This window comes from Giraffa tippelskirchi, chromosome 7 (genome assembly GCF_054371585.1).
Source record: "Giraffa tippelskirchi isolate mGirTip1 chromosome 7, T2T-mGirTip1v1.2.pri, whole genome shotgun sequence".
NCBI lineage: Eukaryota > Metazoa > Chordata > Mammalia > Artiodactyla > Giraffidae > Giraffa > Giraffa tippelskirchi.
In genome coordinates this window covers 65,831,512-65,941,988 of record NC_137281.1, presented here as the reverse complement: position 1 = coordinate 65,941,988, position 110,477 = coordinate 65,831,512, and the positions used below count along the sequence as shown (strand labels likewise).

At 55.1% G+C, this 110,477-nt stretch overlaps 5 protein-coding genes and 2 long non-coding RNA genes across 13 annotated transcripts; 5 read left to right on the top strand and 2 right to left on the bottom strand.

Annotated features, from left to right (window-relative positions):
- Positions 1–5,822: 5,822 nt before the first annotated feature.
- Positions 5,823–59,095, bottom strand: LOC145514119 (uncharacterized). 2 transcript variants are annotated; one of them, XR_014059838.1, is made up of 8 exons: positions 58,876–59,095; positions 51,239–51,350; positions 43,602–43,713; positions 35,963–36,074; positions 28,326–28,437; positions 20,685–20,796; positions 13,045–13,156; positions 5,823–8,854 (listed from the first exon to the last, which is right to left on the bottom strand). It is a non-coding gene; the product is annotated as an uncharacterized LOC145514119 (long non-coding RNA). The 2 variants fall into 2 exon arrangements; XR_014059839.1 differs by lacking the exons at positions 5,823–8,854; positions 13,045–13,156; positions 20,685–20,796; positions 28,326–28,437 and adding an exon at positions 28,746–31,776.
- Positions 9,212–11,010, top strand: LOC145514111 (uncharacterized). Of its 2 annotated transcripts, none has more exons than XM_081511204.1 (3): positions 9,212–9,389; positions 9,789–10,101; positions 10,352–11,010. In XM_081511204.1, the coding sequence occupies exons 1-3, from the start codon at positions 9,255–9,257 to the stop codon at positions 10,978–10,980; spliced, it is 1,077 nt and encodes a 358-aa protein (XP_081367330.1). In that variant the 5' UTR covers positions 9,212–9,254; the 3' UTR covers positions 10,981–11,010. The 2 variants fall into 2 exon arrangements, with proteins under 2 accessions (XP_081367330.1, XP_081367331.1); XM_081511205.1 differs by having other exon boundaries at positions 9,226–9,389; positions 10,409–11,010.
- Positions 24,505–27,819, top strand: LOC145514103 (uncharacterized). Its single transcript, XM_081511192.1, has 3 exons — positions 24,505–24,674; positions 25,074–25,386; positions 25,637–27,819. Exons 1-3 carry the CDS (start codon positions 24,540–24,542, stop codon positions 26,263–26,265), a joined length of 1,077 nt encoding a protein of 358 aa, XP_081367318.1. The 5' UTR covers positions 24,505–24,539; the 3' UTR covers positions 26,266–27,819.
- On the top strand, positions 47,401–49,202 carry LOC145514110 (uncharacterized). The gene is made up of 3 exons (XM_081511203.1): positions 47,401–47,587; positions 47,987–48,299; positions 48,550–49,202. Exons 1-3 carry the CDS (start codon positions 47,453–47,455, stop codon positions 49,176–49,178), a joined length of 1,077 nt encoding a protein of 358 aa, XP_081367329.1. The 5' UTR covers positions 47,401–47,452; the 3' UTR covers positions 49,179–49,202.
- Positions 59,096–59,409: 314 nt separating the features above from the next.
- On the bottom strand, positions 59,410–89,544 carry LOC145514123 (uncharacterized). 2 transcript variants are annotated; one of them, XR_014059843.1, is made up of 5 exons: positions 89,433–89,544; positions 81,794–81,905; positions 74,155–74,266; positions 66,514–66,625; positions 59,410–62,327 (listed from the first exon to the last, which is right to left on the bottom strand). It is a non-coding gene; the product is annotated as an uncharacterized LOC145514123 (long non-coding RNA). The 2 variants fall into 2 exon arrangements; XR_014059844.1 differs by lacking the exons at positions 59,410–62,327; positions 66,514–66,625; positions 74,155–74,266 and adding an exon at positions 74,573–77,607.
- On the top strand, positions 62,693–64,477 carry LOC145514105 (uncharacterized). Of its 2 annotated transcripts, none has more exons than XM_081511196.1 (3): positions 62,693–62,862; positions 63,262–63,574; positions 63,882–64,477. In XM_081511196.1, exons 1-3 carry the CDS (start codon positions 62,728–62,730, stop codon positions 64,451–64,453), a joined length of 1,020 nt encoding a protein of 339 aa, XP_081367322.1. In that variant the 5' UTR covers positions 62,693–62,727; the 3' UTR covers positions 64,454–64,477. The 2 variants fall into 2 exon arrangements, with proteins under 2 accessions (XP_081367322.1, XP_081367321.1); XM_081511195.1 differs by having other exon boundaries at positions 63,825–64,477.
- A 425-nt stretch (positions 89,545–89,969) lies between the features above and the next one.
- LOC145514083 (uncharacterized) lies at positions 89,970–95,039 on the top strand. Of its 3 annotated transcripts, none has more exons than XM_081511166.1 (3): positions 89,970–93,420; positions 93,820–94,132; positions 94,440–95,039. In XM_081511166.1, the coding sequence occupies exons 1-3, from the start codon at positions 93,184–93,186 to the stop codon at positions 95,009–95,011; spliced, it is 1,122 nt and encodes a 373-aa protein (XP_081367292.1). In that variant the 5' UTR covers positions 89,970–93,183; the 3' UTR covers positions 95,012–95,039. The 3 variants fall into 3 exon arrangements, with proteins under 3 accessions (XP_081367292.1, XP_081367291.1, XP_081367290.1); XM_081511165.1 differs by having other exon boundaries at positions 94,389–95,039; XM_081511164.1 differs by having other exon boundaries at positions 94,383–95,039.
- The last annotated feature ends 15,438 nt before the right edge of the window (positions 95,040–110,477 follow it).

Genomic DNA, 110,477 nt, shown 5'->3' with positions numbered 1-110,477 from the left:
GGAATACAACAACACACACAGATCCAGATCGATGGAATAAAGTTGAGGGTCCAGAAACAAACCCCGGCATCCAAGGTCAACTCATCTCTGACACAGAAGGGGAGAATATCCAAATGGGAACAAGAAAGCCTCTTCAATCAATGTCCATGGGAAAACCAGACAGCTACATCTGAAGAACGCTATTGGTTTTGATCTCACACCACCTCAATATCGGGGAAAAACCTCACCCTAAAGACTGATGTCATGAGATAGCTAGAAAGAAGCGTAGGTCAAAGGCTCCTGATCATCAGAGTCTCCTTGCCATTTGCTGGGCGGAGGTAGAAATGGGTCTCTTGAAGTAAGGGACAGAGGGAAACCAAGTACACCAATGGGTTTCCATCCAATGGAACCTCTTCACAACAGAGAAGCTAAGCATTCACAAATGCAAAAGATAGGAAACCGAACATGAGAGACTCCTTGCAAGTGGTGTATCTGAGAAGGGGTTCATATGGAAAGAGACGAAGAATGCACAGCACTCAGATTCCAAGAAACACCACCACCACCCTTGACCCTTCCCCCATGACCAACTCCGACCTAAAGCCTTTCTCTCCCTCTAACCTATCCCTAAAACATAACCCACATCTAATCATATACATGTGCATTCCTAGCATCCATCCATCCACACACGAGAGAGAAAGAGGAAGACACAGACTGAATCGAGAAAGGAAAAGAGAGGGACACAGCCAGAGAGAGACACGGAACCAAAGAGAGGAAAGGAGTCGATGGTCCAGACTTTTCATCAATCTGTCTCGATGGTAGAAGCAATGACAGCGCCCATCCACCCCAGAAGGGGGAAACGGACGGAAGGTTTGGAGAGGAAAAGACAAGAACGCAGGGAGCCATTAGAAGCTCAGCCACCCGCAGAAGCCGAGCTGGGACACTTGAACAGAATCTCAATGGAAACAGAGGACCAGAAAGTTGGCTACTCTTTTCTATCAGAGAGGGAGACCTTCGAGTCTTCCTTTCGGTCCTCCAACTTGCATGCGGGGTCTCCAAACAGTCAGGAGGGGGAGTGCCTTTTCCTGGGTACCACGGCGCATCCAGGCCTCGTTCTGCCCCATTCTGTGCTGTGTCAGCCCTGGATGGAGTCTTTCTTTCTGAAGTCTCAGCGCACAAGCTCCACGTGATATCAGCCCCAGGTGGAAAGGCATGGAGCTGCTCGTAGGCCGACAGACCTAGGAAACAGATGGGAGAATGACCCCCACTCTGCAGATGGAGAGACCGGGGAAACCCTGAGGGGCATATGCTTGTCCAGGGCCACACCACTTATGAGAAGAAGGAGCCTGGTCTGAGAGCAGCGGGGTCCTCGGAGCTCAGGCCCTGGCTGCACCCAGGCCTCCCCAGGGCTGTGGGCTGGGCTGTGTGGCTGTCACTGTGCCTGCACATGGCCTAAGGGGGGTGGTCGAGCAGTCAGAAACCCAGAGATTCCCTTGCGAAGTTTTGGGGAAGGGACCTCAGCACGAACCCCAGGAAATGATGTCACCTGCCGGCAACAGAACCCAACAGAACCCGCAACCCGGGTATCCAGGCCTCCAGAGCGGAGAGGAGCCCCCAGCCAGATCACTTGCTGCCAGGATGTTCTGCTGCTTGCCCCTGCCCAGAGGCCGGGGCCTCAGGAGAGCTCACAGGCAGTGAGCGTGGGCACCCTGTCGACGTTGGCTCAGGGCACCCCCGAGAGGCCTCTGGCCCTTTGCCCGGAGAAACAGAAAGGTAACACGGGGAGCCCCAGGCGGGGCCAGGCCACCTCTCCCATGCCACCCGGAAACACCGGGTCCTTTGCCTGTGTGTGTGGATGCGGGTTTCTCGGGGTGTGTCTCCCTCAAGGAAGCCCAGGCGGAGGTGGGGTCAGAAGCCTGCAGACAAGTTGTGTCCACACCCCAGGGGAGAGCAGGCTGGGTGGGATGGGGAGAGTGCGGGCAGCGCCGGCCGCCCAGGCTGACCTCACACCCTCAGGTGGGTCTCTTTCCTCCCGGGTGGGGATCTGAGCAGACACACGTCTCTGACCCTTCTGGGAAGAGAAGTTCGAGCAGGCAGAAGCAGCGGCTCCACTGGCCAGGCCCAGCTCGGAAAACTCCCAGCACGGCTGGCTGACGGTCACTGTCGTTGCAGAGCTTCCCACGTGATGAGGCCGAGGACGGGGACACCCCGTCCACCTCCCGGAGGGAGGGGTCGGAGCACCACCCCCCCCGCCCGTGAGGCCCAGTGCAGGCTCCAGGTGAGCGTGCCCACGGAGGCATCAGCCCCACCGGGGGCGAAGCGGAGGCGGGGAAGGCCTGCTGCCGAGACACCGCCCAGGATACACCCGGCGGCCCAGTCTGAGGCTGCCACGGAGCTCAGCACACCCGGCTCCGACCCAGAGTCCCGAGAACCCCGGCCTCTGAGGCAGCAGGAGGACCTGGAGCCCAGCACGCCAGAGCACAGAGGTGAGGACGCTGGGGCTGGTGCACGGGAGTGTGTGGGGAGGGGGTGCTGAGCTACACACGGACGAGTCCCCGAAAGATGCTGCTGGGCCTGCAGCAAGCGCTGGCCTCACACCCCCACCCCCATCTTGCACACTTCAGTCCCAAAAGACATCCGACCCTGGGTATTCTTTGGGAATCTCTTGGAAGCTTTCTGTCCCGGGATACGCACATGCCAAGGCTGGCCTGTGGGCAAACTTTGCTTCTCCCCCAGCTCTAGCACTGGCCTCCAACTGGAACCAGGCTCTACTTCCCAGACCTGTCCCTACAGAGGTGGTGGCTCCAGGTGCAGGACCCAGGGATCCACCGAGGCCAGATGGAGAACCGAGACTTGCCCTCACAGAGACACCAGGCCAGCTGGGTACTGGCCAGCACACCGGGCAGATCGGATCTCCGTGCCTGCAGGGCCCCCAGCCCCAGGCACTGATGTCCCACCCCCTCAGCCAGAACCTCCACCTCCACGTGCACCTGTACCTGCTCGGGCTTTGGCAGGAGAACCCGAGGCAGAGGAGGAGTCACCGCCTCGGCAGGGAGAGCCTGCCCTGGCTCCCGCGCAACACCCAGACGCCGACGATGACTCACTCGCCCCTGCAGGAAGAACGAGCCCCCGCTCTGGGCAGAGACCCAGAGCCCTTGCCGGAAACACCACGTCCAGGGGAGCGGTCGGCTCTGCAGCCTCCATCCCTGTCTGCTCACCGTGGACGCCGGCAACTCGGTCTGCCCCCAGGGGACATGGAGTTCCTTTCCCCTGAACTGCTTTGCATTTGGTTTGTTTCCACCTTTCTGGTGATGTTTTATTTTGTGTATGGTTTCCTGTATTTCTCTTGGTTAAGTTGGGATTAGTAAACTTTTTCATCATTGTTGCAATTTGGGAACACTGTTGTGTAACTCTGGTGATACTGTGTTACCATCCCACTTTGTAGTTTCAGACCCGTTCGATCTTTATGCCCCACCCCCCAACAAAGCCTGGATTCAAGGCAAGCACGCCCTGTTCATCCCTCCCCCCGATCCTGAACACAATTTCATCTTTTCTTTCTGCATTCCTTCCTATATTCTTGGTGTCCCCAATCAATGACTCTCAGTGAAATGACTGAAGGAGTTTTTTTCGGACTCTCCACCTACTGTAAGACTCCATTGGAGAGTTCTCATTTGTATGTCATTTGAACTAGCCTTTGATAGCTGAAAGGACGGTGTACGTCCTTTCAAGATATCATGTGCCAAACGAAGCCCTTTTGGCAAATGCCATCATTATCTCCAGGCAGGCATTGCTGTTTGAAGGGTGATATCTCAGCCAGAAGGCAGAGGCTGAGCTCCTCTTGTTGCACCAGCTCCCAAAAGAAGCCAAGAAAGGGAGCTGGAACAACAAACCACCCCAACGCCCAGGAAAGCGTTCTTCACGACAGAAGGCTAGAAAATGACCCAACAACCTTGTGGCCCAGAACCCCTCTAAAAAATCACTGTTCCATAAAAAAGAGAAACACATGGGAAGTTCCAAGGAGAGGCAATGCCCATGGCCAGTGTACTTTAGAGACGGCCTGACCGCTCCGGGGAAGACACGCACCGACGGAACCCCTTGGGAAACAGCAGTGATAGTCCTCACCGTCGTAAGGGTTTCCTCTGGGGACAACCTGCCCTGGGCACCACATGAGGGAGCAGACCGGCTTCTCTTCCTCTGCCCCCACAGCATTCACTCATGAAGGCAGCTCAGGTGTTCTCATGCCCTGCCTGCCTGCCTGCCTGCCTGGCTCATCCGTGAGCTGTGCCCACCTCCAGGGCAGGACTCCACCTTCTCCTCTCTGTGTACCGTGAATCTGCACACAGTGGGCTTTCAGAACCTTAGGAGACTTGAGCCGTTCCCACTGGAGCCAGAACCCTCCCCAGGAAGGAAAACAGCTGTGGAGTCATTTTGGCCCCAGCACTGGTTCCCAAACCCTGGCGGCTCCTACAGCCTCTACGGTGTGAAGAGGGAGGTCCCTTTTGACAGAGCTTTCCGGCTGTCAGATCTAAGCTGTTGTTTCCCTGTCAGCTGTGTCTCTTCCGTTGCAGCCAGGTGGGCCACGCTGCTCCAAAGGAGCTCACAAGCTGAGTTGCAAGGGAGGTATTGAGAGGACAGGGATGGCTACAACGTGCTGCAAACTGAGTGAGGGTCCCCACAATCCTCAGCAAAGGTCTGTGGTGTGCAAGTGGGGAGTAGAGGGCCCCCAAGTTCCAAAGGAAGGGAGGTACTCGGGAGCTAAAGCCCTTGGCTGCTGTGGTAGCAGCTGCACATGGCAGCTCGTCCACAGCGCACTTCGAATGAGGTCATATGAGCGGGACTCTGGAAATGGCTCCGAAATCCAGAGAAAGGGGTCAGGGTATGTGGGAATCCGGCGGGGGTGGGGGGTGGATGAAGGAAGGTGTCCTTCCTCTCTCCAGTGCAATTTGCTTTGGTGAGTCTCAAAGCTACCAGATGGCACTTCCCAAGTCAGGCCCCCGCAGGAATCAGGGTGGGCTGCGTGCCTCGGCCCCTGCCACAGGGACAAGCCACACCACTGGCCTCCCTGAGCTCAAATGGCCGGATCTGGGGGTTCTGTCTGGGTGCACACCTCCTTGCTGTGGCCAAGTTCCCCCCTTCTCTGAGCACCAGCTTCATCCTCTCGAAGGAGGACATCGATTGCTACCTTGGCACGTTACTCTCTTCATCCTGTGAAGACTCATTAGGCTTATCCTACAATTACTAGCTGGCCCGAAGAGATATCTCCTGAATCCAGATTAAGCTGGAGTCTCCCAGGCTCATCTGGCATGTCTTCCCTGAAGTCTGCCAAAACCCACACCCTTGCATTTCCAGGGACTCCCCTTAGCCAGCTGGGCAGAAAACCCAGCATGCTTCAAACAAGCTGACAGACAAGCGGGAGAGGACTCACGGGCAGACGGCCTCCCTCAGGTCTCGGGTGGAGCTCTGGGACCACAGCAGCAACGGGCCATCCCAGCCCCTGGGCTCAGCAGCGCCCTCATTCTCAGGCCGGCGGCTCTGCCCTGAGGGGAGCAGGAAGGTCACCAACTGCCGCAGGCGGACCTCAAGCCCCTCCCACTGCTGGAGCCTGACCTCCCCCGGCCCCACCCCTTCCCCTACCCCAGCAGGACGAGAGCTCGTCTTCCCCTGGCTTCCAACGTGAGGCCCGGCCCTGGGCCCCGATTGGGCACTGCCCCAGTCCGGAGCCAATCACAGTGGCCAGGGAGGTGGAACGCACCGATTGGCCAGGGCCAGGTCATGTGACCATGCTCCCCAGGAAACTCAAATATTACCAAGATTCCCTAACAAACCAATGAACAAAATTATCCAGTAAACGCAAACCGTACTTTTTAATGAGGCCAATGTCACAGAAAAAAAAAAAAAATGCTTCACAATGAACTGCTCAAGGAAGCTACTAAATAAACTTTCAGAAAAGTTAAGTCGTTGTTTTTTTTTTTTTTAATAGGGTGACGGAGAGCTATACCTTTCTCATCTATGTGAATTTAGGTTTAAACTAGATTTCCCTTGGCTATTATATAAGACAAAAAACCCCACATCACCCCCTTTCACTCCCCCCACCCCCAAAAAGTGTTTTAGTCTATTGAGTTTTTGTGTCCTCAGTTGTGTCTGATTCACGGCAACTCACGAACTCTACACAGCCAGGCTCTTCCGTCCATGGAATTCAGGGCAATTTTTTTCTGTCACAGTAAATGCCCACCCTGGGTGATCCAAAGGCAAGGGCTCAGAGGCTCCTGAGAGAATAACTCCTTTCAGCTGAGCACAGAGCTGGCTCCTCACTGGGATGCCTGTGGCCTGGGGCTCCCAGAGGGAACAGCAGCACTCGCCCCACCGTGTGGTCACTGCTGCAAGTGCAGGCTGCTCCTCACTCCCCCTTGACAGTGTCCCTGAGGGCAGAACAGTGTGAATCTACTCAAGGTGGAAATGCAAACTCCGATGCTACCAAACTTCCCACAAGGTCTCCAAAACCACTCAGGAACAGGGAATTGGAAACTGCAGGGCATGACATGAATGGAGATGGAGACTTGACACCTTACACCGAGTTCACTTCCAGTTATCCCTAGACAAAGTTTCCATGAAAACTTGTCACAAATCTAGAAGAACAATGAGCAGAAACCGGACACGTGCTTTGAGTCTTCACACACAAAACTAAAAGGCAGTCCACAAAACAACCCAGAGAATACACTGGACTTTGCAAAATCAAAGGTATCTACCGTGGGAAAGACCTCATTACAAAAGCAAAAGACAGGTCATACATCGCGAGACGAATGAGTGGAAACACAAAGCTTCTCAAGGACGTGTCTCCAAACAGACAAAGAACACCAACACAACAAGCCTGTGAAAACTAGGGAAAGGTCTGAAGGGACGCCAGACTGAGGAAGACACACACAGAGTATCCCGGATGATGTCCAGCACTGAGGGCCTGAAGAAACAACAGTCTAGTTGCACTCCCTCAGGCCTGTGTGACCCTGGATGAGGCCTCTGTTTCCCGGTGGCTCTGAGAGATGGACAGGGAGGAAGGGGAAGAGAAATCACTTGCACTTCTAATACTCACAGCAAAGTCTTCCAATGAGAAGGGAATTATCACCCCCACTGACAATGCCATTCACTGAAGTGATACCCACGAGTCCATCTAACCCAGAAGGGAAGGAAGGACCTGTTCTCACAAAACGGCGAGAGATGGAAGAAAGAAGATCAAGCCCACACCAATCACTGGAAAGAGAAGCTGTGCTCAGGGCTTGAAAGAATTCCTATTGGGAAAATGATGTCACAGCCCCACAAGGCAATCCACAGCTTCGATGCTATTCCTCCCAAAATGCCAATGCATGTTCGCACCGAACAAAGAATTGCAAAAGGGGTTACGGAAACAGAAAAGAGCCTAAATTGTCAATACAATCCGACGAAAAAGCCCCGATACGGACGTCCAAGGTTGTGTGAAAGGAAATTAGACGACCAAACTAGGATCCTCAGGAGAGTATCGGAGAAGGCGATGGCGACCCACTCCAGTACTCTTGCCTGGAAAATGCCCTGGACGGAGGAGCCTGGTAGGCTGCAGGCCATGGGGTCGCGCAGAGTCAGACACGACTGAAGTGACTTAGCCGCAGCGGCAGCAGCAGGACAGTATGCTATTGGGAATACAACAACACACACAGATCCAGATCGATGGAATAAAGTTGAGGGTCCAGAAACAAACCCCGGCATCCAAGGTCAACTCATCTCTGACACAGAAGGGGAGAATATCCAAATGGGAACAAGAAAGCCTCTTCAATCAATGTCCATGGGAAAACCAGACAGCTACATCTGAAGAACGCTATTGGTTTTGATCTCACACCACCTCAATATCGGGGAAAAACCTCACCCTAAAGACTGATGTCATGAGATAGCTAGAAAGAAGCGTAGGTCAAAGGCTCCTTAACATCAGAGTCTCCTTGCCATTTGCTGGGCGGAGGTAGAAATGGGTCTCTTCAAGTAAGGGAAAGAGGGAAACCAAGTACACCAATGGGTTTCCATCCAATGGAACCTCTTCACAACAGAGAAGCTAAGCATTCACAAATGCAAAAGATAGGAAACGGAACATGAGAGACTCCTTGCAAGTGGTGTATCTGAGAAGGGGTTCATATGGAAAGAGACGAAGAATGCACAGCACTCAGATTCCAAGAAACACCACCACCACCCTTGACCCTTCCCCCATGACCAACTCCGACCTAAAGCCTTTCTCTCCCTCTAACCTATCCCTAAAACATAACCCTCATCTAATCATATACATGTGCATTCCTAGCATCCATCCATCCACACACGAGAGAGAAAGAGGAAGACACAGACTGAATCGAAAAAGGAAAAGAGAGGGACACAGCCAGAGAGAGACACGGAACCAAAGAGAGGAAAGGAGTCGATGGTCCAGACTTTTCATCAATCTGTCTCGAAGGTACAAGCAATGACAGCGCCCATCCACCCCAGAAGGGGGAAAAGGACGGAAGGTTTGGAGAGGAAAAGACAAGAACACAGGGAGCCATTAGAAGCTCAGCCACCCGCAGAAGCCGAGCTGGGACACTTGAACAGAATCTCAATGGAAACAGAGGACCAGAAAGTTGGCTACTCTTTTGTATCAGAGAGGGAGACCTTCGAGTCTTCCTTTCAGTCCTCCAACTTGCATGCGGGGTCTCCAAACAGTCAGGAGGGGGAGTGCCTTTTCCTGGGTACCACGGCGCATCCAGGCCTCGTTCTGCCCCATTCTGTGCTGTGTCAGCCCTGGATGGAGTCTTTCTTTCTGAAGTCTCAGCGCACAAGCTCCACGTGATATCGGCCCCAGGTGGAAAGGCATGGAGCTGCTCGTAGGTCGACAGACCTAGGAAACAGATGGGAGAATGACCCCCACTCTGCAGATGGAGAGACCGGGGAAACCCTGAGGGGCATATGCTTGTCCAGGGCCACACCACTTATGAGAAGAAGGAGCCTGGTCTGAGAGCAGCGGGGTCCTCGGAGCTCAGGCCCTGGCTGCACCCAGGCCTCCCCAGGGCTGTGGGCTGGGCTGTGTGGCTGTCACTGTGCCTGCACATGGCCTAAGGGGGGTGGTCGAGCAGTCAGAAACCCAGAGATTCCCTTGCGAAGTTTTGGGGAAGGGACCTCAGCACGAACCCCAGGAAATGATGTCACCTGCCGGCAACAGATCCCAACAGAACCCACAACCCGGGTATCCAGGCCTCCAGAGCGGAGAGGAGCCCCCAGCCAGATCACTTGCTGCCAGGATGTTCTGCTGTTTGCCCCTGCCCAGAGGCCGGGGCCTCAGGAGAGCTCACAGGCAGTGTGCGTGGGCACCCTGTCGACGTTGGCTCAGGGCACCCCCGAGAGGCCTCTGGCCCTTTGCCCGGAGAAACAGAAAGGTAACACGGGGAGCCCCAGGCGGGGCCAGGCCACCTCTCCCATGCCACCCGGAAACACCGGGTCCTTTGCCTGTGTGTGTGGATGCGGGTTTCTCGGGGTGTGTCTCCCTCAAGGAAGCCCAGGCGGATGTGGGGTCAGAAGCCTGCGGACAAGTTGTGTCCACACCCCAGGGGAGAGCAGGCTGGGTGGGATGGGGAGAGTGCGGGCAGCGCCGGCCGCCCAGGCTGACCTCACACCCTCAGGTGGGTCTCTTTCCTCCCGGGTGGGGATCTGAGCAGACACACGTCTCTGACCCTTCTGGGAAGAGAAGTTCGAGCAGGCAGAAGCAGCGGCTCCACTGGCCAGGCCCAGCTCGGAAAACTCCCAGCACGGCTGGCTGACGGTCACTGTCGTTGCAGAGCTTCCCACGTGATGAGGCCGAGGACGGGGACACCCCGTCCACCTCCCGGAGGGAGGGGTCGGAGCACCACCCCCCCGCCCGTGAGGCCCAGTGCAGGCTCCAGGTGAGCGTGCCCACGGAGGCATCAGCCCCACCGGGGGCGAAGCGGAGGCGGGGAAGGCCTGCTGCCGAGACACCGCCCAGGATACACCCGGCGGCCCAGTCTGAGGCTGCCACGGAGCTCAGCACACCCGGCTCCGACCCAGAGTCCCGAGAACCCCGGCCTCTGAGGCAGCAGGAGGACCTGGAGCCCAGCACGCCAGAGCACAGAGGTGAGGACGCTGGGGCTGGTGCACGGGAGTGTGTGGGGAGGGGGTGCTGAGCTACACACGGACGAGTCCCCGAAAGATGCTGCTGGGCCTGCAGCAAGCGCTGGCCTCACACCCCCACCCCCATCTTGCACACTTCAGTCCCAAAAGACATCCGACCCTGGGTACTCTTTGGGAATCTCTTGGAAGCTTTCTGTCCCGGGATACGCACATGCCAAGGCTGGCCTGTGGGCAAACTTTGCTTCTCCCCCAGCTCTAGCACTGGCCTCCAACTGGAACCAGGCTCTACTTCCCAGACCTGTCCCTACAGAGGTGGTGGCTCCAGGTGCAGGACCCAGGGATCCACCGAGGCCAGATGGAGAACCGAGACTTGCCCTCGCAGAGACACCAGGCCAGCTGGGTACTGGCCAGCACACCGGGCAGATCGGATCTCCGTGCCTGCAGGGCCCCCAGCCCCAGGCACTGATGTCCCACCCCCTCAGCCAGAACCTCCACCTCCACGTGCACCTGTACCTGCTCGGGCTTTGGCAGGAGAACCCGAGGCAGAGGAGGAGTCACCGCCTCGGCAGGGAGAGCCTGCCCTGGCTCCCGCGCAACACCCAGACGCCGACGATGACTCACTCGCCCCTGCAGGAAGAACGAGCCCCCGCTCTGGGCAGAGACCCAGAGCCCTTGCCGGAAACACCACGTCCAGGGGAGCGGTCGGCTCTGCAGCCTCCATCCCTGTCTGCTCACCGTGGACGCCGGCAACTCGGTCTGCCCCCAGGGGACATGGAGTTCCTTTCCCCTGAACTGCTTTGCATTTGGTTTGTTTCCACCTTTCTGGTGATGTTTTATTTTGTGTATGGTTTCCTGTATTTCTCTTGGTTAAGTTGGGATTAGTAAACTTTTTCATCATTGTTGCAATTTGGGAACACTGTTGTGTAACTCTGGTGATACTGTGTTACCATCCCAATTTGTAGTTTCAGACCCGTTCGATCTTTATGCCCCACCCCCCAACAAAGCCTGGATTCAAGGCAAGCACGCCCTGTTCATCCCTCCCCCCGATCCTGAACACAATTTCATCTTTTCTTTCTGCATTCCTTCCTATATTCTTGGTGTCCCCAATCAATGACTCTCAGTGAAATGACTGAAGGAGTTTTTTTCGGACTCTCCACCTACTGTAAGACTCCATTGGAGAGTTCTCATTTGTATGTCATTTGAACTAGCCTTTGATAGCTGAAAGGACGGTGTACGTCCTTTCAAGATATCATGTGCCAAACGAAGCCCTTTTGGCAAATGCCATCATTATCTCCAGGCAGGCATTGCTGTTTGAAGGGTGACATCTCAGCCAGAAGGCAGAGGCTGAGCTCCTCTTGTTGCACCAGCTCCCAAAAGAAGCCAAGAAAGGGAGCTGGAGCAACAAACCACCCCAACACCCAGGAAAGCGTTCTTCACGACAGAAGGCTAGAAAATGACCCAACAACCTTGTGGCCCAGAACCCCTCTAAAAAATCACTGTTCCATAAAAAAGAGAAACACATGGGAAGTTCCAAGGAGAGGCAATGCCCATGGCCAGTGTACTTTAGAGACGGCCTGACCGCTCCGGGGAAGACACGCACCGACGGAACCCCTTGGGAAACAGCAGTGATAGTCCTCACCGTCGTAAGGGTTGCCTCTGGGGACAACCTGCCCTGGGCACCACATGAGGGAGCAGACCGGCTTCTCTTCCTCTGCCCCCACACCATTCACTCATGAAGGCAGCTCAGGTGTTCTCATGCCCTGCCTGCCTGCCTGCCTGCCTGCCTGGCTCATCCGTGAGCTGTGCCCACCTCCAGGGCAGGACTCCACCTTCTCCTCTCTGTGTACCGTGAATCTGCACACAGTGGGCTTTCAGAACCTTAGGAGACTTGAGCCATTCCCACTGGAGCCAGAACCCTCCCCAGGAAGGAAAACAGCTGTGGAGTCATTTTGGCCCCAGCACTGGTTCCCAAACCCTGGCGGCTCCTACAGCCTCTACGGTGTGAAGAGGGAGGTCCCTTTTGACAGAGCTTTCCGGCTGTCAGATCTAAGCTGTTGTTTCCCTGTCAGCTGTGTCTCTTCCGTTGCAGCCAGGTGGGCCACGCTGCTCCAAAGGAGCTCACAAGCTGAGTTGCAAGGGAGGTATTGAGAGGACAGGGATGGCTACAACGTGCTGCAAACTGAGTGAGGGTCCCCACAATCCTCAGCAAAGGTCTGTGGTGTGCAAGTGGGGAGTAGAGGGCCCCCAAGTTCCAAAGGAAGGGAGGTACTCGGGAGCTAAAGCCCTTGGCTGCTGTGGTAGCAGCTGCACATGGCAGCTCGTCCACAGTGCACTTCGAATGAGGTCATATGAGCGGGACTCTGGAAATGGCTCCGAAATCCAGAGAAAGGGGTCAGGGTATGTGGGAATCCGGCGGGGGTGGGGGGTGGATGAAGGAAGGTGTCCTTCCTCTCTCCAGTGCAATTTGGTTTGGTGAGTCTCAAAGCTACCAGATGGCACTTCCCAAGTCAGGCCCCCGCAGGAATCAGGGTGGGCTGCGTGCCTCGGCCCCTGCCACAGGGACAAGCCACACCAGTGGCCTCCCTGAGCTCAAATGGCCGGACCTGGGGGTTCTGTCTGGGTGCACACCTCCTTGCTGTGGCCAAGTTCCCCCCTTCTCTGAGCACCAGCTTCATCCTCTCGAAGGAGGACATCGATTGCTACCTTGGCACGTTACTCTCTTCATCCTGTGAAGACTCATTAGGCTTATCCTACAATTACTAGCTGGCCCGAAGAGATATCTCCTGAATCCAGATTAAGCTGGAGTCTCCCAGGCTCATCTGGCATGTCTTCCCTGAAGTCTGCCAAAACCCACACCCTTGCATTTCCAGGGACTCCCCTTAGCCAGCTGGGCAGAAAACCCAGCATGCTTCAAACAAGCTGACAGACAAGCGGGAGAGGACTCACGGGCAGACGGCCTCCCTCAGGTCTCGGGTGGAGCTCTGGGACCACAGCAGCAACGGGCCATCCCAGCCCCTGGGCTCAGCAGCGCCCTCATTCTCAGGCCGGCGGCTCTGCCCTGAGGGGAGCAGGAAGGTCACCAACTGCCGCAGGCGGACCTCAAGCCCCTCCCACTGCTGGAGCCTGACCTCCCCCGGCCCCACCCCTTCCCCTACCCCAGCAGGACGAGAGCTCGTCTTCCCCTGGCTTCCAACGTGAGGCCCGGCCCTGGGCCCCGATTGGGCACTGCCCCAGTCCGGAGCCAATCACAGTGGCCAGGGAGGTGGAACGCACCGATTGGCCAGGGCCAGGTCATGTGACCATGCTCCCCAGGAAACTCAAATATTACCAAGATTCCCTAACAAACCAATGAACAAAATTATCCAGTAAACGCAAACCGTACTTTTTAATGAGGCCAATGTCACAGAAAAAAAAAAAAATGCTTCACAATGAACTGCTCAAGGAAGCTACTAAATAAACTTTCAGAAAAGTTAAGTCGTTTTTTTTTGTTTTTTTTTAATAGGGTGACGGAGAGCTATACCTTTCCCATCTATGTGAACTTAGGTTTAAACTACATTTCCCTTGGCTATTATATAAGACAAAAAACCCCACATCACCCCCTTTCACTCCCCCAACCCCCAAAAATTGTTTTAGTCTATTGAGTTTTTGTGTCCTTAGTTGTGTCTGATTCACGGCAACTCACGAACTCTACACAGCCAGGCTCTTCCGTCCATGGAATTCAGGGCAATTTTTTTCTGTCACAGTAAATGCCCACCCTGGGTGATCCAAAGGCAAGGGCTCAGAGGCTCCTGAGAGAATAACTCCTTTCAGCTGAGCACAGAGCTGGCTCCTCACTGGGATGCCTGTGGCCTGGGGCTCCCAGAGGGGACAGCAGCACTCGCCCCACCGTGTGGTCACTGCTGCAAGTGCAGGCTGCTCCTCACTCCCCCTTGACAGTGTCCCTGAGGGCAGAACAGTGTGAATCTACTCAAGGTGGAAATGCAAACTCCGATGCAACCAAACTTCCCACAAGGTCTCCAAAACCACTCAGGAACAGGGAATTGGAAACTGCAGGGCATGACATGAATGGAGATGGAGACTTGACACCTTACACCGAGTTCACTTCCAGTTATCCCTAGACAAAGTTTCCATGAAAACTTGTCACAAATCTAGAAGAACAATGAGCAGAAACCGGACACGTGCTTTGAGTCTTCACACACAAAACTAAAAGGCAGTCCACAAAACAACCCAGAGAATACAGTGGACTTTGCAAAATCAAAGACATCTACCGTGGGAAAGACCTCATTACAAAAGCAAAAGACAGGTCATACATCGCGAGACGAATGAGTGGAAACACAAAGCTTCTCAAGGACGTGTCTCCAAACAGACAAAGAACACCAACACAACAAGCCTGTGAAAACTAGGGAAAGGTCTGAAGGGACGCCAGACTGAGGAAGACACACACAGAGTATCCCGGATGATGTCCAGCACTGAGGGCCTGAAGAAACAACAGTCTAGTTGCACTCCCTCAGGCCTGTGTGACCCTGGATGAGGCCTCTGTTTCCCGGTGGCTCTGAGAGATGGACAGGGAGGAAGGGGAAGAGAAATCACTTGCACTTCTAATACTCACAGCAAAGTCTTCCAATGAGAAGGGAATTATCACCCCCACTGACAATGCCATTCACTGAAGTGATACCCACGAGTCCATCTAACCCAGAAGGGAAGGAAGGACCTGTTCTCACAAAACGGCGAGAGATGGAAGAAAGAAGATCAAGCCCACACCAATCACTGGAAAGAGAAGCTGTGCTCAGGGCTTGAAAGAATTCCTATTGGGGAAATGATGTCACAGCCCCACAAGGCAATCCACAGCTTCGATGCTATTCCTCCCAAAATGCCAATGCATGTTCGCACCGAACAAAGAATTGCAAAAGGGGTTACGGAAACAGAAAAGAGCCTAAATTGTCAATACAATCCGACGAAAAAGCCCCGATACGGACGTCCAAGGTTGTGTGAAAGGAAATTAGACGACCAAACTAGGATCCTCAGGAGAGTATCGGAGAAGGCGATGGCGACCCACTCCAGTACTCTTGCCTGGAAAATGCCCTGGACGGAGGAGCCTGGTAGGCTGCAGGCCATGGGGTCGCGCAGAGTCAGACACGACTGAAGTGACTTAGCCGCAGCGGCAGCAGCAGGACAGTACGCTATTGGGAATACAACAACACACACAGATCCAGATCGATGGAATAAAGTTGAGGGTCCAGAAACAAACCCCGGCATCCAAGGTCAACTCATCTCTGACACAGAAGGGGAGAATATCCAAATGGGAACAAGAAAGCCTCTTCAATCAATGTCCATGGGAAAACCAGACAGCTACATCTGAAGAACGCTATTGGTTTTGATCTCACACCACCTCAATATCGGGGAAAAACCTCACCCTAAAGACTGATGTCATGAGATAGCTAGAAAGAAGCGTAGGTCAAAGGCTCCTTAACATCAGAGTCTCCTTGCCATTTGCTGGGCGGAGGTAGAAATGGGTCTCTTCAAGTAAGGGAAAGAGGGAAACCAAGTACACCAATGGGTTTCCATCCAATGGAACCTCTTCACAACAGAGAAGCTAAGCATTCACAAATGCAAAAGATAGGAAACGGAACATGAGAGACTCCTTGCAAGTGGTGTATCTGAGAAGGGGTTCATATGGAAAGAGACGAAGAATGCACAGCACTCAGATTCCAAGAAACACCACCACCACCCTTGACCCTTCCCCCATGACCAACTCCGACCTAAAGCCTTTCTCTCCCTCTAACCTATCCCTAAAACATAACCCTCATCTAATCATATACATGTGCATTCCTAGCATCCATCCATCCACACACGAGAGAGAAAGAGGAAGACACAGACTGAATCGAGAAAGGAAAAGAGAGGGACACAGCCAGAGAGAGACACGGAACCAAAGAGAGGAAAGGAGTCGATGGTCCAGACTTTTCATCAATCTGTCTCGAAGGTAGAAGCAATGACAGCGCCCATCCACCCCAGAAGGGGGAAACGGACGGAAGGTTTGGAGAGGAAAAGACAAGAACGCAGGGAACCATTAGAAGCTCAGCCACCCGCAGAAGCCGAGCTGGGACACTTGAACAGAATCTCAATGGAAACAGAGGACCAGAAAGTTGGCTACTCTTTTCTATCAGAGAGGGAGACCTTCGAGACTTCCTTTCGGTCCTCCAACTTGCATGCGGGGTCTCCAAACAGTCAGGAGGGGGAGTGCCTTTTCCTGGGTACCACGGCGCATCCAGGCCTCGTTCTGCCCCATTCTGTGCTGTGTCAGCCCTGGATGGAGTCTTTCTTTCTGAAGTCTCAGCGCACAAGCTCCACGTGATATCAGCCCCAGGTGGAAAGGCATGGAGCTGCTCGTAGGCCGACAGACCTAGGAAACAGATGGGAGAATGACCCCCACTCTGCAGATGGAGAGACCGGGGAAACCCTGAGGGGCATATGCTTGTCCAGGGCCACACCACTTATGAGAAGAAGGAGCCTGGTCTGAGAGCAGCGGGGTCCTCGGAGCTCAGGCCCTGGCTGCACCCAGGCCTCCCCAGGGCTGTGGGCTGGGCTGTGTGGCTGTCACTGTGCCTGCACATGGCCTAAGGGGGGTGGTCGAGCAGTCAGAAACCCAGAGATTCCCTTGCGAAGTTTTGGGGAAGGGACCTCAGCACGAACCCCAGGAAATGATGTCACCTGCCGGCAACAGAACCCAACAGAACCCGCAACCCGGGTATCCAGGCCTCCAGAGCGGAGAGGAGCCCCCAGCCAGATCACTTGCTGCCAGGATGTTCTGCTGTTTGCCCCTGCCCAGAGGCCGGGGCCTCAGGAGAGCTCACAGGCAGTGTGCGTGGGCACCCTGTCGACGTTGGCTCAGGGCACCCCCGAGAGGCCTCTGGCCCTTTGCCCGGAGAAACAGAAAGGTAACACGGGGAGCCCCAGGCGGGGCCAGGCCACCTCTCCCATGCCACCCGGAAACACCGGGTCCTTTGCCTGTGTGTGTGGATGCGGGTTTCTCGGGGTGTGTCTCCCTCAAGGAAGCCCAGGCGGATGTGGGGTCAGAAGCCTGCGGACAAGTTGTGTCCACACCCCAGGGGAGAGCAGGCTGGGTGGGATGGGGAGAGTGCGGGCAGCGCCGGCCGCCCAGGCTGACCTCACACCCTCAGGTGGGTCTCTTTCCTCCCGGGTGGGGATCTGAGCAGACACACGTCTCTGACCCTTCTGGGAAGAGAAGTTCGAGCAGGCAGAAGCAGCGGCTCCACTGGCCAGGCCCAGCTCGGAAAACTCCCAGCACGGCTGGCTGACGGTCACTGTCGTTGCAGAGCTTCCCACGTGATGAGGCCGAGGACGGGGACACCCCGTCCACCTCCCGGAGGGAGGGGTCGGAGCACCACCCCCCCGCCCGTGAGGCCCAGTGCAGGCTCCAGGTGAGCGTGCCCACGGAGGCATCAGCCCCACCGGGGGCGAAGCGGAGGCGGGGAAGGCCTGCTGCCGAGACACCGCCCAGGATACACCCGGCGGCCCAGTCTGAGGCTGCCACGGAGCTCAGCACACCCGGCTCCGACCCAGAGTCCCGAGAACCCCGGCCTCTGAGGCAGCAGGAGGACCTGGAGCCCAGCACGCCAGAGCACAGAGGTGAGGACGCTGGGGCTGGTGCACGGGAGTGTGTGGGGAGGGGGTGCTGAGCTACACACGGACGAGTCCCCGAAAGATGCTGCTGGGCCTGCAGCAAGCGCTGGCCTCACACCCCCACCCCCATCTTGCACACTTCAGTCCCAAAAGACATCCGACCCTGGGTATTCTTTGGGAATCTCTTGGAAGCTTTCTGTCCCGGGATACGCACATGCCAAGGCTGGCCTGTGGGCAAACTTTGCTTCTCCCCCAGCTCTAGCACTGGCCTCCAACTGGAACCAGGCTCTACTTCCCAGACCTGTCCCTACAGAGGTGGTGGCTCCAGGTGCAGGACCCAGGGATCCACCGAGGCCAGATGGAGAACCGAGACTTGCCCTCGCAGAGACACCAGGCCAGCTGGGTACTGGCCAGCACACCGGGCAGATCGGATCTCCGTGCCTGCAGGGCCCCCAGCCCCAGGCACTGACGTCCCACCCCCTCAGCCAGAACCTCCACCTCCACGTGCACCTGTACCTGCTCGGGCTTTGGCAGGAGAACCCGAGGCAGAGGAGGAGTCACCGCCTCGGCAGGGAGAGCCTGCCCTGGCTCCCGCGCAACACCCAGACGCCGACGATGACTCACTCGCCCCTGCAGGAAGAACGAGCCCCCGCTCTGGGCAGAGACCCAGAGCCCTTGCCGGAAACACCACGTCCAGGGGAGCGGTCGGCTCTGCAGCCTCCATCCCTGTCTGCTCACCGTGGACGCCGGCAACTCGGTCTGCCCCCAGGGGACATGGAGTTCCTTTCCCCTGAACTGCTTTGCATTTGGTTTGTTTCCACCTTTCTGGTGATGTTTTATTTTGTGTATGGTTTCCTGTATTTCTCTTGGTTAAGTTGGGATTAGTAAACTTTTTCATCATTGTTGCAATTTGGGAACACTGTTGTGTAACTCTGGTGATACTGTGTTACCATCCCACTTTGTAGTTTCAGACCCGTTCGATCTTTATGCCCCACCCCCCAACAAAGCCTGGATTCAAGGCAAGCACGCCCTGTTCATCCCTCCCCCCGATCCTGAACACAATTTCATCTTTTCTTTCTGCATTCCTTCCTATATTCTTGGTGTCCCCAATCAATGACTCTCAGTGAAATGACTGAAGGAGTTTTTTTCGGACTCTCCACCTACTGTAAGACTCCATTGGAGAGTTCTCATTTGTATGTCATTTGAACTAGCCTTTGATAGCTGAAAGGACGGTGTACGTCCTTTCAAGATATCATGTGCCAAACGAAGCCCTTTTGGCAAATGCCATCATTATCTCCAGGCAGGCATTGCTGTTTGAAGGGTGACATCTCAGCCAGAAGGCAGAGGCTGAGCTCCTCTTGTTGCACCAGCTCCCAAAAGAAGCCAAGAAAGGGAGCTGGAACAACAAACCACCCCAACGCCCAGGAAAGCGTTCTTCACGACAGAAGGCTAGAAAATGACCCAACAACCTTGTGGCCCAGAACCCCTCTAAAAAATCACTGTTCCATAAAAAAGAGAAACACATGGGAAGTTCCAAGGAGAGGCAATGCCCATGGCCAGTGTACTTTAGAGACGGCCTGACCGCTCCGGGGAAGACACGCACCGACGGAACCCCTTGGGAAACAGCAGTGATAGTCCTCACCGTCGTAAGGGTTTCCTCTGGGGACAACCTGCCCTGGGCACCACATGAGGGAGCAGACCGGCTTCTCTTCCTCTGCCCCCACACCATTCACTCATGAAGGCAGCTCAGGTGTTCTCATGCCCTGCCTGCCTGCCTGCCTGCCTGGCTCATCCGTGAGCTGTGCCCACCTCCAGGGCAGGACTCCACCTTCTCCTCTCTGTGTACCGTGAATCTGCACACAGTGGGCTTTCAGAACCTTAGGAGACTTGAGCCATTCCCACTGGAGCCAGAACCCTCCCCAGGAAGGAAAACAGCTGTGGAGTCATTTTGGCCCCAGCACTGGTTCCCAAACCCTGGCGGCTCCTACAGCCTCTACGGTGTGAAGAGGGAGGTCCCTTTTGACAGAGCTTTCCGGCTGTCAGATCTAAGCTGTTGTTTCCCTGTCAGCTGTGTCTCTTCCGTTGCAGCCAGGTGGGCCACGCTGCTCCAAAGGAGCTCACAAGCTGAGTTGCAAGGGAGGTATTGAGAGGACAGGGATGGCTACAACGTGCTGCAAACTGAGTGAGGGTCCCCACAATCCTCAGCAAAGGTCTGTGGTGTGCAAGTGGGGAGTAGAGGGCCCCCAAGTTCCAAAGGAAGGGAGGTACTCGGGAGCTAAAGCCCTTGGCTGCTGTGGTAGCAGCTGCACATGGCAGCTCGTCCACAGTGCACTTCGAATGAGGTCATATGAGCGGGACTCTGGAAATGGCTCCGAAATCCAGAGAAAGGGGTCAGGGTATGTGGGAATCCGGCGGGGGTGGGGGGTGGATGAAGGAAGGTGTCCTTCCTCTCTCCAGTGCAATTTGGTTTGGTGAGTCTCAAAGCTACCAGATGGCACTTCCCAAGTCAGGCCCCCGCAGGAATCAGGGTGGGCTGCGTGCCTCGGCCCCTGCCACAGGGACAAGCCACACCACTGGCCTCCCTGAGCTCAAATGGCCGGACCTGGGGGTTCTGTCTGGGTGCACACCTCCTTGCTGTGGCCAAGTTCCCCCCTTCTCTGAGCACCAGCTTCATCCTCTCGAAGGAGGACATCGATTGCTACCTTGGCACGTTACTCTCTTCATCCTGTGAAGACTCATTAGGCTTATCCTACAATTACTAGCTGGCCCGAAGAGATATCTCCTGAATCCAGATTAAGCTGGAGTCTCCCAGGCTCATCTGGCATGTCTTCCCTGAAGTCTGCCAAAACCCACACCCTTGCATTTCCAGGGACTCCCCTTAGCCAGCTGGGCAGAAAACCCAGCATGCTTCAAACAAGCTGACAGACAAGCGGGAGAGGACTCACGGGCAGACGGCCTCCCTCAGGTCTCGGGTGGAGCTCTGGGACCACAGCAGCAACGGGCCATCCCAGCCCCTGGGCTCAGCAGCGCCCTCATTCTCAGGCCGGCGGCTCTGCCCTGAGGGGAGCAGGAAGGTCACCAACTGCCGCAGGCGGACCTCAAGCCCCTCCCACTGCTGGAGCCTGACCTCCCCCGGCCCCACCCCTTCGCCTACCCCAGCAGGACGAGAGCTCGTCTTCCCCTGGCTTCCAACGTGAGGCACGGCCCTGGGCCCCGATTGGGCACTGCCCCAGTCCGGAGCCAATCACAGTGGCCAGGGAGGTGGAACGCACCGATTGGCCAGGGCCAGGTCATGTGACCATGCTCCCCAGGAAACTCAAATATTACCAAGATTCCCTAACAAACCAATGAACAAAATTATCCAGTAAACGCAAACCGTACTTTTTAATGAGGCCAATGTCACAGAAAAAAAAAAAAATGCTTCACAATGAACTGCTCAAGGAAGCTACTAAATAAACTTTCAGAAAAGTTAAGTCGTTTTTTTTTTTTTTTTTTTTAATAGGGTGACGGAGAGCTATACCTTTCCCATCTATGTGAACTTAGGTTTAAACTAGATTTCCCTTGGCTATTATATAAGACAAAAAACCCCACATCACCCCCTTTCACTCCCCCAACCCCCAAAAAGTGTTTTAGTCTATTGAGTTTTTGTGTCCTCAGTTGTGTCTGATTCACGGCAACTCACGAACTCTACACAGCCAGGCTCTTCCGTCCATGGAATTCAGGGCAATTTTTTTCTGTCACAGTAAATGCCCACCCTGGGTGATCCAAAGGCAAGGGCTCAGAGGCTCCTGAGAGAATAACTCCTTTCAGCTGAGCACAGAGCTGGCTCCTCACTGGGATGCCTGTGGCCTGGGGCTCCCAGAGGGGACAGCAGCACTCGCCCCACCGTGTGGTCACTGCTGCAAGTGCAGGCTGCTCCTCACTCCCCCTTGACAGTGTCCCTGAGGGCAGAACAGTGTGAATCTACTCAAGGTGGAAATGCAAACTCCGATGCAACCAAACTTCCCACAAGGTCTCCAAAACCACTCAGGAACAGGGAATTGGAAACTGCAGGGCATGACATGAATGGAGATGGAGACTTGACACCTTACACCGAGTTCACTTCCAGTTATCCCTAGACAAAGTTTCCATGAAAACTTGTCACAAATCTAGAAGAACAATGAGCAGAAACCGGACACGTGCTTTGAGTCTTCACACACAAAACTAAAAGGCAGTCCACAAAACAACCCAGAGAATACAGTGGACTTTGCAAAATCAAAGATATCTACCGTGGGAAAGACCTCATTACAAAAGCAAAACACAGGTCATACATCGCGAGACGAATGAGTGGAAACACAAAGCTTCTCAAGGACGTGTCTCCAAACAGACAAAGAACACCAACACAACAAGCCTGTGAAAACTAGGGAAAGGTCTGAAGGGACGCCAGACTGAGGAAGACACACACAGAGTATCCCGGATGATGTCCAGCACTGAGGGCCTGAAGAAACAACAGTCTAGTTGCACTCCCTCAGGCCTGTGTGACCCTGGATGAGGCCTCTGTTTCCCGGTGGCTCTGAGAGATGGACAGGGAGGAAGGGGAAGAGAAATCACTTGCACTTCTAATACTCACAGCAAAGTCTTCCAATGAGAAGGGAATTATCACCCCCACTGACAATGCCATTCACTGAAGTGATACCCACGAGTCCATCTAACCCAGAAGGGAAGGAAGGACCTGTTCTCACAAAACGGCGAGAGATGGAAGAAAGAAGATCAAGCCCACACCAATCACTGGAAAGAGAAGCTGTGCTCAGGGCTTGAAAGAATTCCTATTGGGAAAATGATGTCACAGCCCCACAAGGCAATCCACAGCTTCGATGCTATTCCTCCCAAAATGCCAATGCATGTTCGCACCGAACAAAGAATTGCAAAAGGGGTTACGGAAACAGAAAAGAGCCTAAATTGTCAATACAATCCGACGAAAAAGCCCCGATACGGACGTCCAAGGTTGTGTGAAAGGAAATTAGACGACCAAACTAGGATCCTCAGGAGAGTATCGGAGAAGGCGATGGCGACCCACTCCAGTACTCTTGCCTGGAAAATGCCCTGGACGGAGCAGCCTGGTAGGCTGCAGGCCATGGGGTCGCGCAGAGTCAGACACGACTGAAGTGACTTAGCCGCAGCGGCAGCAGCAGGACAGTATGCTATTGGGAATACAACAACACACACAGATCCAGATCGATGGAATAAAGTTGAGGGTCCAGAAACAAACCCCGGCATCCAAGGTCAACTCATCTCTGACACAGAAGGGGAGAATATCCAAATGGGAACAAGAAAGCCTCTTCAATCAATGTCCATGGGAAAACCAGACAGCTACATCTGAAGAACGCTATTGGTTTTGATCTCACACCACCTCAATATCGGGGAAAAACCTCACCCTAAAGACTGATGTCATGAGATAGCTAGAAAGAAGCGTAGGTCAAAGGCTCCTTAACATCAGAGTCTCCTTGCCATTTGCTGGGCGGAGGTAGAAATGGGTCTCTTCAAGTAAGGGAAAGAGGGAAACCAAGTACACCAATGGGTTTCCATCCAATGGAACCTCTTCACAACAGAGAAGCTAAGCATTCACAAATGCAAAAGATAGGAAACGGAACATGAGAGACTCCTTGCAAGTGGTGTATCTGAGAAGGGGTTCATATGGAAAGAGACGAAGAATGCACAGCACTCAGATTCCAAGAAACACCACCACCACCCTTGACCCTTCCCCCATGACCAACTCCGACCTAAAGCCTTTCTCTCCCTCTAACCTATCCCTAAAACATAACCCTCATCTAATCATATACATGTGCATTCCTAGCATCCATCCATCCACACACGAGAGAGAAAGAGGAAGACACAGACTGAATCGAGAAAGGAAAAGAGAGGGACACAGCCAGAGAGAGACACGGAACCAAAGAGAGGAAAGGAGTCGATGGTCCAGACTTTTCATCAATCTGTCTCGAAGGTAGAAGCAATGACAGCGCCCATCCACCCCAGAAGGGGGAAATGGACGGAAGGTTTGGAGAGGAAAAGACAAGAACGCAGGGAACCATTAGAAGCTCAGCCACCCGCAGAAGCCGAGCTGGGACACTTGAACAGAATCTCAATGGAAACAGAGGACCAGAAAGTTGGCTACTCTTTTCTATCAGAGAGGGAGACCTTCGAGACTTCCTTTCGGTCCTCCAACTTGCATGCGGGCTCTCCAAACAGTCAGGAGGGGGAGTGCCTTTTCCTGGGTACCACGGCGCATCCAGGCCTCGTTCTGCCCCATTCTGTGCTGTGTCAGCCCTGGATGGAGTCTTTCTTTCTGAAGTCTCAGCGCACAAGCTCCACGTGATATCAGCCCCAGGTGGAAAGGCATGGAGCTGCTCGTAGGCCGACAGACCTAGGAAACAGATGGGAGAATGACCCCCACTCTGCAGATGGAGAGACCGGGGAAACCCTGAGGGGCATATGCTTGTCCAGGGCCACACCACTTATGAGAAGAAGGAGCCTGGTCTGAGAGCAGCGGGGTCCTCGGAGCTCAGGCCCTGGCTGCACCCAGGCCTCCCCAGGGCTGTGGGCTGGGCTGTGTGGCTGTCACTGTGCCTGCACATGGCCTAAGGGGGGTGGTCGAGCAGTCAGAAACCCAGAGATTCCCTTGCGAAGTTTTGGGGAAGGGACCTCAGCACGAACCCCAGGAAATGATGTCACCTGCCGGCAACAGAACCCAACAGAACCCGCAACCCGGGTATCCAGGCCTCCAGAGCGGAGAGGAGCCCCCAGCCAGATCACTTGCTGCCAGGATGTTCTGCTGTTTGCCCCTGCCCAGAGGCCGGGGCCTCAGGAGAGCTCACAGGCAGTGTGCGTGGGCACCCTGTCGACGTTGGCTCAGGGCACCCCCGAGAGGCCTCTGGCCCTTTGCCCGGAGAAACAGAAAGGTAACACGGGGAGCCCCAGGCGGGGCCAGGCCACCTCTCCCATGCCACCCGGAAACACCGGGTCCTTTGCCTGTGTGTGTGGATGCGGGTTTCTCGGGGTGTGTCTCCCTCAAGGAAGCCCAGGCGGATGTGGGGTCAGAAGCCTGCGGACAAGTTGTGTCCACACCCCAGGGGAGAGCAGGCTGGGTGGGATGGGGAGAGTGCGGGCAGCGCCGGCCGCCCAGGCTGACCTCACACCCTCAGGTGGGTCTCTTTCCTCCCGGGTGGGGATCTGAGCAGACACACGTCTCTGACCCTTCTGGGAAGAGAAGTTCGAGCAGGCAGAAGCAGCGGCTCCACTGGCCAGGCCCAGCTCGGAAAACTCCCAGCACGGCTGGCTGACGGTCACTGTCGTTGCAGAGCTTCCCACGTGATGAGGCCGAGGACGGGGACACCCCGTCCACCTCCCGGAGGGAGGGGTCGGAGCACCACCCCCCCGCCCGTGAGGCCCAGTGCAGGCTCCAGGTGAGCGTGCCCACGGAGGCATCAGCCCCACCGGGGGCGAAGCGGAGGCGGGGAAGGCCTGCTGCCGAGACACCGCCCAGGATACACCCGGCGGCCCAGTCTGAGGCTGCCACGGAGCTCAGCACACCCGGCTCCGACCCAGAGTCCCGAGAACCCCGGCCTCTGAGGCAGCAGGAGGACCTGGAGCCCAGCACGCCAGAGCACAGAGGTGAGGACGCTGGGGCTGGTGCACGGGAGTGTGTGGGGAGGGGGTGCTGAGCTACACACGGACGAGTCCCCGAAAGATGCTGCTGGGCCTGCAGCAAGCGCTGGCCTCACACCCCCATCCCCATCTTGCACACTTCAGTCCCAAAAGACATCCGACCCTGGGTATTCTTTGGGAATCTCTTGGAAGCTTTCTGTCCCGGGATACGCACATGCCAAGGCTGGCCTGTGGGCAAACTTTGCTTCTCCCCCAGCTCTAGCACTGGCCTCCAACTGGAACCAGGCTCTACTTCCCAGACCTGTCCCTACAGAGGTGGTGGCTCCAGGTGCAGGACCCAGGGATCCACCGAGGCCAGATGGAGAACCGAGACTTGCCCTCGCAGAGACACCAGGCCAGCTGGGTACTGGCCAGCACACCGGGCAGATCGGATCTCCGTGCCTGCAGGGCCCCCAGCCCCAGGCACTGATGTCCCACCCCCTCAGCCAGAACCTCCACCTCCACGTGCACCTGTACCTGCTCGGGCTTTGGCAGGAGAACCCGAGGCAGAGGAGGAGTCACCGCCTCGGCAGGGAGAGCCTGCCCTGGCTCCCGCGCAACACCCAGACGCCGACGATGACTCACTCGCCCCTGCAGGAAGAACGAGCCCCCGCTCTGGGCAGAGACCCAGAGCCCTTGCCGGAAACACCACGTCCAGGGGAGCGGTCGGCTCTGCAGCCTCCATCCCTGTCTGCTCACCGTGGACGCCGGCAACTCGGTCTGCCCCCAGGGGACATGGAGTTCCTTTCCCCTGAACTGCTTTGCATTTGGTTTGTTTCCACCTTTCTGGTGATGTTTTATTTTGTGTATGGTTTCCTGTATTTCTCTTGGTTAAGTTGGGATTAGTAAACTTTTTCATCATTGTTGCAATTTGGGAACACTGTTGTGTAACTCTGGTGATACTGTGTTACCATCCCACTTTGTAGTTTCAGACCCGTTCGATCTTTATGCCCCACCCCCCAACAAAGCCTGGATTCAAGGCAAGCACGCCCTGTTCATCCCTCCCCCCGATCCTGAACACAATTTCATCTTTTCTTTCTGCATTCCTTCCTATATTCTTGGTGTCCCCAATCAATGACTCTCAGTGAAATGACTGAAGGAGTTTTTTTCGGACTCTCCACCTACTGTAAGACTCCATTGGAGAGTTCTCATTTGTATGTCATTTGAACTAGCCTTTGATAGCTGAAAGGACGGTGTACGTCCTTTCAAGATATCATGTGCCAAACGAAGCCCTTTTGGCAAATGCCATCATTATCTCCAGGCAGGCATTGCTGTTTGAAGGGTGACATCTCAGCCAGAAGGCAGAGGCTGAGCTCCTCTTGTTGCACCAGCTCCCAAAAGAAGCCAAGAAAGGGAGCTGGAACAACAAACCACCCCAACGCCCAGGAAAGCGTTCTTCACGACAGAAGGCTAGAAAATGACCCAACAACCTTGTGGCCCAGAACCCCTCTAAAAAATCACTGTTCCATAAAAAAGAGAAACACATGGGAAGTTCCAAGGAGAGGCAATGCCCATGGCCAGTGTACTTTAGAGACGGCCTGACCGCTCCGGGGAAGACACGCACCGACGGAACCCCTTGGGAAACAGCAGTGATAGTCCTCACCGTCGTAAGGGTTTCCTCTGGGGACAACCTGCCCTGGGCACCACATGAGGGAGCAGACCGGCTTCTCTTCCTCTGCCCCCACACCATTCACTCATGAAGGCAGCTCAGGTGTTCTCATGCCCTGCCTGCCTGCCTGCCTGCCTGGCTCATCCGTGAGCTGTGCCCACCTCCAGGGCAGGACTCCACCTTCTCCTCTCTGTGTACCGTGAATCTGCACACAGTGGGCTTTCAGAACCTTAGGAGACTTGAGCCATTCCCACTGGAGCCAGAACCCTCCCCAGGAAGGAAAACAGCTGTGGAGTCATTTTGGCCCCAGCACTGGTTCCCAAACCCTGGCGGCTCCTACAGCCTCTACGGTGTGAAGAGGGAGGTCCCTTTTGACAGAGCTTTCCGGCTGTCAGATCTAAGCTGTTGTTTCCCTGTCAGCTGTGTCTCTTCCGTTGCAGCCAGGTGGGCCACGCTGCTCCAAAGGAGCTCACAAGCTGAGTTGCAAGGGAGGTATTGAGAGGACAGGGATGGCTACAACGTGCTGCAAACTGAGTGAGGGTCCCCACAATCCTCAGCAAAGGTCTGTGGTGTGCAAGTGGGGAGTAGAGGGCCCCCAAGTTCCAAAGGAAGGGAGGTACTCGGGAGCTAAAGCCCTTGGCTGCTGTGGTAGCAGCTGCACATGGCAGCTCGTCCACAGTGCACTTCGAATGAGGTCATATGAGCGGGACTCTGGAAATGGCTCCGAAATCCAGAGAAAGGGGTCAGGGTATGTGGGAATCCGGCGGGGGTGGGGGGTGGATGAAGGAAGGTGTCCTTCCTCTCTCCAGTGCAATTTGGTTTGGTGAGTCTCAAAGCTACCAGATGGCACTTCCCAAGTCAGGCCCCCGCAGGAATCAGGGTGGGCTGCGTGCCTCGGCCCCTGCCACAGGGACAAGCCACACCACTGGCCTCCCTGAGCTCAAATGGCCGGACCTGGGGGTTCTGTCTGGGTGCACACCTCCTTGCTGTGGCCAAGTTCCCCCCTTCTCTGAGCACCAGCTTCATCCTCTCGAAGGAGGACATCGATTGCTACCTTGGCACGTTACTCTCTTCATCCTGTGAAGACTCATTAGGCTTATCCTACAATTACTAGCTGGCCCGAAGAGATATCTCCTGAATCCAGATTAAGCTGGAGTCTCCCAGGCTCATCTGGCATGTCTTCCCTGAAGTCTGCCAAAACCCACACCCTTGCATTTCCAGGGACTCCCCTTAGCCAGCTGGGCAGAAAACCCAGCATGCTTCAAACAAGCTGACAGACAAGCGGGAGAGGACTCACGGGCAGACGGCCTCCCTCAGGTCTCGGGTGGAGCTCTGGGACCACAGCAGCAACGGGCCATCCCAGCCCCTGGGCTCAGCAGCGCCCTCATTCTCAGGCCGGCGGCTCTGCCCTGAGGGGAGCAGGAAGGTCACCAACTGCCGCAGGCGGACCTCAAGCCCCTCCCACTGCTGGAGCCTGACCTCCCCCGGCCCCACCCCTTCCCCTACCCCAGCAGGACGAGAGCTCGTCTTCCCCTGGCTTCCAACGTGAGGCCCGGCCCTGGGCCCCGATTGGGCACTGCCCCAGTCCGGAGCCAATCACAGTGGCCAGGGAGGTGGAACGCACCGATTGGCCAGGGCCAGGTCATGTGACCATGCTCCCCAGGAAACTCAAATATTACCAAGATTCCCTAACAAACCAATGAACAAAATTATCCAGTAAACGCAAACCGTACTTTTTAATGAGGCCAATGTCACAGAAAAAAAAAAAAATGCTTCACAATGAACTGCTCAAGGAAGCTACTAAATAAACTTTCAGAAAAGTTAAGTCGTTTTTTTTTTTTTTTTTAATAGGGTGACGGAGAGCTATACCTTTCCCATCTATGTGAACTTAGGTTTAAACTAGATTTCCCTTGGCTATTATATAAGACAAAAAACCCCACATCACCCCCTTTCACTCCCCCAACCCCCAAAAAGTGTTTTAGTCTATTGAGTTTTTGTGTCCTCAGTTGTGTCTGATTCACGGCAACTCACGAACTCTACACAGCCAGGCTCTTCCGTCCATGGAATTCAGGGCAATTTTTTTCTGTCACAGTAAATGCCCACCCTGGGTGATCCAAAGGCAAGGGCTCAGAGGCTCCTGAGAGAATAACTCCTTTCAGCTGAGCACAGAGCTGGCTCCTCCCTGGGATGCCTGTGGCCTGGGTTCCCAGAGGGGACAGCAGCACTCGCCCCACCGTGTGGTCACTGCTGCAAGTGCAGGCTGCTCCTCACTCCCCCTTGACAGTGTCCCTGAGGGCAGAACAGTGTGAATCTACTCAAGGTGGAAATGCAAACTCCGATGCAACCAAACTTCCCACAAGGTCTCCAAAACCACTCAGGAACAGGGAATTGGAAACTGCAGGGCATGACATGAATGGAGATGGAGACTTGACACCTTACACCGAGTTCACTTCCAGTTATCCCTAGACAAAGTTTCCATGAAAACTTGTCACAAATCTAGAAGAACAATGAGTAGAAACCGGACACGTGCTTTGAGTCTTCACACACAAAACTAAAAGGCAGTCCACAAAACAACCCAGAGAATACAGTGGACTTTGCAAAATCAAAGATATCTACCGTGGGAAAGACCTCATTACAAAAGCAAAACACAGGTCATACATCGCGAGACGAATGAGTGGAAACACAAAGCTTCTCAAGGACGTGTCTCCAAACAGACAAAGAACACCAACACAACAAGCCTGTGAAAACTAGGGAAAGGTCTGAAGGGACGCCAGACTGAGGAAGACACACACAGAGTATCCCGGATGATGTCCAGCACTGAGGGCCTGAAGAAACAACAGTCTAGTTGCACTCCCTCAGGCCTGTGTGACCCTGGATGAGGCCTCTGTTTCCCAGTGGCTCTGAGAGATGGACAGGGAGGAAGGGGAAGAGAAATCACTTGCACTTCTAATACTCACAGCAAAGTCTTCCAATGAGAAGGGAATTATCACCCCCACTGACAATGCCATTCACTGAAGTGATACCCACGAGTCCATCTAACCCAGAAGGGAAGGAAGGACCTGTTCTCACAAAACGGCGAGAGATGGAAGAAAGAAGATCAAGCCCACACCAATCACTGGAAAGAGAAGCTGTGCTCAGGGCTTGAAAGAATTCCTATTGGGAAAATGATGTCACAGCCCCACAAGGCAATCCACAGCTTCGATGCTATTCCTCCCAAAATGCCAATGCATGTTCGCACCGAACAAAGAATTGCAAAAGGGGTTACGGAAACAGAAAAGAGCCTAAATTGTCAATACAATCCGACGAAAAAGCCCCGATACGGACGTCCAAGGTTGTGTGAAAGGAAATTAGACGACCAAACTAGGATCCTCAGGAGAGTATCGGAGAAGGCGATGGCGACCCACTCCAGTACTCTTGCCTGGAAAATGCCCTGGACGGAGGAGCCTGGTAGGCTGCAGGCCATGGGGTCGCGCAGAGTCAGACACGACTGAAGTGACTTAGCCACAGCGGCAGCAGCAGGACAGTATGCTATTGGGAATACAACAACACACACAGATCCAGATCGATGGAATAAAGTTGAGGGTCCAGAAACAAACCCCGGCATCCAAGGTCAACTCATCTCTGACACAGAAGGGGAGAATATCCAAATGGGAACAAGAAAGCCTCTTCAATCAATGTCCATGGGAAAACCAGACAGCTACATCTGAAGAACGCTATTGGTTTTGATCTCACACCACCTCAATATCGGGGAAAAACCTCACCCTAAAGACTGATGTCATGAGATAGCTAGAAAGAAGCGTAGGTCAAAGGCTCCTTAACATCAGAGTCTCCTTGCCATTTGCTGGGCGGAGGTAGAAATGGGTCTCTTCAAGTAAGGGAAAGAGGGAAACCAAGTACACCAATGGGTTTCCATCCAATGGAACCTCTTCACAACAGAGAAGCTAAGCATTCACAAATGCAAAAGATAGGAAACGGAACATGAGAGACTCCTTGCAAGTGGTGTATCTGAGAAGGGGTTCATATGGAAAGAGACGAAGAATGCACAGCACTCAGATTCCAAGAAACACCACCACCACCCTTGACCCTTCCCCCATGACCAACTCCGACCTAAAGCCTTTCTCTCCCTCTAACCTATCCCTAAAACATAACCCTCATCTAATCATATACATGTGCATTCCTAGCATCCATCCATCCACACACGAGAGAGAAAGAGGAAGACACAGACTGAATCGAGAAAGGAAAAGAGAGGGACACAGCCAGAGAGAGACACGGAACCAAAGAGAGGAAAGGAGTCGATGGTCCAGACTTTTCATCAATCTGTCTCGAAGGTAGAAGCAATGACAGCGCCCATCCACCCCAGAAGGGGGAAACGGACGGAAGGTTTGGAGAGGAAAAGACAAGAACACAGGGAGCCATTAGAAGCTCAGCCACCCGCAGAAGCCGAGCTGGGACACTTGAACAGAATCTCAATGGAAACAGAGGACCAGAAAGTTGGCTACTCTTTTCTATCAGAGAGGGAGACCTTCGAGACTTCCTTTCGGTCCTCCAACTTGCATGCGGGGTCTCCAAACAGTCAGGAGGGGGAGTGCCTTTTCCTGGGTACCACGGCGCATCCAGGCCTCGTTCTGCCCCATTCTGTGCTGTGTCAGCCCTGGATGGAGTCTTTCTTTCTGAAGTCTCAGCGCACAAGCTCCACGTGATATCAGCCCCAGGTGGAAAGGCATGGAGCTGCTCGTAGGCCGACAGACCTAGGAAACAGATGGGAGAATGACCCCCACTCTGCAGATGGAGAGACCGGGGAAACCCTGAGGGGCATATGCTTGTCCAGGGCCACACCACTTATGAGAAGAAGGAGCCTGGTCTGAGAGCAGCGGGGTCCTCGGAGCTCAGGCCCTGGCTGCACCCAGGCCTCCCCAGGGCTGTGGGCTGGGCTGTGTGGCTGTCACTGTGCCTGCACATGGCCTAAGGGGGGTGGTCGAGCAGTCAGAAACCCAGAGATTCCCTTGCGAAGTTTTGGGGAAGGGACCTCAGCACGAACCCCAGGAAATGATGTCACCTGCCGGCAACAGAACCCAACAGAACCCGCAACCCGGGTATCCAGGCCTCCAGAGCGGGGAGGAGCCCCCAGCCAGATCACTTGCTGCCAGGATGTTCTGCTGCTTGCCCCTGCCCAGAGGCCGGGGCCTCAGGAGAGCTCACAGGCAGTGTGCGTGGGCACCCTGTCGACGTTGGCTCAGGGCACCCCCGAGAGGCCTCTGGCCCTTTGCCCGGAGAAACAGAAAGGTAACACGGGGAGCCCCAGGCGGGGCCAGGCCACCTCTCCCATGCCACCCGGAAACACCGGGTCCTTTGCCTGTGTGTGTGGATGCGGGTTTCTCGGGGTGTGTCTCCCTCAAGGAAGCCCAGGCGGATGTGGGGTCAGAAGCCTGCGGACAAGTTGTGTCCACACCCCAGGGGAGAGCAGGCTGGGTGGGATGGGGAGAGTGCGGGCAGCGCCGGCCGCCCAGGCTGACCTCACACCCTCAGGTGGGTCTCTTTCCTCCCGGGTGGGGATCTGAGCAGACACACGTCTCTGACCCTTCTGGGAAGAGAAGTTCGAGCAGGCAGAAGCAGCGGCTCCACTGGCCAGGCCCAGCTCGGAAAACTCCCAGCACGGCTGGCTGACGGTCACTGTCGTTGCAGAGCTTCCCACGTGATGAGGCCGAGGACGGGGACACCCCGTCCACCTCCCGGAGGGAGGGGTCGGAGCACCACCCCCCCGCCCGTGAGGCCCAGTGCAGGCTCCAGGTGAGCGTGCCCACGGAGGCATCAGCCCCACCGGGGGCGAAGCGGAGGCGGGGAAGGCCTGCTGCCGAGACACCGCCCAGGATACACCCGGCGGCCCAGTCTGAGGCTGCCAAGGAGCTCAGCACACCCGGCTCCGACCCAGAGTCCCGAGAACCCCGGCCTCTGAGGCAGCAGGAGGACCTGGAGCCCAGCACGCCAGAGCACAGAGGTGAGGACGCTGGGGCTGGTGCACGGGAGTGTGTGGGGAGGGGGTGCTGAGCTACACACGGACGAGTCCCCGAAAGATGCTGCTGGGCCTGCAGCAAGCGCTGCCCTCACACCCCCACCCCCATCTTGCACACTTCAGTCCCAAAAGACATCCGACCCTGGGTATTCTTTGGGAATCTCTTGGAAGCTTTCTGTCCCGGGATACGCACATGCCAAGGCTGGCCTGTGGGCAAACTTTGCTTCTCCCCCAGCTCTAGCACTGGCCTCCAACTGGAACCAGGCTCTACTTCCCAGACCTGTCCCTACAGAGGTGGTGGCTCCAGGTGCAGGACCCAGGGATCCACCGAGGCCAGATGGAGAACCGAGACTTGTCCTCGCAGAGACACCAGGCCAGCTGGGTACTGGCCAGCACACCGGGCAGATCGGATCTCCGTGCCTGCAGGGCCCCCAGCCCCAGGCACTGATGTCCCACCCCCTCAGCCAGAACCTCCACCTCCACGTGCACCTGTACCTGCTCGGGCTTTGGCAGGAGAACCCGAGGCAGAGGAGGAGTCACCGCCTCGGCAGGGAGAGCCTGCCCTGGCTCCCGCGCAACACCCAGACGCCGACGATGACTCACTCGCCCCTGCAGGAAGAACGAGCCCCCGCTCTGGGCAGAGACCCAGAGCCCTTGCCGGAAACACCACGTCCAGGGGAGCGGTCGGCTCTGCAGCCTCCATCCCTGTCTGCTCACCGTGGACGCCGGCAACTCGGTCTGCCCCCAGGGGACATGGAGTTCCTTTCCCCTGAACTGCTTTGCATTTGGTTTGTTTCCACCTTTCTGGTGATGTTTTATTTTGTGTATGGTTTCCTGTATTTCTCTTGGTTAAGTTGGGATTAGTAAACTTTTTCATCATTGTTGCAATTTGGGAACACTGTTGTGTAACTCTGGTGATACTGTGTTACCATCCCACTTTGTAGTTTCAGACCCGTTCGATCTTTATGCCCCACCCCCCAACAAAGCCTGGATTCAAGGCAAGCACGCCCTGTTCATCCCTCCCCCCGATCCTGAACACAATTTCATCTTTTCTTTCTGCATTCCTTCCTATATTCTTGGTGTCCCCAATCAATGACTCTCAGTGAAATGACTGAAGGAGTTTTTTTCGGACTCTCCACCTACTGTAAGACTCCATTGGAGAGTTCTCATTTGTATGTCATTTGAACTAGCCTTTGATAGCTGAAAGGACGGTGTACGTCCTTTCAAGATATCATGTGCCAAACGAAGCCCTTTTGGCAAATGCCATCATTATCTCCAGGCAGGCATTGCTGTTTGAAGGGTGACATCTCAGCCAGAAGGCAGAGGCTGAGCTCCTCTTGTTGCACCAGCTCCCAAAAGAAGCCAAGAAAGGGAGCTGGAACAACAAACCACCCCAACGCCCAGGAAAGCGTTCTTCACGACAGAAGGCTAGAAAATGACCCAACAACCTTGTGGCCCAGAACCCCTCTAAAAAATCACTGTTCCATAAAAAAGAGAAACACATGGGAAGTTCCAAGGAGAGGCAATGCCCATGGCCAGTGTACTTTAGAGACGGCCTGACCGCTCCGGGGAAGACACGCACCGACGGAACCCCTTGGGAAACAGCAGTGATAGTCCTCACCGTCGTAAGGGTTTCCTCTGGGGACAACCTGCCCTGGGCACCACATGAGGGAGCAGACCGGCTTCTCTTCCTCTGCCCCCACACCATTCACTCATGAAGGCAGCTCAGGTGTTCTCATGCCCTGCCTGCCTGCCTGCCTGCCTGGCTCATCCGTGAGCTGTGCCCACCTCCAGGGCAGGACTCCACCTTCTCCTCTCTGTGTACCGTGAATCTGCACACAGTGGGCTTTCAGAACCTTAGGAGACTTGAGCCATTCCCACTGGAGCCAGAACCCTCCCCAGGAAGGAAAACAGCTGTGGAGTCATTTTGGCCCCAGCACTGGTTCCCAAACCCTGGCGGCTCCTACAGCCTCTACGGTGTGAAGAGGGAGGTCCCTTTTGACAGAGCTTTCCGGCTGTCAGATCTAAGCTGTTGTTTCCCTGTCAGCTGTGTCTCTTCCGTTGCAGCCAGGTGGGCCACGCTGCTCCAAAGGAGCTCACAAGCTGAGTTGCAAGGGAGGTATTGAGAGGACAGGGATGGCTACAACGTGCTGCAAACTGAGTGAGGGTCCCCACAATCCTCAGCAAAGGTCTGTGGTGTGCAAGTGGGGAGTAGAGGGCCCCCAAGTTCCAAAGGAAGGGAGGTACTCGGGAGCTGAAGCCCTTGGCTGCTGTGGTAGCAGCTGCAGATGGCAGCTCGTCCACAGTGCACTTCGAATGAGGTCATATGAGCGGGACTCTGGAAATGGCTCCGAAATCCAGAGAAAGGGGTCAGGGTATGTGGGAATCCGGCGGGGGTGGGGGGTGGATGAAGGAAGGTGTCCTTCCCCTCTCCAGTGCAATTTGGTTTGGTGAGTCTCAAAGCTACCAGATGGCACTTCCCAAGTCAGGCCCCCGCAGGAATCAGGGTGGGCTGCGTGCCTCGGCCCCTGCCACAGGGACAAGCCACACCACTGGCCTCCCTGAGCTCAAATGGCCGGATCTGGGGGTTCTGTCTGGGTGCACACCTCCTTGCTGTGGCCAAGTTGCCCCCTTCTCTGAGCACCAGCTTCATCCTCTCGAAGGAGGACATCGATTGCTACCTTGGCACGTTACTCTCTTCATCCTGTGAAGACTCATTAGGCTTATCCTACAATTACTAGCTGGCCCGAAGAGATATCTCCTGAATCCAGATTAAGCTGGAGTCTCCCAGGCTCATCTGGCATGTCTTCCCTGAAGTCTGCCAAAACCCACACCCTTGCATTTCCAGGGACTCCCCTTAGCCAGCTGGGCAGAAAACCCAGCATGCTTCAAACAAGCTGACAGACAAGCGGGAGAGGACTCACGGGCAGACGGCCTCCCTCAGGTCTCGGGTGGAGCTCTGGGACCACAGCAGCAACGGGCCATCCCAGCCCCTGGGCTCAGCAGCGCCCTCATTCTCAGGCCGGCGGCTCTGCCCTGAGGGGAGCAGGAAGGTCACCAACTGCCGCAGGCGGACCTCAAGCCCCTCCCACTGCTGGAGCCTGACCTCCCCCGGCCCCACCCCTTCCCCTACCCCAGCAGGACGAGAGCTCGTCTTCCCCTGGCTTCCAACGTGAGGCCCGGCCCTGGGCCCCGATTGGGCACTGCCCCAGTCCGGAGCCAATCACAGTGGCCAGGGAGGTGGAACGCACCGATTGGCCAGGGCCAGGTCATGTGACCATGCTCCCCAGGAAACTCAAATATTACCAAGATTCCCTAACAAACCAATGAACAAAATTATCCAGTAAACGCAAACCGTACTTTTTAATGAGGCCAATGTCACAGAAAAAAAAAAAATGCTTCACAATGAACTGCTCAAGGAAGCTACTAAATAAACTTTCAGAAAAGTTAAGTCGTTATTTTTTTTTTTTTTTTAATAGGGTGACGGAGAGCTATACCTTTCCCATCTATGTGAATTTAGGTTTAAACTAGATTTCCATTGGCTATTATATAAGACAAAAAACCCCACATCACCCCCTTTCACTCCCCCCACCCCCAAAAAGTGTTTTAGTCTATTGAGTTTTTGTGTCCTCAGTTGTGTCTGATTCACGGCAACTCACGAACTCTACACAGCCAGGCTCTTCCGTCCATGGAATTCAGGGCAATTTTTTTCTGTCACAGTAAATGCCCACCCTGGGTGATCCAAAGGCAAGGGCTCAGAGGCTCCTGAGAGAATAACTCCTTTCAGCTGAGCACAGAGCTGGCTCCTCACTGGGATGCCTGTGGCCTGGGGCTCCCAGAGGGGACAGCAGCACTCGCCCCACCGTGTGGTCACTGCTGCAAGTGCAGGCTGCTCCTCACTCCCCCTTGACAGTGTCCCTGAGGGCAGAACAGTGTGAATCTACTCAAGGTGGAAATGCAAACTCCGATGCAACCAAACTTCCCACAACGTCTCCAAAACCACTCAGGAACAGGGAATTGGAAACTGCAGGGCATGACATGAATGGAGATGGAGACTTGACACCTTACACCGAGTTCACTTCCAGTTATCCCTAGACAAAGTTTCCATGAAAACTTGTCACAAATCTAGAAGAACAATGAGCAGAAACCGGACACGTGCTTTGAGTCTTCACACACAAAACTAAAAGGCAGTCCACAAAACAACCCAGAGAATACAGTGGACTTTGCAAAATCAAAGATATCTACCGTGGGAAAGACCTCATTACAAAAGCAAAAGACAGGTCATACATCGCGAGACGAATGAGTGGAAACACAAAGCTTCTCAAGGACGGGTCTCCAAACAGACAAAGAACACCAACACAACAAGCCTGTGAAAACTAGGGAAAGGTCTGAAGGGACGCCAGACTGAGGGAGACACACACAGAGTATCCCGGATGATATCCAGCACTGAGGGCCTGAAGAAACAACAGTCTAGTTGCACTCCCTCAGGCCTGTGTGACCCTGGATGAGGCCTCTGTTTCCCGGTGGCTCTGAGAGATGGACAGGGAGGAAGGGGAAGAGAAATCACTTGCACTTCTAATACTCACAGCAAAGTCTTCCAATGAGAAGGGAATTATCACCCCCACTGACAATGCCATTCACTGAAGTGATACCCACGAGTCCATCTAACCCAGAAGGGAAGGAAGGACCTGTTCTCACAAAACGGCGAGAGATGGAAGAAAGAAGATCAAGCCCACACCAATCACTGGAAAGAGAAGCTGTGCTCAGGGCTTGAAAGAATTCCTATTGGGAAAATGATGTCACAGCCCCACAAGGCAATCCACAGCTTCGATGCTATTCCTCCCAAAATGCCAATGCATGTTCGCACCGAACAAAGAATTGCAAAAGGGGTTACGGAAACAGAAAAGAGCCTAAATTGTCAATACAATCCGACAAAAAAGCCCCGATACGGACGTCCAAGGTTGTGTGAAAGGAAATTAGACGACCAAACTAGGATCCTCAGGAGAGTATCGGAGAAGGCGATGGCGACCCACTCCAGTACTCTTGCCTGGAAAATGCCCTGGACGGAGGAGCCTGGTAGGCTGCAGGCCATGGGGTCGCGCAGAGTCAGACACGACTGAAGTGACTTAGCCGCAGCGGCAGCAGCAGGACAGTATGCTATTGGGAATACAACAACACACACAGATCCAGATCGATGGAATAAAGTTGAGGGTCCAGAAACAAACCCCGGCATCCAAGGTCAACTCATCTCTGACACAGAAGGGGAGAATATCCAAATGGGAACAAGAAAGCCTCTTCAATCAATGTCCATGGGAAAACCAGACAGCTACATCTGAAGAACGCTATTGGTTTTGATCTCACACCACCTCAATATCGGGGAAAAACCTCACCCTAAAGACTGATGTCATGAGATAGCTAGAAAGAAGCGTAGGTCAAAGGCTCCTTAACATCAGAGTCTCCTTGCCATTTGCTGGGCGGAGGTAGAAATGGGTCTCTTCAAGTAAGGGAAAGAGGGAAACCAAGTACACCAATGGGTTTCCATCCAATGGAACCTCTTCACAACAGAGAAGCTAAGCATTCACAAATGCAAAAGATAGGAAACGGAACATGAGAGACTCCTTGCAAGTGGTGTATCTGAGAAGGGGTTCATATGGAAAGAGACGAAGAATGCACAGCACTCAGATTCCAAGAAACACCACCACCACCCTTGACCCTTCCCCCATGACCAACTCCGACCTAAAGCCTTTCTCTCCCTCTAACCTATCCCTAAAACATAACCCTCATCTAATCATATACATGTGCATTCCTAGCATCCATCCATCCACACACGAGAGAGAAAGAGGAAGACACAGACTGAATCGAGAAAGGAAAAGAGAGGGACACAGCCAGAGAGAGACACGGAACCAAAGAGAGGAAAGGAGTCGATGGTCCAGACTTTTCATCAATCTGTCTCGAAGGTAGAAGCAATGACAGCGCCCATCCACCCCAGAAGGGGGAAACGGACGGAAGGTTTGGAGAGGAAAAGACAAGAACGCAGGGAGCCATTAGAAGCTCAGCCACCCGCAGAAGCCGAGCTGGGACACTTGAACAGAATCTCAATGGAAACAGAGGACCAGAAAGTTGGCTACTCTTTTCTATCAGAGAGGGAGACCTTCGAGACTTCCTTTCGGTCCTCCAACTTGCATGCGGGGTCTCCAAACAGTCAGGAGGGGGAGTGCCTTTTCCTGGGTACCACGGCGCATCCAGGCCTCGTTCTGCCCCATTCTGTGCTGTGTCAGCCCTGGATGGAGTCTTTCTTTCTGAAGTCTCAGCGCACAAGCTCCACGTGATATCAGCCCCAGGTGGAAAGGCATGGAGCTGCTCGTAGGCCGACAGACCTAGGAAACAGATGGGAGAATGACCCCCACTCTGCAGATGGAGAGACCGGGGAAACCCTGAGGGGCATATGCTTGTCCAGGGCCACACCACTTATGAGAAGAAGGAGCCTGGTCTGAGAGCAGCGGGGTCCTCGGAGCTCAGGCCCTGGCTGCACCCAGGCCTCCCCAGGGCTGTGGGCTGGGCTGTGTGGCTGTCACTGTGCCTGCACATGGCCTAAGGGGGGTGGTCGAGCAGTCAGAAACCCAGAGATTCCCTTGCGAAGTTTTGGGGAAGGGACCTCAGCACGAACCCCAGGAAATGATGTCACCTGCCGGCAACAGAACCCAACAGAACCCGCAACCCGGGTATCCAGGCCTCCAGAGCGGAGAGGAGCCCCCAGCCAGATCACTTGCTGCCAGGATGTTCTGCTGTTTGCCCCTGCCCAGAGGCCGGGGCCTCAGGAGAGCTCACAGGCAGTGTGCGTGGGCACCCTGTCGACGTTGGCTCAGGGCACCCCCGAGAGGCCTCTGGCCCTTTGCCCGGAGAAACAGAAAGGTAACACGGGGAGCCCCAGGCGGGGCCAGGCCACCTCTCCCATGCCACCCGGAAACACCGGGTCCTTTGCCTGTGTGTGTGGATGCGGGTTTCTCAGGGTGTGTCTCCCTCAAGGAAGCCCAGGCGGATGTGGGGTCAGAAGCCTGCGGACAAGTTGTGTCCACACCCCAGGGGAGAGCAGGCTGGGTGGGATGGGGAGAGTGCGGGCAGCGCCGGCCGCCCAGGCTGACCTCACACCCTCAGGTGGGTCTCTTTCCTCCCGGGTGGGGATCTGAGCAGACACACGTCTCTGACCCTTCTGGGAAGAGAAGTTCGAGCAGGCAGAAGCAGCGGCTCCACTGGCCAGGCCCAGCTCGGAAAACTCCCAGCACGGCTGGCTGACGGTCACTGTCGTTGCAGAGCTTCCCACGTGATGAGGCCGAGGATGGGGACACCCCGTCCACCTCCCGGAGGGAGGGGTCGGAGCACCACCCCCCCGCCCGTGAGGCCCAGTGCAGGCTCCAGGTGAGCGTGCCCACGGAGGCATCAGCCCCACCGGGGGCGAAGCGGAGGCGGGGAAGGCCTGCTGCCGAGACACCGCCCAGGATACACCCGGCGGCCCAGTCTGAGGCTGCCACGGAGCTCAGCACACCCGGCTCCGACCCAGAGTCCCGAGAACCCCGGCCTCTGAGGCAGCAGGAGGACCTGGAGCCCAGCACGCCAGAGCACAGAGGTGAGGACGCTGGGGCTGGTGCATGGGAGTGTGTGGGGAGGGGGTGCTGAGCTACACACGGACGAGTCCCCGAAAGATGCTGCTGGGCCTGCAGCAAGCGCTGGCCTCACACCCCCACCCCCATCTTGCACACTTCAGTCCCAAAAGACATCCGACCCTGGGTATTCTTTGGGAATCTCTTGGAAGCTTTCTGTCCCGGGATACGCACATGCCAAGGCTGGCCTGTGGGCAAACTTTGCTTCTCCCCCAGCTCTAGCACTGGCCTCCAACTGGAACCAGGCTCTACTTCCCAGACCTGTCCCTACAGAGGTGGTGGCTCCAGGTGCAGGACCCAGGGATCCACCGAGGCCAGATGGAGAACCGAGACTTGTCCTCGCAGAGACACCAGGCCAGCTGGGTACTGGCCAGCACACCGGGCAGATCGGATCTCCGTGCCTGCAGGGCCCCCAGCCCCAGGCACTGACGTCCCACCCCCTCAGCCAGAACCTCCACCTCCACGTGCACCTGTACCTGCTCGGGCTTTGGCAGGAGAACCCGAGGCAGAGGAGGAGTCACCGCCTCGGCAGGGAGAGCCTGCCCTGGCTCCCGCGCAACACCCAGACGCCGACGATGACTCACTCGCCCCTGCAGGAAGAACGAGCCCCCGCTCTGGGCAGAGACCCAGAGCCCTTGCCGGAAACACCACGTCCAGGGGAGCGGTTGGCTCTGCAGCCTCCATCCCTGTCTGCTCACCGTGGACGCCGGCAACTCGGTCTGCCCCCAGGGGACATGGAGTTCCTTTCCCCTGAACTGCTTTGCATTTGGTTTGTTTCCACCTTTCTGGTGATGTTTTATTTTGTGTATGGTTTCCTGTATTTCTCTTGGTTAAGTTGGGATTAGTAAACTTTTTCATCATTGTTGCAATTTGGGAACACTGTTGTGTAACTCTGGTGATACTGTGTTACCATCCCACTTTGTAGTTTCAGACCCGTTCGATCTTTATGCCCCACCCCCCAACAAAGCCTGGATTCAAGGCAAGCACGCCCTGTTCATCCCTCCCCCCGATCCTGAACACAATTTCATCTTTTCTTTCTGCATTCCTTCCTATATTCTTGGTGTCCCCAATCAATGACTCTCAGTGAAATGACTGAAGGAGTTTTTTTCGGACTCTCCACCTACTGTAAGACTCCATTGGAGAGTTCTCATTTGTATGTCATTTGAACTAGCCTTTGATAGCTGAAAGGACGGTGTACGTCCTTTCAAGATATCATGTGCCAAACGAAGCCCTTTTGGCAAATGCCATCATTATCTCCAGGCAGGCATTGCTGTTTGAAGGGTGACATCTCAGCCAGAAGGCAGAGGCTGAGCTCCTCTTGTTGCACCAGCTCCCAAAAGAAGCCAAGAAAGGGAGCTGGAACAACAAACCACCCCAACGCCCAGGAAAGCGTTCTTCACGACAGAAGGCTAGAAAATGACCCAACAACCTTGTGGCCCAGAACCCCTCTAAAAAATCACTGTTCCATAAAAAAGAGAAACACATGGGAAGTTCCAAGGAGAGGCAATGCCCATGGCCAGTGTACTTTAGAGACGGCCTGACCGCTCCGGGGAAGACACGCACCGACGGAACCCCTTGGGAAACAGCAGTGATAGTCCTCACCGTCGTAAGGGTTTCCTCTGGGGACAACCTGCCCTGGGCACCACATGAGGGAGCAGACCGGCTTCTCTTCCTCTGCCCCCACACCATTCACTCATGAAGGCAGCTCAGGTGTTCTCATGCCCTGCCTGCCTGCCTGCCTGCCTGGCTCATCCGTGAGCTGTGCCCACCTCCAGGGCAGGACTCCACCTTCTCCTCTCTGTGTACCGTGAATCTGCACACAGTGGGCTTTCAGAACCTTAGGAGACTTGAGCCATTCCCACTGGAGCCAGAACCCTCCCCAGGAAGGAAAACAGCTGTGGAGTCATTTTGGCCCCAGCACTGGTTCCCAAACCCTGGCGGCTCCTACAGCCTCTACGGTGTGAAGAGGGAGGTCCCTTTTGACAGAGCTTTCCGGCTGTCAGATCTAAGCTGTTGTTTCCCTGTCAGCTGTGTCTCTTCCGTTGCAGCCAGGTGGGCCACGCTGCTCCAAAGGAGCTCACAAGCTGAGTTGCAAGGGAGGTATTGAGAGGACAGGGATGGCTACAACGTGCTGCAAACTGAGTGAGGGTCCCCACAATCCTCAGCAAAGGTCTGTGGTGTGCAAGTGGGGAGTAGAGGGCCCCCAAGTTCCAAAGGAAGGGAGGTACTCGGGAGCTAAAGCCCTTGGCTGCTGTGGTAGCAGCTGCACATGGCAGCTCGTCCACAGTGCACTTCGAATGAGGTCATATGAGCGGGACTCTGGAAATGGCTCCGAAATCCAGAGAAAGGGGTCAGGGTATGTGGGAATCCGGCGGGGGTGGGGGGTGGATGAAGGAAGGTGTCCTTCCTCTCTCCAGTGCAATTTGCTTTGGTGAGTCTCAAAGCTACCAGATGGCACTTCCCAAGTCAGGCCCCCGCAGGAATCAGGGTGGGCTGCGTGCCTCGGCCCCTGCCACAGGGACAAGCCACACCACTGGCCTCCCTGAGCTCAAATGGCCGGATCTGGGGGTTCTGTCTGGGTGCACACCTCCTTGCTGTGGCCAAGTTCCCCCCTTCTCTGAGCACCAGCTTCATCCTCTCGAAGGAGGACATCGATTGCTACCTTGGCACGTTACTCTCTTCATCCTGTGAAGACTCATTAGGCTTATCCTACAATTACTAGCTGGCCCGAAGAGATATCTCCTGAATCCAGATTAAGCTGGAGTCTCCCAGGCTCATCTGGCATGTCTTCCCTGAAGTCTGCCAAAACCCACACCCTTGCATTTCCAGGGACTCCCCTTAGCCAGCTGGGCAGAAAACCCAGCATGCTTCAAACAAGCTGACAGACAAGCGGGAGAGGACTCACGGGCAGACGGCCTCCCTCAGGTCTCGGGTGGAGCTCTGGGACCACAGCAGCAACGGGACATCCCAGCCCCTGGGCTCAGCAGCGCCCTCATTCTCAGGCCGGCGGCTCTGCCCTGAGGGGAGCAGGAAGGTCACCAACTGCCGCAGGCGGACCTCAAGCCCCTCCCACTGCTGGAGCCTGACCTCCCCCGGCCCCACCCCTTCCCCTACCCCAGCAGGACGAGAGCTCGTCTTCCCCTGGCTTCCAACGTGGGGCCCGGCCCTGGGCCCCGATTGGCACTGCCCCAGTCCGGAGCCAATCACAGTGGCCAGGGAGGTGTAACGCACCGATTGGCCAGGGCCAGGTCATGTGACCATGCTCCCCAGGAAACTCAAATATTACCAAGATTCCCTAACAAACCAATGAACAAAATTATCCAGTAAACGCAAACCGTACTTTTTAATGAGGCCAATGTCACAGAAAAAAAAAAAAATGCTTCACAATGAACTGCTCAAGGAAGCTACTAAATAAACTTTCAGAAAAGTTAAGTCGTTTTTTTTTTTTTTTTTCATAGGGTGACGGAGAGCTATACCTTTCCCATCTATGTGAATTTAGGTTTAAACTAGATTTCCCTTGGCTATTATATAAGACAAAAAACCCCACATCACCCCCTTTCACTCCCCCCACCCCCAAAAAGTGTTTTAGTCTATTGAGTTTTTGTGTCCTCAGTTGTGTCTTATTCACGGCAACTCACAAACTCTACACAGCCAGGCTCTTCCGTCCATGGAATTCAGGGCAATTTTTTTCTGTCACAGTAAATGCCCACCCTGGGTGATCCAAAGGCAAGGGCTCAGAGGCTCCTGAGAGAATAACTCCTTTCAGCTGAGCACAGAGCTGGCTCCTCACTGGGATGCCTGTGGCCTGGGGCTCCCAGAGGGGACAGCAGCACTCGCCCCACCGTGTGGTCACTGCTGCAAGTGCAGGCTGCTCCTCACTCCCCCTTGACGGTGTCTCTGAGGGCAGAACAGTGTGAATCTACTCAAGGTGGAAATGCAAACTCCGATGCAACCAAACTTCCCACAAGGTCTCCAAAACCACTCAGGAACAGGGAATTGTAAACTGCAGGGCATGACATGAATGGAGATGGAGACTTGACACCTTACACCGAGTTCACTTCCAGTTATCCCTAGACAAAGTTCCCATGAAAACTTGTCACAAATCTAGAAGAACAATGAGCAGAAACCGGACACGTGCTTTGAGTCTTCACACACAAAACTAAATGGCAGTCCACAAAACAACCCAGAGAATACAGTGGACTTTGCAAAATCAAAGATATCTACCGTGGGAAAGACCTCATTACAAAAGCAAAAGACAGGTCATACATCGCGAGACGAATGAGTGGAAACACAAAGCTTCTCAAGGACGTGTCTCCAAACAGACAAAGAACACCAACACAACAAGCCTGTGAAAACTAGGGAAAGGTCTGAAGGGACGCCAGACTGAGGAAGACACACACAGAGTATCCCGGATGATGTCCAGCACTGAGGGCCTGAAGAAACAACAGTCTAGTTGCACTCCCTCAGGCCTGTGTGACCCTGGATGAGGCCTCTGTTTCCCGGTGGCTCTGACAGATGGACAGGGAGGAAGGGGAAGAGAAATCACTTGCACTTCTAATACTCACCGCAAAGTCTTCCAATGAGAAGGGAATTATCACCCCCACTGACAATGCCATTCACTGAAGTGATACCCACGAGTCCATCTAACCCAGAAGGGAAGGAAGGACCTGTTCTCACAAAACGGCGAGAGATGGAAGAAAGAAGATCAAGCCCACACCAATCACTGGAAAGAGAAGCTGTGCTCAGGGCTTGAAAGAATTCCTATTGGGAAAATGATGTCACAGCCCCACAAGGCAATCCACAGCTTCGATGCTATTCCTCCCAAAATGCCAATGCATGTTCGCACCGAACAAAGAATTGCAAAAGGGGTTACGGAAACAGAAAAGAGCCTAAATTGTCAATACAATCCGACAAAAAAGCCCCGATACGGACGTCCAAGGTTGTGTGAAAGGAAATTAGACGACCAAACTAGGATCCTCAGGAGAGTATCGGAGAAGGCGATGGCGACCCACTCCAGTACTCTTGCCTGGAAAATGCCCTGGACGGAGGAGCCTGGTAGGCTGCAGGCCATGGGGTCGCGCAGAGTCAGACACGACTGAAGTGACTTAGCCGCAGCGGCAGCAGCAGGACAGTATGCTATTGGGAATACAACAACACACACAGATCCAGATCGATGGAATAAAGTTGAGGGTCCAGAAACAAACCCCGGCATCCAAGGTCAACTCATCTCTGACACAGAAGGGGAGAATATCCAAATGGGAACAAGAAAGCCTCTTCAATCAATGTCCATGGGAAAACCAGACAGCTACATCTGAAGAACGCTATTGGTTTTGATCTCACACCACCTCAATATCGGGGAAAAACCTCACCCTAAAGACTGATGTCATGAGATAGCTAGAAAGAAGCGTAGGTCAAAGGCTCCTTAACATCAGAGTCTCCTTGCAATTTGCTGGGCGGAGGTAGAAATGGGTCTCTTCAAGTAAGGGAAAGAGGGAAACCAAGTACACCAATGGGTTTCCATCCAATGGAACCTCTTCACAACAGAGAAGCTAAGCATTCACAAATGCAAAAGATAGGAAACGGAACATGAGAGATTCCTTGCAAGTGGTGTATCTGAGAAGGGGTTCATATGGAAAGAGACGAAGAATGCACAGCACTCAGATTCCAAGAAACACCACCACCACCCTTGACCCTTCCCCCATGACCAACTCCGACCTAAAGCCTTTCTCTCCCTCTAACCTATCCCTAAAACATAACCCTCATCTAATCATATACATGTGCATTCCTAGCATCCATCCATCCACACACGAGAGAGAAAGAGGAAGACACAGACTGAATCGAGAAAGGAAAAGAGAGGGACACAGCCAGAGAGAGACACGGAACCAAAGAGAGGAAAGGAGTCGATGGTCCAGACTTTTCATCAATCTGTCTCGAAGGTAGAAGCAATGACAGCGCCCATCCACCCCAGAAGGGGGAAACGGACGGAAGGTTTGGAGAGGAAAAGACAAGAACGCAGGGAGCCATTAGAAGCTCAGCCACCCGCAGAAGCCGAGCTGGGACACTTGAACAGAATCTCAATGGAAACAGAGGACCAGAAAGTTGGCTACTCTTTTCTATCAGAGAGGGAGACCTTCGAGACTTCCTTTCGGTCCTCCAACTTGCATGCGGGGTCTCCAAACAGTCAGGAGGGGGAGTGCCTTTTCCTGGGTACCACGGCGCATCCAGGCCTCGTTCTGCCCCATTCTGTGCTGTGTCAGCCCTGGATGGAGTCTTTCTTTCTGAAGTCTCAGCGCACAAGCTCCACGTGATATCAGCCCCAGGTGGAAAGGCATGGAGCTGCTCGTAGGCCGACAGACCTAGGAAACAGATGGGAGAATGACCCCCACTCTGCAGATGGAGAGACCGGGGAAACCCTGAGGGGCATATGCTTGTCCAGGGCCACACCACTTATGAGAAGAAGGAGCCTGGTCTGAGAGCAGCGGGGTCCTCGGAGCTCAGGCCCTGGCTGCACCCAGGCCTCCCCAGGGCTGTGGGCTGGGCTGTGTGGCTGTCACTGTGCCTGCACATGGCCTAAGGGGGGTGGTCGAGCAGTCAGAAACCCAGAGATTCCCTTGCGAAGTTTTGGGGAAGGGACCTCAGCACGAACCCCAGGAAATGATGTCACCTGCCGGCAACAGAACCCAACAGAACCCGCAACCCGGGTATCCAGGCCTCCAGAGCGGAGAGGAGCCCCCAGCCAGATCACTTGCTGCCAGGATGTTCTGCTGTTTGCCCCTGCCCAGAGGCCGGGGCCTCAGGAGAGCTCACAGGCAGTGTGCGTGGGCACCCTGTCGACGTTGGCTCAGGGAACCCCCGAGAGGCCTCTGGCCCTTTGCCCGGAGAAACAGAAAGGTAACACGGGGAGCCCCAGGCGGGGCCAGGCCACCTGTCCCATGCCACCCGGAAACACCGGGTCCTTTGCCTGTGTGTGTGGATGCGGGTTTCTCAGGGTGTGTCTCCCTCAAGGAAGCCCAGGCGGATGTGGGGTCAGAAGCCTGCGGACAAGTTGTGTCCACACCCCAGGGGAGAGCAGGCTGGGTGGGATGGGGAGAGTGCGGGCAGCGCCGGCTGCCCAGGCTGACCTCACACCCTCAGGTGGGTCTCTTTCCTCCCGGGTGGGGATCTGAGCAGACACACGTCTCTGACCCTTCTGGGAAGAGAAGTTCGAGCAGGCAGAAGCAGCGGCTCCACTGGCCAGGCCCAGCTCGGAAAACTCCCAGCACGGCTGGCTGACGGTCACTGTCGTTGCAGAGCTTCCCACGTGATGAGGCCGAGGACGGGGACACCCCGTCCACCTCCCGGAGGGAGGGGTCGGAGCACCACCCCCCCGCCCGTGAGGCCCAGTGCAGGCTCCAGGTGAGCGTGCCCACGGAGGCATCAGCCCCACCGGGGGCGAAGCGGAGGTGGGGAAGGCCTGCTGCCGAGACACCGCCCAGGATACACCCGGCGGCCCAGTCTGAGGCTGCCACGGAGCTCAGCACACCCGGCTCCGACCCAGAGTCCCGAGAACCCCGGCCTCTGAGGCAGCAGGAGGACCTGGAGCCCAGCACGCCAGAGCACAGAGGTGAGGACGCTGGGGCTGGTGCATGGGAGTGTGTGGGGAGGGGGTGCTGAGCTACACACGGACGAGTCCCCGAAAGATGCTGCTGGGCCTGCAGCAAGCGCTGGCCTCACACCCCCACCCCCATCTTGCACACTTCAGTCCCAAAAGACATCCGACCCTGGGTATTCTTTGGGAATCTCTTGGAAGCTTTCTGTCCCGGGATACGCACATGCCAAGGCTGGCCTGTGGGCAAACTTTGCTTCTCCCCCAGCTCTAGCACTGGCCTCCAACTGGAACCAGGCTCTACTTCCCAGACCTGTCCCTACAGAGGTGGTGGCTCCAGGTGCAGGACCCAGGGATCCACCGAGGCCAGATGGAGAACCGAGACTTGTCCTCGCAGAGACACCAGGCCAGCTGGGTACTGGCCAGCACACCGGGCAGATCGGATCTCCGTGCCTGCAGGGCCCCCAGCCCCAGGCACTGATGTCCCACCCCCTCAGCCAGAACCTCCACCTCCACGTGCACCTGTACCTGCTCGGGCTTTGGCAGGAGAACCCGAGGCAGAGGAGGAGTCACCGCCTCGGCAGGGAGAGCCTGCCCTGGCTCCCGCGCAACACCCAGACGCCGACGATGACTCACTCGCCCCTGCAGGAAGAACGAGCCCCCGCTCTGGGCAGAGACCCAGAGCCCTTGCCGGAAACACCACGTCCAGGGGAGCGGTCGGCTCTGCAGCCTCCATCCCTGTCTGCTCACCGTGGACGCCGGCAACTCGGTCTGCCCCCAGGGGACATGGAGTTCCTTTCCCCTGAACTGCTTTGCATTTGGTTTGTTTCCACCTTTCTGGTGATGTTTTATTTTGTGTATGGTTTCCTGTATTTCTCTTGGTTAAGTTGGGATTAGTAAACTTTTTCATCATTGTTGCAATTTGGGAACACTGTTGTGTAACTCTGGTGATACTGTGTTACCATCCCACTTTGTAGTTTCAGACCCGTTCGATCTTTATGCCCCACCCCCCAACAAAGCCTGGATTCAAGGCAAGCACGCCCTGTTCATCCCTCCCCCCGATCCTGAACACAATTTCATCTTTTCTTTCTGCATTCCTTCCTATATTCTTGGTGTCCCCAATCAATGACTCTCAGTGAAATGACTGAAGGAGTTTTTTTCGGACTCTCCACCTACTGTAAGACTCCATTGGAGAGTTCTCATTTGTATGTCATTTGAACTAGCCTTTGATAGCTGAAAGGACGGTGTACGTCCTTTCAAGATATCATGTGCCAAACGAAGCCCTTTTGGCAAATGCCATCATTATCTCCAGGCAGGCATTGCTGTTTGAAGGGTGACATCTCAGCCAGAAGGCAGAGGCTGAGCTCCTCTTGTTGCACCAGCTCCCAAAAGAAGCCAAGAAAGGGAGCTGGAACAACAAACCACCCCAACGCCCAGGAAAGCGTTCTTCACGACAGAAGGCTAGAAAATGACCCAACAACCTTGTGGCCCAGAACCCCTCTAAAAAATCACTGTTCCATAAAAAAGAGAAACACATGGGAAGTTCCAAGGAGAGGCAATGCCCATGGCCAGTGTACTTTAGAGACGGCCTGACCGCTCCGGGGAAGACACGCACCGACGGAACCCCTTGGGAAACAGCAGTGATAGTCCTCACCGTCGTAAGGGTTTCCTCTGGGGACAACCTGCCCTGGGCACCACATGAGGGAGCAGACCGGCTTCTCTTCCTCTGCCCCCACACCATTCACTCATGAAGGCAGCTCAGGTGTTCTCATGCCCTGCCTGCCTGCCTGCCTGCCTGGCTCATCCGTGAGCTGTGCCCACCTCCAGGGCAGGACTCCACCTTCTCCTCTCTGTGTACCGTGAATCTGCACACAGTGGGCTTTCAGAACCTTAGGAGACTTGAGCCATTCCCACTGGAGCCAGAACCCTCCCCAGGAAGGAAAACAGCTGTGGAGTCATTTTGGCCCCAGCACTGGTTCCCAAACCCTGGCGGCTCCTACAGCCTCTACGGTGTGAAGAGGGAGGTCCCTTTTGACAGAGCTTTCCGGCTGTCAGATCTAAGCTGTTGTTTCCCTGTCAGCTGTGTCTCTTCCGTTGCAGCCAGGTGGGCCACGCTGCTCCAAAGGAGCTCACAAGCTGAGTTGCAAGGGAGGTATTGAGAGGACAGGGATGGCTACAACGTGCTGCAAACTGAGTGAGGGTCCCCACAATCCTCAGCAAAGGTCTGTGGTGTGCAAGTGGGGAGTAGAGGGCCCCCAAGTTCCAAAGGAAGGGAGGTACTCGGGAGCTAAAGCCCTTGGCTGCTGTGGTAGCAGCTGCACATGGCAGCTCGTCCACAGTGCACTTCGAATGAGGTCATATGAGCGGGACTCTGGAAATGGCTCCGAAATCCAGAGAAAGGGGTCAGGGTATGTGGGAATCCGGCGGGGGTGGGGGGTGGATGAAGGAAGGTGTCCTTCCTCTCTCCAGTGCAATTTGCTTTGGTGAGTCTCAAAGCTACCAGATGGCACTTCCCAAGTCAGGCCCCCGCAGGAATCAGGGTGGGCTGTGTGCCTCGGCCCCTGCCACAGGGACAAGCCACACCACTGGCCTCCCTGAGCTCAAATGGCCGGATCTGGGGGTTCTGTCTGGGTGCACACCTCCTTGCTGTGGCCAAGTTCCCCCCTTCTCTGAGCACCAGCTTCATCCTTTCGAAGGAGGACATCGATTGCTACCTTGGCACGTTACTCTCTTCATCCTGTGAAGACTCATTAGGCTTATCCTACAATTACTAGCTGGCCCGAAGAGATATCTCCTGAATCCAGATTAAGCTGGAGTCTCCCAGGCTCATCTGGCATGTCTTCCCTGAAGTCTGCCAAAACCCACACCCTTGCATTTCCAGGGACTCCCCTTAGCCAGCTGGGCAGAAAACCCAGCATGCTTCAAACAAGCTGACAGACAAGCGGGAGAGGACTCACGGGCAGACGGCCTCCCTCAGGTCTCGGGTGGAGCTCTGGGACCACAGCAGCAACGGGCCATCCCAGCCCCTGGGCTCAGCAGCGCCCTCATTCTCAGGCCGGCGGCTCTGCCCTGAGGGGAGCAGGAAGGTCACCAACTGCCGCAGGCGGACCTCAAGCCCCTCCCACTGCTGGAGCCTGACCTCCCCCGGCCCCACCCCTTCCCCTACCCCAGCAGGACGAGAGCTCGTCTTCCCCTGGCTTCCAACGTGGGGCCCGGCCCTGGGCCCCGATTCGGCACTGCCCCAGTCCGGAGCCAATCACAGTGGCCAGGGAGGTGGAACGCACCGATTGGCCAGGGCCAGGTCATGTGACCATGCTCCCCAGGAAACTCAAATATTACCAAGATTCCCTAACAAACCAATGAACAAAATTATCCAGTAAACGCAAACCGTACTTTTTAATGAGGCCAATGTCACAGAAAAAAAAAAAAAATGCTTCACAATGAACTGCTCAAGGAAGCTACTAAATAAACTTTCAGAAAAGTTAAGTCGTTTTTTTTTTTTTTTAATAGGGTGACGGAGAGCTATACCTTTCCCATCTATGTGAATTTAGGTTTAAACTAGATTTCCCTTGGCTATTATATAAGACAAAAAACCCCACATCACCCCCTTTCACTCCCCCCACCCCCAAAAAGTGTTTTAGTCTATTGAGTTTTTGTGTCCTCAGTTGTGTCTGATTCACGGCAACTCACAAACTCTACACAGCCAGGCTCTTCCGTCCATGGAATTCAGGGCAATTTTTTTCTGTCACAGTAAATGCCCACCCTGGGTGATCCAAAGGCAAGGGCTCAGAGGCTCCTGAGAGAATAACTCCTTTCAGCTGAGCACAGAGCTGGCTCCTCACTGGGATGCCTGTGGCCTGGGGCTCCCAGAGGGGACAGCAGCACTCGCCCCACCGTGTGGTCACTGCTGCAAGTGCAGGCTGCTCCTCACTCCCCCTTGACAGTGTCCCTGAGGGCAGAACAGTGTGAATCTACTCAAGGTGGAAATGCAAACTCCGATGCAACCAAACTTCCCACAAGGTCTCCAAAACCACTCAGGAACAGGGAATTGGAAACTGCAGGGCATGACATGAATGGAGATGGAGACTTGACACCTTACACCGAGTTCACTTCCAGTTATCCCTAGACAAAGTTTCCATGAAAACTTGTCACAAATCTAGAAGAACAATGAGCAGAAACCGGACACGTGCTTTGAGTCTTCACACACAAAACTAAAAGGCAGTCCACAAAACAACCCAGAGAATACAGTGGACTTTGCAAAATCAAAGATATCTACCGTGGGAAAGACCTCATTACAAAAGCAAAAGACAGGTCATACATCGCGAGACGAATGAGTGGAAACACAAAGCTTCTCAAGGACGTGTCTCCAAACAGACAAAGAACACCAACACAACAAGCCTGTGAAAACTAGGGAAAGGTCTGAAGGGACGCCAGACTGAGGAAGACACACACAGAGTATCCCGGATGATGTCCAGCACTGAGGGCCTGAAGAAACAACAGTCTAGTTGCACTCCCTCAGGCCTGTGTGACCCTGGATGAGGCCTCTGTTTCCCGGTGGCTCTGAGAGATGGACAGGGAGGAAGGGGAAGAGAAATCACTTGCACTTCTAATACTCACAGCAAAGTCTTCCAATGAGAAGGGAATTATCACCCCCACTGACAATGCCATTCACTGAAGTGATACCCACGAGTCCATCTAACCCAGAAGGGAAGGAAGGACCTGTTCTCACAAAACGGCGAGAGATGGAAGAAAGAAGATCAAGCCCACACCAATCACTGGAAAGAGAAGCTGTGCTCAGGGCTTGAAAGAATTCCTATTGGGAAAATGATGTCACAGCCCCACAAGGCAATCCACAGCTTCGATGCTATTCCTCCCAAAATGCCAATGCATGTTCGCACCGAACAAAGAATTGCAAAAGGGGTTACGGAAACAGAAAAGAGCCTAAATTGTCAATACAATCCGACAAAAAAGCCCCGATACGGACGTCCAAGGTTGTGTGAAAGGAAATTAGACGACCAAACTAGGATCCTCAGGAGAGTATCGGAGAAGGCGATGGCGACCCACTCCAGTACTCTTGCCTGGAAAATGCCCTGGACGGAGGAGCCTGGTAGGCTGCAGGCCATGGGGTCGCGCAGAGTCAGACACGACTGAAGTGACTTAGCCGCAGCGGCAGCAGCAGGACAGTATGCTATTGGGAATACAACAACACACACAGATCCAGATCGATGGAATAAAGTTGAGGGTCCAGAAACAAACCCCGGCATCCAAGGTCAACTCATCTCTGACACAGAAGGGGAGAATATCCAAATGGGAACAAGAAAGCCTCTTCAATCAATGTCCATGGGAAAACCAGACAGCTACATCTGAAGAACGCTATTGGTTTTGATCTCACACCACCTCAATATCGGGGAAAAACCTCACCCTAAAGACTGATGTCATGAGATAGCTAGAAAGAAGCGTAGGTCAAAGGCTCCTTAACATCAGAGTCTCCTTGCCATTTGCTGGGCGGAGGTAGAAATGGGTCTCTTCAAGTAAGGGAAAGAGGGAAACCAAGTACACCAATGGGTTTCCATCCAATGGAACCTCTTCACAACAGAGAAGCTAAGCATTCACAAATGCAAAAGATAGGAAACGGAACATGAGAGACTCCTTGCAAGTGGTGTATCTGAGAAGGGGTTCATATGGAAAGAGACGAAGAATGCACAGCACTCAGATTCCAAGAAACACCACCACCACCCTTGACCCTTCCCCCATGACCAACTCCGACCTAAAGCCTTTCTCTCCCTCTAACCTATCCCTAAAACATAACCCTCATCTAATCATATACATGTGCATTCCTAGCATCCATCCATCCACACACGAGAGAGAAAGAGGAAGACACAGACTGAATCGAGAAAGGAAAAGAGAGGGACACAGCCAGAGAGAGACACGGAACCAAAGAGAGGAAAGGAGTCGATGGTCCAGACTTTTCATCAATCTGTCTCGAAGGTAGAAGCAATGACAGCGCCCATCCACCCCAGAAGGGGGAAACGGACGGAAGGTTTGGAGAGGAAAAGACAAGAACGCAGGGAGCCATTAGAAGCTCAGCCACCCGCAGAAGCCGAGCTGGGACACTTGAACAGAATCTCAATGGAAACAGAGGACCAGAAAGTTGGCTACTCTTTTCTATCAGAGAGGGAGACCTTCGAGACTTCCTTTCGGTCCTCCAACTTGCATGCGGGGTCTCCAAACAGTCAGGAGGGGGAGTGCCTTTTCCTGGGTACCACGGCGCATCCAGGCCTCGTTCTGCCCCATTCTGTGCTGTGTCAGCCCTGGATGGAGTCTTTCTTTCTGAAGTCTCAGCGCACAAGCTCCACGTGATATCAGCCCCAGGTGGAAAGGCATGGAGCTGCTCGTAGGCCGACAGACCTAGGAAACAGATGGGAGAATGACCCCCACTCTGCAGATGGAGAGACCGGGGAAACCCTGAGGGGCATATGCTTGTCCAGGGCCACACCACTTATGAGAAGAAGGAGCCTGGTCTGAGAGCAGCGGGGTCCTCGGAGCTCAGGCCCTGGCTGCACCCAGGCCTCCCCAGGGCTGTGGGCTGGGCTGTGTGGCTGTCACTGTGCCTGCACATGGCCTAAGGGGGGTGGTCGAGCAGTCAGAAACCCAGAGATTCCCTTGCGAAGTTTTGGGGAAGGGACCTCAGCACGAACCCCAGGAAATGATGTCACCTGCCGGCAACAGAACCCAACAGAACCCGCAACCCGGGTATCCAGGCCTCCAGAGCGGAGAGGAGCCCCCAGCCAGATCACTTGCTGCCAGGATGTTCTGCTGTTTGCCCCTGCCCAGAGGCCGGGGCCTCAGGAGAGCTCACAGGCAGTGTGCGTGGGCACCCTGTCGACGTTGGCTCAGGGCACCCCCGAGAGGCCTCTGGCCCTTTGCCCGGAGAAACAGAAAGGTAACACGGGGAGCCCCAGGCGGGGCCAGGCCACCTCTCCCATGCCACCCGGAAACACCGGGTCCTTTGCCTGTGTGTGTGGATGCGGGTTTCTCGGGGTGTGTCTCCCTCAAGGAAGCCCAGGCGGATGTGGGGTCAGAAGCCTGCGGACAAGTTGTGTCCACACCCCAGGGGAGAGCAGGCTGGGTGGGATGGGGAGAGTGCGGGCAGCGCCGGCCGCCCAGGCTGACCTCACACCCTCAGGTGGGTCTCTTTCCTCCCGGGTGGGGATCTGAGCAGACACACGTCTCTGACCCTTCTGGGAAGAGAAGTTCGAGCAGGCAGAAGCAGCGGCTCCACTGGCCAGGCCCAGCTCGGAAAACTCCCAGCACGGCTGGCTGACGGTCACTGTCGTTGCAGAGCTTCCCACGTGATGAGGCCGAGGACGGGGACACCCCGTCCACCTCCCGGAGGGAGGGGTCGGAGCACCACCCCCCCGCCCGTGAGGCCCAGTGCAGGCTCCAGGTGAGCGTGCCCACGGAGGCATCAGCCCCACCGGGGGCGAAGCGGAGGCGGGGAAGGCCTGCTGCCGAGACACCGCCCAGGATACACCCGGCGGCCCAGTCTGAGGCTGCCACGGAGCTCAGCACACCCGGCTCCGACCCAGAGTCCCGAGAACCCCGGCCTCTGAGGCAGCAGGAGGACCTGGAGCCCAGCACGCCAGAGCACAGAGGTGAGGACGCTGGGGCTGGTGCATGGGAGTGTGTGGGGAGGGGGTGCTGAGCTACACACGGACGAGTCCCCGAAAGATGCTGCTGGGCCTGCAGCAAGCGCTGGCCTCACACCCCCACCCCCATCTTGCACACTTCAGTCCCAAAAGACATCCGACCCTGGGTATTCTTTGGGAATCTCTTGGAAGCTTTCTGTCCCGGGATACGCACATGCCAAGGCTGGCCTGTGGGCAAACTTTGCTTCTCCCCCAGCTCTAGCACTGGCCTCCAACTGGAACCAGGCTCTACTTCCCAGACCTGTCCCTACAGAGGTGGTGGCTCCAGGTGCAGGACCCAGGGATCCACCGAGGCCAGATGGAGAACCGAGACTTGTCCTCGCAGAGACACCAGGCCAGCTGGGTACTGGCCAGCACACCGGGCAGATCGGATCTCCGTGCCTGCAGGGCCCCCAGCCCCAGGCACTGATGTCCCACCCCCTCAGCCAGAACCTCCACCTCCACGTGCACCTGTACCTGCTCGGGCTTTGGCAGGAGAACCCGAGGCAGAGGAGGAGTCACCGCCTCGGCAGGGAGAGCCTGCCCTGGCTCCCGCGCAACACCCAGACGCCGACGATGACTCACTCGCCCCTGCAGGAAGAACGAGCCCCCGCTCTGGGCAGAGACCCAGAGCCCTTGCCGGAAACACCACGTCCAGGGGAGCGGTCGGCTCTGCAGCCTCCATCCCTGTCTGCTCACCGTGGACACCGGCAACTCGGTCTGCCCCCAGGGGACATGGAGTTCCTTTCCCCTGAACTGCTTTGCATTTGGTTTGTTTCCACCTTTCTGGTGATGTTTTATTTTGTGTATGGTTTCCTGTATTTCTCTTGGTTAAGTTGGGATTAGTAAACTTTTTCATCATTGTTGCAATTTGGGAACACTGTTGTGTAACTCTGGTGATACTGTGTTACCATCCCACTTTGTAGTTTCAGACCCGTTCGATCTTTATGCCCCACCCCCCAACAAAGCCTGGATTCAAGGCAAGCACGCCCTGTTCATCCCTCCCCCCGATCCTGAACACAATTTCATCTTTTCTTTCTGCATTCCTTCCTATATTCTTGGTGTCCCCAATCAATGACTCTCAGTGAAATGACTGAAGGAGTTTTTTTCGGACTCTCCACCTACTGTAAGACTCCATTGGAGAGTTCTCATTTGTATGTCATTTGAACTAGCCTTTGATAGCTGAAAGGACGGTGTACGTCCTTTCAAGATATCATGTGCCAAACGAAGCCCTTTTGGCAAATGCCATCATTATCTCCAGGCAGGCATTGCTGTTTGAAGGGTGACATCTCAGCCAGAAGGCAGAGGCTGAGCTCCTCTTGTTGCACCAGCTCCCAAAAGAAGCCAAGAAAGGGAGCTGGAACAACAAACCACCCCAACGCCCAGGAAAGCGTTCTTCACGACAGAAGGCTAGAAAATGACCCAACAACCTTGTGGCCCAGAACCCCTCTAAAAAATCACTGTTCCATAAAAAAGAGAAACACATGGGAAGTTCCAAGGAGAGGCAATGCCCATGGCCAGTGTACTTTAGAGACGGCCTGACCGCTCCGGGGAAGACACGCACCGACGGAACCCCTTGGGAAACAGCAGTGATAGTCCTCACCGTCGTAAGGGTTTCCTCTGGGGACAACCTGCCCTGGGCACCACATGAGGGAGCAGACCGGCTTCTCTTCCTCTGCCCCCACACCATTCACTCATGAAGGCAGCTCAGGTGTTCTCATGCCCTGCCTGCCTGCCTGCCTGCCTGGCTCATCCGTGAGCTGTGCCCACCTCCAGGGCAGGACTCCACCTTCTCCTCTCTGTGTACCGTGAATCTGCACACAGTGGGCTTTCAGAACCTTAGGAGACTTGAGCCATTCCCACTGGAGCCAGAACCCTCCCCAGGAAGGAAAACAGCTGTGGAGTCATTTTGGCCCCAGCACTGGTTCCCAAACCCTGGCGGCTCCTACAGCCTCTACGGTGTGAAGAGGGAGGTCCCTTTTGACAGAGCTTTCCGGCTGTCAGATCTAAGCTGTTGTTTCCCTGTCAGCTGTGTCTCTTCCGTTGCAGCCAGGTGGGCCACGCTGCTCCAAAGGAGCTCACAAGCTGAGTTGCAAGGGAGGTATTGAGAGGACAGGGATGGCTACAACGTGCTGCAAACTGAGTGAGGGTCCCCACAATCCTCAGCAAAGGTCTGTGGTGTGCAAGTGGGGAGTAGAGGGCCCCCAAGTTCCAAAGGAAGGGAGGTACTCGGGAGCTAAAGCCCTTGGCTGCTGTGGTAGCAGCTGCACATGGCAGCTCGTCCACAGTGCACTTCGAATGAGGTCATATGAGCGGGACTCTGGAAATGGCTCCGAAATCCAGAGAAAGGGGTCAGGGTATGTGGGAATCCGGCGGGGGTGGGGGGTGGATGAAGGAAGGTGTCCTTCCTCTCTCCAGTGCAATTTGCTTTGGTGAGTCTCAAAGCTACCAGATGGCACTTCCCAAGTCAGGCCCCCGCAGGAATCAGGGTGGGCTGCGTGCCTCGGCCCCTGCCACAGGGACAAGCCACACCACTGGCCTCCCTGAGCTCAAATGGCCGGATCTGGGGGTTCTGTCTGGGTGCACACCTCCTTGCTGTGGCCAAGTTCCCCCCTTCTCTGAGCACCAGCTTCATCCTTTCGAAGGAGGACATCGATTGCTACCTTGGCACGTTACTCTCTTCATCCTGTGAAGACTCATTAGGCTTACCCTACAATTACTAGCTGGCCCGAAGAGATATCTCCTGAATCCAGATTAAGCTGGAGTCTCCCAGGCTCATCTGGCATGTCTTCCCTGAAGTCTGCCAAAACCCACACCCTTGCATTTCCAGGGACTCCCCTTAGCCAGCTGGGCAGAAAACCCAGCATGCTTCAAACAAGCTGACAGACAAGCGGGAGAGGAGTCACGGGCAGACGGCCTCCCTCAGGTCTCGGGTGGAGCTCTGGGACCACAGCAGCAACGGGCAATCCCAGCCCCTGGGCTCAGCAGCGCCCTCATTCTCAGGCCGGCGGCTCTGCCCTGAGGGGAGCAGGAAGGTCACCAACTGCCGCAGGCGGACCTCAAGCCCCTCCCACTGCTGGAGCCTGACCTCCCCCGGCCCCACCCCTTCCCCTACCCCAGCAGGACGAGAGCTCGTCTTCCCCTGGCTTCCAACGTGGGGCCCGGCCCTGGGCCCCGATTGGGCACTGCCCCAGTCCGGAGCCAATCACAGTGGCCAGGGAGGTGGAACGCACCGATTGGCCAGGGCCAGGTCATGTGACCATGCTCCCCAGGAAACTCAAATATTACCAAGATTCCCTAACAAACCAATGAACAAAATTATCCAGTAAACGCAAACCGTACTTTTTAATGAGGCCAATGTCACAGAAAAAAAAAAAATGCTTCACAATGAACTGCTCAAGGAAGCTACTAAATAAACTTTCAGAAAAGTTAAGTCGTTTTTTTTTTTTTTTTTTCATAGGGTGACGGAGAGCTATACCTTTCCCATCTATGTGAATTTAGGTTTAAACTAGATTTCCCTTGGCTATTATATAAGACAAAAAACCCCACATCACCCCCTTTCACTCCCCCCACCCCCAAAAAGTGTTTTAGTCTATTGAGTTTTTGTGTCCTCAGTTGTGTCTGATTCACGGCAACTCACAAACTCTACACAGCCAGGCTCTTCCGTCCATGGAATTCAGGGCAATTTTTTTCTGTCACAGTAAATGCCCACCCTGGGTGATCCAAAGGCAAGGGCTCAGAGGCTCCTGAGAGAATAACTCCTTTCAGCTGAGCACAGAGCTGGCTCCTCACTGGGATGCCTGTGGCCTGGGGCTCCCAGAGGGAACAGCAGCACTCGCCCCACCGTGTGGTCACTGCTGCAAGTGCAGGCTGCTCCTCACTCCCCCTTGACAGTGTCCCTGAGGGCAGAACAGTGTGAATCTACTCAAGGTGGAAATGCAAACTCCGATGCAACCAAACTTCCCACAAGGTCTCCAAAACCACTCAGGAACAGGGAATTGGAAACTGCAGGGCATGACATGAATGGAGATGGAGACTTGACACCTTACACCGAGTTCACTTCCAGTTATCCCTAGACAAAGTTTCCATGAAAACTTGTCACAAATCTAGAAGAACAATGAGCAGAAACCGGACACGTGCTTTGAGTCTTCACACACAAAACTAAAAGGCAGTCCACAAAACAACCCAGAGAATACAGTGGACTTTGCAAAATCAAAGATATCTACCGTGGGAAAGACCTCATTACAAAAGCAAAAGACAGGTCATACATCGCGAGACGAATGAGTGGAAACACAAAGCTTCTCAAGGACGTGTCTCCAAACAGACAAAGAACACCAACACAACAAGCCTGTGAAAACTAGGGAAAGGTCTGAAGGGACGCCAGACTGAGGAAGACACACACAGAGTATCCCGGATGATGTCCAGCACTGAGGGCCTGAAGAAACAACAGTCTAGTTGCACTCCCTCAGGCCTGTGTGACCCTGGATGAGGCCTCTGTTTCCCGGTGGCTCTGAGAGATGGACAGGGAGGAAGGGGAAGAGAAATCACTTGCACTTCTAATACTCACAGCAAAGTCTTCCAATGAGAAGGGAATTATCACCCCCACTGACAATGCCATTCACTGAAGTGATACCCACGAGTCCATCTAACCCAGAAGGGAAGGAAGGACCTGTTCTCACAAAACGGCGAGAGATGGAAGAAAGAAGATCAAGCCCACACCAATCACTGGAAAGAGAAGCTGTGCTCAGGGCTTGAAAGAATTCCTATTGGGAAAATGATGTCACAGCCCCACAAGGCAATCCACAGCTTCGATGCTATTCCTCCCAAAATGCCAATGCATGTTCGCACCGAACAAAGAATTGCAAAAGGGGTTACGGAAACAGAAAAGAGCCTAAATTGTCAATACAATCCGACGAAAAAGCCCCGATACGGACGTCCAAGGTTGTGTGAAAGGAAATTAGACGACCAAACTAGGATCCTCAGGAGAGTATCGGAGAAGGCGATGGCGACCCACTCCAGTACTCTTGCCTGGAAAATGCCCTGGACGGAGGAGCCTGGTAGGCTGCAGGCCATGGGGTCGCGCAGAGTCAGACACGACTGAAGTGACTTAGCCGCAGCGGCAGCAGCAGGACAGTATGCTATTGGGAATACAACAACACACACAGATCCAGATCGATGGAATAAAGTTGAGGGTCCAGAAACAAACCCCGGCATCCAAGGTCAACTCATCTCTGACACAGAAGGGGAGAATATCCAAATGGGAACAAGAAAGCCTCTTCAATCAATGTCCATGGGAAAACCAGACAGCTACATCTGAAGAACGCTATTGGTTTTGATCTCACACCACCTCAATATCGGGGAAAAACCTCACCCTAAAGACTGATGTCATGAGATAGCTAGAAAGAAGCGTAGGTCAAAGGCTCCTTAACATCAGAGTCTCCTTGCCATTTGCTGGGCGGAGGTAGAAATGGGTCTCTTCAAGTAAGGGAAAGAGGGAAACCAAGTACACCAATGGGTTTCCATCCAATGGAACCTCTTCACAACAGAGAAGCTAAGCATTCACAAATGCAAAAGATAGGAAACGGAACATGAGAGACTCCTTGCAAGTGGTGTATCTGAGAAGGGGTTCATATGGAAAGAGACGAAGAATGCACAGCACTCAGATTCCAAGAAACACCACCACCACCCTTGACCCTTCCCCCATGACCAACTCCGACCTAAAGCCTTTCTCTCCCTCTAACGTATCCCTAAAACATAACCCTCATCTAATCATATACATGTGCATTCCTAGCATCCATCCATCCACACACGAGAGAGAAAGAGGAAGACACAGACTGAATCGAGAAAGGAAAAGAGAGGGACACAGCCAGAGAGAGACACGGAACCAAAGAGAGGAAAGGAGTCGATGGTCCAGACTTTTCATCAATCTGTCTCGAAGGTAGAAGCAATGACAGCGCCCATCCACCCCAGAAGGGGGAAACGGACGGAAGGTTTGGAGAGGAAAAGACAAGAACGCAGGGAGCCATTAGAAGCTCAGCCACCCGCAGAAGCCGAGCTGGGACACTTGAACAGAATCTCAATGGAAACAGAGGACCAGAAAGTTGGCTACTCTTTTCTATCAGAGAGGGAGACCTTCGAGTCTTCCTTTCGGTCCTCCAACTTGCATGCGAGGTCTCAAAACAGTCAGGAGGGGGAGTGCCTTTTCCTGGGTACCACGGCGCATCCAGGCCTCGTTCTGCCCCATTCTGTGCTGTGTCAGCCCTGGATGGAGTCTTTCTTTCTGAAGTCTCAGCGCACAAGCTCCACGTGATATCAGCCCCAGGTGGAAAGGCATGGAGCTGCTCGTAGGCCGACAGACCTAGGAAACAGATGGGGGAATGACCCCCACTCTGCAGATGGAGAGACCGGGGAAACCCTGAGGGGCATATGCTTGTCCAGGGCCACACCACTTATGAGAAGAAGGAGCCTGGTCTGAGAGCAGCGGGGTCCTCGGAGCTCAGGCCCTGGCTGCACCCAGGCCTCCCCAGGGCTGTGGGCTGGGCTGTGTGGCTGTCACTGTGCCTGCACATGGCCTAAGGGGGGTGGTCGAGCAGTCAGAAACCCAGAGATTCCCTTGCGAAGTTTTGGGGAAGGGACCTCAGCACGAACCCCAGGAAATGATGTCACCTGCCGGCAACAGAACCCAACAGAACCCGCAACCCGGGTATCCAGGCCTCCAGAGCGGAGAGGAGCCCCCAGCCAGATCACTTGCTGCCAGGATGTTCTGCTGTTTGCCCCTGCCCAGAGGCCGGGGCCTCAGGAGAGCTCACAGGCAGTGTGCGTGGGCACCCTGTCGACGTTGGCTCAGGGCACCCCCGAGAGGCCTCTGGCCCTTTGCCCGGAGAAACAGAAAGGTAACACGGGGAGCCCCAGGCGGGGCCAGGCCACCTCTCCCATGCCACCCGGAAACACCGGGTCCTTTGCCTGTGTGTGTGGATGCGGGTTTCTCGGGGTGTGTCTCCCTCAAGGAAGCCCAGGCGGATGTGGGGTCAGAAGCCTGCGGACAAGTTGTGTCCACACCCCAGGGGAGAGCAGGCTGGGTGGGATGGGGAGAGTGCGGGCAGCGCCGGCCGCCCAGGCTGACCTCACACCCTCAGGTGGGTCTCTTTCCTCCCGGGTGGGGATCTGAGCAGACACACGTCTCTGACCCTTCTGGGAAGAGAAGTTCGAGCAGGCAGAAGCAGCGGCTCCACTGGCCAGGCCCAGCTCGGAAAACTCCCAGCACGGCTGGCTGACGGTCACTGTCGTTGCAGAGCTTCCCACGTGATGAGGCCGAGGACGGGGACACCCCGTCCACCTCCCGGAGGGAGGGGTCGGAGCACCACCCCCCCGCCCGTGAGGCCCAGTGCAGGCTCCAGGTGAGCGTGCCCACGGAGGCATCAGCCCCACCGGGGGCGAAGCGGAGGCGGGGAAGGCCTGCTGCCGAGACACCGCCCAGGATACACCCGGCGGCCCAGTCTGAGGCTGCCACGGAGCTCAGCACACCCGGCTCCGACCCAGAGTCCCGAGAACCCCGGCCTCTGAGGCAGCAGGAGGACCTGGAGCCCAGCACGCCAGAGCACAGAGGTGAGGACGCTGGGGCTGGTGCACGGGAGTGTGTGGGGAGGGGGTGCTGAGCTACACACGGACGAGTCCCCGAAAGATGCTGCTGGGCCTGCAGCAAGCGCTGGCCTCACACCCCCACCCCCATCTTGCACACTTCAGTCCCAAAAGACATCCGACCCTGGGTATTCTTTGGGAATCTCTTGGAAGCTTTCTGTCCCGGGATACGCACATGCCAAGGCTGGCCTGTGGGCAAACTTTGCTTCTCCCCCAGCTCTAGCACTGGCCTCCAACTGGAACCAGGCTCTACTTCCCAGACCTGTCCCTACAGAGGTGGTGGCTCCAGGTGCAGGACCCAGGGATCCACCGAGGCCAGATGGAGAACCGAGACTTGCCCTCGCAGAGACACCAGGCCAGCTGGGTACTGGCCAGCACACCGGGCAGATCGGATCTCCGTGCCTGCAGGGCCCCCAGCCCCAGGCACTGATGTCCCACCCCCTCAGCCAGAACCTCCACCTCCACGTGCACCTGTACCTGCTCGGGCTTTGGCAGGAGAACCCGAGGCAGAGGAGGAGTCACCGCCTCGGCAGGGAGAGCCTGCCCTGGCTCCCGCGCAACACCCAGACGCCGACGATGACTCACTCGCCCCTGCAGGAAGAACGAGCCCCCGCTCTGGGCAGAGACCCAGAGCCCTTGCCGGAAACACCACGTCCAGGGGAGCGGTCGGCTCTGCAGCCTCCATCCCTGTCTGCTCACCGTGGACGCCGGCAACTCGGTCTGCCCCCAGGGGACATGGAGTTCCTTTCCCCTGAACTGCTTTGCATTTGGTTTGTTTCCACCTTTCTGGTGATGTTTTATTTTGTGTATGGTTTCCTGTATTTCTCTTGGTTAAGTTGGGATTAGTAAACTTTTTCATCATTGTTGCAATTTGGGAACACTGTTGTGTAACTCTGGTGATACTGTGTTACCATCCCAATTTGTAGTTTCAGACCCGTTCGATCTTTATGCCCCACCCCCCAACAAAGCCTGGATTCAAGGCAAGCACGCCCTGTTCATCCCTCCCCCCGATCCTGAACACAATTTCATCTTTTCTTTCTGCATTCCTTCCTATATTCTTGGTGTCCCCAATCAATGACTCTCAGTGAAATGACTGAAGGAGTTTTTTTCGGACTCTCCACCTACTGTAAGACTCCATTGGAGAGTTCTCATTTGTATGTCATTTGAACTAGCCTTTGATAGCTGAAAGGACGGTGTACGTCCTTTCAAGATATCATGTGCCAAACGAAGCCCTTTTGGCAAATGCCATCATTATCTCCAGGCAGGCATTGCTGTTTGAAGGGTGACATCTCAGCCAGAAGGCAGAGGCTGAGCTCCTCTTGTTGCACCAGCTCCCAAAAGAAGCCAAGAAAGGGAGCTGGAACAACAAACCACCCCAACGCCCAGGAAAGCGTTCTTCACGACAGAAGGCTAGAAAATGACCCAACAACCTTGTGGCCCAGAACCCCTCTAAAAAATCACTGTTCCATAAAAAAGAGAAACACATGGGAAGTTCCAAGGAGAGGCAATGCCCATGGCCAGTGTACTTTAGAGACGGCCTGACCGCTCCGGGGAAGACACGCACCGACGGAACCCCTTGGGAAACAGCAGTGATAGTCCTCACCGTCGTAAGGGTTTCCTCTGGGGACAACCTGCCCTGGGCACCACATGAGGGAGCAGACCGGCTTCTCTTCCTCTGCCCCCACACCATTCACTCATGAAGGCAGCTCAGGTGTTCTCATGCCCTGCCTGCCTGCCTGCCTGCCTGGCTCATCCGTGAGCTGTGCCCACCTCCAGGGCAGGACTCCACCTTCTCCTCTCTGTGTACCGTGAATCTGCACACAGTGGGCTTTCAGAACCTTAGGAGACTTGAGCCATTCCCACTGGAGCCAGAACCCTCCCCAGGAAGGAAAACAGCTGTGGAGTCATTTTGGCCCCAGCACTGGTTCCCAAACCCTGGCGGCTCCTACAGCCTCTACGGTGTGAAGAGGGAGGTCCCTTTTGACAGAGCTTTCCGGCTGTCAGATCTAAGCTGTTGTTTCCCTGTCAGCTGTGTCTCTTCCGTTGCAGCCAGGTGGGCCACGCTGCTCCAAAGGAGCTCACAAGCTGAGTTGCAAGGGAGGTATTGAGAGGACAGGGATGGCTACAACGTGCTGCAAACTGAGTGAGGGTCCCCACAATCCTCAGCAAAGGTCTGTGGTGTGCAAGTGGGGAGTAGAGGGCCCCCAAGTTCCAAAGGAAGGGAGGTACTCGGGAGCTAAAGCCCTTGGCTGCTGTGGTAGCAGCTGCACATGGCAGCTCGTCCACAGTGCACTTCGAATGAGGTCATATGAGCGGGACTCTGGAAATGGCTCCGAAATCCAGAGAAAGGGGTCAGGGTATGTGGGAATCCGGCGGGGGTGGGGGGTGGATGAAGGAAGGTGTCCTTCCTCTCTCCAGTGCAATTTGGTTTGGTGAGTCTCAAAGCTACCAGATGGCACTTCCCAAGTCAGGCCCCCGCAGGAATCAGGGTGGGCTGCGTGCCTCGGCCCCTGCCACAGGGACAAGCCACACCACTGGCCTCCCTGAGCTCAAATGGCCGGATCTGGGGGTTCTGTCTGGGTGCACACCTCCTTGCTGTGGCCAAGTTCCCCCCTTCTCTGAGCACCAGCTTCATCCTCTCGAAGGAGGACATCGATTGCTACCTTGGCACGTTACTCTCTTCATCCTGTGAAGACTCATTAGGCTTATCCTACAATTACTAGCTGGCCCGAAGAGATATCTCCTGAATCCAGATTAAGCTGCAGTCTCCCAGGCTCATCTGGCATGTCTTCCCTGAAGTCTGCCAAAACCCACACCCTTGCATTTCCAGGGACTCCCCTTAGCCAGCTGGGCAGAAAACCCAGCATGCTTCAAACAAGCTGACAGACAAGCGGGAGAGGACTCACGGGCAGACGGCCTCCCTCAGGTCTCGGGTGGAGCTCTGGGACCACAGCAGCAACGGGCCATCCCAGCCCCTGGGCTCAGCAGCGCCCTCATTCTCAGGCCGGCGGCTCTGCCCTGAGGGGAGCAGGAAGGTCACCAACTGCCGCAGGCGGACCTCAAGCCCCTCCCACTGCTGGAGCCTGACCTCCCCCGGCCCCACCCCTTCCCCTACCCCAGCAGGACGAGAGCTCGTCTTCCCCTGGCTTCCAACGTGAGGCCCGGCCCTGGGCCCCGATTGGGCACTGCCCCAGTCCGGAGCCAATCACAGTGGCCAGGGAGGTGGAACGCACCGATTGGCCAGGGCCAGGTCATGTGACCATGCTCCCCAGGAAACTCAAATATTACCAAGATTCCCTAACAAACCAATGAACAAAATTATCCAGTAAACGCAAACCGTACTTTTTAATGAGGCCAATGTCACAGAAAAAAAAAAAAAATGCTTCACAATGAACTGCTCAAGGAAGCTACTAAATAAACTTTCAGAAAAGTTAAGTCGTTTTTTTTTTTTTTTTTTTAATAGGGTGACGGAGAGCTATACCTTTCCCATCTATGTGAATTTAGGTTTAAACTAGATTTCCCTTGGCTATTATATAAGACAAAAAACCCCACATCACCCCCTTTCACTCCCCCCACCCCCAAAAAGTCTTTTAGTCTATTGAGTTTTTGTGTCCTCAGTTGTGTCTGATTCACGGCAACTCACAAACTCTACACAGCCAGGCTCTTCCGTCCATGGAATTCAGGGCAATTTTTTTCTGTCACAGTAAATGCCCACCCTGGGTGATCCAAAGGCAAGGGCTCAGAGGCTCCTGAGAGAATAACTCCTTTCAGCTGAGCACAGAGCTGGCTCCTCACTGGGATGCCTGTGGCCTGGGGCTCCCAGAGGGGACAGCAGCACTCGCCCCACCGTGTGGTCACTGCTGCAAGTGCAGGCTGCTCCTCACTCCCCCTTGACAGTGTCCCTGAGGGCAGAACAGTGTGAATCTACTCAAGGTGGAAATGCAAACTCCGATGCAACCAAACTTCCCACAAGGTCTCCAAAACCACTCAGGAACAGGGAATTGGAAACTGCAGGGCATGACATGAATGGAGATGGAGACTTGACACCTTACACCGAGTTCACTTCCAGTTATCCCTAGACAAAGTTTCCATGAAAACTTGTCACAAATCTAGAAGAACAATGAGCAGAAACCGGACACGTGCTTTGAGTCTTCACACACAAAACTAAAAGGCAGTCCACAAAACAACCCAGAGAATACAGTGGACTTTGCAAAATCAAAGATATCTACCGTGGGAAAGACCTCATTACAAAAGCAAAAGACAGGTCATACATCGCGAGACGAATGAGTGGAAACACAAAGCTTCTCAAGGACGTGTCTCCAAACAGACAAAGAACACCAACACAACAAGCCTGTGAAAACTAGGGAAAGGTCTGAAGGGACGCCAGACTGAGGAAGACACACACAGAGTATCCCGGATGATGTCCAGCACTGAGGGCCTGAAGAAACAACAGTCTAGTTGCACTCCCTCAGGCCTGTGTGACCCTGGATGAGGCCTCTGTTTCCCGGTGGCTCTGACAGATGGACAGGGAGGAAGGGGAAGAGAAATCACTTGCACTTCTAATACTCACAGCAAAGTCTTCCAATGAGAAGGGAATTATCACCCCCACTGACAATGCCATTCACTGAAGTGATACCCACGAGTCCATCTAACCCAGAAGGGAAGGAAGGACCTGTTCTCACAAAACGGCGAGAGATGGAAGAAAGAAGATCAAGCCCACACCAATCACTGGAAAGAGAAGCTGTGCTCAGGGCTTGAAAGAATTCCTATTGGGAAAATGATGTCACAGCCCCACAAGGCAATCCACAGCTTCGATGCTATTCCTCCCAAAATGCCAATGCATGTTCGCACCGAACAAAGAATTGCAAAAGGGGTTACGGAAACAGAAAAGAGCCTAAATTGTCAATACAATCCGACAAAAAAGCCCCGATACGGACGTCCAAGGTTGTGTGAAAGGAAATTAGACGACCAAACTAGGATCCTCAGGAGAGTATCGGAGAAGGCGATGGCGACCCACTCCAGTACTCTTGCCTGGAAAATGCCCTGGACGGAGGAGCCTGGTAGGCTGCAGGCCATGGGGTCGCGCAGAGTCAGACACGACTGAAGTGACTTAGCCGCAGCGGCAGCAGCAGGACAGTATGCTATTGGGAATACAACAACACACACAGATCCAGATCGATGGAATAAAGTTGAGGGTCCAGAAACAAACCCCGGCATCCAAGGTCAACTCATCTCTGACACAGAAGGGGAGAATATCCAAATGGGAACAAGAAAGCCTCTTCAATCAATGTCCATGGGAAAACCAGACAGCTACATCTGAAGAACGCTATTGGTTTTGATCTCACACCACCTCAATATCGGGGAAAAACCTCACCCTAAAGACTGATGTCATGAGATAGCTAGAAAGAAGCGTAGGTCAAAGGCTCCTTAACATCAGAGTCTCCTTGCCATTTGCTGGGCGGAGGTAGAAATGGGTCTCTTCAAGTAAGGGAAAGAGGGAAACCAAGTACACCAATGGGTTTCCATCCAATGGAACCTCTTCACAACAGAGAAGCTAAGCATTCACAAATGCAAAAGATAGGAAACGGAACATGAGAGACTCCTTGCAAGTGGTGTATCTGAGAAGGGGTTCATATGGAAAGAGACGAAGAATGCACAGCACTCAGATTCCAAGAAACACCACCACCACCCTTGACCCTTCCCCCATGACCAACTCCGACCTAAAGCCTTTCTCTCCCTCTAACCTATCCCTAAAACATAACCCTCATCTAATCATATACATGTGCATTCCTAGCATCCATCCATCCACACACGAGAGAGAAAGAGGAAGACACAGACTGAATCGAGAAAGGAAAAGAGAGGGACACAGCCAGAGAGAGACACGGAACCAAAGAGAGGAAAGGAGTCGATGGTCCAGACTTTTCATCAATCTGTCTCGAAGGTAGAAGCAATGACAGCGCCCATCCACCCCAGAAGGGGGAAACGGACGGAAGGTTTGGAGAGGAAAAGACAAGAACGCAGGGAGCCATTAGAAGCTCAGCCACCCGCAGAAGCCGAGCTGGGACACTTGAACAGAATCTCAATGGAAACAGAGGACCAGAAAGTTGGCTACTCTTTTCTATCAGAGAGGGAGACCTTCGAGTCTTCCTTTCGGTCCTCCAACTTGCATGCGGGGTCTCAAAACAGTCAGGAGGGGGAGTGCCTTTTCCTGGGTACCACGGCGCATCCAGGCCTCGTTCTGCCCCATTCTGTGCTGTGTCAGCCCTGGATGGAGTCTTTCTTTCTGAAGTCTCAGCGCACAAGCTCCACGTGATATCAGCCCCAGGTGGAAAGGCATGGAGCTGCTCGTAGGCCGACAGACCTAGGAAACAGATGGGAGAATGACCCCCACTCTGCAGATGGAGAGACCGGGGAAACCCTGAGGGGCATATGCTTGTCCAGGGCCACACCACTTATGAGAAGAAGGAGCCTGGTCTGAGAGCAGCGGGGTCCTCGGAGCTCAGGCCCTGGCTGCACCCAGGCCTCCCCAGGGCTGTGGGCTGGGCTGTGTGGCTGTCACTGTGCCTGCACATGGCCTAAAGGGGGTGGTCGAGCAGTCAGAAACCCAGAGATTCCCTTGCGAAGTTTTGGGGAAGGGACCTCAGCACGAACCCCAGGAAATGATGTCACCTGCCGGCAACAGAACCCAACAGAACCCGCAACCCGGGTATCCAGGCCTCCAGAGCGGAGAGGAGCCCCCAGCCAGATCACTTGCTGCCAGGATGTTCTGCTGTTTGCCCCTGCCCAGAGGCCGGGGCCTCAGGAGAGCTCACAGGCAGTGTGCGTGGGCACCCTGTCGACGTTGGCTCAGGGCACCCCCGAGAGGCCTCTGGCCCTTTGCCCGGAGAAACAGAAAGGTAACACGGGGAGCCCCAGGCGGGGCCAGGCCACCTCTCCCATGCCACCCGGAAACACCGGGTCCTTTGCCTGTGTGTGTGGATGCGGGTTTCTCGGGGTGTGTCTCCCTCAAGGAAGCCCAGGCGGATGTGGGGTCAGAAGCCTGCGGACAAGTTGTGTCCACACCCCAGGGGAGAGCAGGCTGGGTGGGATGGGGAGAGTGCGGGCAGCGCCGGCCGCCCAGGCTGACCTCACACCCTCAGGTGGGTCTCTTTCCTCCCGGGTGGGGATCTGAGCAGACACACGTCTCTGACCCTTCTGGGAAGAGAAGTTCGAGCAGGCAGAAGCAGCGGCTCCACTGGCCAGGCCCAGCTCGGAAAACTCCCAGCACGGCTGGCTGACGGTCACTGTCGTTGCAGAGCTTCCCACGTGATGAGGCCGAGGACGGGGACACCCCGTCCACCTCCCGGAGGGAGGGGTCGGAGCACCACCCCCCCGCCCGTGAGGCCCAGTGCAGGCTCCAGGTGAGCGTGCCCACGGAGGCATCAGCCCCACCGGGGGCGAAGCGGAGGCGGGGAAGGCCTGCTGCCGAGACACCGCCCAGGATACACCCGGCGGCCCAGTCTGAGGCTGCCACGGAGCTCAGCACACCCGGCTCCGACCCAGAGTCCCGAGAACCCCGGCCTCTGAGGCAGCAGGAGGACCTGGAGCCCAGCACGCCAGAGCACAGAGGTGAGGACGCTGGGGCTGGTGCACGGGAGTGTGTGGGGAGGGGGTGCTGAGCTACACACGGACGAGTCCCCGAAAGATGCTGCTGGGCCTGCAGCAAGCGCTGGCCTCACACCCCCACCCCCATCTTGCACACTTCAGTCCCAAAAGACATCCGACCCTGGGTATTCTTTGGGAATCTCTTGGAAGCTTTCTGTCCCGGGATACGCACATGCCAAGGCTGGCCTGTGGGCAAACTTTGCTTCTCCCCCAGCTCTAGCACTGGCCTCCAACTGGAACCAGGCTCTACTTCCCAGACCTGTCCCTACAGAGGTGGTGGCTCCAGGTGCAGGACCCAGGGATCCACCGAGGCCAGATGGAGAACCGAGACTTGCCCTCGCAGAGACACCAGGCCAGCTGGGTACTGGCCAGCACACCGGGCAGATCGGATCTCCGTGCCTGCAGGGCCCCCAGCCCCAGGCACTGATGTCCCACCCCCTCAGCCAGAACCTCCACCTCCACGTGCACCTGTACCTGCTCGGGCTTTGGCAGGAGAACCCGAGGCAGAGGAGGAGTCACCGCCTCGGCAGGGAGAGCCTGCCCTGGCTCCCGCGCAACACCCAGACGCCGACGATGACTCACTCGCCCCTGCAGGAAGAACAAGCCCCCGCTCTGGGCAGAGACCCAGAGCCCTTGCCGGAAACACCACGTCCAGGGGAGCGGTCGGCTCTGCAGCCTCCATCCCTGTCTGCTCACCGTGGACGCCGGCAACTCGGTCTGCCCCCAGGGGACATGGAGTTCCTTTCCCCTGAACTGCTTTGCATTTGGTTTGTTTCCACCTTTCTGGTGATGTTTTATTTTGTGTATGGTTTCCTGTATTTCTCTTGGTTAAGTTGGGATTAGTAAACTTTTTCATCATTGTTGCAATTTGGGAACACTGTTGTGTAACTCTGGTGATACTGTGTTACCATCCCACTTTGTAGTTTCAGACCCGTTCGATCTTTATGCCCCACCCCCCAACAAAGCCTGGATTCAAGGCAAGCACGCCCTGTTCATCCCTCCCCCCGATCCTGAACACAATTTCATCTTTTCTTTCTGCATTCCTTCCTATATTCTTGGTGTCCCCAATCAATGACTCTCAGTGAAATGACTGAAGGAGTTTTTTTCGGACTCTCCACCTACTGTAAGACTCCATTGGAGAGTTCTCATTTGTATGTCATTTGAACTAGCCTTTGATAGCTGAAAGGACGGTGTACGTCCTTTCAAGATATCATGTGCCAAACGAAGCCCTTTTGGCAAATGCCATCATTATCTCCAGGCAGGCATTGCTGTTTGAAGGGTGACATCTCAGCCAGAAGGCAGAGGCTGAGCTCCTCTTGTTGCACCAGCTCCCAAAAGAAGCCAAGAAAGGGAGCTGGAACAACAAACCACCCCAACGCCCAGGAAAGCGTTCTTCACGACAGAAGGCTAGAAAATGACCCAACAACCTTGTGGCCCAGAACCCCTCTAAAAAATCACTGTTCCATAAAAAAGAGAAACACATGGGAAGTTCCAAGGAGAGGCAATGCCCATGGCCAGTGTACTTTAGAGACGGCCTGACCGCTCCGGGGAAGACACGCACCGACGGAACCCCTTGGGAAACAGCAGTGATAGTCCTCACCGTCGTAAGGGTTTCCTCTGGGGACAACCTGCCCTGGGCACCACATGAGGGAGCAGACCGGCTTCTCTTCCTCTGCCCCCACACCATTCACTCATGAAGGCAGCTCAGGTGTTCTCATGCCCTGCCTGCCTGCCTGCCTGCCTGGCTCATCCGTGAGCTGTGCCCACCTCCAGGGCAGGACTCCACCTTCTCCTCTCTGTGTACCGTGAATCTGCACACAGTGGGCTTTCAGAACCTTAGGAGACTTGAGCCATTCCCACTGGAGCCAGAACCCTCCCCAGGAAGGAAAACAGCTGTGGAGTCATTTTGGCCCCAGCACTGGTTCCCAAACCCTGGCGGCTCCTACAGCCTCTACGGTGTGAAGAGGGAGGTCCCTTTTGACAGAGCTTTCCGGCTGTCAGATCTAAGCTGTTGTTTCCCTGTCAGCTGTGTCTCTTCCGTTGCAGCCAGGTGGGCCACGCTGCTCCAAAGGAGCTCACAAGCTGAGTTGCAAGGGAGGTATTGAGAGGACAGGGATGGCTACAACGTGCTGCAAACTGAGTGAGGGTCCCCACAATCCTCAGCAAAGGTCTGTGGTGTGCAAGTGGGGAGTAGAGGGCCCCCAAGTTCCAAAGGAAGGGAGGTACTCGGGAGCTAAAGCCCTTGGCTGCTGTGGTAGCAGCTGCACATGGCAGCTAGTCCGCAGTGCACTTCGAATGAGGTCATATGAGCGGGACTCTGGAAATGGCTCCGAAATCCAGAGAAAGGGGTCAGGGTATGTGGGAATCCGGCGGGGGTGGGGGGTGGATGAAGGAAGGTGTCCTTCCTCTCTCCAGTGCAATTTGGTTTGGTGAGTCTCAAAGCTACCAGATGGCACTTCCCAAGTCAGGCCCCCGCAGGAATCAGGGTGGGCTGCGTGCCTCGGCCCCTGCCACAGGGACAAGCCACACCACTGGCCTCCCTGAGCTCAAATGGCCGGATCTGGGGGTTCTGTCTGGGTGCACACCTCCTTGCTGTGGCCAAGTTCCCCCCTTCTCTGAGCACCAGCTTCATCCTCTCGAAGGAGGACATCGATTGCTACCTTGGCACGTTACTCTCTTCATCCTGTGAAGACTCATTAGGCTTATCCTACAATTACTAGCTGGCCCGAAGAGATATCTCCTGAATCCAGATTAAGCTGCAGTCTCCCAGGCTCATCTGGCATGTCTTCCCTGAAGTCTGCCAAAACCCACACCCTTGCATTTCCAGGGACTCCCCTTAGCCAGCTGGGCAGAAAACCCAGCATGCTTCAAACAAGCTGACAGACAAGCGGGAGAGGACTCACGGGCAGGCGGCCTCCCTCAGGTCTCGGGTGGAGCTCTGGGACCACAGCAGCAACGGGCCATCCCAGCCCCTGGGCTCAGCAGCGCCCTCATTCTCAGGCCGGCGGCTCTGCCCTGAGGGGAGCAGGAAGGTCACCAACTGCCGCAGGCGGACCTCAAGCCCCTCCCACTGCTGGAGCCTGACCTCCCCCGGCCCCACCCCTTCCCCTACCCCAGCAGGACGAGAGCTCGTCTTCCCCTGGCTTCCAACGTGAGGCCCGGCCCTGGGCCCCGATTGGGCACTGCCCCAGTCCGGAGCCAATCACAGTGGCCAGGGAGGTGGAACACACCGATTGGCCAGGGCCAGGTCATGTGACCATGCTCCCCAGGAAACTCAAATATTACCAAGATTCCCTAACAAACCAATGAACAAAATTATCCAGTAAACGCAAACCGTACTTTTTAATGAGGCCAATGTCACAGAAAAAAAAAAAAATGCTTCACAATGAACTGCTCAAGGAAGCTACTAAATAAACTTTCAGAAAAGTTAAGTCGTTTTTTTTTTTTTTTTTTAATAGGGTGACGGAGAGCTATACCTTTCCCATCTATGTGAATTTAGGTTTAAACTAGATTTCCCTTGGCTATTATATAAGACAAAAAACCCCACATCACCCCCTTTCACTCCCCCCACCCCCAAAAAGTGTTTTAGTCTATTGAGTTTTTGTGTCCTCAGTTGTGTCTGATTCACGGCAACTCACGAACTCTACACAGCCAGGCTCTTCCGTCCATGGAATTCAGGGCAATTTTTTTCTGTCACAGTAAATGCCCACCCTGGGTGATCCAAAGGCAAGGGCTCAGAGGCTCCTGAGAGAATAACTCCTTTCAGCTGAGCACAGAGCTGGCTCCTCACTGGGATGCCTGTGGCCTGGGGCTCCCAGAGGGGACAGCAGCACTCGCCCCACCGTGTGGTCACTGCTGCAAGTGCAGGCTGCTCCTCACTCCCCCTTGACAGTGTCCCTGAGGGCAGAACAGTGTGAATCTACTCAAGGTGGAAATGCAAACTCCGATGCAACCAAACTTCCCACAAGGTCTCCAAAACCACTCAGGAACAGGGAATTGGAAACTGCAGGGCATGACATGAATGGAGATGGAGACTTGACACCTTACACCGAGTTCACTTCCAGTTATCCCTAGACAAAGTTTCCATGAAAACTTGTCACAAATCTAGAAGAACAATGAGCAGAAACCGGACACGTGCTTTGAGTCTTCACACACAAAACTAAAAGGCAGTCCACAAAACAACCCAGAGAATACAGTGGACTTTGCAAAATCAAAGATATCTACCGTGGGAAAGACCTCATTACAAAAGCAAAAGACAGGTCATACATCGCGAGACGAATGAGTGGAAACACAAAGCTTCTCAAGGACGTGTCTCCAAACAGACAAAGAACACCAACACAACAAGCCTGTGAAAACTAGGGAAAGGTCTGAAGGGACGCCAGACTGAGGAAGACACACACAGAGTATCCCGGATGATGTCCAGCACTGAGGGCCTGAAGAAACAACAGTCTAGTTGCACTCCCTCAGGCCTGTGTGACCCTGGATGAGGCCTCTGTTTCCCGGTGGCTCTGACAGATGGACAGGGAGGAAGGGGAAGAGAAATCACTTGCACTTCTAATACTCACCGCAAAGTCTTCCAATGAGAAGGGAATTATCACCCCCACTGACAATGCCATTCACTGAAGTGATACCCACGAGTCCATCTAACCCAGAAGGGAAGGAAGGACCTGTTCTCACAAAACGGCGAGAGATGGAAGAAAGAAGATCAAGCCCACACCAATCACTGGAAAGAGAAGCTGTGCTCAGGGCTTGAAAGAATTCCTATTGGGAAAATGATGTCACAGCCCCACAAGGCAATCCACAGCTTCGATGCTATTCCTCCCAAAATGCCAATGCATGTTCGCACCGAACAAAGAATTGCAAAAGGGGTTACGGAAACAGAAAAGAGCCTAAATTGTCAATACAATCCGACGAAAAAGCCCCGATACGGACGTCCAAGGTTGTGTGAAAGGAAATTAGACGACCAAACTAGGATCCTCAGGAGAGTATCGGAGAAGGCGATGGCGACCCACTCCAGTACTCTTGCCTGGAAAATGCCCTGGACGGAGGAGCCTGGTAGGCTGCAGGCCATGGGGTCGCGCAGAGTCAGACACGACTGAAGTGACTTAGCCGCAGCGGCAGCAGCAGGACAGTATGCTATTGGGAATACAACAACACACACAGATCCAGATCGATGGAATAAAGTTGAGGGTCCAGAAACAAACCCCGGCATCCAAGGTCAACTCATCTCTGACACAGAAGGGGAGAATATCCAAATGGGAACAAGAAAGCCTCTTCAATCAATGTCCATGGGAAAACCAGACAGCTACATCTGAAGAACGCTATTGGTTTTGATCTCACACCACCTCAATATCGGGGAAAAACCTCACCCTAAAGACTGATGTCATGAGATAGCTGGAAAGAAGCGTAGGTCAAAGGCTCCTTAACATCAGAGTCTCCTTGCCATTTGCTGGGCGGAGGTAGAAATGGGTCTCTTCAAGTAAGGGAAAGAGGGAAACCAAGTACACCAATGGGTTTCCATCCAATGGAACCTCTTCACAACAGAGAAGCTAAGCATTCACAAATGCAAAAGATAGGAAACGGAACATGAGAGACTCCTTGCAAGTGGTGTATCTGAGAAGGGGTTCATATGGAAAGAGACGAAGAATGCACAGCACTCAGATTCCAAGAAACACCACCACCACCCTTGACCCTTCCCCCATGACCAACTCCGACCTAAAGCCTTTCTCTCCCTCTAACCTATCCCTAAAACATAACCCTCATCTAATCATATACATGTGCATTCCTAGCATCCATCCATCCACACACGAGAGAGAAAGAGGAAGACACAGACTGAATCGAGAAAGGAAAAGAGAGGGACACAGCCAGAGAGAGACACGGAACTAAAGAGAGGAAAGGAGTCGATGGTCCAGACTTTTCATCAATCTGTCTCGAAGGTAGAAGCAATGACAGCGCCCATCCACCCCAGAAGGGGGAAACGGACGGAAGGTTTGGAGAGGAAAAGACAAGAACGCAGGGAGCCATTAGAAGCTCAGCCACCCGCAGAAGCCGAGCTGGGACACTTGAACAGAATCTCAATGGAAACAGAGGACCAGAAAGTTGGCTACTCTTTTCTATCAGAGAGGGAGACCTTCGAGTCTTCCTTTCGGTCCTCCAACTTGCATGCAGGGTCTCCAAACAGTCAGGAGGGGGAGTGCCTTTTCCTGGGTACCACGGCGCATCCAGGCCTCGTTCTGCCCCATTCTGTGCTGTGTCAGCCCTGGATGGAGTCTTTCTTTCTGAAGTCTCAGCGCACAAGCTCCACGTGATATCAGCCCCAGGTGGAAAGGCATGGAGCTGCTCGTAGGCCGACAGACCTAGGAAACAGATGGGAGAATGACCCCCACTCTGCAGATGGAGAGACCGGGGAAACCCTGAGGGGCATATGCTTGTCCAGGGCCACACCACTTATGAGAAGAAGGAGCCTGGTCTGAGAGCAGTGGGGTCCTCGGAGCTCAGGCCCTGGCTGCACCCAGGCCTCCCCAGGGCTGTGGGCTGGGCTGTGTGGCTGTCACTGTGCCTGCACATGGCCTAAGGGGGGTGGTCGAGCAGTCAGAAACCCAGAGATTCCCTTGCGAAGTTTTGGGGAAGGGACCTCAGCACGAACCCCAGGAAATGATGTCACCTGCCGGCAACAGAACCCAACAGAACCCGCAACCCGGGTATCCAGGCCTCCAGAGCGGAGAGGAGCCCCCAGCCAGATCACTTGCTGCCAGGATGTTCTGCTGTTTGCCCCTGCCCAGAGGCCGGGGCCTCAGGAGAGCTCACAGGCAGTGTGCGTGGGCACCCTGTCGACGTTGGCTCAGGGCACCCCCGAGAGGCCTCTGGCCCTTTGCCCGGAGAAACAGAAAGGTAACACGGGGAGCCCCAGGCGGGGCCGGGCCACCTCTCCCGTGCCACCCGGAAACACCGGGTCCTTTGCCTGTGTGTGTGGATGCGGGTTTCTCGGGGTGTGTCTCCCTCAAGGAAGCCCAGGCGGATGTGGGGTCAGAAGCCTGCGGACAAGTTGTGTCCACACCCCAGGGGAGAGCAGGCTGGGTGGGATGGGGAGAGTGCGGGCAGCGCCGGCCGCCCAGGCTGACCTCACACCCTCAGGTGGGTCTCTTTCCTCCCGGGTGGGGATCTGAGCAGACACACGTCTCTGACCCTTCTGGGAAGAGAAGTTCGAGCAGGCAGAAGCAGCGGCTCCACTGGCCAGGCCCAGCTCGGAAAACTCCCAGCACGGCTGGCTGACGGTCACTGTCGTTGCAGAGCTTCCCACGTGATGAGGCCGAGGACGGGGACACCCCGTCCACCTCCCAGAGGGAGGGGTCGGAGCACCACCCCCCCGCCCGTGAGGCCCAGTGCAGGCTCCAGGTGAGCGTGCCCACGGAGGCATCAGCCCCACCGGGGGCGAAGCGGAGGCGGGGAAGGCCTGCTGCCGAGACACCGCCCAGGATACACCCGGCGGCCCAGTCTGAGGCTGCCACGGAGCTCAGCACACCCGGCTCCGACCCAGAGTCCCGAGAACCCCGGCCTCTGAGGCAGCAGGAGGACCTGGAGCCCAGCACGCCAGAGCACAGAGGTGAGGACGCTGGGGCTGGTGCACGGGAGTGTGTGGGGAGGGGGTGCTGAGCTACACACGGACGAGTCCCCGAAAGATGCTGCTGGGCCTGCAGCAAGCGCTGGCCTCACACCCCCACCCCCATCTTGCACACTTCAGTCCCAAAAGACATCCGACCCTGGGTATTCTTTGGGAATCTCTTGGAAGCTTTCTGTCCCGGGATACGCACATGCCAAGGCTGGCCTGTGGGCAAACTTTGCTTCTCCCCCAGCTCTAGCACTGGCCTCCAACTGGAACCAGGCTCTACTTCCCAGACCTGTCCCTACAGAGGTGGTGGCTCCAGGTGCAGGACCCAGGGATCCACCGAGGCCAGATGGAGAACCGAGACTTGCCCTCGCAGAGACACCAGGCCAGCTGGGTACTGGCCAGCACACCGGGCAGATCGGATCTCCGTGCCTGCAGGGCCCCCAGCCCCAGGCACTGATGTCCCACCCCCTCAGCCAGAACCTCCACCTCCACGTGCACCTGTACCTGCTCGGGCTTTGGCAGGAGAACCCGAGGCAGAGGAGGAGTCACCGCCTCGGCAGGGAGAGCCTGCCCTGGCTCCCGCGCAACACCCAGACGCCGACGATGACTCACTCGCCCCTGCAGGAAGAACGAGCCCCCGCTCTGGGCAGAGACCCAGAGCCCTTGCCGGAAACACCACGTCCAGGGGAGCGGTCGGCTCTGCAGCCTCCATCCCTGTCTGCTCACCGTGGACGCCGGCAACTCGGTCTGCCCCCAGGGGACATGGAGTTCCTTTCCCCTGAACTGCTTTGCATTTGGTTTGTTTCCACCTTTCTGGTGATGTTTTATTTTGTGTATGGTTTCCTGTATTTCTCTTGGTTAAGTTGGGATTAGTAAGCTTTTTCATCATTGTTGCAATTTGGGAACACTGTTGTGTAACTCTGGTGATACTGTGTTACCATCCCACTTTGTAGTTTCAGACCCGTTCGATCTTTATGCCCCACCCCCCAACAAAGCCTGGATTCAAGGCAAGCACGCCCTGTTCATCCCTCCCCCCGATCCTGAACACAATTTCATCTTTTCTTTCTGCATTCCTTCCTATATTCTTGGTGTCCCCAATCAATGACTCTCAGTGAAATGACTGAAGGAGTTTTTTTCGGACTCTCCACCTACTGTAAGACTCCATTGGAGAGTTCTCATTTGTATGTCATTTGAACTAGCCTTTGATAGCTGAAAGGACGGTGTACGTCCTTTCAAGATATCATGTGCCAAACGAAGCCCTTTTGGCAAATGCCATCATTATCTCCAGGCAGGCATTGCTGTTTGAAGGGTGACATCTCAGCCAGAAGGCAGAGGCTGAGCTCCTCTTGTTGCACCAGCTCCCAAAAGAAGCCAAGAAAGGGAGCTGGAACAACAAACCACCCCAACGCCCAGGAAAGCGTTCTTCACGACAGAAGGCTAGAAAATGACCCAACAACCTTGTGGCCCAGAACCCCTCTAAAAAATCACTGTTCCATAAAAAAGAGAAACACATGGGAAGTTCCAAGGAGAGGCAATGCCCATGGCCAGTGTACTTTAGAGACGGCCTGACCGCTCCGGGGAAGACACGCACCGACGGAACCCCTTGGGAAACAGCAGTGATAGTCCTCACCGTCGTAAGGGTTTCCTCTGGGGACAACCTGCCCTGGGCACCACATGAGGGAGCAGACCGGCTTCTCTTCCTCTGCCCCCACACCATTCACTCATGAAGGCAGCTCAGGTGTTCTCATGCCCTGCCTGCCTGCCTGCCTGCCTGGCTCATCCGTGAGCTGTGCCCACCTCCAGGGCAGGACTCCACCTTCTCCTCTCTGTGTACCGTGAATCTGCACACAGTGGGCTTTCAGAACCTTAGGAGACTTGAGCCATTCCCACTGGAGCCAGAACCCTCCCCAGGAAGGAAAACAGCTGTGGAGTCATTTTGGCCCCAGCACTGGTTCCCAAACCCTGGCGGCTCCTACAGCCTCTACGGTGTGAAGAGGGAGGTCCCTTTTGACAGAGCTTTCCGGCTGTCAGATCTAAGCTGTTGTTTCCCTGTCAGCTGTGTCTCTTCCGTTGCAGCCAGGTGGGCCACGCTGCTCCAAAGGAGCTCACAAGCTGAGTTGCAAGGGAGGTATTGAGAGGACAGGGATGGCTACAACGTGCTGCAAACTGAGTGAGGGTCCCCACAATCCTCAGCAAAGGTCTGTGGTGTGCAAGTGGGGAGTAGAGGGCCCCCAAGTTCCAAAGGAAGGGAGGTACTCGGGAGCTAAAGCCCTTGGCTGCTGTGGTAGCAGCTGCACATGGCAGCTAGTCCGCAGTGCACTTCGAATGAGGTCATATGAGCGGGACTCTGGAAATGGCTCCGAAATCCAGAGAAAGGGGTCAGGGTATGTGGGAATCCGGCGGGGGTGGGGGGTGGATGAAGGAAGGTGTCCTTCCTCTCTCCAGTGCAATTTGGTTTGGTGAGTCTCAAAGCTACCAGATGGCACTTCCCAAGTCAGGCCCCCGCAGGAATCAGGGTGGGCTGCGTGCCTCGGCCCCTGCCACAGGGACAAGCCACACCACTGGCCTCCCTGAGCTCAAATGGCCGGATCTGGGGGTTCTGTCTGGGTGCACACCTCCTTGCTGTGGCCAAGTTCCCCCCTTCTCTGAGCACCAGCTTCATCCTCTCGAAGGAGGACATCGATTGCTACCTTGGCACGTTACTCTCTTCATCCTGTGAAGACTCATTAGGCTTATCCTACAATTACTAGCTGGCCCGAAGAGATATCTCCTGAATCCAGATTAAGCTGCAGTCTCCCAGGCTCATCTGGCATGTCTTCCCTGAAGTCTGCCAAAACCCACACCCTTGCATTTCCAGGGACTCCCCTTAGCCAGCTGGGCAGAAAACCCAGCATGCTTCAAACAAGCTGACAGACAAGCGGGAGAGGACTCACGGGCAGGCGGCCTCCCTCAGGTCTCGGGTGGAGCTCTGGGACCACAGCAGCAACGGGCCATCCCAGCCCCTGGGCTCAGCAGCGCCCTCATTCTCAGGCCGGCGGCTCTGCCCTGAGGGGAGCAGGAAGGTCACCAACTGCCGCAGGCGGACCTCAAGCCCCTCCCACTGCTGGAGCCTGACCTCCCCCGGCCCCACCCCTTCCCCTACCCCAGCAGGACGAGAGCTCGTCTTCCCCTGGCTTCCAACGTGAGGCCCGGCCCTGGGCCCCGATTGGGCACTGCCCCAGTCCGGAGCCAATCACAGTGGCCAGGGAGGTGGAACACACCGATTGGCCAGGGCCAGGTCATGTGACCATGCTCCCCAGGAAACTCAAATATTACCAAGATTCCCTAACAAACCAATGAACAAAATTATCCAGTAAACGCAAACCGTACTTTTTAATGAGGCCAATGTCACAGAAAAAAAAAAAAATGCTTCACAATGAACTGCTCAAGGAAGCTACTAAATAAACTTTCAGAAAAGTTAAGTCGTTTTTTTTTTTTTTTTTTAATAGGGTGACGGAGAGCTATACCTTTCCCATCTATGTGAATTTAGGTTTAAACTAGATTTCCCTTGGCTATTATATAAGACAAAAAACCCCACATCACCCCCTTTCACTCCCCCCACCCCCAAAAAGTGTTTTAGTCTATTGAGTTTTTGTGTCCTCAGTTGTGTCTGATTCACGGCAACTCACGAACTCTACACAGCCAGGCTCTTCCGTCCATGGAATTCAGGGCAATTTTTTTCTGTCACAGTAAATGCCCACCCTGGGTGATCCAAAGGCAAGGGCTCAGAGGCTCCTGAGAGAATAACTCCTTTCAGCTGAGCACAGAGCTGGCTCCTCACTGGGATGCCTGTGGCCTGGGGCTCCCAGAGGGGACAGCAGCACTCGCCCCACCGTGTGGTCACTGCTGCAAGTGCAGGCTGCTCCTCACTCCCCCTTGACAGTGTCCCTGAGGGCAGAACAGTGTGAATCTACTCAAGGTGGAAATGCAAACTCCGATGCAACCAAACTTCCCACAAGGTCTCCAAAACCACTCAGGAACAGGGAATTGGAAACTGCAGGGCATGACATGAATGGAGATGGAGACTTGACACCTTACACCGAGTTCACTTCCAGTTATCCCTAGACAAAGTTTCCATGAAAACTTGTCACAAATCTAGAAGAACAATGAGCAGAAACCGGACACGTGCTTTGAGTCTTCACACACAAAACTAAAAGGCAGTCCACAAAACAACCCAGAGAATACAGTGGACTTTGCAAAATCAAAGATATCTACCGTGGGAAAGACCTCATTACAAAAGCAAAAGACAGGTCATACATCGCGAGACGAATGAGTGGAAACACAAAGCTTCTCAAGGACGTGTCTCCAAACAGACAAAGAACACCAACACAACAAGCCTGTGAAAACTAGGGAAAGGTCTGAAGGGACGCCAGACTGAGGAAGACACACACAGAGTATCCCGGATGATGTCCAGCACTGAGGGCCTGAAGAAACAACAGTCTAGTTGCACTCCCTCAGGCCTGTGTGACCCTGGATGAGGCCTCTGTTTCCCGGTGGCTCTGACAGATGGACAGGGAGGAAGGGGAAGAGAAATCACTTGCACTTCTAATACTCACAGCAAAGTCTTCCAATGAGAAGGGAATTATCACCCCCACTGACAATGCCATTCACTGAAGTGATACCCACGAGTCCATCTAACCCAGAAGGGAAGGAAGGACCTGTTCTCACAAAACGGCGAGAGATGGAAGAAAGAAGATCAAGCCCACACCAATCACTGGAAAGAGAAGCTGTGCTCAGGGCTTGAAAGAATTCCTATTGGGAAAATGATGTCACAGCCCCACAAGGCAATCCACAGCTTCGATGCTATTCCTCCCAAAATGCCAATGCATGTTCGCACCGAACAAAGAATTGCAAAAGGGGTTACGGAAACAGAAAAGAGCCTAAATTGTCAATACAATCCGACAAAAAAGCCCCGATACGGACGTCCAAGGTTGTGTGAAAGGAAATTAGACGACCAAACTAGGATCCTCAGGAGAGTATCGGAGAAGGCGATGGCGACCCACTCCAGTACTCTTGCCTGGAAAATGCCCTGGACGGAGGAGCCTGGTAGGCTGCAGGCCATGGGGTCGCGCAGAGTCAGACACGACTGAAGTGACTTAGCCGCAGCGGCAGCAGCAGGACAGTATGCTATTGGGAATACAACAACACACACAGATCCAGATCGATGGAATAAAGTTGAGGGTCCAGAAACAAACCCCGGCATCCAAGGTCAACTCATCTCTGACACAGAAGGGGAGAATATCCAAATGGGAACAAGAAAGCCTCTTCAATCAATGTCCATGGGAAAACCAGACAGCTACATCTGAAGAACGCTATTGGTTTTGATCTCACACCACCTCAATATCGGGGAAAAACCTCACCCTAAAGACTGATGTCATGAGATAGCTAGAAAGAAGCGTAGGTCAAAGGCTCCTTAACATCAGAGTCTCCTTGCCATTTGCTGGGCGGAGGTAGAAATGGGTCTCTTCAAGTAAGGGAAAGAGGGAAACCAAGTACACCAATGGGTTTCCATCCAATGGAACCTCTTCACAACAGAGAAGCTAAGCATTCACAAATGCAAAAGATAGGAAACGGAACATGAGAGACTCCTTGCAAGTGGTGTATCTGAGAAGGGGTTCATATGGAAAGAGACGAAGAATGCACAGCACTCAGATTCCAAGAAACACCACCACCACCCTTGACCCTTCCCCCATGACCAACTCCGACCTAAAGCCTTTCTCTCCCTCTAACCTATCCCTAAAACATAACCCTCATCTAATCATATACATGTGCATTCCTAGCATCCATCCATCCACACACGAGAGAGAAAGAGGAAGACACAGACTGAATCGAGAAAGGAAAAGAGAGGGACACAGCCAGAGAGAGACACGGAACCAAAGAGAGGAAAGGAGTCGATGGTCCAGACTTTTCATCAATCTGTCTCGAAGGTAGAAGCAATGACAGCGCCCATCCACCCCAGAAGGGGGAAACGGACGGAAGGTTTGGAGAGGAAAAGACAAGAACGCAGGGAGCCATTAGAAGCTCAGCCACCCGCAGAAGCCGAGCTGGGACACTTGAACAGAATCTCAATGGAAACAGAGGACCAGAAAGTTGGCTACTCTTTTCTATCAGAGAGGGAGACCTTCGAGTCTTCCTTTCGGTCCTCCAACTTGCATGCGGGGTCTCAAAACAGTCAGGAGGGGGAGTGCCTTTTCCTGGGTACCACGGCGCATCCAGGCCTCGTTCTGCCCCATTCTGTGCTGTGTCAGCCCTGGATGGAGTCTTTCTTTCTGAAGTCTCAGCGCACAAGCTCCACGTGATATCAGCCCCAGGTGGAAAGGCATGGAGCTGCTCGTAGGCCGACAGACCTAGGAAACAGATGGGAGAATGACCCCCACTCTGCAGATGGAGAGACCGGGGAAACCCTGAGGGGCATATGCTTGTCCAGGGCCACACCACTTATGAGAAGAAGGAGCCTGGTCTGAGAGCAGCGGGGTCCTCGGAGCTCAGGCCCTGGCTGCACCCAGGCCTCCCCAGGGCTGTGGGCTGGGCTGTGTGGCTGTCACTGTGCCTGCACATGGCCTAAAGGGGGTGGTCGAGCAGTCAGAAACCCAGAGATTCCCTTGCGAAGTTTTGGGGAAGGGACCTCAGCACGAACCCCAGGAAATGATGTCACCTGCCGGCAACAGAACCCAACAGAACCCGCAACCCGGGTATCCAGGCCTCCAGAGCGGAGAGGAGCCCCCAGCCAGATCACTTGCTGCCAGGATGTTCTGCTGTTTGCCCCTGCCCAGAGGCCGGGGCCTCAGGAGAGCTCACAGGCAGTGTGCGTGGGCACCCTGTCGACGTTGGCTCAGGGCACCCCCGAGAGGCCTCTGGCCCTTTGCCCGGAGAAACAGAAAGGTAACACGGGGAGCCCCAGGCGGGGCCAGGCCACCTCTCCCATGCCACCCGGAAACACCGGGTCCTTTGCCTGTGTGTGTGGATGCGGGTTTCTCGGGGTGTGTCTCCCTCAAGGAAGCCCAGGCGGATGTGGGGTCAGAAGCCTGCGGACAAGTTGTGTCCACACCCCAGGGGAGAGCAGGCTGGGTGGGATGGGGAGAGTGCGGGCAGCGCCGGCCGCCCAGGCTGACCTCACACCCTCAGGTGGGTCTCTTTCCTCCCGGGTGGGGATCTGAGCAGACACACGTCTCTGACCCTTCTGGGAAGAGAAGTTCGAGCAGGCAGAAGCAGCGGCTCCACTGGCCAGGCCCAGCTCGGAAAACTCCCAGCACGGCTGGCTGACGGTCACTGTCGTTGCAGAGCTTCCCACGTGATGAGGCCGAGGACGGGGACACCCCGTCCACCTCCCGGAGGGAGGGGTCGGAGCACCACCCCCCCGCCCGTGAGGCCCAGTGCAGGCTCCAGGTGAGCGTGCCCACGGAGGCATCAGCCCCACCGGGGGCGAAGCGGAGGCGGGGAAGGCCTGCTGCCGAGACACCGCCCAGGATACACCCGGCGGCCCAGTCTGAGGCTGCCACGGAGCTCAGCACACCCGGCTCCGACCCAGAGTCCCGAGAACCCCGGCCTCTGAGGCAGCAGGAGGACCTGGAGCCCAGCACGCCAGAGCACAGAGGTGAGGACGCTGGGGCTGGTGCACGGGAGTGTGTGGGGAGGGGGTGCTGAGCTACACACGGACGAGTCCCCGAAAGATGCTGCTGGGCCTGCAGCAAGCGCTGGCCTCACACCCCCACCCCCATCTTGCACACTTCAGTCCCAAAAGACATCCGACCCTGGGTATTCTTTGGGAATCTCTTGGAAGCTTTCTGTCCCGGGATACGCACATGCCAAGGCTGGCCTGTGGGCAAACTTTGCTTCTCCCCCAGCTCTAGCACTGGCCTCCAACTGGAACCAGGCTCTACTTCCCAGACCTGTCCCTACAGAGGTGGTGGCTCCAGGTGCAGGACCCAGGGATCCACCGAGGCCAGATGGAGAACCGAGACTTGCCCTCGCAGAGACACCAGGCCAGCTGGGTACTGGCCAGCACACCGGACAGATCGGATCTCCGTGCCTGCAGGGCCCCCAGCCCCAGGCACTGATGTCCCACCCCCTCAGCCAGAACCTCCACCTCCACGTGCACCTGTACCTGCTCGGGCTTTGGCAGGAGAACCCGAGGCAGAGGAGGAGTCACCGCCTCGGCAGGGAGAGCCTGCCCTGGCTCCCGCGCAACACCCAGACGCCGACGATGACTCACTCGCCCCTGCAGGAAGAACGAGCCCCCGCTCTGGGCAGAGACCCAGAGCCCTTGCCGGAAACACCACGTCCAGGGGAGCGGTCGGCTCTGCAGCCTCCATCCCTGTCTGCTCACCGTGGACGCCGGCAACTCGGTCTGCCCCCAGGGGACATGGAGTTCCTTTCCCCTGAACTGCTTTGCATTTGGTTTGTTTCCACCTTTCTGGTGATGTTTTATTTTGTGTATGGTTTCCTGTATTTCTCTTGGTTAAGTTGGGATTAGTAAACTTTTTCATCATTGTTGCAATTTGGGAACACTGTTGTGTAACTCTGGTGATACTGTGTTACCATCCCACTTTGTAGTTTCAGACCCGTTCGATCTTTATGCCCCACCCCCCAACAAAGCCTGGATTCAAGGCAAGCACGCCCTGTTCATCCCTCCCCCCGATCCTGAACACAATTTCATCTTTTCTTTCTGCATTCCTTCCTATATTCTTGGTGTCCCCAATCAATGACTCTCAGTGAAATGACTGAAGGAGTTTTTTTCGGACTCTCCACCTACTGTAAGACTCCATTGGAGAGTTCTCATTTGTATGTCATTTGAACTAGCCTTTGATAGCTGAAAGGACGGTGTACGTCCTTTCAAGATATCATGTGCCAAACGAAGCCCTTTTGGCAAATGCCATCATTATCTCCAGGCAGGCATTGCTGTTTGAAGGGTGACATCTCAGCCAGAAGGCAGAGGCTGAGCTCCTCTTGTTGCACCAGCTCCCAAAAGAAGCCAAGAAAGGGAGCTGGAACAACAAACCACCCCAACGCCCAGGAAAGCGTTCTTCACGACAGAAGGCTAGAAAATGACCCAACAACCTTGTGGCCCAGAACCCCTCTAAAAAATCACTGTTCCATAAAAAAGAGAAACACATGGGAAGTTCCAAGGAGAGGCAATGCCCATGGCCAGTGTACTTTAGAGACGGCCTGACCGCTCCGGGGAAGACACGCACCGATGGAACCCCTTGGGAAACAGCAGTGATAGTCCTCACCGTCGTAAGGGTTTCCTCTGGGGACAACCTGCCCTGGGCACCACATGAGGGAGCAGACCGGCTTCTCTTCCTCTGCCCCCACACCATTCACTCATGAAGGCAGCTCAGGTGTTCTCATGCCCTGCCTGCCTGCCTGCCTGCCTGGCTCATCCGTGAGCTGTGCCCACCTCCAGGGCAGGACTCCACCTTCTCCTCTCTGTGTACCGTGAATCTGCACACAGTGGGCTTTCAGAACCTTAGGAGACTTGAGCCATTCCCACTGGAGCCAGAACCCTCCCCAGGAAGGAAAACAGCTGTGGAGTCATTTTGGCCCCAGCACTGGTTCCCAAACCCTGGCGGCTCCTACAGCCTCTACGGTGTGAAGAGGGAGGTCCCTTTTGACAGAGCTTTCCGGCTGTCAGATCTAAGCTGTTGTTTCCCTGTCAGCTGTGTCTCTTCCGTTGCAGCCAGGTGGGCCACGCTGCTCCAAAGGAGCTCACAAGCTGAGTTGCAAGGGAGGTATTGAGAGGACAGGGATGGCTACAACGTGCTGCAAACTGAGTGAGGGTCCCCACAATCCTCAGCAAAGGTCTGTGGTGTGCAAGTGGGGAGTAGAGGGCCCCCAAGTTCCAAAGGAAGGGAGGTACTCGGGAGCTAAAGCCCTTGGCTGCTGTGGTAGCAGCTGCACATGGCAGCTCGTCCACAGTGCACTTCGAATGAGGTCATATGAGCGGGACTCTGGAAATGGCTCCGAAATCCAGAGAAAGGGGTCAGGGTATGTGGGAATCCGGCGGGGGTGGGGGGTGGATGAAGGAAGGTGTCCTTCCTCTCTCCAGTGCAATTTGGTTTGGTGAGTCTCAAAGCTACCAGATGGCACTTCCCAAGTCAGGCCCCCGCAGGAATCAGGGTGGGCTGCGTGCCTCGGCCCCTGCCACAGGGACAAGCCACACCACTGGCCTCCCTGAGCTCAAATGGCCGGATCTGGGGGTTCTGTCTGGGTGCACACCTCCTTGCTGTGGCCAAGTTCCCCCCTTCTCTGAGCACCAGCTTCATCCTCTCGAAGGAGGACATCGATTGCTACCTTGGCACGTTACTCTCTTCATCCTGTGAAGACTCATTAGGCTTATCCTACAATTACTAGCTGGCCCGAAGAGATATCTCCTGAATCCAGATTAAGCTGCAGTCTCCCAGGCTCATCTGGCATGTCTTCCCTGAAGTCTGCCAAAACCCACACCCTTGCATTTCCAGGGACTCCCCTTAGCCAGCTGGGCAGAAAACCCAGCATGCTTCAAACAAGCTGACAGACAAGCGGGAGAGGACTCACGGGCAGACGGCCTCCCTCAGGTCTCGGGTGGAGCTCTGGGACCACAGCAGCAACGGGCCATCCCAGCCCCTGGGTTCAGCAGCGCCCTCATTCTCAGGCCGGCGGCTCTGCCCTGAGGGGAGCAGGAAGGTCACCAACTGCCGCAGGCGGACCTCAAGCCCCTCCCACTGCTGGAGCCTGACCTCCCCCGGCCCCACCCCTTCCCCTACCCCAGCAGGACGAGAGCTCGTCTTCCCCTGGCTTCCAACGTGGGGCCCGGCCCTGGGCCCCGATTGGGCACTGCCCCAGTCCGGAGCCAATCACAGTGGCCAGGGAGGTGGAACGCACCGATTGGCCAGGGCCAGGTCATGTGACCATGCTCCCCAGGAAACTCAAATATTACCAAGATTCCCTAACAAACCAATGAACAAAATTATCCAGTAAACGCAAACCGTACTTTTTAATGAGGCCAATGTCACAGAAAAAAAAAAAATGCTTCACAATGAACTGCTCAAGGAAGCTACTAAATAAACTTTCAGAAAAGTTAAGTCGTTTTTTTTTTTTTTTTTTTAATAGGGTGACGGAGAGCTATACCTTTCCCATCTATGTGAACTTAGGTTTAAACTAGATTTCCCTTGGCTATTATATAAGACAAAAAACCCCACATCACCCCCTTTCACTCCCCCAACCCCCAAAAAGTGTTTTAGTCTATTGAGTTTTTGTGTCCTCAGTTGTGTCTGATTCACGGCAACTCACGAACTCTACACAGCCAGGCTCTTCCGTCCATGGAATTCAGGGCAATGTTTTTCTGTCACAGTAAATGCCCACCCTGGGTGATCCAAAGGCAAGGGCTCAGAGGCTCCTGAGAGAATAACTCCTTTCAGCTGAGCACAGAGCTGGCTCCTCACTGGGATGCCTGTGGCCTGGGGCTCCCAGAGGGGACAGCAGCACTCGCCCCACCGTGTGGTCACTGCTGCAAGTGCAGGCTGCTCCTCACTCCCCCTTGACAGTGTCCCTGAGGGCAGAACAGTGTGAATCTACTCAAGGTGGAAATGCAAACTCCGATGCAACCAAACTTCCCACAAGGTCTCCAAAACCACTCAGGAACAGGGAATTGGAAACTGCAGGGCATGACATGAATGGAGATGGAGACTTGACACCTTACACCGAGTTCACTTCCAGTTATCCCTAGACAAAGTTTCCATGAAAACTTGTCACAAATCTAGAAGAACAATGAGCAGAAACCGGACACGTGCTTTGAGTCTTCACACACAAAACTAAAAGGCAGTCCACAAAACAACCCAGAGAATACAGTGGACTTTGCAAAATCAAAGATATCTACCGTGGGAAAGACCTCATTACAAAAGCAAAAGACAGGTCATACATCGCGAGACGAATGAGTGGAAACACAAAGCTTCTCAAGGACGTGTCTCCAAACAGACAAAGAACACCAACACAACAAGCCTGTGAAAACTAGGGAAAGGTCTGAAGGGACGCCAGACTGAGGAAGACACACACAGAGTATCCCGGATGATGTCCAGCACTGAGGGCCTGAAGAAACAACAGTCTAGTTGCACTCCCTCAGGCCTGTGTGACCCTGGATGAGGCCTCTGTTTCCCGGTGGCTCTGACAGATGGACAGGGAGGAAGGGGAAGAGAAATCACTTGCACTTCTAATACTCACAGCAAAGTCTTCCAATGAGAAGGGAATTATCACCCCCACTGACAATGCCATTCACTGAAGTGATACCCACGAGTCCATCTAACCCAGAAGGGAAGGAAGGACCTGTTCTCACAAAACGGCGAGAGATGGAAGAAAGAAGATCAAGCCCACACCAATCACTGGAAAGAGAAGCTGTGCTCAGGGCTTGAAAGAATTCCTATTGGGGAAATGATGTCACAGCCCCACAAGGCAATCCACAGCTTCGATGCTATTCCTCCCAAAATGCCAATGCATGTTCGCACCGAACAAAGAATTGCAAAAGGGGTTACGGAAACAGAAAAGAGCCTAAATTGTCAATACAATCCGACGAAAAAGCCCCGATACGGACGTCCAAGGTTGTGTGAAAGGAAATTAGACGACCAAACTAGGATCCTCAGGAGAGTATCGGAGAAGGCGATGGCGACCCACTCCAGTACTCTTGCCTGGAAAATGCCCTGGACGGAGGAGCCTGGTAGGCTGCAGGCCATGGGGTCGCGCAGAGTCAGACACGACTGAAGTGACTTAGCCGCAGCGGCAGCAGCAGGACAGTATGCTATTGGGAATACAACAACACACACAGATCCAGATCGATGGAATAAAGTTGAGGGTCCAGAAACAAACCCCGGCATCCAAGGTCAACTCATCTCTGACACAGAAGGGGAGAATATCCAAATGGGAACAAGAAAGCCTCTTCAATCAATGTCCATGGGAAAACCAGACAGCTACATCTGAAGAACGCTATTGGTTTTGATCTCACACCACCTCAATATCGGGGAAAAACCTCACCCTAAAGACTGATGTCATGAGATAGCTAGAAAGAAGCGTAGGTCAAAGGCTCCTTAACATCAGAGTCTCCTTGCCATTTGCTGGGCGGAGGTAGAAATGGGTCTCTTCAAGTAAGGGAAAGAGGGAAACCAAGTACACCAATGGGTTTCCATCCAATGGAACCTCTTCACAACAGAGAAGCTAAGCATTCACAAATGCAAAAGATAGGAAACGGAACATGAGAGACTCCTTGCAAGTGGTGTATCTGAGAAGGGGTTCATATGGAAAGAGACGAAGAATGCACAGCACTCAGATTCCAAGAAACACCACCACCACCCTTGACCCTTCCCCCATGACCAACTCCGACCTAAAGCCTTTCTCTCCCTCTAACCTATCCCTAAAACATAACCCTCATCTAATCATATACATGTGCATTCCTAGCATCCATCCATCCACACACGAGAGAGAAAGAGGAAGACACAGACTGAATCGAGAAAGGAAAAGAGAGGGACACAGCCAGAGAGAGACACGGAACCAAAGAGAGGAAAGGAGTCGATGGTCCAGACTTTTCATCAATCTGTCTCGAAGGTAGAAGCAATGACAGCGCCCATCCACCCCAGAAGGGGGAAACGGACGGAAGGTTTGGAGAGGAAAAGACAAGAACGCAGGGAGCCATTAGAAGCTCAGCCACCCGCAGAAGCCGAGCTGGGACACTTGAACAGAATCTCAATGGAAACAGAGGACCAGAAAGTTGGCTACTCTTTTCTATCAGAGAGGGAGACCTTCGAGTCTTCCTTTCGGTCCTCCAACTTGCATGCGGGGTCTCAAAACAGTCAGGAGGGGGAGTGCCTTTTCCTGGGTACCACGGCGCATCCAGGCCTCGTTCTGCCCCATTCTGTGCTGTGTCAGCCCTGGATGGAGTCTTTCTTTCTGAAGTCTCAGCGCACAAGCTCCACGTGATATCAGCCCCAGGTGGAAAGGCATGGAGCTGCTCGTAGGCCGACAGACCTAGGAAACAGATGGGAGAATGACCCCCACTCTGCAGATGGAGAGACCGGGGAAACCCTGAGGGGCATATGCTTGTCCAGGGCCACACCACTTATGAGAAGAAGGAGCCTGGTCTGAGAGCAGCGGGGTCCTCGGAGCTCAGGCCCTGGCTGCACCCAGGCCTCCCCAGGGCTGTGGGCTGGGCTGTGTGGCTGTCACTGTGCCTGCACATGGCCTAAAGGGGGTGGTCGAGCAGTCAGAAACCCAGAGATTCCCTTGCGAAGTTTTGGGGAAGGGACCTCAGCACGAACCCCAGGAAATGATGTCACCTGCCGGCAACAGAACCCAACAGAACCCGCAACCCGGGTATCCAGGCCTCCAGAGCGGAGAGGAGCCCCCAGCCAGATCACTTGCTGCCAGGATGTTCTGCTGTTTGCCCCTGCCCAGAGGCCGGGGCCTCAGGAGAGCTCACAGGCAGTGTGCGTGGGCACCCTGTCGACGTTGGCTCAGGGCACCCCCGAGAGGCCTCTGGCCCTTTGCCCGGAGAAACAGAAAGGTAACACGGGGAGCCCCAGGCGGGGCCAGGCCACCTCTCCCATGCCACCCGGAAACACCGGGTCCTTTGCCTGTGTGTGTGGATGCGGGTTTCTCGGGGTGTGTCTCCCTCAAGGAAGCCCAGGCGGATGTGGGGTCAGAAGCCTGCGGACAAGTTGTGTCCACACCCCAGGGGAGAGCAGGCTGGGTGGGATGGGGAGAGTGCGGGCAGCGCCGGCCGCCCAGGCTGACCTCACACCCTCAGGTGGGTCTCTTTCCTCCCGGGTGGGGATCTGAGCAGACACACGTCTCTGACCCTTCTGGGAAGAGAAGTTCGAGCAGGCAGAAGCAGCGGCTCCACTGGCCAGGCCCAGCTCGGAAAACTCCCAGCACGGCTGGCTGACGGTCACTGTCGTTGCAGAGCTTCCCACGTGATGAGGCCGAGGACGGGGACACCCCGTCCACCTCCCGGAGGGAGGGGTCGGAGCACCACCCCCCCGCCCGTGAGGCCCAGTGCAGGCTCCAGGTGAGCGTGCCCACGGAGGCATCAGCCCCACCGGGGGCGAAGCGGAGGCGGGGAAGGCCTGCTGCCGAGACACCGCCCAGGATACACCCGGCGGCCCAGTCTGAGGCTGCCACGGAGCTCAGCACACCCGGCTCCGACCCAGAGTCCCGAGAACCCCGGCCTCTGAGGCAGCAGGAGGACCTGGAGCCCAGCACGCCAGAGCACAGAGGTGAGGACGCTGGGGCTGGTGCACGGGAGTGTGTGGGGAGGGGGTGCTGAGCTACACACGGACGAGTCCCCGAAAGATGCTGCTGGGCCTGCAGCAAGCGCTGGCCTCACACCCCCACCCCCATCTTGCACACTTCAGTCCCAAAAGACATCCGACCCTGGGTATTCTTTGGGAATCTCTTGGAAGCTTTCTGTCCCGGGATACGCACATGCCAAGGCTGGCCTGTGGGCAAACTTTGCTTCTCCCCCAGCTCTAGCACTGGCCTCCAACTGGAACCAGGCTCTACTTCCCAGACCTGTCCCTACAGAGGTGGTGGCTCCAGGTGCAGGACCCAGGGATCCACCGAGGCCAGATGGAGAACCGAGACTTGCCCTCGCAGAGACACCAGGCCAGCTGGGTACTGGCCAGCACACCGGGCAGATCGGATCTCCGTGCCTGCAGGGCCCCCAGCCCCAGGCACTGATGTCCCACCCCCTCAGCCAGAACCTCCACCTCCACGTGCACCTGTACCTGCTCGGGCTTTGGCAGGAGAACCCGAGGCAGAGGAGGAGTCACCGCCTCGGCAGGGAGAGCCTGCCCTGGCTCCCGCGCAACACCCAGACGCCGACGATGACTCACTCGCCCCTGCAGGAAGAACGAGCCCCCGCTCTGGGCAGAGACCCAGAGCCCTTGCCGGAAACACCACGTCCAGGGGAGCGGTCGGCTCTGCAGCCTCCATCCCTGTCTGCTCACCGTGGACGCCGGCAACTCGGTCTGCCCCCAGGGGACATGGAGTTCCTTTCCCCTGAACTGCTTTGCATTTGGTTTGTTTCCACCTTTCTGGTGATGTTTTATTTTGTGTATGGTTTCCTGTATTTCTCTTGGTTAAGTTGGGATTAGTAAACTTTTTCATCATTGTTGCAATTTGGGAACACTGTTGTGTAACTCTGGTGATACTGTGTTACCATCCCACTTTGTAGTTTCAGACCCGTTCGATCTTTATGCCCCACCCCCCAACAAAGCCTGGATTCAAGGCAAGCACGCCCTGTTCATCCCTCCCCCCGATCCTGAACACAATTTCATCTTTTCTTTCTGCATTCCTTCCTATATTCTTGGTGTCCCCAATCAATGACTCTCAGTGAAATGACTGAAGGAGTTTTTTTCGGACTCTCCACCTACTGTAAGACTCCATTGGAGAGTTCTCATTTGTATGTCATTTGAACTAGCCTTTGATAGCTGAAAGGACGGTGTACGTCCTTTCAAGATATCATGTGCCAAACGAAGCCCTTTTGGCAAATGCCATCATTATCTCCAGGCAGGCATTGCTGTTTGAAGGGTGACATCTCAGCCAGAAGGCAGAGGCTGAGCTCCTCTTGTTGCACCAGCTCCCAAAAGAAGCCAAGAAAGGGAGCTGGAACAACAAACCACCCCAACGCCCAGGAAAGCGTTCTTCACGACAGAAGGCTAGAAAATGACCCAACAACCTTGTGGCCCAGAACCCCTCTAAAAAATCACTGTTCCATAAAAAAGAGAAACACATGGGAAGTTCCAAGGAGAGGCAATGCCCATGGCCAGTGTACTTTAGAGACGGCCTGACCGCTCCGGGGAAGACACGCACCGACGGAACCCCTTGGGAAACAGCAGTGATAGTCCTCACCGTCGTAAGGGTTTCCTCTGGGGACAACCTGCCCTGGGCACCACATGAGGGAGCAGACCGGCTTCTCTTCCTCTGCCCCCACACCATTCACTCATGAAGGCAGCTCAGGTGTTCTCATGCCCTGCCTGCCTGCCTGCCTGCCTGGCTCATCCGTGAGCTGTGCCCACCTCCAGGGCAGGACTCCACCTTCTCCTCTCTGTGTACCGTGAATCTGCACACAGTGGGCTTTCAGAACCTTAGGAGACTTGAGCCATTCCCACTGGAGCCAGAACCCTCCCCAGGAAGGAAAACAGCTGTGGAGTCATTTTGGCCCCAGCACTGGTTCCCAAACCCTGGCGGCTCCTACAGCCTCTACGGTGTGAAGAGGGAGGTCCCTTTTGACAGAGCTTTCCGGCTGTCAGATCTAAGCTGTTGTTTCCCTGTCAGCTGTGTCTCTTCCGTTGCAGCCAGGTGGGCCACGCTGCTCCAAAGGAGCTCACAAGCTGAGTTGCAAGGGAGGTATTGAGAGGACAGGGATGGCTACAACGTGCTGCAAACTGAGTGAGGGTCCCCACAATCCTCAGCAAAGGTCTGTGGTGTGCAAGTGGGGAGTAGAGGGCCCCCAAGTTCCAAAGGAAGGGAGGTACTCGGGAGCTAAAGCCCTTGGCTGCTGTGGTAGCAGCTGCAGATGGCAGCTCGTCCACAGTGCACTTCGAATGAGGTCATATGAGCGTGACTCTGGAAATGGCTCCGAAATCCAGAGAAAGGGGTCAGGGTATGTGGGAATCCGGCGGGGGTGGGGGGTGGATGAAGGAAGGTGTCCTTCCTCTCTCCAGTGCAATTTGGTTTGGTGAGTCTCAAAGCTACCAGATGGCACTTCCCAAGTCAGGCCCCCGCAGGAATCAGGGTGGGCTGCGTGCCTCGGCCCCTGCCACAGGGACAAGCCACACCACTGGCCTCCCTGAGCTCAAATGGCCGGATCTGGGGGTTCTGTCTGGGTGCACACCTCCTTGCTGTGGCCAAGTTCCCCCCTTCTCTGAGCACCAGCTTCATCCTCTCGAAGGAGGACATCGATTGCTACCTTGGCACGTTACTCTCTTCATCCTGTGAAGACTCATTAGGCTTATCCTACAATTACTAGCTGGCCCGAAGAGATATCTCCTGAATCCAGATTAAGCTGGAGTCTCCCAGGCTCATCTGGCATGTCTTCCCTGAAGTCTGCCAAAACCCACACCCTTGCATTTCCAGGGACTCCCCTTAGCCAGCTGGGCAGAAAACCCAGCATGCTTCAAACAAGCTGACAGACAAGCGGGAGAGGACTCACGGGCAGACGGCCTCCCTCAGGTCTCGGGTGGAGCTCTGGGACCACAGCAGCAACGGGCCATCCCAGCCCCTGGGCTCAGCAGCGCCCTCATTCTCAGGCCGGCGGCTCTGCCCTGAGGGGAGCAGGAAGGTCACCAACTGCCGCAGGCGGACCTCAAGCCCCTCCCACTGCTGGAGCCTGACCTCCCCCGGCCCCACCCCTTCCCCTACCCCAGCAGGACGAGAGCTCGTCTTCCCCTGGCTTCCAACGTGGGGCCCGGCCCTGGGCCCCGATTGGGCACTGCCCCAGTCCGGAGCCAATCACAGTGGCCAGGGAGGTGGAACGCACCGATTGGCCAGGGCCAGGTCATGTGACCATGCTCCCCAGGAAACTCAAATATTACCAAGATTCCCTAACAAACCAATGAACAAAATTATCCAGTAAACGCAAACCGTACTTTTTAATGAGGCCAATGTCACAGAAAAAAAAAAAAATGCTTCACAATGAACTGCTCAAGGAAGCTACTAAATAAACTTTCAGAAAAGTTAAGTCGTTTTTTTTTTTTTTTTTTTTTAATAGGGTGACGGAGAGCTATACCTTTCCCATCTATGTGAATTTAGGTTTAAACTAGATTTCCCTTGGCTATTATATAAGACAAAAAACCCCACATCACCCCCTTTCACTCCCCCCACCCCCAAAAAGTGTTTTAGTCTATTGAGTTTTTGTGTCCTCAGTTGTGTCTGATTCACGGCAACTCACAAACTCTACACAGCCAGGCTCTTCCGTCCATGGAATTCAGGGCAATTTTTTTCTGTCACAGTAAATGCCCACCCTGGGTGATCCAAAGGCAAGGGCTCAGAGGCTCCTGAGAGAATAACTCCTTTCAGCTGAGCACAGAGCTGGCTCCTCACTGGGATGCCTGTGGCCTGGGGCTCCCAGAGGGGACAGCAGCACTCGCCCCACCGTGTGGTCACTGCTGCAAGTGCAGGCTGCTCCTCACTCCCCCTTGACAGTGTCCCTGAGGGCAGAACAGTGTGAATCTACTCAAGGTGGAAATGCAAACTCCGATGCAACCAAACTTCCCACAAGGTCTCCAAAACCACTCAGGAACAGGGAATTGGAAACTGCAGGGCATGACATGAATGGAGATGGAGACTTGACACCTTACACCGAGTTCACTTCCAGTTATCCCTAGACAAAGTTTCCATGAAAACTTGTCACAAATCTAGAAGAACAATGAGCAGAAACCGGACACGTGCTTTGAGTCTTCACACACAAAACTAAAAGGCAGTCCACAAAACAACCCAGAGAATACAGTGGACTTTGCAAAATCAAAGATATCTACCGTGGGAAAGACCTCATTACAAAAGCAAAAGACAGGTCATACATCGCGAGACGAATGAGTGGAAACACAAAGCTTCTCAAGGACGTGTCTCCAAACAGACAAAGAACACCAACACAACAAGCCTGTGAAAACTAGGGAAAGGTCTGAAGGGACGCCAGACTGAGGAAGACACACACAGAGTATCCCGGATGATGTCCAGCACTGAGGGCCTGAAGAAACAACAGTCTAGTTGCACTCCCTCAGGCCTGTGTGACCCTGGATGAGGCCTCTGTTTCCCGGTGGCTCTGAGAGATGGACAGGGAGGAAGGGGAAGAGAAATCACTTGCACTTCTAATACTCACAGCAAAGTCTTCCAATGAGAAGGGAATTATCACCCCCACTGACAATGCCATTCACTGAAGTGATACCCACGAGTCCATCTAACCCAGAAGGGAAGGAAGGACCTGTTCTCACAAAACGGCGAGAGATGGAAGAAAGAAGATCAAGCCCACACCAATCACTGGAAAGAGAAGCTGTGCTCAGGGCTTGAAAGAATTCCTATTGGGAAAATGATGTCACAGCCCCACAAGGCAATCCACAGCTTCGATGCTATTCCTCCCAAAATGCCAATGCATGTTCGCACCGAACAAAGAATTGCAAAAGGGGTTACGGAAACAGAAAAGAGCCTAAATTGTCAATACAATCCGACGAAAAAGCCCCGATACGGACGTCCAAGGTTGTGTGAAAGGAAATTAGACGACCAAACTAGGATCCTCAGGAGAGTATCGGAGAAGGCGATGGCGACCCACTCCAGTACTCTTGCCTGGAAAATGCCCTGGACGGAGGAGCCTGGTAGGCTGCAGGCCATGGGGTCGCGCAGAGTCAGACACGACTGAAGTGACTTAGCCGCAGCGGCAGCAGCAGGACAGTATGCTATTGGGAATACAACAACACACACAGATCCAGATCGATGGAATAAAGTTGAGGGTCCAGAAACAAACCCCGGCATCCAAGGTCAACTCATCTCTGACACAGAAGGGGAGAATATCCAAATGGGAACAAGAAAGCCTCTTCAATCAATGTCCATGGGAAAACCAGACAGCTACATCTGAAGAACGCTATTGGTTTTGATCTCACACCACCTCAATATCGGGGAAAAACCTCACCCTAAAGACTGATGTCATGAGATAGCTAGAAAGAAGCGTAGGTCAAAGGCTCCTTAACATCAGAGTCTCCTTGCCATTTGCTGGGCGGAGGTAGAAATGGGTCTCTTCAAGTAAGGGAAAGAGGGAAACCAAGTACACCAATGGGTTTCCATCCAATGGAACCTCTTCACAACAGAGAAGCTAAGCATTCACAAATGCAAAAGATAGGAAACGGAACATGAGAGACTCCTTGCAAGTGGTGTATCTGAGAAGGGGTTCATATGGAAAGAGACGAAGAATGCACAGCACTCAGATTCCAAGAAACACCACCACCACCCTTGACCCTTCCCCCATGACCAACTCCGACCTAAAGCCTTTCTCTCCCTCTAACCTATCCCTAAAACATAACCCTCATCTAATCATATACATGTGCATTCCTAGCATCCATCCATCCACACACGAGAGAGAAAGAGGAAGACACAGACTGAATCGAGAAAGGAAAAGAGAGGGACACAGCCAGAGAGAGACACGGAACCAAAGAGAGGAAAGGAGTCGATGGTCCAGACTTTTCATCAATCTGTCTCGAAGGTAGAAGCAATGACAGCGCCCATCCACCCCAGAAGGGGGAAACGGACGGAAGGTTTGGAGAGGAAAAGACAAGAACGCAGGGAGCCATTAGAAGCTCAGCCACCCGCAGAAGCCGAGCTGGGACACTTGAACAGAATCTCAATGGAAACAGAGGACCAGAAAGTTGGCTACTCTTTTCTATCAGAGAGGGAGACCTTCGAGACTTCCTTTCGGTCCTCCAACTTGCATGCGGGGTCTCAAAACAGTCAGGAGGGGGAGTGCCTTTTCCTGGGTACCACGGCGCATCCAGGCCTCGTTCTGCCCCATTCTGTGCTGTGTCAGCCCTGGATGGAGTCTTTCTTTCTGAAGTCTCAGCGCACAAGCTCCACGTGATATCAGCCCCAGGTGGAAAGGCATGGAGCTGCTCGTAGGCCGACAGACCTAGGAAACAGATGGGAGAATGACCCCCACTCTGCAGATGGAGAGACCGGGGAAACCCTGAGGGGCATATGCTTGTCCAGGGCCACACCACTTATGAGAAGAAGGAGCCTGGTCTGAGAGCAGCGGGGTCCTCGGAGCTCAGGCCCTGGCTGCACCCAGGCCTCCCCAGGGCTGTGGGCTGGGCTGTGTGGCTGTCACTGTGCCTGCACATGGCCTAAGGGGGGTGGTCGAGCAGTCAGAAACCCAGAGATTCCCTTGCGAAGTTTTGGGGAAGGGACCTCAGCACGAACCCCAGGAAATGATGTCACCTGCCGGCAACAGAACCCAACAGAACCCGCAACCCGGGTATCCAGGCCTCCAGAGCGGAGAGGAGCCCCCAGCCAGATCACTTGCTGCCAGGATGTTCTGCTGCTTGCCCCTGCCCAGAGGCCGGGGCCTCAGGAGAGCTCACAGGCAGTGTGCGTGGGCACCCTGTCGACGTTGGCTCAGGGCACCCCCGAGAGGCCTCTGGCCCTTTGCCCGGAGAAACAGAAAGGTAACACGGGGAGCCCCAGGCGGGGCCAGGCCACCTCTCCCATGCCACCCGGAAACACCGGGTCCTTTGCCTGTGTGTGTGGATGCGGGTTTCTCGGGGTGTGTCTCCCTCAAGGAAGCCCAGGCGGATGTGGGGTCAGAAGCCTGCGGACAAGTTGTGTCCACACCCCAGGGGAGAGCAGGCTGGGTGGGATGGGGAGAGTGCGGGCAGCGCCGGCCGCCCAGGCTGACCTCACACCCTCAGGTGGGTCTCTTTCCTCCCGGGTGGGGATCTGAGCAGACACACGTCTCTGACCCTTCTGGGAAGAGAAGTTCGAGCAGGCAGAAGCAGCGGCTCCACTGGCCAGGCCCAGCTCGGAAAACTCCCAGCACGGCTGGCTGACGGTCACTGTCGTTGCAGAGCTTCCCACGTGATGAGGCCGAGGACGGGGACACCCCGTCCACCTCCCGGAGGGAGGGGTCGGAGCACCACCCCCCCGCCCGTGAGGCCCAGTGCAGGCTCCAGGTGAGCGTGCCCACGGAGGCATCAGCCCCACCGGGGGCGAAGCGGAGGCGGGGAAGGCCTGCTGCCGAGACACCGCCCAGGATACACCCGGCGGCCCAGTCTGAGGCTGCCACGGAGCTCAGCACACCCGGCTCCGACCCAGAGTCCCGAGAACCCCGGCCTCTGAGGCAGCAGGAGGACCTGGAGCCCAGCACGCCAGAGCACAGAGGTGAGGACGCTGGGGCTGGTGCACGGGAGTGTGTGGGGAGGGGGTGCTGAGCTACACACGGACGAGTCCCCGAAAGATGCTGCTGGGCCTGCAGCAAGCGCTGGCCTCACACCCCCACCCCCATCTTGCACACTTCAGTCCCAAAAGACATCCGACCCTGGGTATTCTTTGGGAATCTCTTGGAAGCTTTCTGTCCCGGGATACGCACATGCCAAGGCTGGCCTGTGGGCAAACTTTGCTTCTCCCCCAGCTCTAGCACTGGCCTCCAACTGGAACCAGGCTCTACTTCCCAGACCTGTCCCTACAGAGGTGGTGGCTCCAGGTGCAGGACCCAGGGATCCACCGAGGCCAGATGGAGAACCGAGACTTGCCCTCGCAGAGACACCAGGCCAGCTGGGTACTGGCCAGCACACCGGGCAGATCGGATCTCCGTGCCTGCAGGGCCCCCAGCCCCAGGCACTGATGTCCCACCCCCTCAGCCAGAACCTCCACCTCCACGTGCACCTGTACCTGCTCGGGCTTTGGCAGGAGAACCCGAGGCAGAGGAGGAGTCACCGCCTCGGCAGGGAGAGCCTGCCCTGGCTCCCGCGCAACACCCAGACGCCGACGATGACTCACTCGCCCCTGCAGGAAGAACGAGCCCCCGCTCTGGGCAGAGACCCAGAGCCCTTGCCGGAAACACCACGTCCAGGGGAGCGGTCGGCTCTGCAGCCTCCATCCCTGTCTGCTCACCGTGGACGCCGGCAACTCGGTCTGCCCCCAGGGGACATGGAGTTCCTTTCCCCTGAACTGCTTTGCATTTGGTTTGTTTCCACCTTTCTGGTGATGTTTTATTTTGTGTATGGTTTCCTGTATTTCTCTTGGTTAAGTTGGGATTAGTAAACTTTTTCATCATTGTTGCAATTTGGGAAGACTGTTGTGTAACTCTGGTGATACTGTGTTACCATCCCACTTTGTAGTTTCAGACCCGTTCGATCTTTATGCCCCACCCCCCAACAAAGCCTGGATTCAAGGCAAGCACGCCCTGTTCATCCCTCCCCCCGATCCTGAACACAATTTCATCTTTTCTTTCTGCATTCCTTCCTATATTCTTGGTGTCCCCAATCAATGACTCTCAGTGAAATGACTGAAGGAGTTTTTTTCGGACTCTCCACCTACTGTAAGACTCCATTGGAGAGTTCTCATTTGTATGTCATTTGAACTAGCCTTTGATAGCTGAAAGGACGGTGTACGTCCTTTCAAGATATCATGTGCCAAACGAAGCCCTTTTGGCAAATGCCATCATTATCTCCAGGCAGGCATTGCTGTTTGAAGGGTGACATCTCAGCCAGAAGGCAGAGGCTGAGCTCCTCTTGTTGCACCAGCTCCCAAAAGAAGCCAAGAAAGGGAGCTGGAACAACAAACCACCCCAACGCCCAGGAAAGCGTTCTTCACGACAGAAGGCTAGAAAATGACCCAACAACCTTGTGGCCCAGAACCCCTCTAAAAAATCACTGTTCCATAAAAAAGAGAAACACATGGGAAGTTCCAAGGAGAGGCAATGCCCATGGCCAGTGTACTTTAGAGACGGCCTGACCGCTCCGGGGAAGACACGCACCGACGGAACCCCTTGGGAAACAGCAGTGATAGTCCTCACCGTCGTAAGGGTTTCCTCTGGGGACAACCTGCCCTGGGCACCACATGAGGGAGCAGACCGGCTTCTCTTCCTCTGCCCCCACACCATTCACTCATGAAGGCAGCTCAGGTGTTCTCATGCCCTGCCTGCCTGCCTGCCTGCCTGGCTCATCCGTGAGCTGTGCCCACCTCCAGGGCAGGACTCCACCTTCTCCTCTCTGTGTACCGTGAATCTGCACACAGTGGGCTTTCAGAACCTTAGGAGACTTGAGCCATTCCCACTGGAGCCAGAACCCTCCCCAGGAAGGAAAACAGCTGTGGAGTCATTTTGGCCCCAGCACTGGTTCCCAAACCCTGGCGGCTCCTACAGCCTCTACGGTGTGAAGAGGGAGGTCCCTTTTGACAGAGCTTTCCGGCTGTCAGATCTAAGCTGTTGTTTCCCTGTCAGCTGTGTCTCTTCCGTTGCAGCCAGGTGGGCCACGCTGCTCCAAAGGAGCTCACAAGCTGAGTTGCAAGGGAGGTATTGAGAGGACAGGGATGGCTACAACGTGCTGCAAACTGAGTGAGGGTCCCCACAATCCTCAGCAAAGGTCTGTGGTGTGCAAGTGGGGAGTAGAGGGCCCCCAAGTTCCAAAGGAAGGGAGGTACTCGGGAGCTAAAGCCCTTGGCTGCTGTGGTAGCAGCTGCACATGGCAGCTCGTCCACAGTGCACTTCGAATGAGGTCATATGAGCGGGACTCTGGAAATGGCTCCGAAATCCAGAGAAAGGGGTCAGGGTATGTGGGAATCCGGCGGGGGTGGGGGGTGGATGAAGGAAGGTGTCCTTCCTCTCTCCAGTGCAATTTGGTTTGGTGAGTCTCAAAGCTACCAGATGGCACTTCCCAAGTCAGGCCCCCGCAGGAATCAGGGTGGGCTGCGTGCCTCGGCCCCTGCCACAGGGACAAGCCACACCACTGGCCTCCCTGAGCTCAAATGGCCGGATCTGGGGGTTCTGTCTGGGTGCACACCTCCTTGCTGTGGCCAAGTTCCCCCCTTCTCTGAGCACCAGCTTCATCCTCTCGAAGGAGGACATCGATTGCTACCTTGGCACGTTACTCTCTTCATCCTGTGAAGACTCATTAGGCTTATCCTACAATTACTAGCTGGCCCGAAGAGATATCTCCTGAATCCAGATTAAGCTGGAGTCTCCCAGGCTCATCTGGCATGTCTTCCCTGAAGTCTGCCAAAACCCACACCCTTGCATTTCCAGGGACTCCCCTTAGCCAGCTGGGCAGAAAACCCAGCATGCTTCAAACAAGCTGACAGACAAGTGGGAGAGGACTCACGGGCAGACGGCCTCCCTCAGGTCTCGGGTGGAGCTCTGGGACCACAGCAGCAACGGGCCATCCCAGCCCCTGGGCTCAGCAGCGCCCTCATTCTCAGGCCGGCGGCTCTGCCCTGAGGGGAGCAGGAAGGTCACCAACTGCCGCAGGCGGACCTCAAGCCCCTCCCACTGCTGGAGCCTGACCTCCCCCGGCCCCACCCCTTCCCCTACCCCAGCAGGACGAGAGCTCGTCTTCCCCTGGCTTCCAACGTGAGGCCCGGCCCTGGGCCCCGATTGGGCACTGCCCCAGTCCGGAGCCAATCACAGTGGCCAGGGAGGTGGAACGCACCGATTGGCCAGGGCCAGGTCATGTGACCATGCTCCCCAGGAAACTCAGATATTACCAAGATTCCCTAACAAACCAATGAACAAAATTATCCAGTAAACGCAAACCGTACTTTTTAATGAGGCCAATGTCACAGAAAAAAAAAAAAAATGCTTCACAATGAACTGCTCAAGGAAGCTACTAAATAAAGTTTCAGAAAAGTTAAGTCGTTTTTTTTTTTTTTTTAATAGGGTGACGGAGAGCTATACCTTTCCCATCTATGTGAATTTAGGTTTAAACTAGATTTCCCTTGGCTATTATATAAGACAAAAAACCCCACATCACCCCCTTTCACTCCCCCCACCCCCAAAAAGTGTTTTAGTCTATTGAGTTTTTGTGTCCTCAGTTGTGTCTGATTCACGGCAACTCACGAACTCTACACAGCCAGGCTCTTCCGTCCATGGAATTCAGGGCAATTTTTTTCTGTCACAGTAAATGCCCACCCTGGGTGATCCAAAGGCAAGGGCTCAGAGGCTCCTGAGAGACTAACTCCTTTCAGCTGAGCACAGAGCTGGCTCCTCACTGGGATGCCTGTGGCCTGGGGCTCCCAGAGGGGACAGCAGCACTCGCCCCACCGTGTGGTCACTGCTGCAAGTGCAGGCTGCTCCTCACTCCCCCTTGACAGTGTCCCTGAGGGCAGAACAGTGTGAATCTACTCAAGGTGGAAATGCAAACTCCGATGCAACCAAACTTCCCACAAGGTCTCCAAAACCACTCAGGAACAGGGAATTGGAAACTGCAGGGCATGACATGAATGGAGATGGAGACTTGACACCTTACACCGAGTTCACTTCCAGTTATCCCTAGACAAAGTTTCCATGAAAACTTGTCACAAATCTAGAAGAACAATGAGCAGAAACCGGACACGTGCTTTGAGTCTTCACACACAAAACTAAAAGGCAGTCCACAAAACAACCCAGAGAATACAGTGGACTTTGCAAAATCAAAGACATCTACCGTGGGAAAGACCTCATTACAAAAGCAAAAGACAGGTCATACATCGCGAGACGAATGAGTGGAAACACAAAGCTTCTCAAGGACGTGTCTCCAAACAGACAAAGAACACCAACACAACAAGCCTGTGAAAACTAGGGAAAGGTCTGAAGGGACGCCAGACTGAGGAAGACACACACAGAGTATCCCGGATGATGTCCAGCACTGAGGGCCTGAAGAAACAACAGTCTAGTTGCACTCCCTCAGGCCTGTGTGACCCTGGATGAGGCCTCTGTTTCCCGGTGGCTCTGAGAGATGGACAGGGAGGAAGGGGAAGAGAAATCACTTGCACTTCTAATACTCACCGCAAAGTCTTCCAATGAGAAGGGAATTATCACCCCCACTGACAATGCCATTCACTGAAGTGATACCCACGAGTCCATCTAACCCAGAAGGGAAGGAAGGACCTGTTCTCACAAAACGGCGAGAGATGGAAGAAAGAAGATCAAGCCCACACCAATCACTGGAAAGAGAAGCTGTGCTCAGGGCTTGAAAGAATTCCTATTGGGAAAATGATGTCACAGCCCCACAAGGCAATCCACAGCTTCGATGCTATTCCTCCCAAAATGCCAATGCATGTTCGCACCGAACAAAGAATTGCAAAAGGGGTTACGGAAACAGAAAAGAGCCTAAATTGTCAATACAATCCGACGAAAAAGCCCCGATACGGACGTCCAAGGTTGTGTGAAAGGAAATTAGACGACCAAACTAGGATCCTCAGGAGAGTATCGGAGAAGGCGATGGCGACCCACTCCAGTACTCTTGCCTGGAAAATGCCCTGGACGGAGGAGCCTGGTAGGCTGCAGGCCATGGGGTCGCGCAGAGTCAGACACGACTGAAGTGACTTAGCCGCAGCGGCAGCAGCAGGACAGTATGCTATTGGGAATACAACAACACACACAGATCCAGATCGATGGAATAAAGTTGAGGGTCCAGAAACAAACCCCGGCATCCAAGGTCAACTCATCTCTGACACAGAAGGGGAGAATATCCAAATGGGAACAAGAAAGCCTCTTCAATCAATGTCCATGGGAAAACCAGACAGCTACATCTGAAGAACGCTATTGGTTTTGATCTCACACCACCTCAATATCGGGGAAAAACCTCACCCTAAAGACTGATGTCATGAGATAGTTAGAAAGAAGCGTAGGTCAAAGGCTCCTGATCATCAGAGTCTCCTTGCCATTTGCTGGGCGGAGGTAGAAATGGGTCTCTTGAAGTAAGGGAAAGAGGGAAACCAGTACACCAATGGGTTTCCATCCAATGGAACCTCTTCACAACAGAGAAGCTAAGCATTCACAAATGCAAAAGATAGGAAACGGAACATGAGAGACTCCTTGCAAGTGGTGTATCTGAGAAGGGGTTCATATGGAAAGAGACGAAGAATGCACAGCACTCAGATTCCAAGAAACACCACCACCACCCTTGACCCTTCCCCCATGACCAACTCCGACCTAAAGCCTTTCTCTCCCTCTAACCTATCCCTAAAACATAACCCTCATCTAATCATATACATGTGCATTCCTAGCATCCATCCATCCACACACGAGAGAGAAAGAGGAAGACACAGACTGAATCGAGAAAGGAAAAGAGAGGGACACAGCCAGAGAGAGACACGGAACCAAAGAGAGGAAAGGAGTCGATGGTCCAGACTTTTCATCAATCTGTCTCGAAGGTAGAAGCAATGACAGCGCCCATCCACCCCAGAAGGGGGAAACGGACGGAAGGTTTGGAGAGGAAAAGACAAGAACGCAGGGAGCCATTAGAAGCTCAGCCACCCGCAGAAGCCGAGCTGGGACACTTGAACAGAATCTCAATGGAAACAGAGGACCAGAAAGTTGGCTACTCTTTTCTATCAGAGAGGGAGACCTTCGAGTCTTCCTTTCGGTCCTCCAACTTGCATGCGGGGTCTCAAAACAGTCAGGAGGGGGAGTGCCTTTTCCTGGGTACCACGGCGCATCCAGGCCTCGTTCTGCCCCATTCTGTGCTGTGTCAGCCCTGGATGGAGTCTTTCTTTCTGAAGTCTCAGCGCACAAGCTCCACGTGATATCAGCCCCAGGTGGAAAGGCATGGAGCTGCTCGTAGGCCGACAGACCTAGGAAACAGATGGGAGAATGACCCCCACTCTGCAGATGGAGAGACCGGGGAAACCCTGAGGGGCATATGCTTGTCCAGGGCCACACCACTTACGAGAAGAAGGAGCCTGGTCTGAGAGCAGCGGGGTCCTCGGAGCTCAGGCCCTGGCTGCACCCAGGCCTCCCCAGGGCTGTGGGCTGGGCTGTGTGGCTGTCACTGTGCCTGCACATGGCCTAAGGGGGGTGGTCGAGCAGTCAGAAACCCAGAGATTCCCTTGCAAAGTTTTGGGGAAGGGACCTCAGCACGAACCCCAGGAAATGATGTCACCTGCCGGCAACAGAACCCAACAGAACCCGCAACCCGGGTATCCAGGCCTCCAGAGCGGAGAGGAGCCCCCAGCCAGATCACTTGCTGCCAGGATGTTCTGCTGTTTGCCCCTGCCCAGAGGCCGGGGCCTCAGGAGAGCTCACAGGCAGTGTGCGTGGGCACCCTGTTGACGTTGGCTCAGGGCACCCCCGAGAGGCCTCTGGCCCTTTGCCCGGAGAAACAGAAAGGTAACACGGGGAGCCCCAGGCGGGGCCGGGCCACCTCTCCCATGCCACCCGGAAACACCGGGTCCTTTGCCTGTGTGTGTGGATGCGGGTTTCTCGGGGCGTGTCTCCCTCAAGGAAGCCCAGGCGGATGTGGGGTCAGAAGCCTGCGGACAAGTTGTGTCCACACCCCAGGGGAGAGCAGGCTGGGTGGGATGGGGAGAGTGCGGGCAGCGCCGGCCGCCCAGGCTGACCTCACACCCTCAGGTGGGTCTCTTTCCTCCCGGGTGGGGATCTGAGCAGACACACGTCTCTGACCCTTCTGGGAAGAGAAGTTCGAGCAGGCAGAAGCAGCGGCTCCACTGGCCATGCCCAGCTCGGAAAACTCCCAGCACGGCTGGCTGACGGTCACTGTCGTTGCAGAGCTTCCCACGTGATGAGGCCGAGGACGGGGACACCCCGTCCACCTCCCGGAGGGAGGGGTCGGAGCACCACCCCCCCGCCCGTGAGGCCCAGTGCAGGCTCCAGGTGAGCGTGCCCACGGAGGCATCAGCCCCACCGGGGGCGAAGCGGAGGCGGGGAAGGCCTGCTGCCGAGACACCGCCCAGGATACACCCGGCGGCCCAGTCTGAGGCTGCCACGGAGCTCAGCACACCCGGCTCCGACCCAGAGTCCCGAGAACCCCGGCCTCTGAGGCAGCAGGAGGACCTGGAGCCCAGCACGCCAGAGCACAGAGGTGAGGACGCTGGGGCTGGTGCACGGGAGTGTGTGGGGAGGGGGTGCTGAGCTACACACGGACGAGTCCCCGAAAGATGCTGCTGGGCCTGCAGCAAGCGCTGGCCTCACACCCCCACCCCCATCTTGCACACTTCAGTCCCAAAAGACATCCGACCCTGGGTATTCTTTGGGAATCTCTTGGAAGCTTTCTGTCCCGGGATACGCACATGCCAAGGCTGGCCTGTGGGCAAACTTTGCTTCTCCCCCAGCTCTAGCACTGGCCTCCAACTGGAACCAGGCTCTACTTCCCAGACCTGTCCCTACAGAGGTGGTGGCTCCAGGTGCAGGACCCAGGGATCCACCGAGGCCAGATGGAGAACCGAGACTTGCCCTCGCAGAGACACCAGGCCAGCTGGGTACTGGCCAGCACACCGGGCAGATCGGATCTCCGTGCCTGCAGGGCCCCCAGCCCCAGGCACTGATGTCCCACCCCCTCAGCCAGAACCTCCACCTCCACGTGCACCTGTACCTGCTCGGGCTTTGGCAGGAGAACCCGAGGCAGAGGAGGAGTCACCGCCTCGGCAGGGAGAGCCTGCCCTGGCTCCCGCGCAACACCCAGACGCCGACGATGACTCACTCGCCCCTGCAGGAAGAACGAGCCCCCGCTCTGGGCAGAGACCCAGAGCCCTTGCCGGAAACACCACGTCCAGGGGAGCGGTCGGCTCTGCAGCCTCCATCCCTGTCTGCTCACCGTGGACGCCGGCAACTCGGTCTGCCCCCAGGGGACATGGAGTTCCTTTCCCCTGAACTGCTTTGCATTTGGTTTGTTTCCACCTTTCTGGTGATGTTTTATTTTGTGTATGGTTTCCTGTATTTCTCTTGGTTAAGTTGGGATTAGTAAACTTTTTCATCATTGTTGCAATTTGGGAACACTGTTGTGTAACTCTGGTGATACTGTGTTACCATCCCAATTTGTAGTTTCAGACCCCTTCGATCTTTATGCCCCACCCCCCAACAAAGCCTGGATTCAAGGCAAGCACGCCCTGTTCATCCCTCCCCCCGATCCTGAACACAATTTCATCTTT

Excerpts from the sequence above, each read along its gene's own strand:
- LOC145514111 (XM_081511204.1), top strand. The coding sequence starts at position 9,255 with ATGTTCTGCTGTTTGCCCCTGCCCAGAGGCCGGGGCCTCAGGAGAGCT. Across the intron at positions 9,390-9,788 it reads TTGCCCGGAGAAACAGAAAG|AGCTTCCCACGTGATGAGGC; the intron begins GTAACACGGGGA and ends CTGTCGTTGCAG. Across the intron at positions 10,102-10,351 it reads CAGCACGCCAGAGCACAGAG|CTCTAGCACTGGCCTCCAAC; the intron begins GTGAGGACGCTG and ends CTTCTCCCCCAG.
- LOC145514103 (XM_081511192.1), top strand. The coding sequence starts at position 24,540 with ATGTTCTGCTGTTTGCCCCTGCCCAGAGGCCGGGGCCTCAGGAGAGCT. Across the intron at positions 24,675-25,073 it reads TTGCCCGGAGAAACAGAAAG|AGCTTCCCACGTGATGAGGC; the intron begins GTAACACGGGGA and ends CTGTCGTTGCAG. Across the intron at positions 25,387-25,636 it reads CAGCACGCCAGAGCACAGAG|CTCTAGCACTGGCCTCCAAC; the intron begins GTGAGGACGCTG and ends CTTCTCCCCCAG.
- LOC145514110 (XM_081511203.1), top strand. The coding sequence starts at position 47,453 with ATGTTCTGCTGTTTGCCCCTGCCCAGAGGCCGGGGCCTCAGGAGAGCT. Across the intron at positions 47,588-47,986 it reads TTGCCCGGAGAAACAGAAAG|AGCTTCCCACGTGATGAGGC; the intron begins GTAACACGGGGA and ends CTGTCGTTGCAG. Across the intron at positions 48,300-48,549 it reads CAGCACGCCAGAGCACAGAG|CTCTAGCACTGGCCTCCAAC; the intron begins GTGAGGACGCTG and ends CTTCTCCCCCAG.
- LOC145514105 (XM_081511195.1), top strand. The coding sequence starts at position 62,728 with ATGTTCTGCTGTTTGCCCCTGCCCAGAGGCCGGGGCCTCAGGAGAGCT. Across the intron at positions 62,863-63,261 it reads TTGCCCGGAGAAACAGAAAG|AGCTTCCCACGTGATGAGGC; the intron begins GTAACACGGGGA and ends CTGTCGTTGCAG. Across the intron at positions 63,575-63,824 it reads CAGCACGCCAGAGCACAGAG|CTCTAGCACTGGCCTCCAAC; the intron begins GTGAGGACGCTG and ends CTTCTCCCCCAG.
- LOC145514083 (XM_081511164.1), top strand. The coding sequence starts at position 93,184 with ATGATGTCACCTGCCGGCAACAGAACCCAACAGAACCCGCAACCCGGG. Across the intron at positions 93,421-93,819 it reads TTGCCCGGAGAAACAGAAAG|AGCTTCCCACGTGATGAGGC; the intron begins GTAACACGGGGA and ends CTGTCGTTGCAG. Across the intron at positions 94,133-94,382 it reads CAGCACGCCAGAGCACAGAG|CTCTAGCACTGGCCTCCAAC; the intron begins GTGAGGACGCTG and ends CTTCTCCCCCAG.